The sequence below is a fragment of the Rhineura floridana genome, chromosome 6 (genome assembly GCF_030035675.1).
Source record: "Rhineura floridana isolate rRhiFlo1 chromosome 6, rRhiFlo1.hap2, whole genome shotgun sequence".
NCBI lineage: Eukaryota > Metazoa > Chordata > Lepidosauria > Squamata > Rhineuridae > Rhineura > Rhineura floridana.
Window position 1 is genome coordinate 18,829,368 of NC_084485.1, and position 124,766 is coordinate 18,954,133.

Below are 124,766 nucleotides of genomic sequence, written 5' to 3' on the forward strand. Positions count from 1 at the left end.
CAACCAACTTTTCCAATGGAAAATGCTTGGCTGTGGTGCGTGCATTCCTATTGGTGACCCTGGCACCGCAGCCACGGACCTATTTCCTGGGGAAAGTCCTAATGATGGTTCCTTGCATAGGCTTCATGCAAATCAGCTGGGAGTTATGCTGACTGCAGCTTCCTATCAGCTGCACAGATGTTTGACCCTGACTTGCTGAGTTGGATCTAGCCTGTTTTTCAAACCTTGCTAAGGCTTGTTAATTCAGTTCTCCCTGGCCCAAAGAGCCAACATATTCCGAAAACCCCAGGGCAGCCATAATTATAGAACTGGAAGGTATCTCAGAAGCCATCTAATTCACCCCTAGGGAAATCCACTCCTAGAGCATCCCTGATAGGGGCCATCCAGGCTCTGCTTCCAAACCTCTAATGAAGGAGAGTTCTTCGGTGGCAGTCTGTTCCACTGTTGAACAGCTCATGCCACAAGGAAGTTTGTGGTCAAATTCCCTTTCTTACCATTTGAACCTGCTGTTTCCGGTCCTACTCTCTGGAGCAACAGAAAACAAATTTGCACCATTGTCTAGGTGATGGCTCTTCAAATATACGAAGATGTCTTAATTTTCTCTTCTCCAGGCCGAGCATGCCTAGCTCTTTCCACTTTTCCTCATAATTTGGGGCCCCATCATTCATGTATATACCCAAGTTCTGCTTGAGGCCACCTGGCCATTTCAAACAGTATCATGCTACTTTAAACAATCATGGCTCCCCCCAAAGAACACTGGGAGCTGTAGATTGTTAAGGGTACTGAGAGCTGTTAGGAGACCCCTATTCCCCTCATGGAGCTACAATTCCCAGAGGGTTTTTTTGTTTATTTTTGAAATTTATATACCATTTGATTGTAAAAAAAAACACCTCTAAGTAGTTTACAAAAGACATTAAGATTGTTGATAAAACAGTTAAAAATAAGTAATCAAAAACGTTTCAATTGTTGTAAAAATATCAACAGACAAAAACACATACACACACATCAGCATTGATGTGTCTGGACAAGCTTGCCTAAACAAAAAAGTTTTAAGTAGGCACCAAACAGAATACAGCAATGGTGCCTGCCTGATGTCAGTAGCATAGGCACTGCACAATAAAAGAACAATTTTTTACCAGTGCAGAACAGATATTTTGTGGCACCTGTAACAGTGCCTGTTCCGCAGATTGAAGTGCTCAAGTGGGCACATATGGGGCAAGGTGGTCCCTAGGAAGAGAAATTGATTGTTAAATCACTCTGGGAATAGGGGGAATAGAGGCCTCCCAACAACTCTCAGCACCCTTAACAAACTACACTTCAGAGGTTCAGAAGAGGGCAACCAGAATGATCAAGGGGATGGAGCGACTCCCTTACGAGGAAAGGTTGCAGCATTTGGGGCTTTTTAGTTTAGAGAAAAGGCGGGTCAGAGGAGACATGATAGAAGTGTATAAAATTATGCATGGCATTGAGAAAGTGGATAGAGAAAAGTTCTTCTCCCTCTCTCATAATACTAGAACTCGTGGACATTCAAAGAAGCTGAATGTTGGAAGATTCAGGACAGACAAAAGGAAGTACTTCTTTACTCAGCGCATAGTTAAACTATGGAATTTACTTTACAAGGTACAAACATTTTGATAGTGGGTATTTATGCCCCCAATGAAGATAAAACAAGGTTTTATACAGGACTTATGGAAAAATTGTCAGAGTTTTCATATGAGCATTGGTGTGTCATGGGTGACTGGAATGGGGTAATCTCACCAAAAATTGATAGGCTTTCTGAAAAAAATATCAAAGAGACACAAGGTAAATTACCGAAGATTTGTTTTGAACTCATGGAACATTTAGAATTGGTGGATACCTGGAGATATATAAATGATAATGCAAAGGAATTTACTTATTTTTCAGAAAGACATAAAACATTTTCGAGGATTGATATGATTTGGATGTCAAAAATTTTAGCGAAGGATATTTTTAAAATGGATATATTACCAAAAACTTTTTCGGACCACAATCCTGTGATATTAACTTTAAAAAAAAAAAATCTTGGATTTAGATGGAGACTAAATGAATCTTTATTACAGAATGATAAAGTAGTACAAGAATGTAAGAAGAAATTAAAGGAGTTCTTTGAATATAATTTATATAAAGGAACAAGTGAAAATATTGTTTGGGATACTAGTAAGGCATTTATGAGGGGATACTTTATTAAATGTAATTCTGAATTAAAAAAAAAGAAACAACAGAAAATGCAATTAATTTTGGAAGAAATAAAACAAAAAGAGGAAGAATTGAAAAAGAATCCAGCTAAAGTTTCTATTGTAAATCAAATTAAAATGTTACAGAAGCAAGTATCAATGTTGACAGTTAGAGAAATTGAAAGGAAATTAAATTTTGCTAAACAAAGGACTTTTGAATTTGCAAATAAACCTGGGAAATGGTTAGCATATAAATTAAGAAAAGAACGTCAAAAAAATATTATTTTAAAGATACAAGAAGGAGATGAGACGCTGACAGATAATGTAAAAATCAAAAAGATTTTTCATCAATATTACTCAACATTGTATAAGTGTCAAGAAATTCCATCTGAAAAAATAGAAGAGTATTTATCTAAACAGAATTTGCCGAAAATTACAGATTTTCAGAGACAAGTTATTAATGGCCCTATTACGTCAAGAGAGATATCTGAAGCTATAAATAAAATTAAATTAGGAAAGGCGCCAGGACCAGATGGGCTATCTGCAATGTATTATAAATGTTTGGAGGAAGAACTCTTGCTACCCTTACAGTCTACAATGAATTCTATTTTGCAAGAGGGAAAGATACCGGATAGTTGGAAAAATGCTAATATAACATTAATACCTAAAGAGGACCAAGATTTAACTAAAACAAAAAATTATCGGCCAATATCTCTACTGAATAATGACTATAAAATTTTTACAATGATTTTGGCTGAAAGATTGAAAATAATATTGCAACAATTTATTCAGGAAGATCAATCAGGGTTTTTACCTAAAAGACAATTACGTGACAACGTCAGGAATGTTTTGAATGTGTTGGAATATTTAGAACAACGAAATGATAAACAAGCAGCTTTGATTTTTTTAGATGCTGAAAAAGCATTTGATAATTTGAATTGGAAATTTATGTTCCAGGTTTTGGAGCAAATGGATTTTGGAGACAACTTTATAAAATGGATTAGATCGATTTATACATCACAGAAGGCCCAGATAATTGTTAATGGAGACTTAACGGATTCATGTGAAATACAAAAGGGTACAAGACAGGGATGTCCATTATCTCCCCTTTTATTTATTCTGGTTTTAGAAGTGCTGCTTAGAGATATAAGGCAAGATAAAAGGATTTCGGGATTAAAAATAAAAACAGAAGAATATAAATTGAGAGCATTTGCTGATGATTTGATAATTGTACTAGAAAACCCTTTGGAAGGAATTCATATATTGATGGACAAATTAAAAGAATTTGGACCGTTAGCAGGATTTAAGATCAACAATCAAAAAACAAAGATGTTGGTGAAAAATTTAACTTTAAGGGAACAGAAAGAGTTAATGGACAAGACAGATTTTACAATAGAAAAAAAGTTGAAATATCTAGGCATCATCATGACAAATAAAAACTCAAAGCTGTTTCATAATAATTACGAAAAATTATGGACAGAGATTAAGAAAGACTTGCTAAGATGGGATAAACTACAACTGTCATTAATGGGTAGAATATCTGTGATAAAAATGAATGTATTACCGAGAATGATGTTTTTGTTTCAAACAATACCTGTAATATCCTCTGATTTACCTTTTAAACAATGGCAAAAAGATATTTCTAAATTTGTATGGCAAGGAAAAAAACCAAGAGTTAAATTTAAATTACTTCAAGACGCTAAAGAAAGAGGAGGACTGGGATTACCAAATTTGAGACTTTATTTTGCTGCCTGCTGTTTAGTCTGGATAAAGGAATGGATCTTATTGAGGAATAAAAGACTATTGGATTTGGAGGGCCACAATCTGAAGTGGGGATGGCATGGATATCTATGGTATGACAAAGTAAAAGTAAACGTAGACTTTAACAATCATTTTATAAGACGTTCTCTGTTGAAAATATGGAATAGATACAAACCAAGGTTTTATTCGAAAATACCATTATGTGTCTCAAGTCAAGAAGCGTTTTATAGAAGAGAAATGTCTGGAAAAGAGAAATGGTTAACTTATCAAGAACTATTAGAAAATGTACATGGAGAATACACAATGAAAGAGAGAGAACAATTGATAAAGGAAGGATATAGTTTTCATTGGTTTGCCTATTTACAATTGTTAGAAAGATATAAAATGGACAAGAAAATGTATGGGTTTGAAATAAGTAAATCTGATTTTGAAATAGGTTTGTATACAAATGATGAAAACATAATTGCAAAAATGTATAAACTTTTATTGAAAATGGATATGGAGGAAGAACAAGTAAAAGAGTGCATGGTAAAGTGGGCAAAAAATTTTGGTCATAACATACAAATGGATCAATGGGAAAATATGTGGAAAAAAGGCTTGAAATTTACATTATGTTATAATCTTAAAGAAAATTTTTATAAAATGATGTACCGTTGGTACATGACTCCAGAAAAGCTGTCAAAAATGTATAGTAATGTCTCTAATGTTTGTTGGAAATGTAAACAACAAGAAGGATCTTTTTATCATATGTGGTGGTCATGTAAAAAGGCGAAATTATTCTGGGCACAGATAGGTAGGAAGATGCAAAAAATTTTAAAGATAAATATTCAGTCAAAACCAGAATTTTTTTTACTGGGTTTTATGGATAAACAAATAGAAAAGAAATATGGAAGAATATTATTATATATGATTACGGCAGCAAGATTATTATATGCACAAAAGTGGAAAATGGAATCAATACCAACAATGGAAGAATGGCTACTGAAATTAATGGACTTAGTAGAAATGGATAAATTGACGTGTTTACTTAGAGAAAAATCGACAGATACATTCCTTAAGGATTGGAAGCCTCTCTTAGACTTTTTGTCGAAAGATCAAAATAAAATGATGATACTGGGATTTGATGATTAATTAAGACAGCTTATGGAGAAAAGGGATTCTGTATGTACATATCAAGGGACAGGTTTGATGTATATTATATACTTATAGCTGATCTGTGACAAATCGGAAGTCAACCATTTTATTTTTATTTTTTGTTGTAGTATTGTTATGTTTTTTCTTACTTTGTTTTGTTTGTTTTTTGGAAAAAATTGAATAAAAACTATATAAAAAAAAAAAAACTATGGAATTTGCTCCCACAAGATGCAGTAATGGCCACCAGCTTGGATGGCTTTAAAAGAAGATTAGACAAATTCATGGAGGACAGGGCTATCAATGGCTACTAGCCGTGATGGCTGTGCTCTGCCACCCTAGTCAGAGGCAGCATGCTTCTGAAAACCAGTTGCCGGAAGCCTCAGGAGGGGAGAGTGTTCTTGCACTCGGGTCCTGCTTGCGGGCTTCCCCCAGGCACCTGGCTGGCCACTGTGAGAACAGGATGCTGGACTAGATGGGCCACTGGCCTGATCCAGCAGGCTCTTCTTATGTTCTTATGTACACTTCTCAGGATTCTTTGGGGGAAGTATAAGGAGGTGTGCATAAAATGGGGGTTTTATTCTCAGATTCATCATAGTGGAACAGAGCATAAGAATCTATAGTTTGGGTGACTTCTATAATACAGGCCTTACACTGACCTCAAGTTTCACAATGGTCAGAACAAGTTTGTTGAGCTCAGGGAGAAGCCTACCAACAAAATTAACAAGTAATAAGGAAGGTTCCAAATTCCAGGTTTGCTGAGGAATAATCCCTTTAACTAAACAATGGTCTGTGACCAGGCTAAAGCTTGAGTCAGCGAAATCCACACAAGGTAAGGTTTAAGTTTTATTTACACTTATATGCTCTGGATTTCTTCAGAGGCTACTGGCAGAGGTTAAACTACGGGCAGGTAGAACAATCAAGACACAGAATATTCTTTCACGTCTGCTTCTGTGTTGGAATTGCTTTTTAATATGTTTTTAAACCTTTTTTCTTTTTCTTTTTTTTAAAAACCAGTATGTTTTTTAACCTTTTTTAAAAGATGTCTTCAAAGCTTTTTTAAACAATGTTTTTAAAGTTGCTTTGTTTTAATGAGTCTTAAAGTCTGTTTTTATGATGTTTTAAAGTGTTTTTAGTTCTTTTGTTTGCCGCCCTGAGCTCCTCCTGGGAGGAAGGGTGGGATATAAATCAAATAATAAATAAATAAATAAATGTACCAAATCCCTACTAGTATCACCCCTCCCAATTTACATTCAATCAAATGAAGGTTCAAAGCATATTTAAATCTAGCATTTTGGGGAGTTGGCAGCTCCTCTTGGGGCTCCAACGACTTTCTCACTCTACAGAATGCACTTTAGGAACAACATCAGGACTAAACGAAAACATGAGAACTAAGGAAGGGTGTAGGGTTGCCAGGTTCATGGTCTGAGACTGATCCTGTATCTTTAAGAGAAGAGAAAGTCAGCCAAGTGCAGGTGTTCTGGCAACACTTGTAATGGGAAAAACCACAAGGTGGAATTCTCCCTTCCCCCTGCACAACTTTTAAAGATACAGAAGACCTCTTAGACTGGGCCTGGCAACCAAGAGGTCTTCTGTATCTTTAAAAGTTGTGCAGGGGAAAGGGAGGATTCCACCTTGTGGTTTTTCCCCTTACGGTGTTGCAAGAACACCTGCACTTGGCTGACTTTCTCTTTTCCAGGATCAGTCTCAGGTCCTGAACCTGGCAACCCTAGAAGGGTGAGCTTTTTCAGGCCTAGGGCGGAGCTTTGGCTCACAGGCTAGATACGGAAGTTCCATTCTGACTTAGAGTCTAGTTACATTCTTCAGGAAATGTATATTCAACCCCAGCTCTTGAGTTTCTTTATTTTCTCGCTGTGTGACATGGTGCAACTTTGAATTAGGTTTAGGGTCTCTCTATCTTATGCTCTCTGTAACATTAGGGAACGAGTGATTGGGATGAGTTAGACACTGCTCATATTACCTGTAATTGAAAATGCTATGTTTTTCTTCTTTCCTCTTTCAATAAACCAGCCTTTGTTTTACTCTTTGTGTGCTTTATTGGGATTAAGGGCAAGGTTCTCTACATGTAAGAGTGACATGCAGGTTTAATTCCAGAAAATTTTCCACGACACTCTCAGGGCTAGTGTTTGAGCTTCCAGTGGGTATTCTCACAGGTGGGGATTCACAGGTACACATGTAACAGAAGCCATGACTGTTTAAAGTGGTATGATACTGCTTTAAATGTGTAGTGCAGATGGGGTCTAGGTGCTTCTCAACTGTCTCTGTTTGGAGGTGGGCTTCAATCACATCCCACAAATTCAGGCAGCACAATTAAAGCTGATTTGGGGCTCTCACTTCCTCAAAAGATCAGACTTTTTGCAATAAGGAAAGTGACCGGAAAATGCACTGGAAAGTGTGGAATAACCCTGGGTTGATGCAATGTCATCTAATGTCTCTGCAAGTAAATCAGGCTGAAGGCACATTAAACAGGTCATCTCTTTAATGGCAGCAGTGGAAGGGTTAGCTCTTTCTAAATTTCTGGAGACATAGAAGCTGCCTCTGAGTCAACAAGAGTTTTGCTGAGGCAAAGAAACTGCTGGCACCTGGGTTAATAACAGTATGGGGATGAGGAGGAGTAGGGAATGCATATCAAATTTGCAGATGGTACAGAATTGCCACGCCCCCTTTTCCACTTTCCCTCATCTCCCTTGCTCTCCCTGTTGTCTTGGGAATCCACACTCCACTGCAACAGATGTCCCTAGGAGCCAATCAGATGAAAGGGGAGGCTGTGTGTTAGCTACTGGGAAGAGTCTTCTCAATGGCTGACTCACCTCCTTTCACTCTGGTTGCCTCCAATCCACACGAAAGGACAAGGACTGTTCTCAGTAGCTAACACATTCCCTACCTCTGATCCATGTAAAAAGCCAAGGATGGGAGAGTGGAGACTCAGATTACCTCTCCCTCTTCCTGGAGGACCCCCAGATCCACTGGACTGGTAGCTGAACTACTTTGAAACCTAGAATGCTATGGAACTCAAAAGGGCTAGATTGATGTACTGTAGTTTTCAATAGTTGGGTTGCAGGGAGTTGATGGTGGGACATGATGTGCAGGATAGGATCAAGGTTCTATTTCCTTGATTTGTATTTTTCAGTATTTTAATAAGATCCTAAGCAGAGCCCAGCTGGATCAGGCCAAAGGGCCACCTAGTCCAGCAGACACCTCTGGGATGCGAGCAAGCAGGCCATGAGCACAACCGCACTCTCTCCACTTGTGATGCCCAGTGACTGGTATTCAGAGCAAGTGTGAGTTTCTGTTTTACTTGGCCAAGGCTTCCGTTTTCTGAAGGAAGCCCTTTCCCTGCTCTTAATTGCTTCCTTGACACAGCTTGTTAACCAGGCTGGCAATGTCATTGGCTTGGCGGTGCCTTTCCTGATCTGAGGTCTACACACTTGCCGAGTTTCTAACATTGTGCATTTGAGTAAACCCCTGAGTTCTGGAGAGCTGAGACCCTCTTGACTTAATCATTTCAGTTTCCTTTTTGCCAATCTCCTCATTTTGGAGACGTTTCTTCGTTTGAAGTCCAATGGGACTATGTTGGGCTTCTTTGCCCATTGTCCATTTACAAACAAATTAAATCTGATAGCACTGTGCTCCCGTTTCCAGCCGGTTCAGCAATGCTTACATCTTGCACTACCTCCTGGGCAACACTTCAAATGAAGTCCAAGGTCATCTCCCACACGGTCAGTTGCATCACAGCAGTCATTACCCAGTGCACAGGTGGGGGATCTCAGGCCCGAGAGCCAATGCAGCCCTCCAGTTCTATCTGTCTTAGGGTTCCAGGTTCATGGCCTGAGACTGATCCTGTATCTTTAGGAGAAGAGAAAGTCAGCCAAGTGCAGGTGTTCTTGCAATGCTGTAATGGGCCCGGCCACCAAGAGCTCTTCTGTATCTTTAAAAGCTGTGCAGGAGGAAGAGAGAATTCCACCTTGTGGTTTTTCCTATTACAGTGTTGCAAGAACACCTGCACTTGGCTGACTTTCTCTTCTCCTAAAGATACAGGATCAGTCTCAGGCCATGAACCTGGCAACCCTAATCTGTCTGGCCCTCTGAATTTTCCCAGGTCACACCCTTCACCAGTCCAGCTTTACATCCCGAGTGCTTCTGCCTGGCTGGAATGTGACTTTGGTCTAATAATGCCTCTGGCTTGTCGGGATAAAGGATAGAGACAGGGTGTGTGTGTGCGTGTGCGTGTGTGTGTGTGCATAGAAGAAACTAATCTACTGTACAAAGGTAACATTGACATTCATTGTCCTGTCCCCTCTTGCCTCTGGCCCTGCCCACTACTAGCATGTGGCCCTCAGAAGACTGCTCAGCAGGGAAGACGGCCCTTGGGCTGAAAGGATTCCTCACTGCTGGTCTAGTCAGCTTCTAGAAAGTTTACCTCTTTATCTCACCTGGTAACTCCCTCCCTGAGAGGCTGCAAGCATCGGTGCCTCTTAGTTCTAGTTTCCTCAAGTATCCAGGAGTGCCACATTAAGCAAAACAGCATTTGCTGGATACTTGAGCCATGATGCTTATCAAACAATAGCTTTGCCCATGTGGGCATATTCTCCTGATGCTAGTAGACTAGTTCTGAGTCCAACCAGTAGGTGGCAGCAGAACACACATTGCATGCACAAAAATGGTTACAGAGCATCAGAAAAATGCATCCAGATAGATAAACCGGCAGACAAACTGGTGCTCTCCTTTAGACTCTAACAGCAGGATGTGATGTACCACTATGAACTGGGTCTTGGTCGCTATGTCCTTTGGTATTCAGTTTCTCCTTTATAAGTAAAGCCCTTAGCTCAGTGATAGACTGCAGATGTCAGGGATTAAACCCAGGAATGTAGTCATCCAGGGTCTAGGGCAGAGCTTGGAAAAGTAATTTTTTTGAACTACAACTCCCATCAGCCCAATCCAGTGGCCATGCTGACTGGGGCTGATGGGAATTGTAGTTTTAAAAAGTAACTTTGCCAAGATCTGGTCTAGGGGGGGTCTTAGATCCCTTACTGTTCTAGGAGCAGGGTCCCAGGAAGGTCCCTATGTTTCTCCCATCCTATGAGATAATCAGCATGAAAGGGGAGTGTGTTAGCCACTGAGAAGAGTCTTCTCAGCAGCTCTCCCCTTGTATGATCATAGGATCCTCAGGATTCTGTTGTTGTGACAGAAGGCTTTAACAAGGATCTCATTCTCAACCCAGCGGGAAAAGGAGTCGTGGTGACTGTGACTAACATGAAGCGACCCCACACTTCTGAATTTGCCGCTACACTACTGATTAAATCTGGAACTCTGCCTGCAACATATGTGTTGCATGCAAAAGGTCCCAGGTTCAGTCCCTGGCATCTGCAGGTAAGCTGGGAAAGACTCCTGCCTGAAACTCTGCAGAGCTGCTGCCAGTCAGTGTTCACAATGAGTGCTAGCTATGGACCAATGGTCTCACCCCATATAAGGCAGCTTCCTATGTTCATATGCCTGTCTGAGTTCTGGTGCAAACCACCCTCCACAAAAAACTGTATCCCAGCTGATACCCAAATGAGATCCCGTTGTCTGTGAATGGTTAGCCGTTTCTATCAGAGTTAGATATATACCGTAATCCCTCAGCTGATGAAGCTCATGCGTTTCTGGACATTACTTCTTTAAGAGAGACTTTGGTACCAGAGGTAAGAATAACATGGAAAGAACAGGGATAGGTTCCTACACCACAAAAAAAGAACAGCTCAACATATTTCAGCAAACCTTTTATTCAAAACTAGCAATATTCATGTCTGAAATGACACAACCAGGTCAGGTAAGCCTTGCATGCCGGCCACTTGAAGGCTTCTTCCAAAATGCATCCAGGGATGCCTGTCTTGCCTTTTTTCTTTTATCATGTAGCATCTTGCTACAGCAATATAAAGCTTTGAGCACAGATCACCTCTTTGTACACTTGAGCAGGCAGGCAAGAGGCAGCCACCACAACCACCCTGTGCTCGGTCTCTCTCTTTCCCTTTCTTTCTCACACTCTCTCTCATCTTCCCCTACACTCAAGCAGATGTGTCTGCAGTAAACAGTGCTTCCAGGGCACCCGAAGCACTCTTTACGGCAGAGGTGCCTGCGCAACCTGGCAAGGAGTGGCATTCCAGCCATGCACGAGAGAGCTTCCTGCAGCATCTGCAATCCAGTAGACAAGGAGCCACATTCTGACTGCATCTGAGTGTGCCCCCCCCACATCCCCTGCACCCAAAAAAGAATTTGTTGAAAGGAGCTTCTTTCCTGGAGGATTTGTTAACTGAGGTATTACTGTATTGCAGCAGAATGCAGAAGTAACTAGTCTGGGAAGACAGGTGGTTGAAAGAATAAAGAAGCATAAAGTTTATTGCTACTGGGAAATAAAGTCATTCTGACTACAGATATATGTGGCCTTGCACTTGGAGACACTATCTCTAAGAAATAACAAGGACAAGGATACAGAGGGAGCAAAACCTAGTTACTTTAAAGAAGGAATCAGCAGAGGGAAGAATAGATATAAATGAAATAAATACATAAATACTTTTCCGTCTATCACCACACACACACACACACACAGAGTGAGTGAGTGAGTGAGTGAGTGAGTGAGTGTTCAGGTTACTTATTGCATTTGTTGGTGCTTTACTCCCAACATCTAACATAGGCAAAAAGTTAAAGGATACCTTTTCTTTGTAATAATAGACTGTACACAGTAGAGATGGAAATGTGCATTTGGAGGAAGTCATCGCCTTATTCTTGCCTTCTTATATTCCAGTTATTCAACACTGTCATCTGAAAGCCTCTAAATAGCTTGCTTTGGTTGTGGGAATCTGCTGACAAACACAGCAGTCATCAGTCCCAGCTCCCTGGAGGCAGGAGGCTCCGCTGGAAAAGCCATGGGGTAGGAACAGATGTTCCTTGTTTCTCAGCCCATTTGAGATTAATGGGCTCATTTTGGGTCCCTCTTGAGGGCAGATGCCAGCTTAGTCAAAATGCACATACTGATTGGCATCAGATGGGGGAAGCACAGCTGGATTGCGCCAACACAAAAGACAGCCTGAATACAGACATAATAATCATCACTGCATGAGTGTAAACGTGTCACTTCAAGCTCTCATAAAACTGAAGGACTCATTAAACTTTGGAATGGATCCAGGCTCCTACTGTAGGTTTCCACGCTTGGCAGAACTCTAAATACACATTAAACTTCCTGCCTATGTAAGGTGATTCTGAATCAAGCCCAGTATCTTTCCACATTGAGCTGATGAGTTACAAGTGGTACATGCAACAAAATGTTGCAGTATATCATCTCCTCTTAACAGGAGTTCCAGTTGCCAGCTGGTCTTGCCCTCTTCTAAGATACTGTAAGATTGTAACAGGTGAATTTGCTCTCCCCCTCACCTGATTTATTTATTTTTTAGTTTTTTAAAACTGATATTCAGTGGGGAAAGTCTGTTGCTCAGTGGTAGACCATCTGCCTTGCACAATCCCTGGAGCCTTCAGGTAGGACTGGGAACGTTCTCTTATTGAAGCCCGAAGAACCTCTGCCAGTCAGAGTGGACAATGTTGAGCTAGATGGGCCAATGGTTTGCCTCAGTGTAAGGCAATATACTCTGCCCTTGTTGGGCTGGACGGTTTGGATACATGTGTTCATGTGGGTGTACATTACTTCTACATACCTTGGGGTTCAAATGAGAATGCCAGTCTTTCCCTCTTGTTTCTCAATAGCTCCATTTGGCTTGGCACTCAACCACCCCAGTTTGCTGTTAAAGGGAATGTGTGGTCTGCCAGTTGATTGTTACATCTTTTTATCCTGTCCTTCCTCCCAAAGGAGAAAGTATTCAAGGTTGTTGTTTTTTAAATCAGGATTGATGCTGGAATCCCCGAATCTTCTAGTGTTAGGAGATTTCAACATCCATGCAGAATCTTTCTCCCTAAGATCAACAAAGGACTTCATGACTTCGATGTCAACTCTGGGGTTCCAACAATTAGTACGGACCCCAACTCACACAGCTGGCCACACCCTTGACCTTATTTTTCAGCCAGTTTCGGATACGAACGACTTTCAAATTGATGATATTGTCACTTCCTCATTGTTTTGGTCTGACCACTACCTGATCCAATTTAAGTTATCATTTATGCCTTCTCCAGCTAAGGCGCTGCCTCCTATCAAATTATATCACCCCAGAAGATTATTAGAACAAGATGTATTCTTATCCAGACTCAAAGACTACCCCGATGTCCATTTGGGAGAACCAATTGACATTCTTACCAACATCTGGAATAATAGGTTGTCTGAAACAATAGATACAATTGCCCCTCTCCATCCATTGAAAATGGCCAGACCTAAACCTGCTCCCTGGTTCTCAATAGAACTGTTAAAAATGAAGCGTGTTTATCGGCAATTAGAGCGTCGTTGGCAAAAGACAAAGGATCCACTTGATCGGGTTGCTGTCAAAAAATTCGTTAAAACTTATACCTCAGCTAGACATGCAGCCCAAAGATCCTTTTACTCAACAGAAATTGCTTTAGCGAATAATCAACCAAAAGAACTTTATCGCATAGTGAATAATCTCCTGCATCTGCCACAATCCACTTCGCATACAATTCATTCTCCTGTGCATGGAAAGATGATATCAGATGGGTAACTAGCTCCACCTAGTGGTTGAAGGCAAAAGAGTACTGCTGACGTTTTACTGTAGCTCCGTCCGTGGTCTGCGCCTGCTCCGTGCTCAGTTTCCAATGACAAGCCCACGAAATCAGGCCAATAGATGCCACAAACAGGACAAGACAACAGTACTCATACACTCTCTGCTCCAGGGCTAACCGTGCTTATAAAGGCAGCCCAGCACTCATAGGGAGTGGCCCTGATATCATCTTTGACATGCACAGAGAAGACCGATTTCACGGTAAGACCAAATGTACTGCTGACGTTTTACTGTAGCTCCGTCCGTGGTCTGCGCCTGCTCCATGCTCAGTTTCTCTTTTGCCTCACAGAAAAGTGGTTGGATTCTCTCTGACTCCGTGATTCAGGCTTGTAGCGTTTTTGTTGTTTGGATCTTCTGTGTGAGTTCGTTCTTGTTCTTTCCCTCCAAGTTTTCTTATTCCTTCTGTAATAGTTTAAACAAACAAACAAACAAAGGGGTTCCTTCTGTCTCTTTCCTTCTGACCTTCCCCTGTGGCGAGGAACAGCCAGCCCCTCCCCGCGGCTCTGGCAGCCGTCGACCTATTCAGACTCCCTCTTTAACTAATTTCGCTGACATTCCTCCTCGTTCACCAGGCTGCAGCGTCAGCGGTTTTCAACCTTGGCAGCAGCCTTCCCAGGGCTCGATACCCAGGCTTACACCCAGTTATTTCTCACTCTTTGCGAACGGCTTTCGTTTTTACCCGCTCTGTAGCGGGAGAGGAGGTAGACATGCAGAAGCAATAGAGGGGAAGACGCCGGCCGCTGTTAAATTGCAAGCTTCGCCCGGTCGTTTACTAGCAGCATTTATTAACCTTATAAGTCCCGCAGTGTGTGCCCGCAATGGGGAAAGCCACGCACAAAATGAAACACCTCTCAAAGGGGTTAAAGCCGCCTCCCTGCATGGCATCAACAGGCGCAGTATCAGAGCCCCTTCCCACCCTGGGATTGGAGCAGTCTCATTCCTCGGGGGATCATTCTGAAGTAGCGGCAGCCCGCCCCTCTACCGTCAGGCACGAGGTGGCTGAGGCTCAAATTCTGCCGGGCAGGGTGACTACAGAAGGCAGGATATCTGCCCCACATAAGCGAACTTGTAGAGATGGTCAAGCTTCTGTACACCATACAAGGGACCAGAGAGACCTGGAACCCCTCTCTGATGACGAAGGCAGCCAGCTCCAGCCTCCCTTAGATGCTATTTTTTCTACTACCTCCTCTCCTGACGCATTTGCTGGGTTTTTGGATGAACCAATCCCTGTTCAACAGGTTCAATCTGCTGAAGGGCATAGGCTCTACTCTTCTCATACTCAGGCTTGCCCTGTTCAGTTACATCTGTCAGCGCATTCAATTCAACAGCTTAAGGAGCAGCTTAGAGAGGCTCTCTTATTGGATCTAGCCAGGGACTTGTCTTCTCAAAATACTTCAGGCTCACACCCCTCGAGGTATCCACTTACAGATCACTCGAGGACAGATCTTCGCCCTCCTCCTGGCCGCTTATCTCCAGATCCCCATGCGGCATCTCAAGGCAGACATCTACAGCTCCCTGACCAGGAGCCTATGGACGCAGAAAATGAATTGATTGTCTTGGATGAGAAGGAATGGAGTGGGGAGTCGGAATCTGCGAAGATTCTATCTACCAGGATATTTCAAGAGGCTCATTTTCTTCCTCTGCTGTGCAAGGCGATGGAAGCCCTTACCCTCACCTCTACAGAGGATCCTCCTACTCCATCCACCTCGAGAGTGTCAGCAGTATGTCTGGATCCAAAACCTAAGTCGAGAGTGTTGAAGCTTCCTTCTTTTCTTCCGAAGGTGCTCAAATCAGAATTCGACCTTCCTTTACAATTCAAAAAGTCAGTTTCCATCGCCAACAAGTATTATACACTAGAACAACCGCTCATGGATCAGTTGAAGGTCCCGCTCATAGACGCGCCTATAGTCAATCTCCTGAACCCATCTTTGAACCCGAAAGACTCAGATGCTCACCTCAAGGATGCCACTGAGCGTAAGATGGACCAGGGGCTTAGAAGAGTTCACGAGGCTAGTGCGCTTTCCATCAGGGCAGCAGCAGCCTCCTCGGTGTTTGCTCGAGCTTCCCTTCTCTGGTTGGAGGACCTGCTGGATGACCCACAGCAAGATCCAACCCGAGTGCGCAAATCTCTGCTGAAGGTCTCTCGGGCGGTTACCTTCATGGCAGACGCGTCCATGGATGCTATGCAGTTCGCAGCAAGGTCACTGACGGCAGGGGTCTTCACGAGAAGAACCCTTTGGCTTCGTCACTGAGAAGCAGACCCTGTAGCTCGCTCGAACCTTGCCTCGGAACCCTATGTGGGAGGCAAATTATTCGGGGACACCGCCCTCGCGCATGTCTTGGAAACTAAGGAAAAGAAAAAGTCCATGCCATCCACCAGGAAAAGGGATGACGGCAGAGCCTTTCGTCGGTCATTCCATCCATATTTCCCATCACACTCCTTTCGGGGCTCACGTTCCTTTGGAAGACAGAAGGACGCCCGCTCCAGCCGTCCCTTCTGGAACAGACAGCGCAGCCAGCTTAAGTCCCAACAACACCTTTCGGGTCGCTATGGATTCACATCCCAGTCGCGTGGAAACAGAGGTCAGTTCTGACGCCTCCACCTCGCCGGTGGGTGGCCATCTCCAACAGTTTACTCACCGATGAAAGGACTTGTCCTCCGATCGGTGGGTCCTACACACTCTTCAATATGGCCTTCGCCTGGAATTTTCTTCCACCCCTCCGGTGAGATTCATTCCATCCCCTCTATCAACGAATCCACACAAGAGAGACAAAGTTTTGCGGTCAGTTTCCCATCTTCTGCACATAGCAGGCATCGAGAAAGTTCCTCCAGGAGAGAGGTTCCTGGGAAGTTACTCTCTGTTCTTCACCGTTGGGAAAAAAGACGGTTCGTCCAGGCCTGTGTTAGACCTCAAGGGTCTAAACCGCTTCATAAAATACCGCAAGTTTCGTATGGACACCTTGCTTTCAATCAAGGAAGCGCTGAGGATAGGGGACTTCCTCTCCTCTATCGACCTGAAGGAGGCATACCTACACATACCAATCTTTCCCCCTCACAGAAGGTACCTCCGCTTCGCGGTGGGACAAGAACATTATCAATTCAAGGCCATGTCCTTTGGCCTGTCGTCTGCCCCCAGGGTATTCACAAAGGTCGTGGTTGTCCTGGTGGCACACCTCAGGACTCTGGGGATTCATATATTTCCTTATCTGGACGACTTTCTGATTCGCTCACCATCATTGCACAAGGCATGGGAAGACCTCCATGTCACCCTGGCCTGTCTAAAGGACCATGGCTTCCTGATCAACGGGGCCAAAAGCCATCTCTTTCCGTCCAACTGCATTACACATTTGGGAGCGACTATAGACTCTCTACATGGCCTCCTCACTTTGTCCCAAGACAGAGTCAGCAAGATTCGACAAGTAACATTGGATATCCTAATATCCCCCTCGCCGGACCTGATGAAATTGGCAACACTTCTCGGCTTGATGGTGTCCACGTTCCAGATGATGCCTTGGGCACGTCATCACTCCCGCACACTTCAGTGGGCACTTCTGCCCTTTCAATCCGACATAGCGTCCAGACATCACCGCAGGATAACTCTGTCACCACAGGTTCGACAGTCACTGTTTTGGTGGACCCACGAATTCAATCTAACGAGAGACGTTCCCTTCCAGGATCCACCACACACCCTGATAACATCAGATGCCAGCTTATCAGGTTGGGGAGCCATATGCGACAGGCAGGTGGTTCAAGACACATGGTCTCCTCTGGAGTCCACTCTGCCGATCAATTTCCTCGAACTGCGTGCAGTTCGTCTGGCCCTCAGGCACTTCGCGACCTCCAGACAGTTGGGAGCGGTGCTGGTCAGAACAGACAACGTGTCGGCCAAATCTTATTTGAACCGTCAGGGGGGCACACGCTCCCTCCTTCTTCAGAAGGAGGCCTTTCTCCTCTTCCAGTGGGCAGAGAACAATGTCGACTCGACAGCGGCAGAATATCTCAAGGGAGAGGACAACAGCCAAGCGGACTGGCTCAGTCGGGAAAAGCTACTTCAAGGGGAATGGACTCTTCACCCAGAGGCTTTTCATCAGATAGTGAAACGTTTTGGCCACATTCATGTGGACCTCTTTGCCACCAGGCACAATCGACAAGTGAAGAGATTCTTCTCCTGGTATGTGACACCAGGCGCGGAAGGGATGGATGCCTTAACTTCCCGGTGGCCTCCGGGCAGACTGTATGCCTTTCCTCCAATTCCAGTTATTCCCAGGGTGATCAAAAAGCTTCGGACCGAGAAATCGGCACTCCTATTAGTGGCTCCATGGTGGCCATGGAGACCTTGGTTTCCAGCCCTTCTCGACCTGTCGGTGGAACCACCATGGCAGATTCCAGTACAAAGGGACCTACTCTCTCAGGGACAGCTCCGCCACCCGGCTCCAGAGTGGTGGGCGCTTCATGTATGGAACCTGAACGGAGACTCTTGAAAAAAGGCATCTCTCCCCAAGTGTTGGAAACTATGATGGCTTCTAGACGCCCTTCCACACTCAGAATTTATGAGAGCACATGGAAGGCATTCTCATCCTGGTCACAGAAGAAAGGAATTCTTCCTCGGAAGTCGGGGGTCAACCAGATCTTGTCTTTTCTACAAGACGGATTATCTTTGGGCCTCAGACCAAATACCCTGAAGCGCCTTGTCGGCAATCCTCTCCAGATCTCTGGATAATCCAATCGGACCTCACCCTTTCATCAAACGTTTCCTCAGGGGTGCGACGGTAACAGCACCACCTACGGTGCACCGCTACCCAACTTGGGATTTACATAAAGTTTTATCAGCCCTTCAAAGACCTCCATTTGAACCTCTGAGTCAGGTTTCCCTCCGTCTTCTCTCCTTTAAAGTCTTGTTTCTCGTGGCCATCACTTCGGCCCGTAGAGTGTCTGAGTTGAATGCCCTATCTGTCCATAAAATTTTTTGTATGTTTCATAAGGATAGAGTAGTCCTACGTACTGTTCCTTCCTTCCGTCCCAGAGTGTTGTCTACTTTCCATTGCCCGCAAGAGCTGGTATTGCCGTCCTTTTGTCCGAATCCTGTCCACCCTTTAGAGAAAGCCTAGCACTCTCTTGATGTGCGAACAGCGCTTAAAGTTTATATTTCCAAGACAAAGCCAATTCGGAAAACAGATAATTTGTTTGTCTCTTTCCACCCTACCTCCCTAGGGAATAAGGTGTCCACGTCCACACTAGCCAGGTGGATTAAGGCATGCATATCATTAACTTATGCCTCTCTAAGATTAGCTCACCCTACCGGAGTAGTAGCTCACTCTACCAGAGCAGCGGCCACATCAGCAGCCTTTTCCCGTAATGCCCCTCTAGCGGAGATTTGTACAGCAGCCACATGGTCCACTCCCAATACGTTCATTAAGCATTATAAAATAGACTCCTATGCTTCATCGGAGGCAGCCTTTGGGAGGAGGGTGCTACAGCACGTCCTCAAGGATCATTCGTGACCACAGCCCAGCAGTATTCCCACCCTCCATGGGTCAGCTTTGGTATGTCCCATCTGATATCATCTTTCCATGCACAGGAGAAGAGACATTTGGTCTTACCGTGAAATCGGTCTTCTCTGTGCATGTCAAAGATGATATCAGGGCCACTCCCTATGAGTGCTGGGCTGCCTTTATAAGCACGGTTAGCCCTGGAGCAGAGAGTGTATGAGTACTGTTGTCTTGTCCTGTTTGTGGCGTCTATTGGCCTGATTTCGTGGGCTTGTCATTGGAAACTGAGCACGGAGCAGACGCAAACCACGGACGGAGCTACAGTAAAACGTCAGCAGTACTCTTTTGCCTTCAACCACTAGGTGGAGCTAGTTACCCATCTGATATCATCTTTGACATGCACAGAGAAGACCGATTTCACGGTAAGACCAAATGTCTCTTCTCAGGCTCGCTGCCAAGAATTTGCGACATTCTTTGAGGCTAAAATTGATCAGATTTGTTCTATCTTAGATCATACCACCACGACAGACGAAAATAATACTACATCTGAAACTCATGACTCCTCTCTTTTTTCTACCTTTCAATTTGTTCTCCCTGAAGACATCTCCCAATCTCTGAAGGGTATGAATCCCACTACTTGCCCACTCGATCCATGCCCTTCCTGGCTCATAAAAATATCTAGAGCTGAATTAGCTAACTGGCTCAGTGTAATTGTCAACTCCTCCCTCCAACAAGGCTATTTACCTGAATGTCTGAAGGTAGCTATTATTACCCCATTATTAAAAAAAACCTTCTCTTGATTCCACACTGTTAAATAATTTCCGTCCAGTATCCAATCTGCCTTTTTTGAGCAAAGTCATCGAAAGAGCTGTAGCCACTCAATTACAAACATTTCTAGACTCCACATGAGGCTTCGATCCCTTTCAATCTGGCTTTAGGCCGAATCACAGAACTGAGACAGCTTTAGTTGCTCTAATAGACGATCTTCGGCTAGAACTAGATAAGGGTAATTTATCCCTGCTAGTTCTATTAGATCTATCTGCCGCTTTTGATACTATCGATCATGACATCCTTTTAGATCGCCTATATCAAATAGGATTTAGAAGTATAGTCTTACAGTGGCTCCGCTCCTTCTTAGAGGGCAGGACTCAGAGAGTTGCCCTCGGGGATTATCATTCCACACCCTGGCCTCTACAGTTTGGCATTCCACAAGGCTCTGTCCTGTCCCCAATGTTGTTTAACATTTATCTGTGACCTTTAGGTAAGATTATTCAGGAATTTGGAATTCATTAGCACCAATATGCGGACGATACTCAGCTCTATTGCTCTTTTCCACCGAATGCAAAAGATGCTGTCTATCCCCTTAATCAATGTCTTGTGGCAGTACAAAACTGGATGAACAGGAACAAACTAAAGTTCAATCCAGAAAAAACAGAGGTCATTCTCATCGGAAAAAGTCCTCCACAAGAATTAGGCAATTTACCTTCACTAGATGGAGTTCTCCTTCCCCTAAAGACTCAAGTCCGTAGCTTGGGCATAATTTTGGATTCAGCTCTGACCTTAGAACCCCAGATTACGGCTGTTTCTAGAACGGCTTTTGCTAAATTAAAACTCGTTCGTCAACTGCGACCGTTTCTGGGAATGTCTGATTTAAGAAAAGTTACTCAAGCACTAGTGACCTCGCGATTAGACTATTGTAATTCCCTATACATCGGACTACCTGCAAAATCGCTCCGACCACTTAAATTAGTTCAAAGAGCAGCAGCAAGAATGATCACTAGAACCAGTCCGTGGGTCCACACCACGCCCCTTCTTTATCATCTACATTGGCTCCCCATCGAATTCCGGCACCAGTTCAAGATTCTGGTTCTAACATTTAAAGCCCGACACGGATTAGCACCGATATATCTGACTAATCGCCTTTCTGAATTCCAGTCTTCCCGTCCTATCAGATCGACCACCGAATCTACTCTGATTGTTCCATCAACATTTACCATCCGACACACGGCTATCAGAAATAAGACTTTCTCGGTTGCCGCTCCCTCCTTATGGAACCAGCTTCCGCCCGAGATACGACTTTCCACTTCTATCATTGATTTCCGGTGCCAGATAAAAACATTTTTATTTTACCAAGCTTTTAACGTCTGATTGAAAATGTTGTAGAAAATTGTTTTAGTAGATATACTTCCATATTTTTTAATTGCGTTATTTAGTATTTTGTATTGGACTATGCCTTACTGTTCTGCGCTCTGAATTCAGAATTTTTTGAACTAGAGCGGAATATAAATCCATTAAATAAATAAAAATAAATAAATAAATAAATGGTCAATGGTTTTTAATAATTCAGTTATCATTTTTTCTAGGAGGGCAGACAAGATTTATGAAGATGACTGGTGTGATGAAAGGGAAACTATGAAAAACATTGCTGTAATGGGAGACATGTAATCATTTTGCAAAGCTGTATTACCTAAGACAGACACAAGGAGGTGCTGCTAAGTCACTATTATTGTAGTTTTAGTTGCTAGCTACTGAAAATTCAAGGTTACTGCATTCCCCCCCCACAGCAACATGAATGAAAGATGGATGAATCCAACATATTCCTTAATGTAACAAAATAATTTTAATGTAATATTAATGTGCTTTTAAAAAAAAAAGTTCCACTCAAGCATGTATAAAATGTAAGCACGTGGGTGAAAACTGTAAGTGATGAAGAAAATCAGTGCCAAGGGTTAAAAAATTGCAGGTCCAAAATACTAGCCTTTTTCTTAATGAGGAAAAAAAATCAATTCTTCCTTGTACAGGGCATAACTAGCTACATGAAAGGAGCAGTGGCAGCTGGTGGCTCCGTGTCAGTGGGCAGTGGAATCTGCTCTGGGGTTTAGTGAGAACTTTCAGCACCTTGGACAGCTCCTTGGAAATGTGCGACTACTTTAATCAAGCAAATGTTTGATTAACAACTTTGTTGTTGTTATGTGCCTTCAAGTCAATTACGACTTATGGCGACCCTATGAATCAGTGACCTCCAAGAGCATCTGTCATGAACCACCCAGTTCAGATCTTGTAAGTTCAGGTCTGTGGCTTCCTTTATGGAATCAATCCATCTCTTCTTTGGCCTTCCCCTTTTTCTACTCCCTTCTGTTTTTCCCAGCATTATTGTCTAGTGAATCATGTCTTCTCATGATGTGTCCAAAGTATGGTAATCTCAGTTTCATCATTTTAGCTTCTAGTGACAGTTCTGCTTTAATTTGTTCTAACACCCAATTATTTATCTTTTTCACAGTCCATGGTATGCGCAAATCTCTCCTCCAACACCACATTTCAAATGAGTTGATTTTTCTCTTATCTGCTTTTTCACTGTCCAACTTTCACATCCATACATAGAGATCAGGAATACCACAGTCTGAATGATCCTGATTTTAGTGTTCCGTGATACACCTTTGCATTGGAGGACCTTTGCTTATTTGAATATGATTCTCCCCCCCCCATTTCTTTTATATAAGGAAACAATTCTGAACACAATGTACCTGAATCCTTCAGGCTTGCTAGCCAAAGTATCTCATGGGCACATACTGTACTCTGAGAATGTGCTCACCAAACACTGACGAGACTATGCAATATGTGAGCACACATATGCAAATATCATGTTGCCCTGGTGCAGCTGTTTTTTTTTTTTTAAGAGGATTGGGATGAAGAGATCCAGATTCCTTTCTGCACAAGTTGTCAAGATACGCAAAACATAGGATAGTTTCAGCTTGGAAAAGAGATAGCCAAGGGAGTTTACAACAAAGCGTACTCAGGCATGGCTGAAATATGCAACAGACTTTTAAATGGGCTAGGGCAGGCTCTCCACAGGGATAAGCAGATCTGTCAGTTTCAGTTTCTCTCCGATTCTCATTTCTTCCATCTTCTGTTCTCCATATTTCCACCTTAGTTTGCAATTTAAAAAAAAAATCTCACGAAAATTCATTATTTGCACTAAAATCCCAATGAATTTTCATGAGAATTTTTTTAAAAAAATTCTCATGAAAATTCATTAGCATTTAGTGCAAATTTCTCCTAATATGCAATTTTGCCTTAATATACAAATGTTTGCAAAGCAATTTTCCCTAATACAATGCATGTTAAATGCTCCCTTCAATGAGGCTGTTCTGCCAGCTGGCATCTTTACTGTGATAGTGTTATGAAGAACACTATCAAGATGTTTGTGCCTTCCTCTTTCAACAAGCCTTTTAAGTCTGTGTCTGTGTTGGAATTTCTTTTTGAGATGTTTTAAAGATGTTTCATTTTAATTTGTTTTTAAATATGTTTTCATTTAATGTTTTAAAGTCTTTTCTTTTTAGGATGTTTTAGAATGCTTTTAGCGTCTTTGTTTGCGGCCATAGGCTCCTTCTGGAAGGGCGGGATATAAACTCATCAAGATGCCCGGAGGATTACTACTAGATCTAGGGCCTTTTCTGAGGTGGCCCCCGAATTGTGGAACAGCTTACCAGAGGAAATACGCCTGGCGCCTACGGTATTTTCTTTTAGGTGCCAGGTTAAGACCTGGCTATACTCCCAGGCATTTTAATGTTTTAATGTTTAATGTTAATTGTTCATCTTAATGTTTTAAATTTTCCTGTTATTGAATCGGATTTTATTGTGACGGTATTTTAACTCTGTTTTGTACATCGCCCAGAGAGCTGCTAGCTATGGGCGGTTTAAAAATGAAATAAATAAATAAATAAATAAATAATATTTGATCTGTTATCTAATGGAGATGTAGGTAGAGTGAGAATCTTCCACATCTGTCCCATTGTTGGAAAAACAAACCTCTTGTAGGCTTTCAAGCATCACTTGTTTTGGCTGGGGGAAGAAGGAAAATGACAAACTTATTTTCAGGATTGTGTATTTAGTTGTTGCAGATGCAAAATGAAATTTGACAGTATACAAGATGAAATTGAGGTCAAATACCCATGAATTTTAGCTATAAAAATAGGTGGGTTGTGGGGATACATGTCAAAACTGACTGGAAGGGGTCCTGTATAGTTTGTAAAGCTATGGTAATAAGTACCAGAATCTTGACAGTGTTTTTAAATAATGATGAATTCAAGCCATTATGGCTTTTACAGTTAAGTAGCATTTGCACTGTTCTGACATTGGTGCAGTTTTTTAAAAAATATTTTCACTAATATATGCATTTATATTAGTAGTTTATGCATTTTTGATGTACCATAGATTTGTAAAACAGCATCATGATATTGGAAGTTTTATTTTCAATTCCTTTCCTAATGATCTCTAACATGGATTTTGCCTTTTTCACAGCTGCTGCAAACTAGGTTAACATATTCATCGAGCTGTCCACTATTTCATTCCTGGTCAGTCACTGTCAGTTCAGACTCCACAAGAGTATAGGCTTATATGTGAAATTAAGGTTGTTTGCTCTAATATGCATACTTTACAATGAATTTCATTTGCCATTTTACTGCCCATTCACTCAGTTTGGAGAGATCCTTTGGGCACTCTTCACAAACCCTTTTTAACCACCCTGAACAATTTGGTATCATCAGCAAACTTGGCCACCTCACTGCTCACCCCTAATCTAGATCATTTATGAAAAAGTTAAAAAGCACAGGTCTCAATACTGATTTTTGGGGGACCCCACATTCTACAACCCTCCATTGGGAGAACTGTCCGTTTATTCCAACTCTTACCTTCCTGTTACTTAACCTGTTCCTGATCCGCATGAGGACATCTCCTGTTATTCCACGACTGCTACGCTTACTTTGGAGTCTTTGGCGAGGTACCTTGTCAAAAGCTTGTTGAAAGTCCAAGTACACTGTGACCACTGGATCTATCTATATGCTTGTTGAAAAGTATATATTTACTTGATTATACTTTCATCCTTCCCCTTTTTTAAAAAGCAATTTCTGAGCCGTTGAAAATCTGCTTTGGGCACTGGGGTGGGTGACGTAGGCTCATTGACATTCACAGCTTGTGAGGCAACAGGTTCCCTGGTCTGCACCCTCCACATGCAGATTTTTCTGATTCAAGTTCTGCCATGTTATATATCTGCACAAACTGTTTCAATGGGCCACAAAACAGAAAAACTGCACCTGTAAATACACAGTGATAGCTGGTGGCTATTGGGACTGATAGGGTGAAAGGCAGAGAGACCAGCAGTTGGTGGAACCAGAGCTAATGAAAGGCAGAGTCAACTAAATTGCAGTTTTGTCCCCGTCTTCCTTCCCATTTATACAAGCTGACAGGCAGCTCCACCCCCTAGACTAGTAAGTAAGAAGGCAGGCAGTGGGACTGGCTGAGAGCAGACAGGTTGCTGGGGAAGCGCTCCATTCATCCCATTGGGCCAGCTTCCACTGTCTGCCACTCTAACAGTGGCACACATGCATGCAACCTGAGCCAGATTTCTCAACATGATGCCCTCCATATGTTTTGGACTACAGCTTCCATCAGTCCCAGCCAACATACACATTGGAAGTTGTGGTGCAAAACAGCGGGAAGGCACTAAGTTGGGGAAGACTGGCTAAAGCCTTCACGTTATTTTTCTGGATGAGAAGAGAAATTCAACATCTCCCTCAATGCAACATCCATTTTTTAAAATGTTATATTTATTGGTAAAAAAAAAAGGGGGGGATCCATTTAGTCATGTATAAAAATTCATCAGTTCACAGATGAATGTTGACAAAAATCTCCTTGGTAACAAGCAAAGTTTGTTCGTCTGTGTCAGAAGCCCAGTAAGTGACAAACCTTGGATAGCTTTTGCATAGATGGAATCCCACTTTCCTGAAACAAGAGAGTGTTCTGCACAGTTTGGACCTAAGCCTCAAAACTGATATCTCAACAATATTCCTGATTACAGTGCAAATATGTGTGCCAGCTCAGAGTTCAATAAAGTTGACTCCCAGGTAAATTGAAATGTAGGCTCCAGAATAAATCATGCAGATTGCCTCGCACGTTTTCAAAGTATGCACACATTTGTATACCTTTGCCATGATGCAGAGCAATACTTTAGGCACATCCAAGGATTTGCTCAGGTCTTTTTCATGACTTTGCCCAGACAGAAGACCTCACCCCACCCCCAATGCCTTACTTATACAAACTGGGGGTGGAGAACCTCCAGATGTTCTTGGGACTCCAAGTCCCAGCAACCCCAGTGACTATGGCCAACAGTCAGTAATGATGGGAGATATAGTCCAAGAACATCTACAGGGCCACCACTTCCCCATCCCTGCCCTACAGCCAGGCCAACTCTCCTACATCTCCAAAGAGATCTGCTTGGTGAGGTGGGAGCTCCTCTTTGAGTCTAAAGCTCTACCAGCCATACAGAACTAACTGAATTGTGCTCTGCACTTAGGGCATGGCCTTTACTATATTTCTTATCTGCTCTTTCTCTTTCTCTCATACAAGGCAGCTGACTGGCCCATTCTATCTGCATGTTTGAGTGCACTGTTTGGAGCAGAAAAAGACACATAATATGAACATCAGCTATGAGCCCCAAGCAGAGAACACATTTTAGCAGACCCTCTTTCTTACACACATTGGCATTACAATATCTTATCTCATCCTTCTGAGATACATAATGTCATACCACAACAAGAGGGTCTTCTCCTCCCAAACTACAAATATACCAACTGACCTTTTTCTTCTTTAAACCACTATGATTTAGACAGTTTAACGGAGGGGTGGCCAACATGGCACCCTCTAGATCAGCCTTTCCCAACCAGTGTGCCTCCCATCAGCCTCAGCCAGCACTGCCAATGGTCAGGAAAGATGGGAATTGTGGTCCAACAACATCTGGAGGCACACTGGTTGGGAAAGGCTGCTCTAGATGTTGTAGCATTATCCCTGTCCATTGGCCAGGCTAGCTAGGGAGGGTGGGAATTGTAGTCCTGAAACATCTAGAGGGCACTACCTTGGCTAGCCCAGGAATGTGTTCAGGCTAATACCAGAAGGGCCAACCCTACATTGTTGTAACAGAAGGCCAAATAAAAGTTGCTGTTGGTGGTGGTACAAAGGCAAAATAATGACCATCTGTTTAGCCTAGAAATGTTAGAACAAGATGGCTACTTGGGAAGGGGTGGTGAGGTGGGGATGGATGGGGAAGCAGCAAACAAACAAGAGAATAAATGAACAATTGCATCTTGCATATCAGCAGAACCAAGTCTGTTTCATGAAAAGAGGAAAGGAAAGACTGCCAAGGACTTGAGAAGGCTCAAGAAAGAACTTGATAAGAGGGCTGGGAGACTGAAGGGACTGGGTTGTTTCGTTCTCCAGGAGAGAGTTCATCTCCTCATAAAAAGGAAGCACTAGATATTCCTTGGACATCTTTCAAAGAATCCTCCCTCCACAGCCTATCTATGGTTCAGGTTCAAATGAAGCTGGGAGGATTCTTCACTGCTCACAGGCCAACATCACAGGAATCACTTGCTGCAGATTCTGCCAAGATTGGTAAACTTAGGCCCCAACGTCTCCAAGAAGTCAGGAGGTAGGCTGTTGTTCTCATCATCCACAACAGGTAGGGACCAAAAGGATTCACTTTTCTCCAACTTTCCCTCTGCCGCATAAACATGAGGGCAATAGGAGACCATGTTGTCCTCTAGGCTGGCAATGCGGTCACGTTTCTGAGGAGAGAAAGGAAGAGAAGGAACATTTAGATACTGAAACAAGATCACTGTCCTGCTTCTACTATATGGATGAGGAACCTGTGGCCCTCCAGATGTTGCTGGACTACAACTCCCATCATTCATGACCACTGGCCATGCTGGCTGGGGCTGATTGAAGTTGGAATCCAGGCAAGGTCTGGAGGGCCACAGGTTCCCCATCCCTGCTTAGTGAAGTAGTTCTTTGGGATCTCCAACCAATCCAAGGAGAAGACCAACAGCTTGGGTTAGAGTATCTACTTTGCATTCAGGATGTCCCCAGGTTTATCCTCCAGCCTCCCAACAAAAAATAAGCCAGTGGTAGGGCAATAAGCCAGTGGCAGGGAAAGCCCTTTGTCCAGGACCTTGGAAAACCACAGCCAGTCAGAGCTAAATGGGCCACTGGTCAGACTTAGGATAAAGCAACTGCATGCACAGGAACATTGGAAGCTGCCAAATAACAAATCAGACCATTGGTCCATCTAGCTCAATACTGTCCACCCTGTCTGGCAGACATTCTCCAGGGTTTAGAAGGGGGACATTGCCATGGGATTGAACCATGGACCTTCTGCATGCAAGGAAGCTGCTCTACTCCAAAAGGGTGATCAAAAAGCACTGAGCCAAATAACATCCTGAGCTGCAGTTGAGAAAGACTTGTACTGTAGCAGCAGAGACCCACGGTGCAAACTTGGCTTGGCTGCCTTGAAAACTTTTAATGCACTTTTAATGAACTCTGATGTTCATTAATTTTCTAGAGAGAGCTAGAACATCCTTACCATACTGTAGGACTCTTAATAAAAACAGGTTTCTGTATCAGCAAATGCAAATCTGGGCCATGGTTGAAACCCATCCTGCTGGAGGAATTTCATGGTACTTGAACAAGGGAAGTGCTAGGACTCTTCCCATGATCCATTACTCACTTGATTCAAGATTTCGCCCACCATTTCCAAAATTCGGTCATGTGGTTTCTTCCAGTGCATCTTACTGCTTTGCGGAAGCAAGGTCACCTGCTGAAGGAGAGAAAAAGGAGTTTCTGAGCCACCATTACTTAAAAGCCATCCAGAAATTCTTACCACTGTCACTCAAAATAAGGTGAATCTAGAGAAACCAAATCTGCAGGTAGCAATTTTTCCTAACATGACGCATCTTGAGCTACTACAAATAAAGACTGTGTGTGAAACCTCTTATGGTTTATCTAACCTGATGCCAACCAGGGATAGGGTGGAAATCTTCCAGGATGGTTACAGGTGACGCTATACTTCCACCAGGATGGTAGCTGTTCTCTGTCAGCTTTGCCTGGCCGTGGTTCATCCCAGGAAAATCCTTTTAGGAAGAAAATTATTTATTTATTTATTTATTTATTTATTATTTTATCTATATCCCGCGCTTCCTCCCAGCAGGAGCCCGGGGCGGCAAACAAAAGCACTAAGAACACTTTAAAACATCATAAAAACAGACTTTAAAATACATTAAAACAAACATCTTTAAACTATTTTTTAAAAAAGCTTTGAAGGCATCTAAAAAAAAGATTAAAAACATATTAAAAAAGGTTTAAAAACATTAAAAAGCAATTCCAACATAGATGCAGACTGGCATAAGCTCTCAACTTAAAAGGCTTGTTGAAAGAGGAAGGTCTTCAATAGGCGCCAAAAAGATAACAGAGATGGTGCCTGTCTAATATTTAAGGGGAGGGAATTCCACAGGGTAGGTGCCGCCACAATAAAGGTCAGTTTATGGAGTATGAACATTAGTTCATAAAAACCACACAATTGCAGTCCACATGTTTCCATCCCCCTTGCTAAAATTACTATCCTTAAAACAAGAATATACAAAATGCATTAGGATATCAAACTGCTAAAAGGCTCTATCTGGAGTCCCACAACAATAAAAACACAAGTATACTAACATGTTTGGCACATGAAATACAGATTGCTCATATATGTGTGTGTGGGTAAACAGAAGTCATAAAGGCTTGCCTGGTGCCCACTTTAGGAGATTTTCAAGGCTACCAGTGTTATGTTGTAAGGCTACAAGCTTCGTTGTATGGGGGGGGGAATGACTGAAACCCTCATTTGAAAGTCTGTGTTTCCCTGGAATATGAATATAACTCTCTTTAGAGAAAGATTTCACCCCCACCCTCACCATGAAAGTGCTGTGAAAAAGCTTGCACTAGTGCATTCACTTAAACTACTGTACACCATATTCATTTACTATCCCTGAAGCGACTGTGGTTTTGTACAGATATTACTCACCGATGGATTTTGTTCATAGGGCACTTGACTGGATGTCTGTGAATGTGAGGTGGTTGCCCCGCTTGCCATCTAAAAATGAAAGAAAGAAAAAGACTTGCTTTTTTCATCTGTACTGTAGTAATCCATTCAAAAAACTCAGCCATAAAAGAAACAAACATACCTAAGAAACATTAAAAGAGGTCAAATTCCTTCATACGCATTACATACAAGGCAGTTTTCAGACCCGACTGGTTGTCTTGGACAACATCCTGTGCCACGAGCCCCCTGCAGGCATTAGACCTCCACGTGGAGGTCCTTTGCCCAACCTCTGACAGTACTTGCCTGCCCAACACCACCCCCAACCTCTGTAAGTTGGGCAAAGGTCTAAAGGGGGAGCCAGCTGGATTTGTGTAGGATTGTCCACATGATCAGGAGCCTTGCACGATGCAGATTCCCACAAGCGCATCTGAGTATAGCCTACAAGAGTATCGACATTTGTGGATGAGTAGAAATTAGGGGGCACAGCAGCTATCTTGTAGCCTGTACACTCACTTTAACATGCACACAGAAAGTCAGATAGATAGAAGAAATGATATTATCACCCAGTTGGATTTAGTAATCTTATGCCATGCAAGGAGGGGACTGGAGGGGAATCTAGACTGTTGCTTTACAGGTCCCTTAAAAATCCATTCAATATACCACAAGGAGTTCTGCAGTTACCTTCATTGTTTGTGCTTTCTCTTTTGAAATTTGTGCATAAACTGGGGATGATATAGCAGGATCCCCCACATCAGGTGTGTCCTAAATGGGACATCAAGGCAAGAGGTTTTAATCCAATGCGTTATCACATTTTGGTCGTATGTGTTTATGAAAGAGCAGTTTTGAATGCGTAGAGTGCAATACAAGATTCTAGCTGGAGTCACTAAAACTGGGCATGCATGCTTGGAGGGAGAGTGCACAGTTATCCTCTGGAGGTCTCTTGAAGGAGTGCCTGCTTGTCTACAACTTGACCTGCTGGTATATCTGCAAATAAAGCAAATATTACAAAGGCACCCCAAGTCTCCAGTGCTCTCTGATCCCAAGGAAACCATGGTTGCAACGTTATACAACTCAATGAGAAGAAATCCTATTGAGCTTAATGAATCTTACTTCTGAGCAGCCATGCAAAGGATTGTACTGTAAGCCCGACAGTGTTGCCCCTGGAAATACCATGGGGAGAGAGTATAAGGTGGTCAGATGCAAAAGAGGACTGGGCTCCAGCACCTATAATAGCTGAATTACAAGCGACACCTGCAGAATCTTCCTCTTCAATACACTGCTAACAGTGCAGGAGCCCTGCCTCTTTTGCAACTGGCCACCTTAAATGCACAACAGTATGATTTATCACCTGAGACAAAACCCGTTGGCTTTCCTCATTGTAGTGGATCAGAGTCTGGTTGCCTTCTTCATACGGAATGAAGGGAGAGCCTTTCTCTCGTTCTGATGTCAAGGAACACCAAAGAAGGAGAGCTAAGGCCACTGCATAAAAGGAAAAAAAAATGATGAGTTTTTGACAGGAGCTCACTATACCCTTGCGCACGCATCTTTTTCCTAAGGACATCTTGCTAGCTGCTAAAAGTTTAGCTAAGTCTCTTGGCACAGAAGAAGAGGGTTTGACCAAACCGTTTCATAAGAAGTTGGGGTGTGCCCTTTCAATGTGGTGCGACTAGCCTTTGGCAATGACCACCTCCAGAAAAGTTAAGGTAATTGAACCCACACGGCAACGGGTAGGTGGGATCACCACACTCATCAATGCGTGCACGTGCACACATTCATGCATGTGCACATATATGCCCTAGGATCAGTAGCTGAGAAGGATAGAAACAAAAAGCCTTTTTTTTCTGCTATGCAGACAAGGGCCGCTTTCAGGCATGGAGCTCATTGCGTTAGTTTAACGGATTAAAATGGTGGCCCTGATTTCTAAAATTCCTTTCACACTGCAGTATCTGTTGCATCAAGGGGCAGCAAATTTTTCAGCTGATATACCGGCATGGTGCGCAACTGTCTTTCACACGGCTGTAATGAACGTCTTGGTTTTATCTCTCACCCATAATACAACTGCACACTGTAGTGCCTCAACGTGCAGGAGGTCTAAGATCTCAACCTGTCACCATGCAAGCCCTCTCCCTTTAGCATCTGACTTTTTAAATTATTTTAGTTGTATAGACACAGGGGTGTGGGGGGGGGGAGAAATGTTGCTGCTACCTGCGCCCTATGCCGAATACTGGTACAGTTTTCAATAGGCAAAAAAAGTGCATGCCTAAATTATTACTATTATTATTATCTTTATTTATGCCCCGCCCCAGGAACACACTGCATGCTGGGATGCCTGTCACGTGAGCAGCTGCAACTAGCAAAAACTGCCATTTTCCAGGGTCCCAAGCTTGCAAATGGATTAGTTCTTATATTATTTATCACGAAAATTAGCGCTAAACTTGCACTCTATTCCACTAGAATAGCTTGCATGCCGTGTGAAAGATCAAATATAATGCGCAAGTTGTCAGGTAAGAAATTGTTAGAACAAAGTGCAGTGTGAAAGCAGCCATGGAGGGTTTCATAGAATCATAGAATAGTAGAGTTGGAAGGGGCCTATAAGGCCATGAAGTCCAGCCCGCTGCTCAATGCAGGAATCCAAATCAAAGCATTCCTGACAGATGGCTGTCCAGCTCCCTCTTGAATGCCTCCAGTGTCGGAGAGCCCACTACCTCCCTAGGTAATTGGTTCCATTGTCCATAGTGTTTAATTAGTCCTTTTCCAGTGAACTTGGTTCTTATCAGAGTTAGTAGCTATAGCCAACCTTGTTGACACCATAGCATTTGCTCACAGTATTTATATATTTAGGAACACAAGGAATCTGCCTTATATTGAATCAGACCATTGCCCCATCTAGCTCGGTACTGTCTACACTGACCGGCAGTGGCTCTCCAGGGTTTCAGTCAGGAGTCCCAGCATTACCTGGAGATGCCAGGAATTGCACCTGGGACCCTCCGCATGCAAGGAAGGCGCTCTGCCACTGAGCAACATCCCTTCCCAAACCACAACACTTCCTACCCTGCCTTTTGGCCCTGAAACAAGGTTGCTTATAAAGTGATTTTTAAAAACAAACTAAGATGGTTTTAAACAGTTATAAAATTGGACGAAAAAGACAACAGCGTCGAAAAAGGGGAAAAAAGCCCAACATTAAATAAATGTGACTAAGCTTAGGGACGGCATTCCATAATCATGGTGCCACAGCTGAAAAGGCTCTGTCTCCTGTGCTCAGCTGCTTATGGTGGGGAACACAGAACAGGCCCTCAAAATGGCAACCTGAGCACAATGAAAAGGAGCATATATCCTGGTCCCAGATAGCGTAGGGCTTTTAAAATGTTGATGCCAGCACTTGGAATTGAAATGGGGCATTTGTGAAAACTTAGTTGCTGACTACCAAGGATTACTTATTTACGAGCTCTCTGTACAAGACCCAAGTATGATGAATCAAGTTGAAATGCGTTTGGCATATTTAGCATAGTACTTGAGATTTGTTGTGCATTTTACCTTTGCATTTTATATTTCTGAATTTGTACACCTCTGCATTTTACTGCCGTGTTGCCATTGGGAGTGTATGTATATTTTGTCTATAGAACTAACAATTCATATCACACCCTGTGTAGTAAAGTGCATGTGCTTTTGAAATTGGGAGTTATTGTGTCTTCTGTCGGCTATTGGAAATGGAAATGGACTGCCTTCAAGTCGATTCTGACTTATGGCGACCCTGTCAATAGGGTTTTCATGGTATGCAGTATGCAGAGGTGGTTTTACCATTACCTTCCTCGGAGGCTGAGGCAGTGACTGACCCAAGGTCACCCAGTGAGCTTCGCGGCTATGTGGGGATTTGAACCGTGGTCTCCTACGTCGTAGTCCAACACTTTAACCACTACACCACACTGCCTCTCCTGTCAGCTATTAGCCAAGACTATTTTTTCCACTATTCATTTCTATATTTTAGAATCATATCATGTCTGATTAGACCTTGACTTTATTTGCAAGACCCAAGCATGTCATTTCTGCCAATAAGGAAAATGCAAACTTTATGTCATTACTCACATAGTAATAACAGGACCCCGGACAAGATTGCAGCGATGGCTCCCCCTCCAAGACCCACCGACACTGCAGACAATTTCATCTCCTGCTCACATGTGATCCCATCCAGGCAGCGACACACCCTGACGTGGAGGCTCTGGTCCCTAGAAAGCCCCTGCTTGTCCAAAATATGGAGCTGCACTGAATAATTGCCAGCAGGGAGGTTTTTCAACATAAACAGCTCAACTGAATCACCTAAAAAGAAAAGAGAAAGAAGGCTTTTTGCTAATTCTAATAATACAATGCTGATAATAGTACAGTGGTGGCAATGCAGACAAGGACTAGCAGAGTGAAACTTTCCAAACGGTATTAACCAGATTAAAGCCATTTTTAGATTCTTAGAGTTGGATGGAGCCTTGCAAATCCTCCAGGCAGCAGATCTCCTTGAGAACTCTGGAGGAGTTATATTTCTAGGCAGTTTGCTGATCTGCACTGCCAGGGAAGGCCTGCACACAACAGGCCACAGCATGGAGGTGAAAACCCTCACCTAGCAGCAGCAGCAGCTGCCATTCTATCAGGCTTACAGTGGAGGAAGAGATGGCCTGCAGGACCTCTCCATCAGCACTGCTGAGAGGCCAGCAACTATTGATTCCTCCCCTTTTTCCATTCTAGGTAGTGATTGACCTACTAAGAAATAGTGCTGAGTTTGCTTTTTCCTCTTCCCTCCCAAATATTTTTCCTTTCATGTCACATTGTTTAGACTGTGGGCCTGAGTGCAAGGGCGTCTGATTATCTAACATTTGTAAGCCACTCTGAGAGCTGAGTGTGTGCAAAAAAAATTCTCAATTAAAAAATAGTAATAAAATTTGCAAGTGAAGCCCAACTTCTTGTCCTTGCTTTTAAGATGCGATTAAGTATTATTTATTATTAGATTTACATATTAATTTATTCTGCCCCGAGTCTTGCCTTCTCTCTAGTGTCTGCCCTTACTGCCCTGTAATTCTGGAGAACATTTTCAGGTACAAGAGAGGACTGTTTGTGCTCCGGTACTGGAACCCTGTCCCAGAAGGGAAGGGAATAGGCGCATGCAACATCAGTTCCTGTGACTGGCAAGCAGTGCTACAGAGATAGGGAATCTGAGGCCTGTCTCCCGACTAAAGCCTGGCATCCCTAGCTGGACATCAGGCCTCATTTCAAAATTTAATGAAAGAATTCAGCTCTCTTGCCCTCTTATCAGTGCTGGCTGGTGCCCACTGAGACGGGCAGAGCGGAAGGAAGGGAGGCCCTCAAGTAGGTGGAGACAAATCCAATGACAAGCAGAGCCAGTCAATGATGGGTGGCGCCGACTAATTCTCATTTTCTCACCATCCTTTTCCCTGCTACGTTCCAAAAGGCCAATGCTGAAACTAAGGCAGAGGAAGCTTATAGGCAGGGCCATCCCCTGGTTGTAAGTAAAAAGGCAGGGAGATGGGGGCTGGCTGGGGGCAGATTGAGCTTGGTGGGGCACTGCCCCACTTGCCCAAATGGACCCGCCTCCAGTGCTTATTATGCGAGGCTTCGATCCCAGGTTCCTGGGCTAGTGGAGAAAAAGTTGCCAAGTGGTGACGTGAAAGGGCGACGCAACATCATTGTTGGAGGGCAGCTCACCAAAGCTCTCTCCCAGTTTCCAAGAACTCTGCACATTCCCAGAGGTCTTCACGAGGTGGAAGGTAAAGGGCCCTGCATACGGATGGGAGTCGTTGTCCTCTGCTTTTATAAGGAAAGGGCCTTTTTCTTTTCCATCGCAGGCCACCAAAAACGGTGTAACCAAGACTGGAGCATTGTCATTAAGATCAGACAGGTAAAGTTGGATGGTGCCTGTGCCAGTTAGCGGTGGAACACCTAATGGGGAGAAACAGCATGAAGAGGATATTCTAGAGCAGGAAGGAACCTTCAAGATAAGAAGTGAATTTCACCCATTGGCTTTAGGCACCTGACTTCCTCAGAAAACACTTTCCATATCATTCTTCCCTATCTGTTGCAAACTTCAGGTCATCGTACATAATTCCAGCTAGACTTGTTTTGCAAACTCTGAAGAGGCAGATGGGTGAAGTCAAGAGTTCATCTGGGGCCCAAAAAAGGGTTTATGACTAGAAAGCATTTTTCAGACCGCTTCTCAACACCTTTTCAGACATCACAGGAAATTTTTCTTTGCTTTCTTTTCTTTCTCTCTTTTGCCCACAAATAGTCAAAGCTCAGAATCATAACTATACAAGAGCAGCCTTGATGCACTTTGCACACTGTGTGGCATAAATCTGCAGCCCACCAAGCTGAAAGCACAGCTGCCAGATACTTGACATCTTTGGGAAGGATCAGTGGTGGAACAGATGGTCTCTCTTTCAGTCCCCAGCATCTCCAGATAGGGCTGGGATAGAAACCTGCCTGAAACCTTGGAGAGTCGCTGTCAGTCAGAATAAACAACCGTAACCCAAACAGACCAACGGTCAGACTTCCTAGAGCCCTCTCTTTTTGAAGTTCCAGGAAGGCAGCAACACACAAGGTTATTTAACCCTGGCCAACATACATGGCTGCTTGGGTGCTTTCATCTGTGAAGCCTACCACTTGTCTAACTGATCCTTGCCCATCGTGGCTCATCATGAGCTGCAGAGAGAAATTGGGCGAGGGGATCAAGGCGGTGGTAAACGCTTCCTTGAAAGAGGGTGTGATGCCATCAGCCTTCAAGGAGGCAATTGTAAAGCCCATCCTGAAGAAGCCCTCCTTGGATCCCCAAGTTTTCAATAACTTCCGCCCAATTTCGAACCTACCATTTTTGGGCAAGGTCATTGAGCGAGTGGTGGCCAACCAGTTGTCAACACACTTGGATGAAACGGATTACTTGGATCCATACCAATCGGGTTTCAGGACTGGTCACGGAACTGAAACAGCCTTGGTCGCTCTGGTAGATGATTTGAGGAGGGCATTAGATAGGGGAGAATTCACCTTTCTTGTCCTCCTCGATCTCTCAGCGGCTTTTGATACTGTCGACCACGGTATCCTTTTACATCGCCTGGAGGGATTGGGAATTGGAGGCACTGTATTACAGTGGTTCCGTTCCTTTCTCTCCGATAGGTACCAACAAGTAGCATTGGGGGAGGAGGTTTCAGACCCTTGGCCTCTCAATTGTGGTGTGCCACAGGGCTCTATCCTCTCTCCCATGCTATTTAATATTTATATGAAGCCGCTGGGGACAATCATCAGGAGATTTGGGCTGCAGTGTCACCAATATGCAGATGACACTCAGCTCTATCTTTCGTTTAAATCTTCACCAGAGTTGGCTGTGGAGACCTTGTCCAAGTGCCTGGAATCCGTGAGTGGATGGATGGGAAGGAACAAGCTGAAGCTGAACCCCGATAAGACCGAGGTGCTACTTGTGGGGGACAAAAGAAGGTTGGGAGATGTTGACCTGAAGTTCAATGGGGTGAGTTTACCCCTGAAGGACCAGGTCTGCAGCCTTGGGGTTGTACTTGACTCCAGGCTGTCCATGGAGGCTCAGATTTCGGCAGTGAGCCGGGCAGCCTGGTATCAACTACACCTCATACGAAGGCTGCAACCCTACCTTCCTGCTCATCAGCTCCCCCTGGTAGTACACGCCCTGGTCACCTCTCGTTTGGACTACTGTAATGCGCTCTATGTGGGGTTACCCTTGAAAACGGTCCGGAAATTACAACTTATACAAAATGTGGCGGCTCGACTACTTACGAATAGTCGCCGCCGGGATCACATCACACCAGTGTTGTTCGATCTACACTGGCTTCCAGTTGTTTTCCGGGCCCAATTCAAGGTGTTGGTATTAACCTTTAAATCCCTATACGGTCTCGGCCCAGTTTATCTTACGGAGCACCTTCAACGCCACCAATTATGCCGCCCGACAAGATCAGCCACTCAAGGCCTTCTCTCAATCCCGCCGACAAAAACAGCTAGATTGGCGGGTACAAGAGAGAGGGCATTCTCAGTGGCGGCCCCCACTCTCTGGAACTCCCTCCCACAAGATCTCCGGCACGCCTCTTCCCTAAATGTATTCCGTAAAGCCTTAAAGACCTGGCTCTTTCAACAGGCCTTTGGGATCTCCAGGGAGGGTTAATTACTGTGACTGAAATGCCTCCTACCCTGTTTTAATATTGTTGCTGCTGTATTATTCTCATACTGTTTTTTATTGTATTATTGTATTTTATCTCATTGTGTTTTAACTGTTTTGTACGTCGCCTAGAGTGGCCTTTGGCCAGATAGGCGACACAGAAATTAAATTTATTATTATTATTATTATTATGACTGCATGAGAAAAATGAAGAGCCTGCTGGATCAAGCCAGTGGCCCATCCAGTCCATCCTGTTCACAGTGGCCAACCAAAGCCTGAGAACAGCATAGCATCATTATTGTCATATAACTGCAGTCCATCTTATCACAGTGCATGCCAATAACAGGATACTACTACCAAGGGAATACAATATTTGTTTATTTTAAAAGAAAGGCATTTCAGAAAGGCAGCTTTAATTTTACTGGGGGAATATATTTGGAAGTTATACAGAGTTTGAATCTGTAGAAAATTTTGTTTCAACTGGAACTGTGTCATTTTTATCACCATTTAATAAAACCAGCAAACAGGGGAGGGTTTGATGCTGCTTTTGGAGGAAGAACTTACCATCGTCAATAGCGTGTATCACAATGGTGTATAAACTGTTGTTCACATGGGGAGATTCTCTATCTAGCATTTTTACAGTTGTCACAATCCCAGAGTTTTCATCGACTGTCACCCAGCCATCTGGGTCAGAAGCTACTTTGTATCTTAAAGAGCAAATAAGGTGTTGTTTTCAAATTAGCAATAAAGCATCCCAAACAGCTAAGTACATCATACAGGATTTACTTCTCAACCCTTCACAGGACTAGAAACGAAATATCATATGTACTACTGTGCTGAAAATTTCTTCCACTTCCCCCCCCCTCAAAATTCTGTCAGTTACTGAAAAAAGAAATGGCATTTAAAAAATTCAAAGGAGAAGGAATGTTTCTGTAAAATTCTCATAGGTGGTTGCAAAGGTTTTGTTGCTGAAAGGTTTTGAGAACAGGGAGGTTGGGAGAATTCCGTTGCAAACGGAAGCAGAAGCTGCTGCTGTTTGCATTTCATCCCAGGTCCAGAACGCAAATAAATCCAGCAAATACGATTAGTATTCACTCACAATATCCTTAGGTTTTGTTCCGTTTTTAAATTCCACAACCAATATATAATTAATTACTTATTTTACATTGTTGTGACATTTACTTTACACTGAAATGAATGGTGTGGAAATAATTACATCATAAATTATATTAAAGTAGTCATGTACATAAATTATGTCAATAATTATGTTAAATTTATTTATTTATTTATTTATTTAAGGATTTTTATCCCGCCCTTCCTCCCAGCAGGAGCCCAGCACAGCAAAGAGTGAGACAAATAATGTAGTATTTAGCAGAAACCAAACTGCAGAAGAATGGAAACAGTGCCTAGTGGCGAAGAGAGGTTGGAACTGAAATCGCTGCCTTCTTAGATCCCTATCTGAGGGTATTGTTTCTTTCATTCCACAAGTTATCTCTCTACAGTGGTCTGCATTCAGCAGCCTTCCTGAGTAGCCATGTTTCCTGAAAAAAACAATTATATCCTCAGCTGGGCTTTCCTACAAGTGCAGAAAGGTGGAGAGGCTGCCAACCATGCACCTGACAACTGCTCCTTTTTTTAAAAAAAAAAAAAGTACAGTCTTTTTATTTTTAAAGAAATCATTGCAGGAAGATTAAACAGAAAATCAAAGAGTGCAACAGTCTCAGGCACTTGGTGACTACCCTACCCGACCTCCCACACTTCAATTAAAGTCCAGAGGAAGACATCATGATGTAACTCCTCCCATGAGGCTTTTTCAGATCAGGAAGCATGGGCAGCCAGGGAGCCAGCAGTGGGGTAGAGATGTGCTTAATGGGCAGAGGGGGACCACATACACACCACCCATGATCCCCTTGCAACAATAAGGGTAAGCTCCAAAATTATTATTTATAATCCTAAAGATGGTTTAAAGTGTTCTGGGAATGAGGCAGAAAAACAGAATCCTACTTTACAGGCAGCAAAAACTTTTGAGAAACTGGAAGACAGGTTTTGGCATGGCACTAGTCAAATAGGTAAACTAGGCCTGCTAAAAGGAAGCTGGAAGGTGCAGTTAACAAAATGACAGTAGTGAGACAACTGGCTTCTTGTACCATTGGGCTGTTAATTTGATTCCCCCTGCATTCTCTGCAGTGGAAACCTAGGCAAACTTTTTCAGAAGACCCAAAAACCTGGGAAGTTCATATTAGAATGTATTCTGTTCATTCTCTACCTTATGATGTTTGATGTTGTGTCTGGATCCCTGGCTGTATACTGTACAATCCTGGTCCCAGGCATCATCCCTTCCTCTTGCCGAAGGACAAGGATGGTAGGATGAAACTGAGGAGCATCATTCTCATCAATAATATTAATGTTCACGTATGCTTTTTGGAGGACTTGAGCGCTCTGTACCCGACCCCTTTCACATAAAGAGAGGGGCTCTTCATTTTCCACAGAAATTACGAGTCTCCTCTCATTATTTTTGTCATAGATCAAAGGCTAGGGAAACAAAATCTCCAATTAGTGGTTTTGGACTGGCTATACCATGGAATGATTCTTCAAATCTTATATATAGCTTATATATAGCTCTGTCAATCTATATTACCTTTGCAATGCTTAAAACCCCTTCATTGGTATTGGGATCCGTCTCAATGATGAAGTTCTTTGCTACATCTCCTCCCAGTATCTCATACTTGGCCCTCCAAGCAGGTGTGCTGGGAGAATCTTTATCTTCCACACTTAGGCGAAGGATGCCATGTTCTGTTTTGCCTTCTGGGACATCCAGATGATACTTGGAAGACACAGAAAGTGTATCATAGTGTAGAAAAGGCAACTCCAAACATTCCCTTTCATTTTCTGTCACACTGTAGTGTGACAAAGATACAGAGCCCAGCACTGGGCTACGCAGGAAGAAGCAGTGTTGATAAAGCCAGGTTCTCAAACATATGGAGAATTCTACTTTTGAGTAGGGGGCAAGATGTGTGCAATGGTGTGTGCATGTTTATTTAAAAGCATTTCCAAACCACTTGGTGTTTTAAAATAAGCGGCATGCAAAAATACAACATAAAGACAAAAAAACAGGTTCATAAGAACAGAGATACAAGCACAATGATAGTAAAGCAGTATTATAAAAACAGATATAAAACAAACATTCAGTAATAACAGGGTCCAGTCTTATTGGTCGGGGAAAGGCTGTGCATGCCTTAAGTAGTGTACACCCAACAATCAGGGTAAAATTTGATTCCAACAAGCAAGAAAACAGATGCCAAATAATTAGGTTTTTGTAGCATTTGCAATAGCCTTTGAATTAGGACGTGGACCTATTTAGGTGTCAACAAATTAGGCGTCACTATGGACAGATAAACATCTCCTAGGTCTACCTTGGAAGACAAACCTTTACCAGGTCCCAGGTATGTAATATAAACTCTCTCCCACTGGTAATACCTCCCACCTGCCCATGCTCAAGCAGTACATCCTTACATTTTCCTTGACAAACACTGGCATGTTATTGTTGGAATCTTCCATAGCGATATTAATTGTTGCTGTTGATGACAGTCGCGGATTTCCATGGTCTGTAGCTTTGATCAGAAGTCTGAAAGCTCTGGCAGTCTTTAAAAAAACATTAAAATATAAAACTATTACGCTTAATAAGTTGGAGTTGATACTGGTGTGAATTCAGTAACTCCAAAATTACGTAAACCCATAAAACAGAAAATAGGTCTTTGCAAAACATGCAGCATCTGCTCACGATCAGTCGGACTAAATTAGAATCCAGGTTTCCTCAAACGGCCACACTTAGCTGCTGGAAACTTTTGACTCTGCTAACAAGGTACCTATTTGCTTTGTTGGCTATTACCACGCATGCACTGGGGCTGCAGCAGAGATTACAGTTAAATATCTATTTTCAGGCCCACTGCATTAAAGCATTTTCGCTGTATTGTGTGTCTTGTGCTAACAAGAACACAATTTTGTATGAATATGGCACTTAGATCCACTTGTCTTTCAAGATGTCTACAATGGCAGACTTGTTTCCCAGCCCTCATTTTATTCTCACAACAGCCCTGTGAAGCAAGGCTGAACAGCAGCCAATGGTATGGGGGTGGCAGTGGCAGTTATATAACCTTCTGGCAGCTGAGTTGCTGCTGCTTATCAGGAAGGGGAGAGGGAAGGCAGTGGAAGGCAGTGCAAATGCACTCGAAGGAGTGCAGTGCCCATGCATTTACACCACCTCACCCCTTTCCCTCCTAGTAAGCTGCAGCAACTCAGCTGTCAGGTAAGCTCCGCTGCCCCACCACACTGCCTGCTAGTGGGTCAGGGTGAAGGTGCAAGTCACTCAGGGTCATTGTTGAGCAGACCAGGCTGAGCCAGTTCTCCCTGATCCAAGACCAACACCAACATTATATCCACCCTGATGTCGCATTTACCTTGCACTGAATATTTTTGGCAGACAATGTGTACAGGAAGTACAGGAAGATTAAATTTAAAGATTGACATACCGGGATGGGTATGATGATAGTTATCTTTTTACTGGAGCATATTTATGCCAAGCACGCAGCTCTCAGGTCAACAGGCTTTATTTACAAGTACTATACCTCATAATGTGAGCATCCTGTAACGCGTATCTGGCCACTGGAAGAATCAATGGTGAAGACAGGTTCTTTTGGATTAGGAGTCTGCAAAACCAGAGAATACGCCACTCGAGAATTTGGAGTGCCTTCTTCATCCTTGTCAAAGGCCGTGACATTGAACACTGGCTCATCTATGATTGGGAAAGGTGAAGTATTTATAGCAAATGCTTAGCAGTGTCATGGACTTTACTTGGATCTATGCATTGTGTACTAGATTTCCATTCTGGGTGCTGGTATAGTTGTCCAGAAGAGTCCACCTCTTCACATGAGATTCATGTATGAGATTTGCCTCATACAAAATTATCAAAGTCAGAGAAGACTCAAGTATTAGCCATTAGGGATTGTGTCCAATGCTAGTGCTACTCAGAGTATATCTATTGAAATTAATGAACATAACTAACAGGGCCATTAATTTCAGTGGGTCTACTCTAAGTAAAACTTAGTTGAATGTAACCCTAGATCACAAAGGGAAGCAAGTGAGAGGTGTGTGAAACCTGCTCCTTTTCTCCCGCCTGGAGAGTTTTCAGATTTCTGAATCTCAAATATCCATGGAAACACCAATGAGTGTCCTGGCTATGCTTGCTTTTAGGAACTGCAGGAGTAAATCAGATGCACTTTGCAACATTCATCCAGCCAGCTGCAGACTATTTCTACCTCTTTCAATGGGGGAACACATGTCTCCATTTTTATTCTGGTGCAACTAGCCACTTGTAAATAACACCCTTTTTATTTGTGACTACAAATGGATAGGGAGGATTATGGGATTTTTTAAAAAGGGAATCCTAAAATGTTGAATAGCACAATTAACAATTCCATTTTCAAAAAATTACTTTACAAAATGTATAGGCCATTTAATCAAGAAAAAGCTGTAAGCAATTTACATAAAATAGTACGTAATATATTTATAAGTGTGGTGTAGTGGTTAAGGTGTTGGACTGCGGCCTGGGAGACCAGGGTTTGAATCCCCACATGGCCATGAAGCTCACTGGGTGACCTTGGGCCAGTCACTGCCTCTCAGCCTCATGAAAACCCTATTCATAGGGTCGCCATAAGTCGGAATCGACTTGAAGGCAGTACACATTTATAAGAAAATAACCCTAACCTGGATTGCTTGAAATTAGTTTAATATCCTGGCTTGTTTGGAAGCCATTAACCATCATTACCCTGTTTGGATGTAACAGGAAACTATAGTTAACCAAGACTTCCTGGATGATTTCTCAGCTTGCCTGAAGGAAAGAATGAAGTGATTACATGCAGATGCATATCTCAGCTTCTTAAGCCAAGACATGATCGTCCAAATGTGAGCCATATGTTTAAGTGCCTAGAGCAAGTACAACTATTTAAGTATTTCTTGTTGCCAAAGCAGAAACTGCATCTTTAACAGATATTTGCAGAATTGGGCCTAGGATTAAACAGCCAATGCACAGATGCATTCACATAACTTGATGATGAATAACTGAGTATGTGAGCTGACTCCATGTAAAGTGCCATATGTGATGGCTCATTCATGCGCAAATCACTGATCATGCACATGTGAACAAAGCCTAATTTTTCAAAGAGTTGTACACTATTTTGCACTAGGAATGAACATTTGTCTTTATTACCTAAAATCAGTCTATGGGTTGGTTCACAAACAACGCAAGCAAACTCGACTATCTGTAAGCAAGGACACACTCAGACTGAAACATATGAAAAAGCAATTACAAATATCGCTAGCAACAATTTCTTTGAATGCTGGAACACTTTTTCCAGGCAGTGTAACTGTTGGTATTTCTGCCCACACCATCCAGATTATGCCAATTTGCACATAATATTGGACAAGGTGGGTAATGGGTAGAGAACAACATTTCCTATATGATGTTTATTATTTCTGTGTGTCCCATTAATAACTTCTGGACACAGTACTATAGTAACTGCTTCTTTATTGGGTAGACATGGTACCCATTTGCCAGCTTGCTTTGTTCTAAACTAATATACATTAGTGGCAGCAAAGCCCCCTGTGAGCAGTGTTTCTGAAACAGTGGGGTGGGACTCACCAGTGGGCCTTGGGTCACTTTCAGGTGGTCCTCAGTGCCACAGACTGCCCAGGGCCTCCTCACTTGCCTACCAAGATCCCTAGCTCTGCCATAGCCTTTAGGGTGGACCAATGCCAGCAACCCTAAAGTGTCCAGGTAGCCAAAAAGTTTGGGAGGGGGAGAAAGGAAGTTCTCCCTCTTCGGAGGGGAAAGGGCCAGAGGAGGTGTTAAAGAAAATCAGAAAGTGAGAAATGATGGTGGTGATGATGGTGATGATGAAATGGGATAAGAGAGAAGGATTCTACTATAGGAGGAATATATGAATGTAAAAGCACCAGGGAGGAGGGATGAAAGAAAATGGCAGTTATTGGTGGTGGTGGAATAAGGTACCAGGTGAAAGTGAAAGAGAGAGAAAAATTACAGGAGATTGAAAGGAAACAATATGAAAGAAAAAGCCACAGAGGATTGTCAGTTAGATCCTCTGGGTCAGCAAGGTCTACCTAAAATGGGAAGGCTGAGTTCAAATATCTCCACAGCAAATTTTTGTACTTAGATTGTGGAAAGCTGAGCCCAAACAAAACACTGTGCCTAAGAAGTTAGACATTTCCTAAAATGGATGAGATATTGGTAGAAAATGATGGCAGTAATTGCCAGCTGATTATGCCAAACTCTGGCTGCATCTGCCATCATTTTGTGACTGATTGGCCTCAGTAATTTGCAGCCATCTCAAGTGGGCTCTGGGGACTGAAAGTTTGAAATCCCTGCCCTAGAAGTTTGACATGGAACACACGCAACAATACTACCAACGGCTTCAAAGGTACTCACCTCTGTTGTGATTTTCTTTCATGGTGATGCTAAATTCCTTCTTGGGAAACTCAGGTGCATTATCATTTACATCCTTAATTTTCACATTGAAGAGGAGAGATCTGTCCACTATTTCCCCAGACATTCTATTTGCAACATCAAAACGTATCTGACCAGTGGACAATTGACAAGGAAATTAAGTCACAGAGACTGTTTACAGAGCAGAACTTGCTTCATTTATAAAATAATGCAACACTTTCTTGGCATCATGAGAAAGAGGATACAATCACAATGCTTAAGAAGTCAAATGAAGTTGTGAAAAGCCTAGAAAAATATTTTCTACCCTCGTTTCCACGTGCCCAATTTTGCACATGCTGTTGTTTTGCCAGTGGATTCTTCAGACAAATATGCATCCACCCCATTTGGTGGAGCGTCTGTTAAAAGACAACATCCCACAGAAAATTTCTGCTCTGCTCTAGAAGTAAAGTCCTAGCAGCAATTGAGACATCCGCTTTTCAACAAAAACTTTTTTGTAAGCCGCTTTGAGTTTCATTTTGAAAAAAAGCGACTAATAAATATAATAAATAAATAAATAATGCTGACTGGGCTGATTCTCAATTCACACACAGTATCAGGTGAAAGGGTAGAGAAACCATCCTTTCCTAAGTTAGAAGATGATAACGACTTTTCTTCTATATTATAGGTCCAGCTAGTGGCCCATGGCAAATAACCAGTTCATGCCTTATCCTAAAATGTGATGTGCTAGCAACCCTTTTGTATTTTACTTTGGCCTGGTTCACAGAATATGGCTTGCCATGAATGCATGAACATGCTGGCTCCCAGCAAGGAGCCTGCACCAACTTTGCCCTTCCCCAGGCTTTTTAGGTCAGTGCAGGATGGCAGCTAAGCCAAATTTTGGCTTAGCATGTCGTCCAAACTCAGAATCATGGTTAAGGTCCCTACTCCTTAACCAAAACCTATAACCATAGGACAAACCTTGGCTCCAGGTCACTGTTAAGGAGGAGTAGCCTTAACCAAAATCCCAGGTTCAGATTGGCTTAGTTGCTGCAACATGTTGAGCTAAAATGCCTAGGAAGGAGCAAAGCAGCTGCAGTTGCCTCCTTGGGAGCCAGCACGTTTGCGCTAAGCCATGGTTTACTTAAATTGATGTGCCAATACTGCCTTTGCATTAGAAAAGGGGGAAAGTGGGAACAGATGGAGAGAGTTGGAAAACAGGTGTGGAGACAGATATGTAATATGTGAAAAACCTTTCCCATGTTGTAGGTCTGAAAGAATTGGGAGCATCGTTCCAGATGTAATCATGCAGCTACCAACACAATGATTTGGTGGGAGAGGAGTTTGTTTCCTATTATAGGCAGGAGCACTGCTGCTGCAGCCATTTATTTTTAGGTGAAGAAAAACTGTGTGTGTGTGTGTGTGTGTCTGTCTCTCTCTCTCTCCCCTCCCCCCCCCAAGGGCAGTCAAGCAATCACATTAGACAGAACCTTTACTGCGAGTTCAACACAAGGTTGTTGCAGGAAAGGTAAGGGCAAAAGTTTGCAAAACAGGATTGCTGGAAGGCAAACCTTCAACCCTGACCAATGGTTAAATAAGTTACTGTACAGTAATCACTGGGAATGCAAAAGTATTTTAGTGGCTCAAATGCAATGCAATAAATACAGGATGAAATTATATAAAACATTTAGGGCTATATTCAACAAAATCATTGCATGAGCACAAGGATTTCACTTGTGTTATGGGACTTTCCCCCTCTCTTCCTCCTGTGTGTTCCCCACGCCCTCCCCAAATCTGCTCCAAAAGGTTGAGGGAACCCCTGGAACAGATTTAGGGGGCATGCAGGGGCAGCAGGTTCCCTTGTATGGTGGAACATTCACCTTGGCGCTACTTTGAATACTACCCTTGCAACAAAGAAAGCCATTCAGAAGCACTAGCTGCTTAACTGGTTTTCTCGAAATTAAATACCGTGAAAGAAGGGTTTCTCTCTCGATCAATGGAACGGTGTACGTAGACATGTCCATTGGCATCATCCTCAATAGAAAACAGTCCAACCTCTGGATATTCATCCACACCAGGTCCGCTGATTAAATATTTTACAGACATATCTTGTGCTACATCATTAAAGAGCTACAAAACAAAACAGATTATTAATGAAACACTCATCTTATCATCAGAGTAAGATTTCACTATAACGATACTTTAACTCTAACACACTTGGGTTTGTTTTTTTAAATTATGCTATTCTGATAACTCCCAGTTAAGTCATAGTGGTAGGCTTTGGAAAAAAATCAGTGAGATTTTTTTAAAAAAATGATGCCAATTTAATGTAAAAAACATGTTAAGGATTGTTATCAATGGTATGATTATTAAGGAAACATTTCTGGGCTTTGCAGGTATCCCAATATTAATTCCTGTGTGGTCTCATAGATGTCTTATTGACGCCAATGCCATTTCAAAAGGGGGCAGTTTCATGTCACCAGTAGTGTAGTGGTAAATTCAGAAGTGCAGGGTCCCTTCACGATAGTCACAGCCACCACCACCCTTTTTTGCTGCTGGGTTGAAAATGAGATCCTTGTTAATACCTTCTCCCACAACAACAGACGTCCTTAGGAGCCAATCAGCATGAAAGGGAAGAGTGTTAGCTACTGAAAAGTGTCTTCTCAGTGGATGACTCACCTCCTTTCACTTTGATTGGCTCCAATCTGCAGGAAAGGATGAAACTCTTCTCAGTGGCTAACATGCTCCCCTTTCATGCTGATTGGCTTGTAGGATGGTGGAGACATAGGGACCCTGCTTCCATAAAGGTAGGGGGTCTAAGACCTCCTGAGACCCTGGACGACTACATCTCTGGATGTCACAGAACAAACAGTCCTTTTACTGTAGGAGAGTACATGCAGCTTGGAGAACAGATTAAAGGAAACAATTATATATATTACCCCTTTGCTCTATTATGATACGTTTTTAAGAAATGCCTCCTAAGAAATATTTAAAAGGAAGTTCCAAAAAACCCACAAAAGTTTGGAGGGGAAACAACAATGTTGAACCAGAAGATAAGTAAACATCACTAATGAAACTTGATGAGATTGTAAATATGCACAGGCCTGAAATTTCCCATTTTCGCTTCCTCCTGCATTAAGCTTCAATAGGGCCTTTCATCTAAGAGGTGAGCAAGAAACAAGCTTTCTTCCTAGAAACTCTAACTGAAGCCACATCCATTTAAAGCACTATTACACCGCTTTAACATGACCCAAAGAAATGCCTAAGACTAAATACAGCTATGCCTGGAGGGTGGGTGATAAGGGGATCATTTGGGGGCGACAGTTTTAATGTTTCGTTGTTTGTTTGTTTAATGTAAGGTTTTATCAGGTTAGCCATATGATGTTTGAATACGGACCTGAGTTATTTATAGTCATTTATTGTTTTTTAATTCAGATTGATTTACCATAATGGTTTTTGTTTTAAAATTTGTATATAACAAAATATGTAAAGACTATTCTGGATTTGTTTTGTTCGTAAAAAGTTTAAAGTTTCAATAAAAGCATTTAAAAAAAAAATAACATGGCCCAAAGAATTCCCTCTGTGAGGGAAATAGGGGAAACTCTCCGCACCCCTTAACAAACTACATTTCACAAGATTCTTTGGGGGAAGCCATGACTGTTTAAATTGATACGATGCTGCTTTAGCTATATTGTGTGGATGTGTCCTAACATTTGTCCAGAGGGGTAGGCATTAACCTTTAAAATGAGGTTGGGAAACTGCCAGCCTGCAGGCTTGATCTGGTCTATCAACCCTTCTTCAGTGGTCTGCAAGCCCCTCACCCAATTTTTTATTTATTTAAAAGCATTTCTATACCCCTTAATATTTTAAAAACTCTAAGTGGTATTTTCCAGCTGCAACAGCACTTCCTGGGGGTTGGGGTTATGGGGAGGAAACGTAGAAAAAAGCATGAAAGAGTCAAGGGATATTTTGCTTTTCATTCACATTGTGGTCTGTGCAGCAAATTAAGCCCCTCTGCCCAGCTCAGCTCTGTGATGGGGATAAAAGTCACCCTTTCTCCACTCTTCAGATTGTTGATCTCATGAATGGGGAGGGACATTAACCACCTTCTCAGCTGAGAAATGGGGGGTGCACCTGTGTGAGTGCCTGCGTGCATCCTCTATAGGCATGTGATGTGCATCTGAGAGTGCAGGTGTCCATGTCCATCAATGGCCTGTGGCCCACAAACAGTTGAACAAGAGTAAATATGCCCCTTGGGACTAAGAAAGGTTCCCCACCCCTGTTTTAAAGAGCCACAATGCTTTTGGTGGTGGTTGTTTTCCTGCAACAGGCCAACAAATGTATTATGGCACATGCAGATGCAAATTGCCTTTGGAGATGCCAGCCAGAGATCCAAACTGCTAGAAAATGTCTAGGGCTTTCAAACAAGTTGTGCTTTTGCTTTTACCTCTCCAATAGGTTTTGGGAATGGCCCTTTGTCTTCCTCTTCAAGTTCCAAGGTGGTAATAACCCATCTCCTTTTAGTGCGACGCAAAGGACGAAGGCTGTCCTGCAGCTTCAGATCCTGGAGTGAAAGAGTGCATTTCTGTTACAACAGCTATTGTACATCGCTGTAGCAGATGCCTCTCTTTAAAAAAAAAAAAACACTAAAACAGAGGGGTTTAAAATCATGTTCCAAATATTCTTGGGCCCCTCAATGATAAGTTCAGTAATAGCAGACAAGCTTCCTCCTTTGTTCACTGATCTGTAGTGGCAGTTTTATACATATGCCATAACTACAGTACTACACAAGAATGTACATACCCCCCTAATGGCTTAGGATCTCAAGTCTGCCCACACTCATCAAAATATAGGCATCGATTCAATTTTCCACCCCCACCCACAGACACACAAGCCATTGAGGGGAGGAAGAGAGAAACAGAGATTTGCAGATATTTCCATCTGGATTTTAAATCAATGCTATTTATTGAAAAATTGGACAGAGTCCTCACCTGGCTGCTTCTCTTGTGGGTTGTCTTTCTTAGGCTGCCATTATCTCCCAGTGCATGGTGGAAGCAGTTGATGGCAAGAACCTTAATGGACAGGGAAAGGGGAACAGTAAGCAGGATGTTTAAGCAAAGACATATCTAAAATGGAAATGGACTGCTTTCAAGTCGATCCCGACTTATGGCGATCCTATGAATAGGGTTTTCATGGTAAATGGTATTCAGAGGTGGTTTTACCATTGCCTTCCTCTGAGGCTGAGAGGCAGTGACTGGCCCAAGGTCATCCAGTGGGCTTCATGGCTGTGTGGGGATTCGAACCCTGGTTTCCCAGGTCGTAGTCCAACACCTTAACCACTACACCACACTGGCTCTCATATCTACCCCCCCCAATACCTCATCCTGAAAAGCCAGACCAATTTGCCATCTACACTTGCACACTGTAGATTACCATTTACTTTAGCCATGATTAAAGAGAGGGAACATGCCACATGCCTGCGTGTTCTCTTCCCTCCCTTTCCATGACTTAATTTTACCATGGCTTAGTGTTACACCTGCATCTTTACAAACCATAATTAATGCTAGGCAGTTTTCAAATCCACTTGTCACAGAATCTGACTATTTATGGCATTAACCATGGTTAGAACCAATGCAGACATAATGCTACACAATAGTTCAGTTTCCTCAATCTGGTGCCCTGCAGATATTTTGAACTCCAGTGCCTGTCATCCCTGAGGATTGGCCAAGCTGGCTGGGGCTGATGGAAGCTGGAGTTCAAACATCAGGTGGATACCAGGTTGGGGAAAGCTACAATAGAGAAACCAACCAATAAAAAGGAATATGCATAAGAGATAGGAGGCAGGAACATGCAAGCACACAACATGCTTCCAATCTCTTAACCATGGTTCAGTTAAAATTGTGATGTCTTCATTGGGTGATTGAGACTGTTATGGTAACAGGCCACACGTGCTTCAGAATCAAGGGGGCTGCTGCCATAACGTCCCACAGTCATTTCCCACACCCCAGCAGTGACTTCCCTTCGAAAAGGGGTGTGGGGAAACTTAAGCATTTCTTAGCAAGCAGAGTCGGTTCTGTAGAAGTTACCAGCTTTTCCTGTTCTGTGTCAGTCTCTCACCAATTCACCATGACACAACAAATTTACTGAAGACTATAGCTGATTCTCTAAGGATTATGTCCAACTATAACATGACTGTCATTTGCAACCAACTCTATCTGGTTGGGCAGAGCAAGGCTGTTGAACCTGTTATATCAGTGCAAGATTCATCTCCAACATATGGCCCGATGTCCTTGTCTATTTCTGCTTCTAAATATCCCAGTGGCTATCTTTACAGTAATTTCTCTGAGTCATGCTATTCAACAATTGATTACTCAGTAAGACTTTCACAATGGGGCTTCCTCTATTATTCAACGATGTGGAGACTGCCCCCAAAATGCACTTAGTACAGAACAGTCTTTTCTGACCTGATGCTCTCCAGATGTTTTGTACTACAACTCCCATCATCCCCAGGTTGTCTAGGGCTGATGGGGGTGTAGTGCAAAACATCTAGAGGGCACCAAGTTAGGAAAGGCTGGTAAGGAATTCAGATGTTTGAAGATTAACTGAGGTCACAAATTGTCTCATATCTCACTTGTCCTTAAAGAACTATACTGATTTCTGGTCTGCTTCTGAGCTCACTTCAAAGTGCTGGTGTTTACCTTTAAAGTCCTACATGGCTTGATACCCAGGTACCTGAAGAAATGTCTCATTCCACACCAACCTCTCTAGGTACTGAGATAGTCTTCAGAGACCTTCCTCTGTATATCCCTACCATCTGAAGTGAGCTGTGTGATAATTAAGGAGAGGACCTACTCTGTTATGGGACCCCACTTACGAAGCTCTCCCCAGGGAGGTTTGCCTCGCACCTACATTTCAGCATGATCCTATATGTGGATTGATTCTCAATGGAAGTACATATGGGATTGCTACCTTAATTGCTTTTCAAAACCATGTTCAGACCTCTTTATTTTCCCAGACTTTTACCACTTGGAGGTATCATGAATGTTTACTGCTGCTTTGATCCTGCTTTTTATTTTGCTGGTGTTTTGTTGTATTTTTATTTTATTTTTAACAACTTTAAACTGCCCTGATAATTGTATATTGAAGGGCAGTATAAAAACCTTATTGGAAGATATAGGTAAGTTAGAAAAATCATGCATATGAATAGGTATGATTCAGACAATAGATGCACCAATGATTTCAACAGGAATTAAAACTGATCCACTTCAGCTAGACTGCAACAATGTTTTTAGTAATGTAAACAACAAACTAATTCCTGCAGTCTGGACTCAAGCAAATTTAAATTTCCTTAATTGACAAGCCTGCGATTTAATCCCAATGTACCAGCAAATGCGGCAGTTCTAGAAACCATGTACCTTTAAGCTAGAAAGCCCAGTTTTTTCTTGTGCTGATGCTACAATCCAAGGATGTGCTATCCTAGCCTTTCCCAACCCAGTCCTCCTGCAAGACGTTTGTGCTGATTGTGGCTGATGGGAGTGTATCATTTGCAGGGCACCCTCTTGAGGAAGGCTGTGTTAATACAAGGCAGATGAGTCTGTGCAATATTTGAGCAAACATATGCAAATACTATGTTGTGCTAGCACAGCTGTTCTTGGAAGACTTGGATGAAGTGGTCCAGATCACTTCCCACACAAGCTGATAAGATAAGTAAAACACAGGATATTTTCAGCTTAGAAAAGAGATAGCTAAGGCCAGGGAATGTACCTAGGAATCACTGAAATATGCAACAGCCCTTTAACCTTTCTCAATTAGATGCCACCACTAATGAAAAGTAATGCCTGGCATCATGGTAAAGACATGCCTCTTTCACCTAGTGTCCCTCCAGGCTTATTCACACAGGAGCCACCAAACCATGGCTTGGCACTACATACAAACTCAGCCAGTGACTTGTCTATGGCCATCTATCGAGCTTATAAACAAGGTGGAATATAAACTCGTCTCTCTCTGGGACCCGTAACCAGCATCAGCTACAGCTCCTTTGTTGCACTTGACTCTTATATTGCAATTTATCCTTTGTTGCACATGCTAATATACTAGGCTACAGGAACACTGGTCTGACTCATTTGAAGAAGAGCTGTGGCTTAGCATTAAAGCACATGCTTCGCAGTAGTATGGTGTCACTCTCCTGATTCAAATGTCACTGCAGCTTATCTGGACGGGGCTGGAGCAGGGCAACGGTGAGAGCGAGACTGTGCAGACACACCATCCAACACTCCCGCTGGTACGTCCACAGAATCCCGAACTTGTCACTGCCCTGTTCCATCCCAGCCACATCCAGGTAAGCTGCAGCAACACTTGTGTCAAGAGGGCGTATTTATGGCTCTGCCCCAACACATCAACCACTGTAGATGCTTTGCATGCAAAAGGTTCCAAGTTCAATCGCTGGCCTCACCAGATGGGTCAGCAAAAGATTCCTGTCTGAAACCTTGAAGATCTTCTGTCAGCCTATCACAGATAAAAAAAACCCTCTTTTGCCATTACCAGCCTTCCCCAACATTATGTCCTTCAGAGGATGTTCCCGTCAGCCCCAGTCAGTATGGCCAATGGTCAGGAATTATGGGAGCTGCATTCCAACAACTTCTAGAGAGCTCCAGGTCAGGGGAAGCTACTCGATACAAATCTTGGCTGACACTTGAAAACATATTCTCCCTTGTCACTCACCCTTCCACTACATTCCCTATCCTGTAAAGCATTTGAGGTAAAAGGTAAAGGTGTCCCCGTACTTATAGTGCAAGTCTTTTCCGACTCTTACGACGTTTACTAGGCAGACCGTATATATGGGGTGGGATTGCCAGTTCCTCCCCCAGCCTTTCTTTACCCCCCAGCATATGCCGGGTTCTCATTTTCCCGACCATGGATGGATGGAAGGCTGAGTGGGCCTTGACCCCTTTTACTGGAGATTCGACTTCCTACTTCCGTTGGAATCAAACTCCGGCCGTGAGCAGAGCTTTTGGCTGCGTTACCGCCGCTTACTGCTCTGTGCCACGGAGGATCTTAAAGCATTTGAGGGAGGAGGGATAATCTACATTTTGAGACAAAATTATGTGTCTTCCTTGAAGTTACCTAAAGTCTGGGACTTGGCATCTCCTGCTGGGCAGCAAAACTTGGAAGAATCTTGGCTATATACTGAGGATGGAATAATCTTGTCAATTTTGGTCCTCTGTGTCTCATTTTTCCAGTCTCCAACAATTTGGAGATTTTATTTATATATATATATATAAATATATATATATATTAAATCCTCATTAAAATTCTTTAGCATTTTAGTGCAGATTTTTCTTAACACATTTTTATGCAGCTTTGATTAATGTACACATTTGCAAGCAATTTCTCCTAACATAGTGCATTATATATGTTATTTTTACTAAAGTCCTTATTTTTATTCACATTTTCCCCCAAACATACACATTTTTGGAAACATTCTGTGTTTGAAGAACTGCATGGCAAAATTTAGATAAATGTGAATTTCGAAGGATAGCTGAGTTTCAGTTCTCATATTGTTTTGGAAAGTGTGAATTTGATAGACACCATGGAGAACTACCAGAATACCAGGTGAGACAGAATAAAAATCCAGCTCTGCAGTGAGGCAGCTTTATATGTTCTGCCACATCCATCATATGCAATGGAGGAGTAGGATCTTTGTAATTTATCAACCCAAAAGTTATGAAAAAGTATGAAAAGAAATCATTGAAGGTGATTTGCATCCACAAACTGAAGTGACATCTAGAAAACAGAGTTCACTATAAGAGGAATGGGGTCATCAAACTGATGGAGCTAAATTCTCTAACAGATGAATTAGAAGAAATAGTAATGTTGAAACAACAGGGAATACGTACTTGTGTATTTGCGTGCAAGAATGAAAAGTCTTATGAGTTTTATTTTCATTTCCCAACCAAGTGATTACTGTGAAGATCAGCTTAGCACTTAGGAAATATGTTATTCACATTAAACGGTGCGTATCACACTTTATTTAAAATAACTTTCTGTTGACAATCAGGGCATGTTCTGAAACAGTTCTTCACTATTCCTTTTTTCAGCAGGTAAGCAGCTAATCTCTTGTAACAAAAACAAAGCTCTCTGCTCAACTGGAATCCTTTTTCACAACAGCTCGGAAGAACTATTCCATACTTGAAACATGATCCAGTGATTGCATCAATAGATTGTCAGTACAATTTTTTTTTTTAAAGTACTAATCCTTAAGAAAAAAAACATGTCTCTAGACGTCAATGAAAGTGTTATCTTTACATGTGTTTTGAGGTGGGCATTACAGAATTCCTCTTAAAATGGAATTTGGGACAAAATGAAGTTTCCCTGAGGTGGAATATTTTTTATTTTATTTTATTTTGGAAGAGAGATTGAAATCCACCTCGCTCCACTAGATTCTAGTTGGTTCGCTTTGGGCTGCCATCACTCCCTCTAATAGTGAACTTTGGAACCGAGTCCTGACAAGATTGGAGACAGAACAGGACAACTGAGAAACAAGAGGACAATATCAGCACACTCGGGAGAACCCAGAGGCACACACCAACACACACACCCAACATCCCAATGAGAATGGAGCATGCTCAGTTGCCCAATCCAGATTAAGATGCTAGTAAATGGGGATATGTGGGGTAAAAGGGGCTTTAACCCTTTGCCCCCTCCACTGTAATCAGGATAAGGCTCTCATGCCTGCAATTTGCATTGCAAAAAACCAGGCAATTGCATTGGCATTATGGATACAGCCTTGTAATCAAGGGGCAGAACAATGCAATTATGCTCCATGCACACAGAAATGGCAGCACAAAATGCTGATGGTGAGCTAATTATTCCATATGTTACATACTAAGGACTGCTATCAGATGGTTTCTTTGCTCCTCTAGTGCAGTGGTTCCCAACTACCCCTCACACACACACACACACGTACAGACCACTTGAAAACTGCTAAGGGTCTTGGTGCACCACTTAATGAGTTTTATGCTTGTTGTAGGAATAATAATACACTGCGCTTGATGCTGTGCGATTTTTAATTGTATTGTTATTGCTTCTTTCATTTCTTACATATTCTATAGAATTCAAATTGTAATATAGTACAATATAATATAATAAATAAAAGGAGCAATACAAGCACAGTTAAAATTCAATATGAATATTTATTGTGATGGATGTCCCTTCTGTCTTCAACCACAAATCCACAGACATGCCATGGACCACCTGCCTGAAGCTCGTAGACCAGTTTGGGAACCTCTGCTCTAGCGATCTCGCTGTATTGCTCCGTGTGAGCTTTTGCTGCCTCAATCTTTAGCTCTACTTCAAAATAAAATAAAATTCTGAGAATTGCGGGGAAAGAAAGGAAAAAAGGACTCCCAGAGATGACCATTCCACAAACCCATTGCATTATGGCACTATCGCTATTCAGAAAGTAGCTCCTGCTATCTGGCAAGCTAAAATAATATAGCAAAGTGGGGGGTTATTTTTCCAATATTTTAATGACCAACATGGCATAGCGAACAGAATGTCAGACTTGGATCAGGAGACCTGGATTCAGATTCCTGATCAGCTATGAAACAAACTTGTTGATCTCTCCTTGGGATACTTGCTATCTCCAACTTAGCCCAATGTACATTGTAGACTTGTAAAAGACTGAGGGGATCTACGCATGTAGCCCTGATCTCCCTAGACAAAAGATGGGATAAACTAAAATCATAATAAGATAGAAAATGGGCAGCTGGCTACGTAAATATAAAGGTAATAGATTAGGTTCCAGCAGTTTACGTCTAAACTGTATCATAGGTACCTTGGGGGAAAGTGACCACGTAATGCTGGAATTTGGGATTCTGGGGAAAGCCAAAGAAGAATATAGTCAAACATGGACCTTGGATTTCAGGAAAGCCGATTTTAGCAAGCTCAGGGAAATGATGGGTAGGATCCCGTGGCTAGATAGACTAAAGAAAAAAGGAGCCCAAGAAGCGTGGGAGTTCATGAAGAAGGTATTACAAAAAGCGCAATCGCAAACAATTCCAAAGAGGAAGAAAAATGGAAGACATTGGAAAAAGCCAATGTGGCTACACGGAAGACTGGTGGAGGAGGTAAAAATAAAAAAGAGCATGTATAAAGAATGGAAGGAAGGATGCATCACCAAGGAAGAGTACCGACGAGCAGCTCGGGCTTGCAGGAATAGCGTAAGGAAAGCTAAAACCCAGAATGAGCTGAGGCTGGCGATGAAAGTGAGGAACAACAAAAAGGGGGTTTTCAGATATGTTCGAAGCAAGAGAAAGACCAAGGAAACGGTGGGACTGCTGCTCAGTGAGGATGGCAAAATGTTGACAGATAACAAGGAAAAGGCAGAACTGCTCAACACCTATTTTGCCTCCGTTTTCTCCCAAAAAGGGAACAGTGTGCAACCTTGCATCGGTAGCAATCTCAGTAAGGGGTCAGGATTGTAGTTCAAGATTGATAAGGAGATAGTCAGGAAATACCTAGTTAACCTAAATGAGTTCAAATCTCCAGGGCCTGATGAACTGCATCCCAGAGTATTGAAGGAACTTGCTGATGTACTCTCGGAACCTCTTGCCATCATCTTTGAGAAATCCTGGAGAACGGGAGAGGTGCCGGAGGATTGGAGATGGGCAAACGTTGTCCCGCTCTTTTAAAAAGGTAAAAAAGAAGATCCAGGGAATTACAGGCCAGTCAGTCTGACTTCAATACCGGGAGAGATATTAGAACGGATAATAAAAGAGTCCATTGGCAACTATCTAGATGACAATGCTGTGATTAGTAGGAGCCAGCATGGGTTTGTCAAGAAAAATCCTGTCAAACTAATCTCGTCTCTTTTTTTGATCGGGTCACTAGCTTAGTAGATGGTGGAAATGCTGTAGATGTCATTTGTCTAGATTTCAGCAAAGCGTTCGACAAAGTCCCCCACGACCTTTTGATTAGCAAACTGGTCAAATGTGGACTAGATGGAAATACTGTCAGGTGGATTCACAACTGGTTGGAAAACCGTACTCAAAGAGTGGTCGTCGGTGGCTATGCTTCGGACTGAAAGGAGGTTTCGAGTGGAGTGCCACAGGGTTCTGTCCTGGGGCCGATACTCTTCAACATTTTTATCAATGACTTAGATGATGGGGTGGAGGGAAGCCTTATGAAGTTTGCGGATGATACGAAACTGGGAGGGATAGCTAACACAATGGAAGACAGGAATAAAATCCAAAGGGACCTGGATAGACTAGAAAATTGGGCTGAAATTAATAAAATGAAATTCAATAAAGACAAATGCAGGATTCTGCATTTAGGCCACAAAAACAAAATGCACGGGTACAGGATGGGAAATACCCGGCTTAGCAGTAGTGCGTGTGAGAAGAACCTTGGAATTGTAGTGGATCGCAAGTTGAACATGACCCAGCAGTGTGATGCTGCGGCAAAAAAGGCAAACACGGTTTTGGGCTGCATAAACAGAGCTATAGTTTCCAAGTCGAGGGAAGTAATAGTCCCACTATATTCTGCATTAGTCAGGCCTCATCTGGAATACTGCGTTCAGTTCTGGGTGCCTCATTTTAAGAAAGATATAGACAAGTTAGAGCGGGTTTAGAAGAGGGCGACGAGGATGATAGCCGGTATGGAGAACAAGTCTTATGAGGAAAGGTTGAAGGAACTTGGCATGTTCAGTCTGGTGAAGAGAAGGCTGAGGGGTGACATGATTGCACTCTTTAAGTACCTGAAGGGCTGTCACATAGAGGAGGGTACAGATTTGTTCTCTGCTGCCCCAGAGGGTAGGACTAGGTCTAATGGTTTTAAGTTGCAGAAGCGTAGATTCAGATTGGACATTACAAGGAACTTCTTGACAGTAAGGGCAGTTCGGCAATGGAACCGACTGCCTAGGGAGGTGGTGGGATCCCCTTCGCTGGATGTCTTCAAGCAGAGGCTGGACAGCTATCTGCGGGAGATGCTCTAGCTGTGGATTTCCTGCTGTGAGCAGGGGGTTGGACTCGATGGCCTACAAGGCCCCTTCCAACTCTATGATTCTATGATTGTCCTGATAAGATAGTGGAACATGGTGCACTGCAACGTTCTACAATATCCTTTTTGAGAGGTTTGAAAGGAACAAATTCATTTTGCAGGAAGTTGAACTAGATGTCTGAACGTCCCTGAAACCACAGGAATTTAGGTTTTCATAACGTCTAGCACCAGGCCAGAAGAAGAACAAACACCAGCATGACAAAATGCCAGATTTTTATGAAGTACTCCAAGGATCTCTCCTACCTCACAAAAGAATGCAGAATTACCTGTGGCTTGTCAGTTACTTCACTGACCAATACCTTGAGTTGTGACCTCTTGATCCCAAAGAAGGATACGTTATTGGGCAATCCTATGCATGTCTACTCAGAAGCAAGTCCCATTGAGTTGAGGGGCTCATTCCCCACCATGTGTGTACAAAAACTGTTATAACATTAAGACAATGTAGTGTACTTTAAGGGGAAGGTTCACCAGCACAAGATTTGAATTGTATTGGTAGTTTTGAAAAGCACCCAAAACTGTTTTGGACCCAGTTTGTGTCTTTCCAATTCAACTCATTATTAAGGATGAATTAGAACTGTTAAAAAGAAATATCTGTTTTTTCTCCATTCGCTATAATAGGGAATTTCCCTTTTCACAGAAGTGAATGAAATTTTCAGGCAGGGGAGCCCCTCTGGAGTGGATTAAAGCCTGCCAAATTGTAGGCAGATGCATTGAAGGGTTTTCATGCAGACCATCATTAAAATCTTTTTTTAAAAAAAAAAAAATCCTACTTTATATGTACAGATGTAAAATTAAAAAGAATTACTATAATTTGATAGAATATATCTCACTATAGTGAGGAAAACTGTGAGCAGTTAAGTCATGTGTCCAGTAGCAGCCGTTGGGGTGGTGAAGGAGGGGTAGCATTGCATGCCTAGCTTGTGAACGCCGAGGGTCACTGCAGCTTACCAAGAGGGAGGAGCAAGGTGTGGGGAGCTCAGTGTGGTGTGGACAAGGAAGCAGAGCCAATCCAACACTACTGCTGCCGCACCCACACCACACTGAGCTCCCTGTGCTGTGCCCCTCCCATCTCCCTTTTAGTAGGCCACAGCAACCCTTGGTGTCCAGAAGCCATGTCTGTTGCCCCACCTTCACTGCCCCACTGACAGCTACTGTGTGTTCCTGCTCAGTCTGCTTTTCAGGTGCCAACTCCTAATGGGTAACTTCAAGGCCCTTGCAGGTCTCCCTTCTGATGGTCCTTCATCTTTAAGCTGGATGGCCTTCCAAATACAGAACTCCTCCAAAGAAGGGGCTGTAAAACAGGATACATGGCCACTGAAGGAGCTGTAAACTAAGGGTCGGCTGCAAGGCATTAATCACTGTTGTCATCCAATAAAGGCTAAAATTTAACAAAAAGGAGAAGTTTGTAGGAAGTGTTTCTAACACACACAGGAGACATTTGAAATATACTCTACCCTACCTTTCTTGTATTACAATATGAAGTCCATAGAATTCAAACTGGAATTCAATAAAGTAGCAAAAAAGAAATTTTAAAAAATTAAAAAAGATGATTACAAATCATGCAGCATCCAGCATAGCACATTACAATTGCTACAAAAGTCAGAAAAATCATGGTGCACCAAGACCTTCAGCAAATTTCAAGTGGTCTGGGGGGGGGACGTTTGGGGACCACTGCCCTACAAAAATGTAGAAGGATCATACCAAAGTAGCATTTGGTGAGACAGCATTGCATACCTGGTCTCCAAGTGCTGCGGGTCGCTGCTGCTTACCAAGAGGGAGGGGTGACGCAAAACAGCACAGTGCAGATGCAGCGGCAGAGCCAATCCAATGCTCCTGCCATTGTGCCCACACTGCACGAAGTAGCATTACAAGCTCTCCGGTGTTCATGCAGAGACTCCATTTTTGGGGTTCTCCCTGGGTCTCCAGGTGAGTCACTCCGATCTCTGGATTTATGGATGGCCAGGGGCACGACAACAAGCCCAAATCCTCCTTCTCCCAGGAGATTTAGGCCATTGACACACTCCCCAGCTTCAGAGCTGGCTGCATTCAATTGCAGGGGTGAGAAGGAACTTCCTCTTCCAACCCCCCCATCAAATGCAGCCAGTTTCAAGGCCAGGGGGGCATCAAGGGGCCCCTTGATGTGCTCCCCAGGTTTGGAGCCAGGCACATGCGATCAAATGCAGCTGGCTCCACGGCCGGGGGCGTGACAGTGGGCCCAAATCTCCTTTCCCCAGGGAGATTTAGGCCTGTTGTCGCACCCCTCCCCAGCTTTGGATCTGGCTGCATCTCACTGGAGGGGGAGGGGGAGGAGGAAGTTCCTTCTCACCCCCACAGAGAAGATGCAGCTAGCTCCAGGGTCCACCCCTGAAATCTCAGGGTTTGGGATGCTTCTGACCTGGCAATCCTAGCACGGCGCTCCCCACACCTTGCATCTCCCTTTCTCCCTCACAGTAAGCAGCAGCGACCCTTGCCATCCGGAAGCCCAGGTATGCAATGCCACTCGACTTTCACTGCCCCATTGACCACTACTGTCACACAGTAGAGCTATATACCATATAAGGAGGTGGAGGGGTGGACCCTAGAATCAGAGGAGGCCTTGTTGGCTATGCAATCTGGAACATCCACCCAAGTGTCATCCAGGAGGCATCAGATGCAGCATGTTGAAAACACCTTCTTCAAACCCTGTTCGTTCAGGCGTTCAATGATGGTTGGAAGACTTTTCTCAGGTTCTGCTGCTCAGTGGTGCAATTTAACATTTCACTGCGTTTTGACACTGTTTGCCTCTCAGATTTTAGCTGTGATTTTTCTGACTGCACCTTTTCTTGTAAACCACAGCGGAGATTGTTTTTTAAAAAAAAATGTTAAGTGGCATATGAATGGTGTAAGTAAACAAATATGAGCAGTCCAGTAAATTACAAGGAAAGTTGCTTTACAACCCCACCCCACCCCACCCCCAAAGTAGGGACATAAAGCAAAAGCAGTGAGCAGGGGGCGGGGCTCAAGTTCCCTTTAGGTTAAGACACCAGGCATTTATAAGCTTCCAAAGGACAGAGTGACATAAAGATGTACGGGAGAAAGATAGGAAGGAAGAATGTTTCTAATGCAGATTGAAGAACATAAGAACATAGGAAGCTGCCTTATACTAAGTCAGACCATGGGTCCATCCAGCTTAGCACTATCTACACTGACTGGCAGCAGCCCTCCAGGGTTTCAAGCAAGGGGTCTCTCCCAGCTGTACCTAGAGATGCTGAGGTTTGAACCTAGGACCTTCTGCATGCAAAGCAGGTGCTCGACCACTGAGCTATGCCCCCCCCAAAAATAATCTGAACAATGTTGTCGTTCAAAAGATGCATTATGTTGAGAACATTGTACAACAGGGACTGAGGAAGATAAAGTTGCTTAGGTGGGGAAATGGAAGGGAAGAAGAATCTAAGGCATGCACATTAACAGAGAAGAACAGGGGATGCACCATACTAGAAAATCAGATTCACTATAGAAAAGAATAAAACTCCAGACAAATGCATGTTCATCTAGAAGAAACAAAATTACAAAAAATGAAAGTGTAGCCGGATCACAGGATATCCTTCTACACATCCTGCACAGCTAAACACGCTTAGTTAAATTCAGATTAAATCAAATCATGGTTAAATTGTCCCACTAATTTCAATGGGACCTAAATTCACCTAACTCAGTTTGGATCCAAACCATCATCTATGCTGCCATATCCAATCAAATCATTCTTCATTACAGTCAAAGACCAGCATTCAAGAACAGCATAAAACACATTATTCGTAATGTAAAATAGAATAAAATTAAGTAAATAAGATAATGTAGAATAATATGTTACTGGATAAAACATGTAGAGCTCCCTGTGAAGGAACACAACCTCTGGTGACTCAGGAGTCTGATCGCCATGGAGCAGGCCCTATGCACGACATACACATGTAGGGCTCCAGAGTGCTGCTGATCATGCGCCAACTGGCGGAGCATGGGCAAAGTGCCCAGGAGGCAAGGTTCACCCACTCATAAAGGAGAACCCCTTTATTAATTCATAATGAACACCTGAAGAGTGCTTGGGACACTATACCAAAGGGACACAGGCTTTTCCATTCTAACAGCTTGGAAGGCAAACACAAACATTTCGGAGGCTTAGCTGAACTGCTGTTTTAAAGTTTAACCCCCATACAGATTGAGTCTGCAAGCCTAAGATCTCATACTTTGGTGACCTCCTTTCCCACCAATGTTCAGTTGTCCTCTTTAACTAGAATTCGTTCAAGAGTGAAGCTATTTTCCTCAAAGGATCCAGCATCTCCTAGAAACCGTTCTATCTCTTGTTCAATATTAGCTCCATGTGCTTGAAGATATATTACAGGTTTATGATCATTCATTTTCTCCTGCATTCTAATGTTACTCTCTGGATCCACAATTATGAGTTCAATCTTCTCATAGTGTTTTATTTTTTATTAGTTCCAAAAGAAAAAAAGGGAAACGAATTCTTTTTTCACCTTTTTGAGACCACGCTTTTAATCTTTATTTTCCAAGGCTTGCTTTACTTATACATTGGGTCAATGATAGCCAAAGTGGCACCCTTCTGATTTTTGGACTCCATCACCCATCATCCACAACCAGCATGGCTAATGGTCAGGGATGATGGGAGTTGTAGTCCACAGACCTTTGGAGAGTACCACAACAGCTATCTGTATTATGCTCCATTCCCCAGCCTTTTGTGTGTACATGGATCACTTATATGAGAGGGTGATTTGAATCCCCATCAGGGTACTGTGCTGGGTGGAGATGTTTAGACTTCTATGCCCGTCCTAGCATCACATCTACTTTTTTTTTTCTGGGTCTGGAGGAAAATGCTTAGATGGCTGTTATCAAGCTCCCTGGTTTAAACTCTTTTACCCTGGTTGTAAAAGCAGCTAGAAGAGGGATTTTGAGTTGGGCAAATTTTAGGAAAAAGTTGAGCACACCCACCCACTACTTCTCTACTGCTACTAGCCAGGGTGGCTCTGCTCTGCTTCTGCAATGGGAGGCAGCATGCTTCGGAATAGATTTTATTCTATTTCACAGTATCTATATACTGCCTAGTAACAGAATGTCTTTGGGCGCTTTACACTTTAAAAAAAAAAGACAGATAATATCAAATACCAGATGTGACATAACTGGGGTGTTATAAAATGGTGCACGGTGTGGAGAAAGTGGACAGGGAAAAGATCCCCCCCCTTCATAAAACTGAACTTGGCACTCTCCAATGAAGCTAAATGTTGTAGGATTCTGGACAGACAGAAGAAAGGACTTCTTCACAAGCCTCATAGTTAAACTAAATTCACTTCCACAAGAGGCAGCCATAGCCACCAGCTTGGATGGCTTTAGAAGAGAATGAGACATTCATTGAAAATAAGGCTATTGATGATTACTTGCCACAGTGGCAATATTGTACGTCCATTGTTGAAGGCAGTAAGCTTCAGATGCCATGGGTGGGGATTACAGGTAGGGAGACCACTGTGGTACTTGGGTCCTGGCTGTGCGACTCCCACAGGCTGGTCTATTTTATTTTGTGTTGAAACTTATATCCCATCCTTTCCCTCAAAGAAGCCCAGCTTGGCAAGGCTGGCCACTGCGAGAAGAGGACACTGGACTAGATGGGCTTTGGGCCCGATCCAGCGGGGCTCTTTCTATTTCCAAAGACACACACAGATTTAACCGACACACAAAACCTAGGGCGGATTTTGAAACCAGCAGCAGAATGAACCCAAGTTTAAAACCAGCAGCGGCGAACAACAGTCCAAAGAGATCTTAAAAGCACTGAGAGACCAATCAGAAACCGAGCTCGAAAATGCACGATCGAAAAGTCCAAGAGATATTTAAAAGGTCGTCACCTGGCCCGAAAAGAAAAGCAGATTGGTGCAGAGCCAAACCACCAGGGAAAGGTGATTAAAAAAAAAGCAGGTGCTGCCAGTTAGTTTCCAAGGAGACAGGAGTCATGGGATCTTTCGCTCCCCCGGACGCTGCTCGTCTCCTCCTAAGACTGGGCAGTCAGTGAAAAAAGCAGCCCTGGGGCAAAGCGTTGAGCCCCCGGAGGGTCCCATTCAGATATCCGATTTGCTAGCCTCCCCTCCCTTTCCTCCCTCCCTCCCTCTCTCCCTCCATCCCTCTTTCCCTACCGCCAGGAGGAGAGGCACAGCGCGGGAGATCCGCGGGCGCGCCGCAGCCGGGAAGAAGCCGCTTCTTATCGGCATCGTGGCTTCGCTCGCTGCTGCCTCTCTCTTTCTAGAGAGGCGAGGTAGGCGATCCTCCAGACGTCTGTCCAGCCGCCTGTTGGCCGCAGAAAGATGCACCTCCCGAGCCCCGTTGGGATCTACCCAAGCAGGAGAGTCCTGAAGAGATCCTACGGAGAGGTGTGCGCGTGCGTGTATGTGTGGACAGTACACTGGAGTGAGCTCTCAAGCCCTCTGACCAGGGATCCTGTAAAGAGGATGGGGGGGGGTGCGCGAGAGAGAAAATGCCTCTTACAGGTCTTGTTGATCTTGTCCAGCCCCACCGCCCCTCCTTTATTTGAACACTGGCTACGCCCACTTAAAGAAACAGATATGAATATCTATCTGTTTGGCATCTTTTTTTTAATTCCACCAAAGCATACACACAGTGCTGAGGGCACCTTCCCAGGTTTAAAAAAAGCAACACCACAAGACAATGAAAATAAGTTTCTCATTTTTTTTTTACTAATAATCAATAAACATATTAATAATCGATAAGAAACAACTAACACCATAATCAACCAATGCATTAACCAAAGAGATTGAAAAATTTAAAATAAAAATAACAGTTCAGAAAGCAAAAGGATTGCAGCGGGGGATATCACCGGTCAAGAGAATCTCTGAGGATGCACAGAATGTCTTCTGGTCCTTTACCACTAAGCAATTGCAATCTGTTCCGCACACACTTTTAAGGTTGAACTACATATTACACTTCGGGTGGGAGCACACAGGAGGGTGTCTTACTTCCAGGTGAAAATGCAAAGCTCTCCCACAGGTGCCCATATCACACCTACAAATACATGGAGGCCCAATCACAGTGTCCGGCTTCAGACCATGCCTGGCTTCATATTAGCGTGAAGCTGTATTACTATACTACATTTCACATAACACATACTATTCAATGCATATTTTAAATAATGTTCAATATGGGTAACCCCCTCCACACACATAGGGAGCTCAACTAAACACAGCTCCCTGCTATACTTCTCAGGATTCTTTGGAGGGAGCCATGTGCTTTAAAATTATGGTGCGTACACAGCAGACTTTGCATTATCTATGTCATGACATTGCATGCATCAGTTCCTCAGACTCCTCTCAACAATTACAAGAGTGCTTTTTTTTTTTACCATATACAAAGCATCTTTCCCCTGTGGAATTGAATGCCTTTTGTTAACTGCTGCTTTTACGTTTTATTTTATTTCATTGCATTTATATCCCACTTTTCTTTCACTGAGCTCAAATGGCATACATGGTTCTCTGCTCTCACTTGATCCTCACAACAACCCTATGTGTTGGCAGGTTAGGCTGAGAGACAATGAACTATCCCAAGATCACCCAGTGAGCTTCATGATGCATTGTGGATTTGAACCCAGCTAAGTCTGACAACCTAACCATATCTTTTTTATAGATATACTGCAAATCATTAGATGGAAACAGCTTAAGGTGTTAGTTTCAGAGCTCTATGGTTGCAGAAGTACAAATTTTTAGTTTTATGAACACATAAAGATACAACTGTCAGTGTCCAACTCTCATCACCAAACTTATTGCCTCCTGAATTTCACACATTCCAAATGTTCTTTAGTAGTACAGAATTAGAAGCACACATGAGAGAAAGCCATGTAGACCAGATTATCCATTTTCCAGGCAAAAGAGGTACAGCAGGTGGAATGATGCAAAAATGTCTCTAATAAAAACCACTCACAAAATCTTATAGTCCCAAGTAAGAAGAAAAGCATTCTTTTTTTTTTAAGAACTAATCCAAGACTAAGCAAAGGTCAGCTACCTTCAAAGGTCAGTGGTTTCTGTGATATCTTAAAGATATTTTGACATTTAGAGAAAGGGAACTACCAATGGCAGGAGATATCAGTGTGGTAACTGACCCTTTGCTAGACAGATGTAAAGCTTGAGAAAGCATAGCTGTTAACAACAACAAGTAATCCAAATGGCAGAAAATGGCTAAATGTTTGGAAAAGAGAGGATGCATGGAGAGTTGTTAATCCTGTAATAAGAAACTATTCATACGAAGAGAAGTCATCATCATCATCTTTATTGTGGTCAACGACCCGTCATACGGATAAAATTTACAAACAGTGCATAGATTAAATAAAATTCACGCTCAAATACTAGAGTAACAGTAAATCAACTACAAGTGAAGGTTAAGAGTGAATAGCAGACATTTGCTCTGAGCTGCGTTAAAATATTTGGCCACTGAAATCAAATGAGGGCTAAAGAGAAGTCATGTTCTAGGATCTGCACATCTTATTCTTAGATTACAATCTTATTCTTAGATAGATTACAGATTCACTTCACACTTATATTATATGGTCAGAATCTCCTCCTGTTTTTTTTTAATTAAACAGTTTAGGGGCCTGACACAGGAAGTAAAAGGTTAACTATTTCCCTGACCCCATTTCCCAGATTTAAATTGTCATCCAAAGCCGGCATTTTGCCCATAGTGGAAAGCATACAAGCAGGTATCCTCATCTGGAGAATGGCAGAGGTGGAAGGAGAAGCAAAGAAGCCTTTCCCAGAGCTAGACACCATGCAGCTGCTTTAAACTATAAAAATCCAGAGAGGGAATGCCAATCGCAATCTCCTGTGTCATGTATGGTTTGACCTTTAGAATGATTCATTGCTGGCACACAGTCTAGAACAGCCTTTCCCAACCAGTGTGCCTCCAGATGCTGTTGGACCACAATTCCCATCTTTCCTGACCATTGGCAATGCTGGCTGAGGCTGATGGGAGTTGTAGTCCAACAACATCTGGAGGCACACTGGTTGGGAAAGGCTGGTCTAGAAACTGGATTAATTTAAGAATATTAAACTCTTACAGCCAGTGTGGTGTACTGGTTAAGGTGTTTGACTATGAGCTGGGAGACCAGGGTTTGAATCCCCACATAGCTATGAATCTCACTGGGTGACCTTGGGCCAGTCACTGCCTCAGCCTCATGAAAACCCTATTCATAGGGTTGCCATAAGTCTGAATCGACTTGAAGGCAATACATTTACATTTTTATTAAAGGTCGGACCTGGCAACCAAGAAGTCTTCTGTATCTTTAAAAGTTGTGCAGGGGGAAGGGAGAATTCCACCTTGTGGTTTTTCCCATTACAGAGTTGCAAGAACACCTGCACTTGGATGACTTTCTCTTCTCCTAAAGATACAGGATCAGGATCAGGCCTTGAGCCTGGCAACCCTAATTGTTATGAGTTTGGGGGTTGAGATAAATGATTTCCATGAGTCCCCTTCCAGTCTCTGATTTGGAACCCTGCACATGGAGGTGGGCTCTGCAGCTGAGAAACCTGCTCTGCTAATCAGATGAGTCTTTTTTGTTAATCTAATAGAGTGGCCAGGTGGGCTAATGGGTCTGTCAAGTACCCATTAACTGGCGAATGGGCCAGGGAGATCCTATTGTTACTGAAACTCTTCAAGACAGCTCCCCCCCCCACCTAAGAGAGGCTTGTGTTTTTAGGGAGTATGAGGAAAGGCTGGGAACTGGAGACAGGCGGAGAGGCTAGCTCTCCCTGCACCATGGTTTTAGGATGCCTCCTGTAAAAGTGATGGAAAAGCAAAATCTATTGGACTGCTGATGCTTTGAACCCCTCCATCTTATGCGCAGGCTGTGAATGTATGTAAATAAACCATATTTCATAAAGACACCACAGTCTCCACTGACCTTCATTCAAAGAAAACCAAACCCTGGGCAAGCACAGGGACCTGTGGAGATCTGTCACCACAGGGAGATTGGGGTGGCATTATTACATTTCTCCAACGAGCTCAAGGTGCCATACACGGTTGTTCTCTTCCCTATTTTATCCTTGCAACAACCCTGTGAGGTAGGTTAGACCAAGAGACAGTGACTGGCCCAAGGTCACCCAGTGAGTGTCATACTCAAGTGACTACTTGACCTACTCTTAACATTCTGACCACTCCACCACACTGGCTTAAATGGTTAATTTGCCTTGTCTATTCCTGTCAGAAATAATAAAGCTTTAGAGAGGAATTAGGGTAGGTCAAAGCCAAACTAAACGATCTTTGTTTGCAGATGACACTAGAGCAGCCCCTACCTTCTTTAACTTATCTTTGCAATCAAATTGATTGCTACAGCCCAACAGCTGGGTCAGAAAAAGTCAAAATTGCTAGCAATAAACCTTTCAGCTGAAGCTCATTCTGGAGTCAACAAGCTGGGCTTTGCCTGCTTAAACAAACTCCATTAGATGTGTGGCCATAAAACTGAAATGAGACCTATCAACAATGTTTAAGTTAAACTATGGTAGAGCTATTGAAAAGACCAAACGTAATTTGGAAAGATGGGCTGCTTTGAAACAGTCCTGGTTCTTAAGGATCACCACGGTTAATATTGTTATGGGTTTGGGGTTGAGATAGATGGTTTCTACGAGTCCCCTTCAGCCTCTGATTTGGAACCCTGCACCTGGAGGTGAGAAATCTGCTCTGCTGGGCAGATCTCCCTTTGTTAGTCTAATAGGGTGACCAGGTGAGTTAATGGGCCTTATAAAGTACCCCTTAACTGGCGAATGAGTCAGGGAGATCCTATAGTTATTAAAACTCTTCAGGAGAGCCCTCCCTTTCCTGAGGCCAAGGAGAGGCTTGCATTTTGAGGTGGAGGCAGAGAGACAAAAGCTGGAGACTGAGGGCAGGCAGAGAGGCTAGCTCTCTGCACCATGACTTTAGGGTGTCTCCTGTAAAGAAAAATGCAAGATCTATTGGACTGCTGATGCCTTGAACTCCTCCATCCTAAGCTCAGGTTGGAATGTGTGTTCCACACATAAACTATATTTCATAGAGACACCACAGACTCCGCTGACCTTTTTTCCAAGGAAACCAAACCCTGGGCAAGTGCAGGGACCCCTCAAAATCTCTCACTGCTCGGAGATTGGGGAGGCACACAACAGTATTTATGTTCCTAACTTTATCGTCCTGTCAAACTGCTCAAATTGCTTGGTTAAGACTTTGGATCTATCAAAATAAGGAGGAAACATGTTTCTGGTTGGAACAAGCATCAATTACAGTCCCTGTAGAAGCTTTGCCCTTGGTTGAAGCAGGGGGTGGGGGAGAAGAGCCGAGCCACAAATATGAAATATCTTATCAGTCTGGGCTGGAGGCAGAAGGACCTTTAAGGTGCAATGTGAACTTAATTATTTCCTTGATCTGCTTTGCATTCATCACATAAATAAAACTAATAATAAAACTTAGTAAATATTTGATCAGATAAACATGCAAGGCACCTGAAAGGGGGGGGAAGCTCTGAAAGGGAGACAGTCTACCTGGAGAATGGGGGCAGACAAAAGAGTAAGAGGCAATCAACATTCCATTTGGAGTGTCTCTGGATGTTGCTGGAGAGGCAGGCAGGCAGGCTGGCTTATCCCACACCAGAAAACCCTTTTCCCAATTCTCATTTTCAGATAAAACTATATGCATCTATTCTAGAGTCCACAGAAGCCATTTTCGTTCATTTTTTCTGCATCTTCATTTCCCATCTAGTCTCCAGGCTCATGAATCTGCTATAAGAGTTCATCCAGACTGTCACAGTTTTAGGTGGGAGGAATGCTGTTAGTTGCCACCCGTGTCACAGAGCCCTAATTGGTTAAACAAGAAGTCGCGCAGAGCTTGGAAAAGTTACTTTTTTGAACTACAACTCCCATCAGCCCAATCCAGTGGCCATGCTGGCTGGGGCTGATGGGAGTTGTAGTTCAAAAAAAGTAACTTTTCCAAGCTCTGGAAGTTGGGCAGTTAGTGTTGCCAGCCCCTTACTCTTCCATTAGAGATTTGGCAGGCATCCTTGCTGTTGACTTTTGTGTTGAAGGCCTTTTTACGTTGACAGGCCTTTTTAGCTGTTTAAACTTTCTTGATTAGCCAGTTGCTTCAATGATCATTCTGTATTTTTACAATATATCTGTTGTATTGTACTTGTATGTATTGTTGCATACCACCCAGACATTTTATATGAGTTGACACAGTATATGAAAGCCAGTGCGGTGTAGGATATGTGGGATAGCATTTGCTTGTTGATGAGATGTCATGTAACCTTCCCATAAACAAATCAGAATGAATGCTCAACAAACAAGAGATATTGTATAATGCTCATAGACAGGTTGCCTGGAAGTGATCTGGGAGAACATTGCTATGTACAATTTCCAAAGAAGGGACGAGTTAGAGTTACAACCTCACTGTTAAGATAGGACAGTAATCATTACTCATGTCATCAGAATATTTTCTTTTCCTTTCTAAACAGAAACTGGAATTGCTGGATCTCATAAAAGGCTGCTATCTCTAGAATTTGACAGTGTTTGTTTTATCTAACACCTAGACATGCATGACTACAAAAGAAAAGGAATTTAATGCCAACTTTAATTGCACTTAGTCATCACCAGTAGTCAACTCTTTCAAGTCTAGCCTGTCTGTAAGAAACAGGTATGTCATGCAAGAGTTGTAGCCAAATTCTCCATAAGTAGTAAACTCTTACAAAATATGTGGTTTTATTTTTAAAAGGGAGTGTATAAAGGAGTGCTTTCCCGCCCAACATCATTTTTCCCGTGTCACTGAATTCTTAGAAACATGAAAGCCACTTTGGGTATATGAATGAACCAAAGGCACTCCAAGTTCAGGATTGAGTATATTAGGCCTACCAGAGGCCTTTGTCCCTGGTGTGTGGAAGGAGACCTCAATAGTTGCATCCCCCCTAAACCAAGGATGGGGAACCTCAGGCCTAGGGGCCAGATGTGGCCCTCCGGTCCTGCCTGCTTGGTCCTCGGGGCTCTCCCCAGCTGCAACTCTTCTCCCCAGGACATACCTCCTCACCAGCCATGCTTTGTACTCTCCTTGAGTGCTTTTGCCTAGCTAGAATGCATCCTTCAATTCTGATAAAGTTTCTTGCTTGCCTGAATGGAAGATAGAGAACGACGTGTGTATAGAAACAAGTCTTCTGTACAAGGTACAATTAACATGCATTACTCCACCCACTTTTGCCTCTGGCCCTGCCCACTAGTGGCACATGGCCCCCAAAACATGGCCCCCAGCCTGAAAAAGTTTCCCTATCCCTGTTTTTAATGTAAAGTTTCCTGACAGTGCAGTGCTGTGTGCGAATGAAATAGATGTACTATTCTGTTACTTGATAGTAAATACAGGAATACTTCACCCTTCCAAATGATGAGTAATTTCCCTCATCCAAAAGATTTTAAATGTTTACCTCAGTGCAAGGTGACCATCAAGAACAGATAGCAAGGACTTATGTTAGTTGAATGTTCCATTGCAACATAGAAAATTGAATATTACTGGAGTGGAGGTGGAAATCAGATTAGCCGATTTCTGGAGGTCAGATGGAACAAAAGGTCAAGAACAAACATTTAGGTGAGGAAAGCAGGACATTTCCAGAACAAAATCTTCAATGTAAGGGATGCTTTGCAGCTGCACACCAGGGCTGGGGAATGCCTGAGCTCTCCAGACGTTGCTGAACTACAACTCTCATCAGCCCCAGCAAGCATGGCCAATGGCCAGGTACGGTGGGAGGTGTAGTTCGCTAACATCTGGAGGGCAGGAGATTACCTGACCCCTCTGTACACGATACAGCACTGTTCTTCAACCTTGGTTCCCGATATGTCGTTGGACTACAACTCCCATCATCCCAGACAGCATAGTCAATAGTCAGGAATGATGGGAGTTATAGTCTATCAACATCTGGGGACCCATGGTTGAAGACCACTGGCGTATGGTATGAAACAAGGGACATCCCCTAAGCTAGTGGTTCCCAAACATCCCCCCGCCCCATTGACTACTTGAAAATTGCTGATGGTCTTGGCAGACCACTTAATGATTTTTCTGCCCATTGTAGCAATGGTAATCTGCTATGCTAGGTGGTGTGTGATTTTTAATTGCATTTTAATAGCTTCTTTTATTTCTTAAATTATATTTTATTATAATTCCACAGAATTTAAATTGTAATATAATAAAATATATGAAATAAAAGAAGCAATAAAATGCAATGAAAAATTAACATGAATATTTAATGTAGACATGCCACAGATCACCTGAATGAAGCTCGTGGACCACAGGTGGTCCACGGATCAGTGTTTGGGAACCTCTGCAATAAGCTTTATGGGAGTGTGATACATGTTGAAATAAGGTTTACCCATTCTTTTCGGTCATCAATATTCTCTTCTTTGTTCTTTATTTTTTAATTTTTCTATACTGTTCTTTCTCCCACACAAACACGCAAGCAGTAAAACAATACAATTAAAATAAAATGATAGATTTCAAATGCTTTAAAAATATCAAAAACATCTAAAAACATTTTAAAAGCAGACACATACTTGCACAGTTAATAACTGCTAGGAACAATTGCTTCCAGCCATCAAATACATGGCTGAATAGGAATGTTTTTTAATGTCCTCCTGCATGTTAATACAGATGCACCTCATCAGGGACAGCATTCCACAAACAGGGAACCACCTACAAGAAGGCCCTGCACCCATTGGCTCCAGGTGGGCAGCTCCTACAGTTCTGGGGCATGGAACAGCATAAGGGGGCCATAAGATAAGAGGTGCATACCAACTCAATGGAAATCTCGCAGACTTTACCTAAATTTTGGACAAGTTCACAAAACTACAGGCTTCCCGTGCTCTTGCTGTGGCTAGGGTACCCAGATGCAAAAAAAGGTCAGGGCTCTTGCACCTTTAATAGTTGTGTCCAAGAGGGGATTTCATCATCAGCCAGCACCTGCTTGCATGACACCTGCTGAAATCCCCTCTTTGACACAACTGTTAAAGGTGAAGGAGCCTTGACCCTTTTGCACCTGGCCATTCTAGCTGTGGCACACAGCAGGAGGAGCATGAATGATTCCTAGAAAAGACAAGTGCCACTTTGATTAAGCACAATCATTCTCTACCACAGTGCTGCAGTGACAGAAGAAGCCACATACTGGATCTCAATTTTTCCTTCTATGTGTCATGTCTCAGTTCACAGACACCTTACAACAGGGATAGAGAACCTCTGTCCCTCCAGATGCTGTTGGACTACAACTCCCATCCTCCTCCATCACTGACCATGCTGGCTGGGGCTGATGGGAGTTGTAGTCCAGCAGCATTTGGAAGGTCAAAGGTCCACATCCCCTCCCTTAAAATAAGGCTTGGACCAAGCAATACACAACTAGGATGGGGCTTCAGTTGTGTCTCTTTCAGAACTCTGAAGCAGAGTGACATTGAGCAGGTGCAGGTTTCTTTTTTATAAATATAGCAAAACATCTATAAACATAGCAAAATAAAAACAAGTATTGTTTCTAAATTAAAAAAGACCAAAAACATTTTTTCTAAAACTGATGCTGCAACTCCGTTCCCTTTCCAAATAAAAACATTACTAGTTAATTTCACACATTTTTATCAGGCACTGCCTCCTTGTAGGTAACTAGTTTCAAGTGCGAGAACAGGTGTTTTCAGCAACTATACATGCATGTAGACTGAGTAAGTAATTTCATAGGTGGTTTCTTGTCAATAACGATTTAACAAAACACACAGCAGATACAGCATATGGACCAGCCATGGGGATCCTTTGGCCCTTCAGATCTTGCTAAACTATAACTCCCATCAGCCCCATCAAATATGGCCAATGGCCAGGGATGATAGGAATTATAGTTCAGCAACATCTGGAGGGCTGAAGGTTTCCCACACCTGCTATAATCCTAATGAGTTGAGTAACAGTGTCAAGTACCAGGAACCAATGTACCTGAACAGGTGCAGTTCACTTTTAAGAGTTCGGAGTAGATGTTTAATTTGGGCACTATATGCCTTTAGGCAGGAGAGCCAATGTGGACCTGGGAGACCAGGGTTCAAATCCCCACATAGCCATGAAGTTCACTCGGTGACCTTGGGCCAGTCACTGCCTCTCAGCTTCAGAGAAAGGCAATCGTAAACCACCTCTAAATACCGCTTACCATGAAAACCCTATTCATAGGGTTGCCATAAATCGGGATCGACTTGAAGGCAGTCCGTTTCCATTTTTCATTCCTTTAGGCATGACCCTGAGATAGATTTTTGCATCCTCTGCTCTCAGTGCCTGAGGAACAATCTGCTCAGTAGTGGGAGACACCCTGAAAGTCAAGACTTTTTGGCTTTTTGACTGAGCGAGCCAAGACACCTCTGGTTTTGCCCCAGGCCACTGGAACTGGATTTTTGGCAGCAAATGTTCCTTACTGAAGAACTCATATTTGTTTAGCCTGTCCCTCCCCAGATATGTCTTTCACCCCACCTCCGTTGTTTTTTCAAGCAAACTTCAACTTAACAGTGGTCAGGAGTGTTTGTCCTGACTTGTTAGAACAGATTGTCTAGGGATGAGAGTTAGCTAATGTTTCTTTCTTCCTTTCCTGAGAAAATCAATTGCATGATCACTTGTGCATGTACAGTTGCTGTTTGTCTTGAGGTGGAAGGTGAGGGATGAGCTTAAGACTCAGTCTGAGGACACCCTGGCAGTACAGTACAGCATGTTGCTGCAGGGTTCACTAAACAAGAAACACTCGGGCATTAGTGACATAATGTGCAAGCACGAGCAACACATCTGTCTCCCAGGAGAAGCTGATAATGCAGCTACTTCACATGCATTTGACATAATTCTAACTCCCCACATAGTTTCCCTTTGTCTCATGCAACTGGCTATAGATGACTTCAGACAGCGGGTGAGAACCCACATGAATCAGAGCCCTTCCAGACAAAAACTCCTGCACACAGAAAAGTAGGTATCAGGGAGAATGGTTCTAGGCTTTTGTTGTATATTATATGAATTTTTAGTTTCATCGTGATTTTTCTTTTTATTATGTAATGCTATTATGCTACAGTATTTGGACTTTTGTTTACGTAAACTGCTCTGAGCGCAGACTATTTGTGGGAAATGTGGTATATAAATAAATTGACTATTGACTACTATTGGCTAGGCTATTACTTTTCTGAGACTAGGGATAGGGGAGAAATTAGATTCAGTTCATGTTTCAAGCCAAATATATCAAATCCGCACTTTCTGAAACAATATGAGAACCAAAACAGCCATTCTTTGAAAGTTGCACTTACTCAAATTTGGCAATGAAGTTTGCCAATCAAACAATGTTTACAAACATGCATATGTTGGGGAAAAAGGAATACATGAGTGAAAATAGCATACAAAAATACATTAGATGAGAGATAGTTTGCAAAAATGTGTACATTAGTCAAACCTCCCTACAAAAATGTGTTTATTAGGAGAAATTTGCACTAAAATGCTTTTTGATGAGGATATATATAATCACAAATTGTTGCAAAAGTGTGGAGAACTGAATTTGAGATTGGAAACATGAAAAACTGAGAGAACTGAAATCAACAGATCTTTCCATCCCTACTTTCCCATTCTAAACATGTCAAGTCTGCCATTGTGGAACAATCACTTTGTGCCTTCAGAAAAGCAACCATGCCTGCAATTTGCATCGAACGCTGGCACAAAATCTCCTCCTCCTCCTCCTACTCCTCAAAAAAGTGTTTTTAAATTTGTATATTTGTTTTTAATTGTTGTAAACTGCCCAGAGAGCTTCGGCTATGGGGTGGTATACAAATGTAATAAACAACAACAACAACACAACAACTTGTCAAGGATTATCAATACCTTGGCACAGTCATTAACCAAAGTAGAGAGAACAGTCAAGAGATTAGAAGAAGGCTAGGACTGGCGAGGGAAGCCATGAGACAACTAGAAAAGGTCCTCAAATGCAAAGATGTATCACTGAACACTAAAGTCAGGATCATTCAGACCATGGTATTCCCGATCTCTATGTATGGATGTGAAAGTTGGACAGTGAAAAAAGTGGATAAGAGAAAAATCAACTCATTTGAAATTTTGTGTTGGAGAGTTTTGCAGGTACCATGGACCGTGAAAAAGACAAATAATTGGGTGTTAGAACAAATTAAACCAGAACTATCACTAGAAAAGAAGATAATGCTGGGAAAAACAGAAGGGAGTAGAAAAAGAGGAAGACCAAACAAGAGATGGATTGATTCCATAAAGGACGCCACAGACCTGAACTTACAAGATCTGAACAGGGTGGTTCATGACGGATGTTATTGGAGGTCGCTGATTCATAGGGTCACCATAAGTCATAATTGACTTGAAGGCACATAACACACACATACACACACACACACATATAATTAAATATAATAATTAAATATTGCAAACTTATTGCCTTGTGAAGACAGGCTGTGGCCAAACCATTCACAGGTTTAATATATGACAACCTCAAGCAGCTGCTGCAATGTGTAGATGTGGAAAGTCTGGAGTTGCTACAAAGATACTATTCCTTCTGCTACTCTGATTAGTTCATCTGTAGTCATTATCTTGTATTTTGATTGACAGTTACTTTACCTGGTCCAACCAAGCGTTCTGCTGTTCCTCAGTTGTACTGGAACACAATGTTACAGACTGAACATAGCTCAAGGAACAAAGAAGACAAGAGATAAACTCATGCAACACAGCAAAAAGGGGAAGGGGGGAGGGATGCAATAGAATAAAAGTAAGAAAGGACAAGTGGAACAGGCAGCAAAATGTTGCAATGTATCCTCCCCACTTAACAGGAGTACTTATGTTTAGGGTGCTGGCCACTCAACTATGCCTTCCTCCAGCAGGCCATGCCATGCCATGCCCTACCTTCCCATTTTCCTTTTCCAACTGACAGCATTCTGTGGCTACTGAGTGTGCATATACTTCATTGGCCTGTTTTTTGTGGTTTTTTGTGGGTAGGAAGTTGCTTTCTTAGACATTTAACCCCGCACTCCTGCAAAATGCAGGGTCTTCCAGTCATGCTACTACCTTTCCCTTGTTGTTTGGTGACTCTGGTCTGGTTACGATCCTGTCAGTGCTCATCACTTATTAGGAGCCTTGATACATGGGTCTAAACAACACATTTTTTTAGTTGGCTTTGGCCAGTGTTGAGGCCAAAACTTGCTTCCCTTTGCACACCCCTCCCATTACCTCTCCTCATTTTGCTTTTGGCTGGGGGAGAGAGCAAATGAAAATGTGCACACAGGCTCTTCAAAATGTCTGTCTGGACACATCTGTGATTTTTTAAATATACACCTTCTCTACCATTATGCCAGCCTTCCTCATCCCTGTGCCCTCCAAATGTTTTGGAGTACAACTCCCATCACCATCAGCCAGCACAGATGGCTGCACTAGTTCAAAGGAGCAACGGAGACACATTTGTATAACTTAGAACCACCTTTCCCAACCTTTGAGTCCTCAGACGTTGCTGGACTACAACTCCCATCAGCCCCAACCAGCATGGCCAATGGTTCAGAATGATGGGAACTGTAGTCCAGCAACATCTAGGGACCCAAAGATTGGGAAAAGTTGACTTAAGAGCAGGGATAGCCAATATGGTACCCTCCAGTTGTTGCTGGACTACAACTCCCATCATCCTTGGCCATTGGCCATGCTTGCTGGGGCTGATGGAATGTGGAGTCCAACAACATCTGAAGGGTACCACATTGGCTACCTCTGACTTAAGAGCATGTGCAAAGAGATGCCAAACTGAATGGCAGGAGATTCAGGGCAGGCAAAAGGAAGTACTTCTTCACACAGAGTATAATTAGTTTATAGAATTTGCTTTCACATGATGTGATAATAGTAGCTTATGTCCAAACTAAACATGTTAAACATGTGTTTGCATCTAATTGGCACAGTGTATACACAAGGTATTTCTAATTATTATTATTTCAAGTACAATGGGGGCTTTCTACTAAAGCAAACACTACCTTCAGGAGGATTTCTTCAGGACCACAGCACAGGAGGGAGTAAATTCCCTCTCTGTGACTGCTCTAATCTCATTAATTACCCCCAGCCAATGCAATTTGCATTTTTTTTAAAAAAGAAAAAGAAAAATTAGCTTCAAAGAAACATTTACCATTGTGTGTAGTTTGGTTCTTAGATGGCTTTAAAGAGACATTTCATCAATTCATGGTGATCAAGAATATCAATTGCTGCTAGTCATGATGATTATATGTACCTCCAGGGTCAGGGGCACCATGTCTCTGAATACCAGTTGCTAGGGAACAACAGTGGGCAAGAGCTACTCTGCTCATTTGCTGCTTGCGGATACTGTCACATCCCCACCCTGCCTACACTCCACCTTTAGCAATGGAGATGTGGAGTTTACCTTTCTTCCGCCTCTCCTTACAGCAAAGCTGTTAGATAGGACTCTGCCTATTTCCCTCAGCCCTTCTTATAAACATTCAGGCTCCCAGTCAAGCCTCAACTCCCCTGTGTATCCTTATGACTCTCAAGGTAACAGCCTTGGGTTGGTCTCCTGTAACCTGCTCCAATTACTTGCTCATGTACTTCGCTGCCACCATTAATACTGTTGCCCTCTTGTACTCCTGTTAAAGCTGGCCAAGAACCAGGCGTGTTTTTAAAGTAGAAACAAGTTTATTTAACAGATGTTCTTAAGCCAGATTGTTTACGTTTCAAGTTATAAAGCATATGGTTTCTAGATATGTGCTTTACATAGTTTCAACAGTCCTTACTTTATTGTCAATATCAACCTGCCTATAACCCTCTACATCCCCCTCACACACACATCCTCCAGCCCTCTCTATCCCAGCCAACGTCAAACCCTATCTCACCGAAAACCAAGCCCTCTCTTCACAAACAATTCCCTATCTAACTATATAAACTGTCAATTCTTCAAACATAAATCAGCCATTCCACATTCACCCAGCCAATCACGCACAGAACTCACCAACATGCCATACTGGCATTCCCAATTCTCACTACTTACCATACTCAACCTAATAAAACCTCACTTACCATAAATATCAAATTACATTCACAACCATTATTTACACAGGAATATGGAACATCACAGATATCCCATAGGCATCTTGTTGGTCACTGTGGGAAACAAGATACTGGACTTTGCTGCGCTGAGTGGGATATCATTGTTGTTGTTGTTAATTTAATAATCATAATAGATGGACCATTGGACTGATCGGGCAGCACTTTTCTTATTTTCTAACCCACCCAGCAAATTGGGAATTATTGTATTATATGGAGAACTGGGAGGCGTTTTTAACTCTTGTGATAGGAGTTGGGTAGACCTGTGGAAGGAAAGTTGTACAACACATGCATTGTGTGAAAAGCATCTCTGCCATACCAGTATTAGTTGTTTCAGATGCTTCTACCACAGATTTACAATGGCCAATGGATTGTGGAACTGGAATTGTTTTTTGTTTATAGACTGCCACTGTTCGGGATGACAACAATCTCTGAACTTGCTTCAACCTTTGATTTGTTTAAATGGTCACAGTGTTAACCAGAGGTTGAAGTGAGCTGAAAGAGAGTTAATGACAACCCAATTTAAGATCAATGGCCCATGACCCTCTAATCTTTCATCCTCTGATAAAATGTTCATCTGGTGGGTAGTCCACAGACTGAGAGAAACAGAGTGACTTGTGAATACCTGAAGATTAGAATGTACTATGTGGCTGAAACAAATTCCTTATCAAAAGAGCAGGGAGACATCCCTTAAAAAAAAACCCTTTAGATTTTGAGTGCATAAAGAAATGATTCCTTTACCCTTGGCCAAGTAATATAATTCCTACTCTTGGCCAAGTGATGCAACTGTTTCACTGAAACAAAGTCCAAATACGTATTTAAAATCACAACATTGCTAGATTACGTACAGAACAAGGTATTTGTGCCATTAATACCTGCAGTAAAGGGTGAACATTGTCAGGTGCTAATTTCCCAATCCTAGTGGGGTAGCCGCAAGGGAATCTGTGCATCTTTCACTTCCCCCATCTGCACAAATATTAACTGCGTAAGGACTCTGGCTTACACTGAATCTGACACACTTATTTTATCTTTAGAACTAAAATAAATAAATGGGTCCAGAAAGCTCTCAGGCTAAATTTAAGGAGAGTTTGTACGCAATACTTTTCAGATGCAAGAAAGAGCTTCACGCTGCAGCAAGTGTGTCTGCTACCTATACACTGGTAATAAATGCCACAATAAAGTTCATTCCCAGTTCAGCTGTGAATCAACTAGGTGGCCTTAGGCAAGCCGTTGTCTCTCAGCGAAAGTTGTACCACGTGTAATATGGGACTACCTTTTAAGGCTTGTTATATGGATTCCTGAATTAATGTATGTGAAATGGATTGAACATTTTGGAAAAGTGTTATCTATTCATTATTTACACTTATTAGACACCTTTTAACCTAATCCTGTAGGTGAGGATATAAAAGCAATGCATTTGTTGAATAGACCAATTAGATACAGCTGTTGCTTTCAGGTTTTGCAAGGGTAATGAGGGCCAATTAAAAAAAAGAGTTCCATGGGTTCTGATCCTGAACCATTGCACAAAGTAGGTTTATTGTATTTATTTATTTATATTTTACAGAGACCGCTGATATTTATTAAATCTGATCAGGGCATGCTTGAGCATACAGAAAAAAATTGTAGCAATATGACTTTCAAACAATCACACATATGAACTTCGGCAACCTCTCAGTAATATGATTAAAGTCTAGAGCTGATGTGGAAGAAAACACCTATATAGTAAATTTTAAAAAAATAGTTTTCAGCCGTTCCTGAGAATGTGACATCTTAGAATGTTGGTACAACAACAAAGCATCCTGTTTTTTGTTTCCTGTTTTAGGAACATTTTAATGTTACCCAGTTCCATGCTTTCAGATCTTAAGAGAGTTGTGGTGAGGATGGGGGCGGGGGGAAGAGAAGACACAGTTCAGTATCACTGTACAAATTCAGTCAATAAAATGATTTAAGTATGCAGACAACTTACCTTATTTACCTTTCAGTTAAATCACAGCTGCCCCAAACTGAGAGTCACCTAAACATGTATTATCAAAATGTATTCTGGACATTTGGTGGAAGTTCTGTTAAGGTGGTTTTAACAGCCTCCCTGCAATTTTATTTTGAATTCCAAACATAAAGCAGTTTGAAGTATGCATCCAGTCCAGATCCCTATGCGTCCTCTGATGCAAACACAGAGATCCTACGTGTATAGGGCCTCCCAGTTCACTCCAAAGGAGGGCACCATTTTGCATGCACAAAATTAGGCTTCTACAGCACTGGCTCTCCACCAAAGCAAATGTAATAGGCCTTGGGGATTGAAGAGCTCAGTGCATACACCAGAGTCTCCAGGGGCCACACTTTAAATACTCTGCAGCAATTTTTAATTTAGGTGGATGACATTCTGAATCATACTTCTCTGAATTAGATTTGCTATGTTCCCTTTCCCATGAAAAAGCCTGGCAATCTGTTGGAAGCACTGTAGACATTCAAATCTGGCCTTTCTAAAATAGCTATAGAGTGAGGTATTGCACTTCAGTAAGTTTAATCTGTTTTAAGCTGATTACATCATGTTTTAGAGTATGCCAAGCATGGAGAGGACTAGAATGATGACTGAACTAATGTACTGATTGAGCACCAAACTAAGCATTTTGAGAAGTGCAGAGCTGCTGCCCAAAATTATAGCAGCAGCTCTGTGTCCAATTCTTCCCTCCACAACTTCTAGTAAACTTACATGCCTCCCAATGACCTGCATTTCCCCACTCCTATTCCATGCCATCAGCTGCCACATGGCAAAACAGCAGACATCATGACAATTTGAGCTAAGTTCTACTAGATGTTATGGAGTAGGTAGTTTGATACCTGATGATCATTTGCAGCAGCAGCAGTTGCATGATTCCCACAAAGCCCTGAGGATACAATCATACAATCTTTGGGCCACAAAGAAAACACAGGTGAAACTGCTCCCAAAAGTCATGATAAAGTTGCGAACTTAAGAGAAAACGAGTGTGTGACCCCAGCCTTGCCCACTGCCAGTATGCAGCCCCTGACAAAGTATCCCAGAGGGTATGCAGCCCTCAACTGAATGAAAAAAAAAAAAGCTTCACCACCCCTGCACTAATGCGTGACACAGGGGCTCTTTTTGATGCAGCAAGGCATTGAGTTTCTCTTATGATCATAGTGCTTTTGTGCACGATGAGGCTGCTGATATATCAAACATCAACTATGCTGATCCCTGTTCAATTGATGGGCAAAATCAACAGATTTCACTTCCAAGTATACACTCTGGTACTGTCACCTCTTTTTGGGCTGCCCATGGCAACCATTTTCTGCTGGCACCTATAGCACTTTTATCAAGGTATGAGTACTGGCACCTCATTTTTATTTTTCCAAAAAGAACTATTCACACTGACCTTTGTTGGAAATACCCTTAGAATTCTAATATTTTCAGCTCCCAACCCAGAGTGGAAAAGTGTCAGTTCTTATGGAGGCTCAGAAAAATTATGGACCTCACTGGGGTTTTGACTTTGCATAGATAAAGCGTGCTGGCTCAGTTTTAAGCCTATGTAGACTTTGGAAGGAAAATAAATATGGTCACAAACAAAATGGCAGAAACTGTAAATTAGCTGCTAAACAAGGCAAAAGGCTTGATCAGATTCTCCTTATTTGCTTATTCCAGGATTACGTAGCAGCAAATCTTCCAAAGACAAATGAAATGAAGAATCTGTGTTTTCTTAACACTTTCTACTATGTTAGAAAATAGATAATTCTTTGAATGAAGACTAATGGAAGACTCTTTGCTATAGTGAAAGTACTTTCTGCTGGTACAAGATTAAATTATGAACCATATACAATGGTGTCTCTTGGAGTGTGTGGCATGAGCAATCTCACCACAAATTTTCCTATGAGGAAGCCAGATCTCCAAAAACAATGGACAGTAAATCCAGTATAACCCTAGTGTATATGGCATGTGTTTTTGTCATCAGGCCAGAAGGCCCTGCCTTCCACCCTCCTCTGTGGTCCCTAGCCCTGGGAAATTCTACCCTAGCACTTGATCCATCTCAAGTGTGTTCCAGACTCGCCACCAGGCTCATGAACCAGCCTTCCCCTGAGCATTCTTTGTAAGCAGTGACTATTTAGGTAGGCCTCCTGCAGGCCATAACATGTACAGTATTTCCATCTATGTGGCTTCATTTCATTCATATCCTATCCGTTTTCCCCTGGATCTGATTAGCTGACCGACAGAAATCTTCAAAGACTCAGTCACTTTGCCATGCCATGTAACTTCCACCATAGTTCTATCAAAGTGATATGGGACACAGCTATCATCTTTCTTCTCATGCACCAGTCCCCAGAATCAGGAGTTCTCATACATTCTTTTTGAAGTTTCCCCAATTAAAATAAACAAACAAATAGCTATCCAAGTTTCTCCAAACGTAGCAAGTTTATATCATCATTTTAAAGAGGGAATCACCACCCCAAAGTAAGAAATTCCCGTATTTTTTTCCATGTGCATTAGGTGCTTATAAATGTGCCCCTATGTGCTGAAATCAAGATGCAATCATGGAAAAGATAAGCTTGTCTGAAAATAAATGCGCGAAGAACTTAAGAAGAGCCTGCTGGATCAGGCCAGTGGCCCATCTAGTCCAGCATCCCGCTCTCACAGTGGCCAATCATATGCCTATGGGAAGCCTTTTTTTCTTATGAGTATATTGTATATTTCACCAGAGAGCACATTTATAAGTAACCATGGAAGTATTATAAGGTCTTCCCATTTCACCATGACATTTCCCTGTAAAAACTGAGAAAACTCAGCTCAACAGAGAGTTATTTCGCTAGCCATTTATTTCAGGACCAGATATTTAAAATAAAAGTGTGGGAACAAGCTTATCTGGGCTTTGAGCAAGTTTTGATGTGCTTATCGGATAAATCCTGGGAAGCAAAACACTTGTTCTGCTGGCCACTGCAGCAGAAGTTAGCATAAGAGGTGGGTCACTTCACTTCCTGTAATGTGTTGAATGGGAAGGGGTGAATCAGAACTCTGTTGCCAGGACCAATCACAACACATGGCATGGAGATCAGCGAAGAGCATGTATCTCCCTGCCACATAGTCTATGAACCGCTGTTCTAGCTCTCTGCACCACAGGAAGGGTTTCCAAGCCACACTGCAACCAGAACAAGAAGTCCTGCCACTGCATTATTTAAATTTACATGGTGTTTGCTTCACGCCATTTGCTTTTAGCTTCTTCTCTGTTGAAACTTTTTTGGCAGGAATGTAATTATTAGCATTTCCATTCTTCTTGGGATTTGTGCATGTGTAGGGTGGTAGTCCCTTGAGGGGAGGAGCTGAACCATGGAATGAAGAGGGTTGCTTGGGAGGTCTAATGTTGCCAGGTCCCTGAATCATAGAGCTACTCTCAGACGGATGCTTACTGACAACTTGCTGCTTGGCTGTTGACCGCTTTCTTGCTTCACCAGGTCGTCTCGGATGAGCTGAGCAGCCACATGCTGCTTCAGCTGTTTTCAGCTGACCTTCACAGGGAACAACCTGGCTGGTTCCTACCCCATGCAAGTCTCTTCTGTGGCCGGAATGGCTGGCGGATAGTTTCAGAAAGCTTTCATGGGCAGTCGGTTGTTTCTTTGGCAAAGGACTATGCAATGATTTGCTTTTGCCAGGGCTTTTTAAGGTCCGAAGGGCACTAGGAGCAGTCTGAGGCCTAGCTTTGGCTGCCTTTCCTTTCTCAGCCTGAATTGTTTGCATCTGCAGCCACTCCAGCTCCAAAAGCCGGTCAACATACTTCTCAAGAACTCCCGCCGGCTCTGGCCGCGGCTCCGATTTGCACTCTGTGTTGACAAATGCCGCCAGCCCTTTCAAGTCCCAGGTGTTGAAAGGGGGTGGCAGGAAGTCAGGGTAATAGTAATCGGGTTGCTTAAATTTTGCGTCAAAGAGGTGCTCGAAGCAAAGCGGGTCTATTTCTTCCGCTCGCAGGTTGAGCTCCGGTGGCGTGCAAGGCGAAGGGGGAATGGGAATTCTCTCCGAGTCGGAAAGGTCACTGGCGCTGTCCTGGTCAGAATCGTCTTTCATAATCCGCACAGATTCAAAGTCAAGAAACATTGCATCAGCAGAGGTGCTTTGATATACAGGGCTGTAGGAAGCTGCTTCAGCCAAAAGCCCTTCAGAGTTTCCCTCTGAATTGCCTTTTCGTTTGCAATAAAAGCTCTGAATCAGCATATCTTCTGTTCTGGTGGAATCACTCCAGGAGGCATCCTTACCCACCGAAGGGATTTTGCTCCATCCGGCCTCATAATGCTTTCTTACTTGAGGCTGCTTTTTTAACTGTGGCGTTCTATATGAGGAAGGACAAACATACGGCAAGTCAATTTATTTGCTTCAAACAAAGGTCATAATCACAAATGTGTAATTCAGGTGTGGGGAACCTTTGGCCCTCCAGTTGTTGCTGAACCAGAACTCCTATCATCCCTGGCCATTGGCCATGCTTGCTAAGGCTGATGGAAACTGTAGCTCGGCAACATCTGGAGAGCCAAAGTTCCCCACACTTGGGGAAAGACAAAATACACCAAAAGACTTAAATATGATGATATGAACAAACTAGTTCTAAAAAGATTTTATAAAGCAGGGATGGGGAACCTGTGGCCCTCCAGATACTTTTCTCATCAGTCCCACCCAGCATAGCCAATACTCAGGGATGACTGGGGTTGTTGTCCAACAATATGTGGAGGGTCACAGGTTCCCCATTCCTGTTCTTAAGTACTTTAATGACAGCTTATGTCAGGTGGTCCTCAGTAGGAGGAATTGCAACAGTCTGTACATAATTACATCAACATTTCTCAGCCGCCACTGCAAAAATGCTACCATGTAAGTAACACATTTATCCACTTCAAGGCAATAAAGTAATATGAAAGTACCAATAAAGTAATATGAAAACCAGGCAGGAAATTATATAAGAACATTATACAATGGCAATGGGTAATACTTTCATTATATTTTGGCCACGCATATAAAAAAATGGTACTCCGGTATATCTGTCATCGAAGGCAGCTGAAGGCATTGTCTGGAAGCAAAATCTCATGAATGTTTTCATCAAAGCAGGATATTAAAGACTCCTGGATAAAATAGCACCACTCCAAGCACTGAGTATTTTGAATTCTCCCCACATCTGACAGGGCACCATTACCAAAAAATCTTAGATTTACAGTGCAATCCTATACTGAAAAGTGGGTTTCGTTATATTTAATGGGGTTTACTCCCAGGTAAGTGGATACAGGATGGATAGCCAAAGCGATGCCCTCCAGATGTTGTCGGACTATAACTCCCATCAGCCCCAACAGGCACTGTCAGCGGACAGGGATGATGAGAGTTGTAGTTCTATAACATCAGGAGGGTCACAACCCACCCCTGCAAAAAAAAGGATACAAATTTTAATTTTGGGACAAACTGATTTTCTAGAGTACATGCTTCAGTACGGGGACGGATACCTCATGCACAACAGGCTGTATCCAGCCCCACAAAAGTATCCCCCACAACTAAGGGTGTGTATTGGCTCTGTGTACTTTCCTAATTACGAGGCAATTTGGGGTGATTTGGGTGATTACATGCCTGATTTGGACTGTGCTGTTTACAAGGCCTGGGAATTGGTGGGTATGCTGGGGGTTCAGATGGTTAGCCTCTGGTCCTTCAGTTGCCTATTTTGTAATATATATGACTACAATCGAACAGTGTGATCCTCAACATGTTTCAGTAGTAAGTTCCACTGAGTTCCATGGAACATACTCCCAAGTAAATGTAGAATTGCAGCTTTAACTGCTGTCAAAGCAAAGCACTTCTGTTTAACCTATTCAAGAAGACTGTTTCTAAATTGTTTGACACAAAGCTAAACATATTTGTGTCCAGCTGAGTTTAACCAGACTCCAGTATATTAAACAATATTTCTAATTAAGTCATTCTATAAGCAGTGGAGCAAATGAATTTCAAATTGGATCTAAAAATCAGCATTTGTATTAAATGGCATTTGTATTAAATGGGAAAAAAAGAGATGGTTATTGTTTCTGGACAAAGTCCATGCCTAAATCAATGCCATTCAGTGCATTTCAGTTAAGCTATATGTTCTCAATTGTGAACTTATGCGTTCTCAGAGATATGTTCCAAAAAAGCTTCCTATTTTAGGACCTTTTCTAATTAGCATATACAGTGAATAAGGAAAAAATGGATCTGGCAACTTCTTATCATGTAATTAAATAAAATGTATTATTTAACATAAACAGAAAAAAATAAAGGTGGGATGATTGCCTTGTCGAATATGGATTGAGGCCACTGCTGTTTCCATTATACTGTGGTGCTGAAGTAGTGTTCTTTCCCAACACAGAAGTTATAGTTATACACACAAAAACTTGTGTACACTTGTGGTCTCTGATAGCTTCCTCCCCACTGCTCCGCATCTCAGTTCCCTCGCCCTTCCCTGGAAACAAAACCACCAACTCAATGACACTTCTGATTGCTGTGTTCCTTACACAAGTTCATCAGAACATCAATCCCAGAATGAAAATTCTAACTTCAGCAAGACTTATTCCAAGGCCTGTTCACAAAAGAAATGTGAATATATACCAATCTGCTTTGATGACCTGGCTTCATAAGTGATCCTAGGACTGGGCCAGTGTTTTGCATGGAAAATTGTCCCCAATTCAATCTCCAGCATCTCCATATACAGCTTGGATAGGGTCCTGCCTCAAACTCTGAAGAGCTGCTGCCAGCTAGCGTAGACTTGGGGATGGGAGGGGAAGGGAGACCATCTGAGCCTGGGCTGGAGGAAGTTAGAAGAAAGCCACATTTTCAGTTAGGGCAGGAACTAGCAATCTTAAACCGTGACAAGCTGCTTTGCCAGTGCAATTACAACGCTAAACATTATGCTATGCTTAATCTATTTTATTTTCCAAATACTATATTATATTCCCCCTTGCACTGTTAAGGTTTTCTTCAAAGTTAATAATATTGTTTTCTATATAAAGATATTGTGCTTTGCGTGAAGCACTGATTGATTTGTTTCAGTTACAATCTTGAATCTGAGGTCTACAGCACTGGTTACATTTTATTTCCCTGACACACTGGGTTGCTAAAGTGCAAATTCAAACCCTGATTAGACCACCAAATTAATAACTGAGTGACTGACTCAGGGTCAACTTTTCAGAACTACCATGTATGGTCCTTTGAGTCTTGGCTTAATGTTCCATTTCAAATACGCTGCCTGTGTAGATGGTGTCATTATATAGTTTAGTCCCTAGATGGCACTGGACTTAGTTGTATCGGGGTTGTTTCTTATGCACTGTTCTTATTGGAGAGAGATAATGGCTTATATCCAATACAGCACTAAGCAACCGTCCCATCAGCGCAAGGATTTCTGTGTGTGCAACAGGACTCCCCCCCCCCCATGCCCCCTAAATCTGTTCTGGAGTGTTCCCTAATCCTCCAGTGCAGATATGGGAAGGGCCCGGAGGGATGAAGAGGAGGGGGGAGAAGTCCCACTGCACAATCCTTGTGCTGATGGGACTGTTACTTAATGCTATGTTGGATACAAGCCAATACATTTTTGGCCAGCTACCAGACCGGTATATCCTAGGCCTTCTATGATGCCAGGCCTGGTTCCTGGAATTGATAAGACATTGCAGTACTGAGCCTTACTTAAAGCAAAGCGCTAGTTTACAACTTCCTTCGCCTTCAGCTCATTCTACAACTCTGTTTCCAAGCCACAAACTTATTTCATTTGTCTACTTCTTTGTTTCCAATTACTTTAGAAAAGGTGGTAATATTTAGATTCAGACCAAAGTTCCCCAAAGGTGGGGGGCCTTCGGGTATCAAGTGACTAATAAATCTAATGAATAATAATAACAACAACAACAACAACAACATTCTGGCACCCCTTATTGTCTACTTGCATTTCTTTTGCCAAGGTTTATGTTCCTTTTTGTTCTCATCGGGACAAGACTTCATTTCCTGAAGGAAGCCTTCTTGCCTGTAATAGCTTCCTTGTTGCTGTGCAATAACCATCCTGGCATCCTCTGGGCCCCAGTGGTACCTTTCCTGACGTGCAGTATACAGTCTAGCTGAGCTTCTAATATTGTGGTGCTGAACAACCACCAAGCATTCTGGAGAGATTTAACCCTCTTGTTGTCTTTCAACTTCGTTTTTAGTCATCCCCTCATTTTGGGGGGAAATTTCCTCTTTTGAAGTGACTGTGTTGGATGTTCTCAGACAGCTTTAAAGATGCACTATGAACCATGCCTGGAAATAGACCAGGAGACAGTGTAAGTGTTTTAAGACTGACAAGCTGTGTTGTTCATGCCAGTTCCAGCAAGCCACATAGCTGTTGTTTTTGTATCCAGTGCAGTTTCCAAGCAATCTTCCAAGATATGCATCTAAACAGGATGTTATCAGATGACGGTGGCCAGTCTATCTCTGTCCAGGAAGGGGCCACAGCTGGTGCTCCTCCATCCTCATTTGGTGAAAGCTGCTTCACGCCATGGAAGCCAGTGGGACCTTGAGATACAAGGGCAGATTGAATAGCTCGTTCTTTAGAAGAACAACCCCTTTCCAGGATAGTGAGAACCATTTCTTGGGGCAGGAAAACCACCCACCAACAGTACCTCTGTCCTAACAGGTTTGAACTTCAGTTTATTGGCCCTCATCCAGTCCCTTACTGACTCTGGGCATTGGTTCAGCAGTCCTACAGCTTTACCCAAGCATGATGAAAATGAAAAGTAGAGTTGAGTATCATCAGTATACTGAGGACACACCTTGCTCCAAATCCCTGAGTGGCCTCACTCAGCTGCTTCATCTGGAGAACCTGCAACCCTCCAGATGTTGTTGGATTACAACTTCCATTATCCCTGACCACTGGCAATGCTGGCTAAAGCTCTTGGGAACTGGAGTCCAACATCACCTGAAGAGCCACAGCTTCCCACCACTGATGTAGATGTTAAACAATATGGGGGAGAAGACAGAACAACAGTCTTCTACCACCACCTTCTGGAAACAACTTTCAAGAAAGGAATGAAACCACAAAAATACAGGTGTTGGAAGTGGGGCAAGAGCAGCTTCTGTTTTGTTCTTTTGTCTATGTTCCAGAGGGAAGATAGAGCTAGGATCCTCCAGATGGATAGGCTTGTTTACCTTTACCTGTGATGCTCTGACTGATTTCCTTCTGTCGCTAGACTGTTACATCTTTAGGGAAGCTTACCTGCCCCTCCTCCTTCCGCCCTTTCCTCTCCTTTGTTCTCCAGCTGTCCAGGAGAGAGGAGACATCCCTTTGTCTCTGCTCTCTCCAAGCCATGAGGCTAACACCCGCACCTGGGTGTTACACCTCCAACTTAGTTAGTTAGAACTAGGTTTGCTTTTCTATCTACTATGTATTTCTATAAATAAAGTAGCTTTTCTTATTTTACTAAGTCTCCAGTCTCAGTGATGCTGAGTGATGCACGGTAAAAGCCTGTACCTAACGGACACACACGCTGGCACACTCGCATTTTAACATCTGCTGTTACTCTGCTGCTGTTGTGTTGCTTTTAAATGAAATTAAGCAACACAAGCACACACAGCCAACAACAGGGCCCCAGCCTCCATCTTGAACAGCCAAGAATGCTATGGCTGATAGAAAAGAAGCCCACCAAGATGTCCAGAGTTGCATTGCCCGTGTATTTCTTCCAGCGTAGATCATCCATCAGAGTGATTAGAGCTGAACAACAATCATCTGCTCAAGCACATCGCCAAAGAAGAATATAGTTGCAGTCCGCCAGTAGTTTGGAATATTTGCTTCCTGTTCTCAGAAACCTCTCAAGACTTGTCCATGCCAACTTTTGTGTTTCTTCCTCCTCCATTCCCACTCTTGTTATCAACAAACTCATACACCCACCATTGAAACCATAATGCGAGAGAACTTTACCTGTTTTCTTGGAGATTTTCACCAACTTGTTGTTTTTCTTTGTAGTGAATAGTTGTCTGCCTATTTTCTGTTGCATGACAGGAAGTCTACAAGAAATTAATTATTGTGTAGTTATAATTGCAGTATAAAAAAACACTGCACATGTCTGCAAATAATCTGTGAAGAATAAGAAACTTTACCTTTTTAGTAGCAGATGAAACATTTTTGCCAAGCCTGCTGGGAGAAGGTCTTATCTGTGGCAGTGATTTCTTTAGTTCCTTGGCACTCGGATGGTTCTTTCCTCCACTGGAACTAGGAATGATTAAAAAGAAGACTATTTTCAAAGATATAAATCACAGAAACAATTCTTTATCTCAGGAGGGTGAGTTTACACATGCACTGTTTGCAGACAATTCTAAACACAAGAGAAATCTCTTGTAATTCCTACAAACATATTCTTATGAGATTAAAGAGAGACACATCCAATTTTCATTAGCTGAAATCCATTATTGTACCTCTATTTTACTAAGTGTGTTCTTTGGGAAAGGGCCTTTATAAGGCATCAACCACGTAGGAATGGCAAAGACTTCTAAGCCTGTGATTTCTAACAGCCAAAAATGCTTGACCTTAGAAATGGATTAAAGGAAAGATGGCTATAGATGTCACATTTTGGAATCCAGAGAACTAGAACTTGGGCTTTCTACATTGGGAGGTATTGGCATCTACCTTACAATCACAGTTAAAAAAATGAATAGCCTGGGTCATATTGTGTTTGGGTTAACTCATAACGTTGGTGGAACAATACTTGGAGATGGTGCCTATGCCTTTAATTAAACATGTGATCTGATGGAAGTGTGGCAAGAGCAACTCCTGTTTGGTTCTCTTTGCATGCCTAGGGGAGATAGAGGGGGTCCTTCAGCTGGCTAGACTGCATGTCCTTACCTGTGTTCTTTTATCCGTCTTCCTTCCATTGTAAACTCAAGGAGCTGACCTCACTTCCATCCTCTCCTTCCTTTTTTTTTCCAGACCAGACAAGGGAGAGGAGACATCTTCCCTTTGTCTCTTTTCCCTGAAGTATGAGGGCAGTGTCCAGGCCTGTGCCTCCACCCTAGTTAGGAAAGGCTCTATCAAGTAGCTAACTATCAAGTATGTATTTCTATTAAGAGCCTTTTCTTATTTTACTAAGTCTGAAATCTCAGTGACTCAAAGCAAGATAAAAAAACTTGTTTTCTCTCAGGTAAACCACACACACTCACACTGAACAGAATGCTGAGCAAGCTACGCTCAGCTAAAGTCTGCTAAATTTTACCAATCCAACATGATCCACTCCAGATATTGTTGAACTACAATTCCCTGACCACCAGCCATGTTGGTTCGGGACGATGGGACTTGGAACCAACAACATCTGGAGGGCACAGGTCCCCCATCCCTGTTTAACTATTCCAAGGCACCAAATGGGGACCTACTACATCAGAAGCATGTCCTGTTACCTCCTCTGCTGTCTGTGGCTGAGCAGAGCAAGAGATTCAGTGGCTGTATTCTGTCTCAGTGGTTCAGAACCCTGACAATGTAGGCGCAAAAACACTAAAAGCACTCTAAAACATATTAAAAACAAAAGACTTTAAAACACATTAAAACAAAACATCTTTATAAAACATCTTAAAAAGAAATTCCAACAGAGACGCAGACTAGGATAAGGTTTCTACTTAAAAGGTTTGTTGAAAGAGAAGGTCTTTAATAGGCACCGAAAAGATAACAGAGATGGTGCCTGCCTAATATTTAAGGAAAGGGAATTCCAAAATGTCGTGGCCACAACTCTAAAGGTCCACTTCCTATGTTGTGCGGAATGGACCTCCTGATAAGACAGCATCTGCAGAAGGTTCTCACCTGCAGAGCACAGTGATCAAGTAGGTATATAAGAGGTAAGGCTATCTTTCAGGTATGCCCTCTGATTGTTCAGTTCTGCCCTCTGATTGGCCAGAGAATCAGATTAGCCTAGATTAGCATTCTAATAAGGAACTGTGTTGCTTCCTGCTCTTCCTAATTCCACTGCCAATTCCTAGGTCCTCTTCCTGCTTCTGCCTTGCCAGCAGTTCTGGGAGCCTGCCAATGCTTAGTCAAGAAACTAAGCAAATGGAAGACAATGATCCATATTTCTAAAAACCAGATGGGCTGCCTTCATCCAGCACCTACCCCCAGGTCTCTGACTCACCCCTATGTGCCACCACCATATGCAATCTCTGATAATAATTATTTGAAATCTAAGGATTGCCTGCCTTGCTGTTTCTTGCGAATCACTGGAATAGGTTGCTGTCACAAAAATGTGTATGTGTGGTAGGTGGTAGTGGTGTTTGGACAGTTTTGACTGTCTATAGATGTTCAGTACATCCGCTGTTAGATACTGTGGGTGTTAAGAGCAAAGGAGAGAAGAGGAATTTTAAAGGAGATGTTCATGAGAAAGGAAATACTGGGGTTCCAGTATCACTGACTGCTGAGGCCGTGAATAACTATCAAGTGCCTTACAACTTACTATCTCTGGCAAGATGTGTGGATACATCAGAAATACCTGCTCCTTCCAAATCCCCAGTACATGGTATATCTGCTTATTACCATTTGCACCAATGTGCACAACAGGTAAGTCACACAATGCATAATTAACTTAAGGAATTTCCTGCCAAGAGACCTAGTTACGGCTATTAATTTAGAGAGTGCTTTAATACGAGATAAGACAAATTCACGAAGGATAAGGCTATGAATTGCTATCTGGAAAGTTAAAGGGAACCTACATGTTCACATGCAGTATACCTAGGAATATCAAATCCTGGAGACAAACAACCCCGGAAGGTCATCCCTTCATAAGCTTGTGGACTTCCCAGGGGCATCCGCCTAGACGCTGTCAGACTAGATAGACTCCTGGTCTGATCCAGGAGGGCTGTTCTTGTATACTTTATAGCACAGTGGGGAGGAGAGCCTGGCTGGGAGTCCAGAGTCTATGAGTTCAAATCCCCACTCGTGTCTCCTGGGTATCAAGGGCCAGCTAAAGATCACCCCCACAGTGAGTGGCTCAGGGATTACATCCCCTGTCACCTGTGCAGCCATGGGCAAGCTGCATAGTCCCAAGGAGCCCAGCTGCCCCCCCCACCAGCTGGCAGTTGCGGACAAGGAAGGGGCTGGCTTGTGCAGCTGTGGCAACCTGAGCAGGCCCCAGCCAGCTGGGGAGGGCTAGCCTCAGAGGGAGGCAATGACCCCCTCTGAATACCACTTACCATGAAAACCCTATTCATAGGGTAGCCATAAGTCGGGATTGACTTGAAGGCAGTCCATTTTCCATTTTAAAATCTTGATCCACATATTGCAATTTGCTATACCTTGCATGTTTTTCTCATGCTGTTTGTTTGTGGTCCCTCTGAATTTAGAGCAGCCAGCAAATAGAGAATGTCAGCAAGATTTAGGTCAGTGTATAACTTTTTTTCTCCACTTTGAAGGGAAGCTACAGAATACAATACAGTCACACAACAGTAGTTCACAACACAGGTAAATTGAAAACAACCTGGAATGAAACAACAGCAGTACACAGCTGTGCATTTGCAAGTTAACAAGGAGTGCTAGTGTTACATGTATGATAAACCAAAGAGTTCTCTCCTTCCCTTTTCACCCATCCCTAATAAACAATCTCACATGCAATCCGATATGTGTCTACTCAGAAGTAAACCCTGTTGAGTTCAGTGGAACTCACTTCCAGGTATATCAGACTGCAGCTTCAGAAACCGATATTCCTGTTCCAAAACAAGCATCATACCTAAACTACATCAGCATTTGCAAATATCTCAAAATAACAGCACATTGCTTATTCTGCACTAAAAGCACATAATGCAGTGTATAAATGGCTTATATCAATAAGGTGTTTTACAGTATTGGTCTGTAGCAGCAGCAAAGCAATGCTGTACAGATATTTGCATAGATGTAAAACGATAAAAAAGGCAGATGCATTCTAGCCTAGCTCTTTCCCTGAACTTCACAAAACAGCAACACATCTCCATGCATCATTTCCTATCAATCAGCGACAGGCCTGCATGCATCGCGGATTATTTCTCTAACTGAACGAGACAGACAGCAAAAGAGATCCTTACGTTACCATTCCTTTTCCTTTGTGGATCTCATGGACCCGAGCTTCTTGTTGCAGCAGGCTTCCTCTGCGCAGCAAAAAGGGATACTCGTGAAAAATGCCCGGTCCCATTATAAGAGAATTGCATCCTCTGGGATTTTGTTTTACATCGGCCTATGCACAAGCCTCAAAAGGCAAAACAGAGCGCCTTCAGCATCCTATGTGCATCCAAGGCAGAGGGAGCAAAATGACACTGGGTCTCTCCTTACATCCTAGGATTGCTGCAGTAAACAAACGCCATGCATTGCTAGCTTGCACGCTCGCTCGCTCTCCCCTCCACGTGACTTCCCTCCTCAAGTTAATGAGATTTTATCCGTCTCCGCTGTCGGGTCGCATCGGAGGCCGTCTCCCCCTCCTCCTTCTCCCAGACTTTGCATAAGAGAGAGCTGCGTTATTTATCTAGCATTTGCAGATCCTTGCAAAGCTCTCATCGCCGGCTTATGAAATACGAAGCGGGCCCGCTCTCTCTTTTCCCTTCCCTCCAGACCTTCACAGCTTGGGTAGGTGAGCCATTGAAGTCGCAAAGCATTGTGGGGCCCTGGAGATACTTGTGTGTACAGAAAAAACAGGCCGGCTGCTGCTGCTGCTGCTGCTGCTTGCGGAGGTATACCAAAGACATCTTTGACCTTGACACAATTATTAACCAAAATGGAGACAATAGTCAAGAAATCAGAAGAAGGCTATGCCTGGGGAGAGCAGCAATAAGAGAACGAGAAAAGGTCCTCAAATGCAAAGATGTATCACTGAACACTAAAGTCAGGATCATTAGGACCATGGTATTCCTGATCTCTATGTCGGGATGCGAAAGTTGGACAGTGAAAAAAATGGATAAGAGAAAAATCAACTCATTTGAAACTAGGGTTGCCAGGCTCAGGACCTGAGACTGATCCTGTATCTTTAGGAGAAGAGAAAGTCAGCCAAGTGCAGGTTGTTCTTGCAACACTGTAATAGGAAAAACCGCAAGGTGGAATCCTCCCTTCTCCCTGCACAACTTTTAAAGATACAGAAGACCTCTTGGTTGGCCTCCAAGAGGTCTTCTGTATCTTTAAAAGTTGTGCAGGGGGAAGGGAGAATTCCACCTTGCGGTTTTTCCTATTACAGTGTTGCAAGAACAACCTGCACTTGGCTGACTTTCTCTTCTCCTAAAGATACAGGATCAGTCTCAGGCCCTGAACCTGGCAACCCTATTTGAAATGTGGTGTTGGAGGAGAGCTTTGTGCATACCATAGACTGTGTAAAAAATAATAATTGGGTGTTAGAACAAATTAAATCAGAACTATCACTAGAAGCAAAAATGATGAAACGGAGGTTATCATACTTTGGACACCTCATGAGAAGACATGATTCACTAGAAAAGACAATAATGCTGGGGAAAACAAGGGAGTAGAAAAAGAGAAAGACCAAACAAGAGATGGATTGATTCCATAAAGGAAGCCACAGACCTGAACTTACAAAGTCTGAATAGGGTGGTTCATGACAGATGCTCTTGGAGGTTGCTGATTCATAGGGTCGCCATAAGTCATACTCGACTTGAAGGCACATAACAACTACAAACTAAAGGCATTCTTGATTTTTGTGACCAATTCGGAGAAAAAGAAATGGAAGAGTTTTGAGCCTGAAGCTGGAGCATCCCATCCTGAGGCACCAGGACAAATAGCCTTGATTGTGTGCTGTAAAGGCAAATAAAAAGACTGTCTCTGAAAGTGTGATGGTATGAATAGGGCCACACTGCTGGTCTCTTGGTTTGCTTGTGGTCCAAAATAAACCTCCTTCCTCTCATTCTGAAGCTTATCTTTAAATTACTGAGAAAGTAAAGGTAGCCCTGTTGATTCATAAGAGAAATTTTGAAATCCACACTGGGACAATACTAATTATCATCATCGTCATCAGTTAACACACAAAACATTCATCAAAGAAAAGAGAAACTTCCAATATATTTGGGCAGTATTATTAGACTAAGGTTGCAATCAAATGCATGTCTACTCAGAAGTAAGCTCCATTGGGTTCAGTGGGACTTACTCCCAGGTAAGTGTGTATTGGATTGCAGCCTAAGACTTTTATTAGGCAAAGCCTCAGTAAGAGTTCTGGAAAGCTATTTTTGTGACCTTTTAGTTGGCCTAATAAAGCTATTGCTCCAAATACAAATTCTGTAATGTTCATTTCATTTTTATCCTGCCTTTTTCCTCACAAATAGGCTGGGCAGTCCTCTGTATGAAGGATTGTCTTGTAGTCCAGGCTTGGTTTGAAGACAAACAGTTAAAAATGGAGAGCAGGAGGGGGCTTGATGTTGTCCACTCACAGTTAGGACATATGACATCCAGCTGAGCTGGGTGGCACAGAGGTCACATGGTCACAGTTTTGGCCACTATGATGAGATGTATTGCATTTCTGTTTAAATTATAGTAACTGGGTTGCACCCAGTGTAGCTCTCAGTAAGTGCCCTATTGACTTGACACAAGAATTTCCACTTGTGCAACAGGACTTTCCCCCTCTCCTCCCCTCAAGTGTAAATTGTTGCGCTGAAGGATCGCTTACTTAGCCATACTTTGGATGCAACCCATTATTTCTAAAATTGCATCTCATATCAATTAGCAGAAGCATTTTGTGTTTTTTTGCAAATCAGTGTCTTCTGTTGTCCTCTTTTTTGGGTTTTTAATGTCAATGTGTAAATGGCCATCCTCTTTTAAAAAAAAAAACTTCTGGAAGCCCAGGGGATATTTGTTTAGTCTACTATGTTTGTTATGATTTTTTGTCCTATTTTTGTAGCTCATTTTTATATATGGTTTATACAGTGTTTATACTAAATGTTGATGCTAAAGACGGTGTTCTGTTCAGTTATTAATTGTATTTTATAGATTGGGTTATTTTTTGCATTTGTCAAGAGGTTTTTACTTATTTTGTACACCCAGCTCACCCTTCAACTGACTCTAGCATCTTAACCTCTACACACTTCAGCTCTCTAAATGGGCACAAGGCTTCTTCACTTCCTGCCAGTCAAAAGAATACGGAGTAACTACTATGAATTGCATAATGCTTTTGATAGCCATCCTCACTGTCCCATGGAGGCTTCAATATATTCTAAGCCCTCTGCAGATTTTAAAGATGACAGTCCCAGTCTGCAAGTTCACAATAATAGTGTGACACAGAAGGAAGAAGGTATGAGGAGAGAAGAGGAAAACAACCACTAGAGAAGCTGCTGCTTCACTGACTGATAGATAAGACATTTTCAAGTCGGAGAGCTTAGTTTCCTGGGGCTGCAGATTAGAATTGCACCTGGCCTCTGCCATCAGCCAAGGGACTCAAGGCTATTCGGAGGTTACCCCAACTGCCTCCCTGGAAGAACAACATCATAACAAGGGGATGATCAGCCTGACCTGGTCCCATTCATCAGTCAGAAAAGGAGCAGCTACAGGGAGCCTCCTTCCCCCACTGCATCCCTGCCCGGAAGGACATTAGCTCCAGTTGCCCAGAAGTGATGGGAAGCACACTGTGGTCTCTGGCATCAGCTAACAGAACAAGGCCTTCTGGATCAGTTGTGGCACCTCTATCCAACCAAGAGCACCAGCAAGGAGGAGCTCACCTTGCCTCCAACTGGATATTCTGTGTGTAGTCTTTTTAGGTCGCTTCCAGATGACCTGTTTATTGAGCATTTATCCTGATTTGTTTGCACAAAGGTTGCAAGGTGGTTTTACACCACCTACTGTTTATTGAGCATTCATTCCTATTTGTTTATGGGGAGATTATATGATGCCATGTCAAGCTATTGTTATCCTACACTTTCCAGTGCATCACCATTTTCCCTACCGCAAAAAGGGTCTTTTTTTTAAATAAGAACACTGGTTTGTTGTGCCACAGCACTAAGTCCACTTTAATTGTGGGGCATAAATTTGCCGATATGTGATTGACTCCCACTGCAAAATAGCAACAGTCTTTATAAGCCCAAGGGCAGGGCCTTGTTTGAAAAGTGGGATGATAGATAGATAAATAAGACACCAGCCTTGAAATATGTTTCTCCGTTTTATCTCATCCATTCTGCTGGCACCCCCCCCACATACACACATGGCAGTGAAGTCACAGTGATTCCCATTTCACAGATAGTGACAGCAAGTTGCCTGAGGCTGCCTGGAATGCTCATGGCCAAGCCGGACTTAAACCCAAGTTTCCATCTGGACTGGTGGCTGCTCCCCAGAAATACTAATCTATAAGAGGATAGAATCATACTTAATATAGAACTTCCCCTAAGTGTTATATTCATGTGGGTGTGAGCTCTTTAAGGGACATGGATCCATATATTCAATTCAAAACAGATGTAAGTCATGCTGAGCCCACAAGATAGGGAAGGACATGTAAGTGGCCAGCACGGTGTAGTGGTCAGAGTGCTGGACTAGGGCCTGGGAGACCAGGGTTCAAATCCCCATTCTGCCATGAAGCTTGCTGGGTGTCCATGGGCTAGTCACGGTCTCTCAGCCTATCCTACCTCATCACAGGGTTGTTGTGAGAATAAAATGGAGAGGGAAGAGAACCATATGTGCCACCTTGAGCTCCTTGGAGGAAAGGTGAGATATAAATGTAATAAATAATAATAAGTCTAAATAAACCAACTAATTAGCCAATTATGTCACACCAGTTCTCTGCAGAGAAACATGTGGTAATGTAGAAGGTGTTTCTCAGGAACACTGTATATTATGCATTATGCTATGTGCATTTCACTTAAATTCTTATACTGCAGGGGCAGTCAACATGGTGCCCTCCAGATATTGGATTGTATCCAACATAGGTCTAAGGCAAATGTTCTCTCCTTGCACAGTGAAATACCTCTGTACCGTCCCTGTCCCCAGTGCCTCTTAAATCTGTTCTATGGGTTTCCCCAACTCTCTGGAGCAGATCAGGGGAGAGTGCAGGGTGCATGCAGGGGGAGGAGAAAGGATAGTCCTGTTGAGCACACAAAAATCCTTGTACTGATGGGACTTCATTAGTAAAATACTGCCCATTTGTGTACTGCATCTCCCATTTCTTCCAAACCCTGTTCTGCTTGGACATGCAACCTAGGGTCCAATCCTCAATCTCAGGCCCACTCTCACCCTCCTCCTCAACTGGCAGTAGCCACTTCCAGAGGCTCATGAATGGAGTTTGGAATAACTCACGCTAGTAATGTTGTCGTCCAATAGTTAGGATTGCTGTGTAAACTGAGTAAGATAACCCGCCAGAATGTGAACCATAGTTTCACTCATGGATGGAAAAGTGGATTTTTGGAAAGTTTTAAATAAGCAATATGGCTTAGTGAGTGAACACGGAGGATAAAGAAGAGGGATGGATGAAACGGATAGCTATAGCAACAGATATGAAGAATCATCAAGGATGGGAGGGCTTATCAGAAAGGATGAGCTGTTCTGTCTTAGACACATTGAGCAGGAGAATGGGATGAGGAAACAGACTAGATGAAAGTGGAGAGCTTCACGGGGTTGCAAACTAATCAGAAAAAAATCAGCCTGGCCTGCTCTTGTCCATTTAATGGCATTTCACTGTGTAGCAATCACTGACCAGGTGAAGCTTTTAGCAGCATGGAGGCAGTCATTATTGCTTGTGTCAAAATTCCAATGCTTTTAAGAATGCACAGCTACAGTGACCAATTAATAAGCTGGTGACCTAGAGGTCTGAGACACAGGGACAGCTGGGTGCATCTGCATATGTCACAATTATCTTGTAGTTTCTCTTTTCTCTGAGAAATAGCTGCAAGTTTGCTGAAGGTGGTGCATTTTCTGCAAAGACAAATACAGAAGAGTTTCCCAGTGACCATATTATTCAGGCAGTTCCTTAAACATTTCCAAAAATATGGCTGCACTACAATGTTCATTTTACTTTGTTCATTTTCTTGCTTCAAACGAATTAATTGCTTTTAAGAAATAAACTAAAAAAAGAATTACACTGATGCTAGTTGTCCATGCCTCAGACATAACTGAGAGAAAGTAGACAAAACACAAGTGGAGCATTTTAGAGTAACTGATTGACACCGCGACCTGAAGTTAAAGAGGGCATACTCCTAGGTAAGCGCGCATACCATTGCAGTCTGAAGGTTGTAGTGAGATGCCCTTAAAACTCCAACTCCCATCAGCCCCAGCCAGAGTGGCCAGTGGTGAGGGTTGGTAGGAGTTGTACTCCTGCATCTGCTAGATAGGTCAGACACCATCTGTGCACGCTCAAAGCACTGTTGTGTGTATGTGGGAGAGAGCGATACTTTCAATTTCCTTAGAATTCGAGCTAAAATAGAGAGACGGGTCTCCCCTCCACCCCAGCTAAAAGCAGCGAATGGAAGATATGGGTTGACTACGAACGACGAATCCCATAGGCTCCTTGCCTCGCAGTATTTTCTTGTGACCGGCTCCACTCAACCTCTCTGGATTCCCCTGCGTGGGAGAGGAGGGATTACTCTTGGCTGGGACTGATGGGAGTTGTAGTCCGAACTCATTTTGAAGGTACCAGGCTGGCGAAGGCTACAATCTATCCCGGGCACTTGAAATAACATCTATCCAGCTGTTTTTCCTTCTTTGCTCAATCAGCTCCCCCGTTTTTTACGCTTTCTGTCCGCGCTACTTGTTTTACCTCCTTTCCCCCATCTCCATTTGCACCGCCTCTTTCCCGGTTACTTCCCTCACATTCATATCTCGTATTAAATCCCCCTCCCCAGTACGGACAGGAGGAAGGGCAGCTAGCTTCGTTTGCTGCTCGTGCGCAGGCGTGGACCTAATTTTTACGCGTACGCAGAACCTCGAGGCAGGCGAGTGGTGTGGCTGCCGCAAGTGTCAATTGCAATTGTGAAGGCGGGCGTTGGCTGTTGCCCGGGACGTCACAGAGGGCGTGCTCTCACGTCCTCGGCTTGCAAACGGGCTTGCCTGGTACCAATTTTTTTTACGTAGTCAGCTGATCAGCTGGGTGGCCTCGGTGGGCGAGAGGAACTGCAGCACCCGCTTGCCTGCCTTGCTCGAGGCTGCTCGCAGCTCTGCGCGCCTGCAACTGAAAACGGGGCGAAGCAAAAGCTTGCAGACGCCCGTGCAGTCCACACTAGGGGGCGCGGGAAAGAGCCAGAGCGCAGCTGGATGTGGGGTCCAGAGTCTCCAAACGTGGACTCCACCTCTAGCCGTTGCCATAGCCTGAATCATCATCCATCTTGCAGCAACAGCGCCATTCAACCTGACAGCCTCCAGGTTTCCACCGTCCAAGGAGACGGTCCCCAGACTCCCTCCAGCTTCTCCAACTGCCTTGATTCCCTCTCTGTCCAGCCCGACAGCCTCCGAGCCCCTTCCAGCCCGGGCAGCGTTCTGGATTCCTCCAGTATCCAAAGTGACAGTCTCGATTCCCTGGCTGGGTGCCACGAGAGCTTTGCATCCTTCAGCCGCCTCCAACAAGACAGCCTCAATCAATGTGACAGCCTTGAATCCCTCAACCTTTATCGCTGCAATCTCCAGCCTGTCTTCAGCCTTTGCGACAGCCTTGACACTTCTAGTGTCCAACGAGACAGTCTCCAGTCGGTGACCAGCTTATGTGATAGCACCCAGGCCTCAAGCATCCAGTGTGATAGCCTCGATTCCCCTTGCAGCCTGTGCGATAGCCTGGAGACCTCCATCACTCAGCATCATTGCCTTGGATCCTTCAGTGTTTGACTAACAGCCTGTGCAAAACTCTCTTAATCACTGTGCCACCTATCCAAAAGCCTAGAATTGCTCTAAATAAAGACGTCGGAAGCAGCTAGTGGGCCTTGCCAACCAGCGCCTCTCCTCCCACCAGCCCTAAGCTTTCTCCACTATGTCTCGGCAGAGTTTGTCATCAGGAGCAGCAGTGTCCGCTCGAGCTGTTGGCCCTCCAGAGCAAATGGTGTTGAGAACCCCACGGAGGAGCCACAGCTACCTCTCTGATCTCTATCAGAACATGCTGCAGGAAGAGAAAGCCCGGCGTGTGGAGCAGAGGAGGTGCCAGCATGGCAGCAACAGTGCCAGCATCCTGAATGTCTCTGTCAGTGAGAAGATGCAGCAGAGGCATCCTCAGAGCACCACGGTGACGAGCTGTGACCCACACCTTAGGCCCATCATGCGCCGCCGGGCCAGGTCCTTGCCCAGTTCTCCGGAGAGGAGGAGGAGGATGACAGCACCATGCCGTGTCCCAGGGTGCAACACCCGCAGGAACAGAGTCAGGTTTGCAGATGCGCTAGGTTTGGAGCTGGCTGAAGTGAAAGTGTTCCAAGCAGGGGAAGATCCATCTATTCCTCTGCATGTTCTCTCTAGGCTGTCCATCAACTCTGATCTTTGCTGCAGCCGATTGGACCTGGAGTTTACTATGCAGTGCCTGGTGCCCAACTTCCAACAACCTGCTGACTGCGAAGACTTCCTCAGCCGCCTGCAGGAGCAGCAGGTGTGCCTTGAGCGAGTGACCAGCTCAGATCTAGGTCTGAATGGCACCCTCAAGGTTGTCAATGTTGCCTTTGAGAAGCAGGTAGCTGTACGCTACACCTTCAATCACTGGAGGGGTCAGCATGAAGTAAATGCTCAGTGGCACAGCAGTGTTCCCGGCAAGGAAGGGCAGGCTCAAGCGGATGTCTTCACCTTCTTTCTTCCTGTGGCTCCTTTCCTCCTCCAGCTGAGCTCAGTGGTTGAGTTTGCACTACTGTACCGAGTTGGCGGGCAGGAGTATTGGGACAACAATCGAGGCAAGAACTACAGCCTCACATGTAGGAGTCACCCACTTAAGATGCCCAGAGAATGTGAAGAAAGCTGGATTCACTTCATCTAAGCAAAAGGAGATCAAAAGAGCTACCGGCCTTTTGCTACCCTGGCACTATCTTCTTTTGGCATTTCTCTCCTTCCTGAGGCACCAAAGAAACCCTTCAGAATGGCAAAGATCCTTCCGAATAAAAGAATAACAAGTGATCTGCACAAAAGTTATTTATAGAAGAGGGTTAAAAAAAAAAAAGCTAAAGGGCCATAACTACATTGATTTGCATCCAAATGCTTTTTTAAAAAAGTATAAATCACTGCAGAAAGGACACTGTCAGGAGATGCAAGCCATTTTTTAATTGATTTGATTAACTCTTGTGGTAGTCTATAAAATATATATTAGGGTATTTTCAATCGTACAATTTATTTTTTCACTCTATTGTTTTGCACTTCAGTCAATGCACTTTTGCACTTTTTTTGGTAAGTCTTTTGCGGATGGAACACAAGCAGATTGCTTTTGCTACTTTGTAGCAGAAAAATGTTGCACAGATTCTATGCACTGGTCAAAAACACTGCAAAGTCTGGGGTGCAAAAAGGGATGTTGTTAAATACTACAAATGTTCAAATATAATTATATATTTTAAATTGCATTTTATAAAACGTATCTGACAGTGTCCCTATATAAGGCATTTCAAGTCCCTAAAAATGATAAATTATAAGGTCTGGTTGTTACTAAAGATAGGCCACTGTGCAGTTTTGCAGGGAAAATGTCTTCACGTTCAAATCAAAACATCCATAGGAAGCAAAACTAGCCTATGTAGAGCGGCTTCTTTTCTAGCTTGTTTTATTTAATGATACAAAAACCGTTTTGCACTTTTGTAATGTGTGCCATTTGAGGATAATGGAATGCTGTACAAATATTGTCTCCAGTACAGTACTGTATTGGAATAATTCACCTAGATTGCTGGATAGTAAGATACAGAAATGAAGGCCATCTACAGAGTTAAGACAACCAATATTTGTAAAAGGGGAATGATGCTGAACTTCATAAAAGTAAAACATTCTCTGAAATGCTTAGCTAAAACATGGATAATGACATTGTGGTTGCTAATGAACTACAGTTGAATATTAGAATGTTTGATTTAGGAGATATGTGTTTATGCTGCAAGGGGCCTTGGATTCAAATGACAACAAGCCATGGTGAAGCTAAGCAAAGAGGTTGTTTTGATGCATACCACATGTTGTTTTGCCCTTGAATTCAGGGTTGGTTCCCCTCCCCAAATTGCAAGTGGGGTGGGTGATCTGGATCAGGACTCTAGCATGGGAGCAGGAGGTTCTGCAGGCACAATACGGATTCCCTTCCCCCTCACACCTGCAATTTGCATTACAAAAACAAAAACAAATGAGACCTTTGTTGAAATGTAAATTACTGACATGTGGGAGCTGCAGCAGGGTGGCAGATGTTTAAAGTATCACTTCATGCTAGGGTCTCATTTCAGACCAGAGCCCCAAATGCTGCAATAGTGTGTGCGTGTTAAACCCCTATATTTAAGGGCTGAACTCCTCAGTTTACTCCACATGTAGCTTGGCTCTGAAACTGCCTTATTTGTTGAAAGTTCAGTCCCATGGATTCCTTTGGAAAGGTGCTGAGACAGAACTTTTCTTCTCTATGTATTTCCAATATGAATGTATACAGTAAAAACGGTGATTGTGGGTGAAAAAGCTTCTTCATGTGCCATGTTTCTGTCACAGTTTTTCTACAAATGTGTTAGGGTGATTTCTTGCCCTGCTGTAGATAGCATCTGTATGTGCTATTAATAGTGAGATCGTTCTAGAAACACACCGCTACTGACAACATTAACTATTAAGATGGATGTGCACTTCTGTGCATGGTAGGGCTAAAAGTCACCATATATATAAAACCCAACTGGCGATGTGACATGCCTATACAAGCCTCCTGAGGCTGAAAAATACCATAAATCAAAGATCTAATATTAACTCAGTAGGCCATGCCTCACCAAGTATGGGTGTAGTGAAATATAGGGAAATCTCATCCCCTCCCCCTTATTTTGCAGTGTATTGTTGTAGCACTATACTAAGCAGCATTATACAGAGTCAGAACCTTGGTCCATCTACCTAGCAGTATTTACACTGACTGGCAGCAGCTCTCTGCAGCTTGAGGCAGGACTTTGGTAATGGCGAGGACTGGATCTGTGACCTTCCACATACAAAACACGGGCTTTGCACTGAGCAGTGGAGTGTGTGCTTCATTCCTACGTGATGAAGGTACTTGGTTTCAAGTTTCCTGTATGTTGGAACTGCACTGGGCCTTGAGAAACTTGGGGGCAGTTATATGGCGGTGCATTCCCGACATGCATAACCTGTGCCTCATGGAGGCTGGAAGGCATCCCAGAGACCCAGAGTAGAAACTCATCTCAGTCGTACTTTTGCTTCCATGGGAGATATTTTCTCAAGGGGCCATTCTTCAGATACTGGAGATCCTTTGAAGTGCCTGGCCAGCATTAAAGGAGCATAGAGTAATGGAAAATCTATTTCCCTTATTAGTGACTAAGCCAACAAGCGCAGCAGAAATCCTGTCACCATACAGGAAACTCATTCTCCATGTGTGGATTCTTATGTAGCCAAAGCAACATCATCCGTGTAAAGGGAGGCATCAGGAGGCTTGTGGGAACCTCAAGGCTTTCAGACACACAAAAAGTATTTGGGGGGAGAGAATCCTAAGGAAGGAAAAAAACCTCATAGTCCATTGAAGACTGAACATATTCTGTGAGCACGGAATGCTAGCCAATTGGTGGTGGGAAACAAAATTGGGCGGGTGGCAGCAGAGGGAAAGAAGTAGAATGGAATGGAACGGAATAGAGCCTGGAAGACAGCATGGCTGTCTGGAACCTCAAACTGGAGCAATCCACAGTTCAACACATTAGTGCAGGTTCCTCTTGTACACCCCGAATACTCAAGTTTTAAATGTCCTTATGGTATTATACTACTGAGAGATTCTTATGGTTGCGATTTCACAAGGTTTTCTGCTTTCAGACTATGTTTTTTGTTTATATATGTTTATTATATATATGCAAGCTTGCCTAGCCAAACCCTTGGATGAGTACGATAGCAGGAAAGCTGCACTGTTGTGTGATCTAAACATATCTGCATATTGTGCTGTGACTACTCTTGGAACGATTGGTTGCCCTGGCTCTGCAGGGCCATAGTATCCATCATTCTGTGCCCTACCATGCTGTGTTCTAGGAAGGTCAGTGCTTCTTGCAAGTCATTATTTTTGCTTTCCTTCTTTATCGGAGCATCATAAGAGAGAAGTGCAGGGTAGCAACAAAGTAATAAAACTCAACTGGTGCTGTAAATAAGAATATGCTGATTACCTTGCTGGATTATCTAGTCCAGCATTTTGATTCCACAGTGCCCCATCAGCCTAATGCCTCCAGAGCTAAAACTCATAGGCATGGCATGAAGGTCATAGTTATCCCCTGTTGTCTCCAGCACTTGGTATACAGGAGGATATTGCTTCTAAATATGGAAGTTCCTTTTAATTAATAGCTGTCATTAGACTGGTGCCATAACAAAGACCCTGGCAAAAATTGAGAAGCCAAGTTGGTTGTGGTGGACAACAAATGATTAAATTTCCCTACAGCAACTAGAGTCATATGGACTTGGAAACCTTCATGGGGGTCTCTCCAGAAAACTGTAAATGCCAGATGTCACCCTGAAAAGATGTATTTGTAATAAATGCATACCATGCAAAACGAGAAAGTCACCTCATGGTGATTTTACTATGCTAAATCTAAATGTGCTGTTAGCTAAGCCAGGAGTCTCTAGCAGTCAGAGTATAATTTTTGTGCAGGTTCTTTGTTAAGGAATAATTACTTCTGTCTGCACAGGCGGCAAGAGTTAATGAGCACCACAACTTCTAGTGCACTGATACTCTTTTTAAAAAAGGGAATACAGGAGAGGCATGATATTTTCCTCCCTGCCATGATGTGCAAATGGGGAAAGTCAGAGTAACTGATTTAACGTTGCAATTCTTTACACACCTGAGAAAAGCCCCATTACTCAATAGGACTTCCATCTGACTAGACATGTAGAGGATTGTGCTGTAAATGGATCAGAAATGTACTTGCATATGTTTTATCAGTTAAGCAGCAATCAAGAGTCTATGGTCGCTTACATATGGTGTGTTTATTGAACATTCATGATGCTTTACTTTACACAAATTTTGTGCAGAGGTTTATACACAACGGCTGTTTGCTGAACATTCATTCTGATTTGTTTTGGGGTGCTGGCGGTGATGTGACATTGTGTCAAGCAGCTGTTATCCCACACTTTCCAGTGCATTTTCCCATCACTTTCCTTACTGCAGAAAGCCTGATCTTTGGGGGAAAGTGGTATGTTGTGCAAGAGTTCCAACTCAACTTTGTGCACCCTGAATCTGCCAGCATGCCACTGAAGCCCACCTGCAAAACAGAGAAGTGCAGGCTAGCAACAAAGTAATAAAACTGGACTGGTGCTGGAAATAAGAATATGCGGATTACTGAGCTGGATCATGTGGTCTGAAGTGCTCAATATCAGAAAAATAAGGTGATTTATACAAAAAGTTAAGAACATAAGAAGAGCCTGCTGGATCAGGCCAGTGGCCCATCTAGTCCAGCATCCTGTTCTCACAGTGGCCAACCAGGTGCCTGGGGGAAGCCCGCAAGCAGGACCCGAGTGCAAAAACACTCTCCCCTCCTGAGGCTTCCGGCAACTGGTTTTCAGAAGCATGCTGCCTCTGACTAGGGTGGCACAGCACAGCCATCACGGCTAGTAGCCATTGATAGCCCTGTCCTCCATGAATTTGTCTAATCTTCTTTTAAAGCCATCCAAGCTGGTGGCCATTACTGCATCTTGTGGGAGCAAATTCCATAGTTTAACTATGCGCTGAGTAAAGAAGTACTTCCTTTTGTCTGTCCTGAATCTTCCAACATTCAGCTTCTTTGAATGTCCACGAGTTCTAGTATTATGAGAGAGGGAGAAGAACTTTTCTCTATCCACTTTCTCAATGCCATGCATAATTTTATACACTTCTATCATGTCTCCTCTGACCCGCCTTTTCTCTAAACTAAAAAGCCCCAAATGCTGCAACCTTTCCTCGTAAGGGAGTCGCTCCATCCCCTTGATCATTTTGGTTGCCCTCTTCTGAACCTTTTCCAACTCTATAATAACCTTTTTGAGATGAGGCGACCAGAACTGTACACAGTATTCCAAATGCGGCCGCACCATAGATTTATACAACGGCATTATATCGGCTGTTTTATTTTCAATACCTTTCCTAATTATCGCTAGCATGGAATTTGCCTTTTTCACAGCTGCCGCACACTGGGTCGACATTTTCATCGTGCTGTCCACTACAACCCCGAGGTCTCTCTCCTGGTCGGTCACCACCAGTTCAGACCCCATGAGCGTATATGTGAAATTCAGATTTTTTGCTCCAATATGCATAATTTTACACTTGTTTATATTGAATTGCATTTGCCATTTTTCCGCCCATTCACTCAGTTTGGAGAGGTCTTTTTGGAGCTCTTCGCAATCCCTTTTTGTTTTAACAACCCTGAACAACTTAGTGTCGTCAGCAAACTTGGCCACTTCACTGCTCACTCCTAATTCTAGGTCATTAATGAACAAGTTGAAAAGTACAGGTCCCAATACCGATCCTTGAGGGACTCCACTTTCTACAGCCCTCCATTGGGAGAACTGTCCGTTTATTCCTACTTTCTGCTTCTTAACCAATTCCTTATCCACAAGAGGACCTCTCCACTTATTCCATGACTGCTAAGCTTCCTCAGAAGCCTTTGGTGAGGTACCTTGTCAAACGCTTTTTGAAAGTCTAAGTACACTATGTCCACTGGATCACCTCTATCTATATGCTTGTTGACACTCTCAAAGAATTCTAATAGGTTACTGAGACAGGACTTTCCCTTGCAGAAGCCATGCTGGCTCTGCTTCAGCAAGGCTTGTTCTTCTATGTGCTTAGTTAATCTAGCTTTAATAATACTTTCTACCAGTTTTCCAGGGACAGAAGTTAAGCTAACTGGCCTGTAATTTCCGGGATCCCCTCTGGATCCCTTTTTGAAGATTGGCGTTACATTTGCCACTTTCCAGTCCTCAGGCACGGAGGAGGAACCGAGGGACAAGTTACATATTTTAGTTAGCAGATCAGCAATTTCACCTTTGAGTTCTTTGAGAACTCTCAGGTGGATGCCATCCGGGCCCGGTGATTTGTCAGTTTTTATATTGTCCATTAAGCCTAGAACTTCCTCTCTCGTTATCACTATTTGTCTCAGTTGGGTAGGCCACTTTTCTAAATTAATTTTCCTGATACATACTGAGCTTTATTTTATTATTTATGTGTGTGTTTGTGTTATGTGCCTTCAAGTCGATTGCGATTTATGGCAACCTTATGAATTTATGGCAACCTTATGAATTGGCGACCTCCAGTAGCATCTGTTATAAACCACCCTGTTCAGATTTTGTAAGTTCAGGCTGTGGCTTCCTTTATGGAATCAATCCATCTCTTGTTCGGTCTTCCTTTTTTTCTATTCCCTTCTTTTCCCCCCAGCATTGTCTTCTTTTCTAGTGAATCCTGTCTTCTCATTATGTTTTTCCTAGCATTGTTGTCTTTTTACACAGCAGCAAAGATACATCAAGGAAAAGCACTGAATGTTCTCTGGGAGAACGGCATCTAAAAGAGTGCTGAAAAGCCCCATTGTAGCAGATGCATTGCTAACTGCCCTATTAGAGGTACAGCTTCTGCCAAATGGTGGTATATGTGAAACCCTAGTGTTAGCTGAGGCTTCAGACTGCATTAACACTGCCAGGATATGCTAAGCCAAGATTCTGTTTAAAGGTTATGTCAGGTATTTTGCAGTGGCTAGTGGGGAGAATGAAAGGAGACGTCTAGCTTAGGTCTACAGGGAGAAGAATTTGCTTATGCAAAGTCCCATAATTAAGGTTTCTAATATGCAAGTCATACTATCACTTCCTATACTACCAGAGGCCTCTGGAGAAGTACAAATCTGCAAATCGGTCTAATTAAATCATCAGTATAACATTACAGATCATGTGAGTAGAGTTGGTGAGTGATCATCACATATGCAAAATAGCTTTTGTTCAAGTGTTACTGTGATATGCACACAGTATCTGTTTCCCTCGTCACTGCATGTGGGTGCCAGAACACCACTCATCCTTCTTTTCCCTTCTGTTAAAATGCTTCTCCTCCCCACTTCCCAAATCTTATAATTAGTTTTTGGAAGCACATAAGCTTACAGTTCTTACAGTTTACCTACTGTATATAGACATTGGTTAAAGGGAAGCACTTCTCTTAATCTGACAAGGAAATCTGAATGAAAATTTTAAGATTTTTGTAAAAAACTCATAGATATTCATATTATTTTGTGTTCAACATTTTTTCTCACAAAATCAATTAACTTGTCACCATTTACATCTTGCAATGCAGAAGTTTTGATCACTAAAATTGCTGAACTCATTAAATGATCCTGAGATATATTTATTATTTATTTATGTAATATTTGATTTATATCCCACACTTCCTCCCAGTAGGAGCCCAGGGTGGCAAACAAAAGCACTAAAAACACTTTAAAACATCATAAAAACAGACTTTAGGATACACTAAAATAAAACTTTTTAAACACTTTATATAAAAAAAAGCTTTAAAAACATCTTTAAAAAGAAAGAAAAGGTTTAAAAACATACTAGAAAGCAATTCCAACACAGATGCAGACTTGGATAAGTTCTCAACTTAAAAGGCTCCTGCTGGGAGGAAGGGCGGGATATAAATCAAATAATAAATAAATAAAAAAGCTTGTTGAAAGAGGAAAGTCTTCAATAGGCGCCGAAAAGAAAACCGAGATGGCACCTGTCTAATATTTAAAGGGAGGGAATTCCAAAGGGTAGGTGCCACTACACTAAAGGTCTGTTTCCTATGTGGTGCAGAACGGACCTCCTGATAATATGGTATCTGCAGGAGGCCCTCATTTGCAGAGCGCAGTGATTGACTGGGTATGTAAGGGATAAGATGGTCTTTCAGGTATCCTGGTCTCAAGCTGTATAGGGCTTTGTACACCAAAACTAGAACCCTGAACTTAGCCTGGTAGCTAATAGGTAGCCAGTGCCATTCTTTCAGCAGCAGGGTGACATGTTAGCGATACACTGCCCCAGTGAGCAGTCTCATCACCACATTTTGCACCAGCTGCAGCTTCCAGAACAACGTCAAGGGTAGCCCCACATAGGTTGCATTATAGTAATCCAGCCTGGAGGTTACCAGTACATGGACAACAATGGTCAGGCTATCCCAGTCCAGAAACGGCCGCAGCTGTCTTACTAGCCAAAGCTGGTAAAAGGCACTCCTAGCCACAGAGGTCACCTGGGCCTCTAGCGACAAAGATGGATCCAGGAGCACCCCCAGACTACAGACCTGCTCTTTCAGAGGGCGTACAACCCTATCCAAAGCAGGCAACTGACCAATTATCCAAACTTGGGAGCCACCAACCCACAGCTCCTCTGCCTTGCTAGGATTCAGACTCAGTTTACTGGCCTTCATCCAGCCCACCACCAAGTCCAGGCAGTGGTCTAGGGCTTGCATGACCTATCCCAATGCAGATGTTACAGAGAAACAGAGCTGGGTATCGTCAGCGCACTCCTGGCACCTCACCCCAAATCTCTTGATGACAGCTCCCAAGGCCTTCATATAGATGTTAAACAGCATGGAGGACAAGACAGTACCCTGCGGCACCCTGCAGCACAACTGGCAGAGGGCAGAAAGACAATCACCCAATGCTATTCTCTGGAAATGACCCTGGAGATAGGATTGGAACCACTGTAAAACTGTGTCTGATACCCATCTCAATAAGTCGGCCAGAAGGATACCATGATCAATCATATCAAAAGCCACTGAGAAATCAAGTAAGAATAACAGGGTCGCACTTGCCCTGTTCTTAAAGGTCATAGATCAGGGCAACCAAGGCCGATTCAGTCCCATAAACAGGCCTGAACCCAGAATGGAATGGGTCAAGATAATCTGTTTCATCCAAGAGTACTTGCAATTGCTGCGCCAGAACCCTATCAATCACCTTCCCTAAGAAAGGGATATTTGCAACTGGTTGGTAGTTGTCGCAAATCAATGCGTCCTGAGTGGGCTTTTTGGGGAGCAGTCAGATCATCGCCTGTTTCAGAGAGGCTGGAACCACTCCCTCCCACAATGATGTGTTGACCACACTTTGGATGCACTTGATCAAACCCCCTCAGCAAGTTTTAATAAGCCAAGAAGGGCAAGAGTCGAGAGGACATGTTGCTGGCCGCATTGTCGCAAGCACCTTGTCCACATCATCAGGCCGCATCAACTGGAACCATTCCCAAGAAGTTGCAGCAGACGTTGCACTAGACACCTCACTGGGGACTATAGTAGATGTGAATAGGGTATCAAGATTGCTATGGAGGCAAGCAACTTTACCCTCAAAGTGCCTTGCAAACAATTCACAGTGGGCCTCCGAAGGGTCTAAAACTCCATTTTCTGGAGTTGATGTCACAGACATCTGACAATACGGAAAAGCTCCCTGGATAGCTGTTTGAGGATGCGATGGTGACAGAGAATTGGGCCTTCTTCACCACCCTCACTGCTGCACAGTAGGCACATTTATGATGTTTTACCTGTGTCCAATCAGCCTCACAGCACGTCTTTCACCACTTGCGCTCTAGCCATCATCCAGCCTGTTTCATTGCCTTTAGCCCACTGGTGTACCAAGGTGCAAACCGGGCTCCATAATGCTGGAGAGGGCGCTCGGGAGCAACTGTGTCAAGAGCCTGACGCATCTCACTGTTCCACAGTGTGACAAGGGCTTCAACAGAGTCACCTGCTCTATCTACTGAGAACTCCATCAGGGCATTCTGGAATCCTGTGGATTCCATTAGTCTCTGGGGGTGGACCATCTGAATTTGTCTGTCACCCCTGCAGGGGAGGATCAGAGCCATACGTCTAAACTTCACCAGGAAGTGATCTGACCATGACAATGGGGTGACATCCACCCCCCATCTCCAGACCACCCCTTCCTCCATCTGGAACAAAAACCAAGTCGAGGGTATGCCCTGCCCTATGCGTTGGGCCGATAACAACTTGAGATAGCTCCATGGTCATCATGAAGGACATGAAGTTCTGAGCCGGAACACTATAGGCAGCCTCAGCATGGACAATGAAATCACTCAGGACTATCGTTCAGGGTCCCTCCAATAGCACAGCCAAGACAGCCTCCACCAGCTCAGTCAGAGAAGCTGCAAGGCAGCAGGGTGGACGGTACACCAGTAGCAACCCTAGTTTACTGTACCAGGTACTCACAACTTCACAGCCAGCTCAAAGACAGAGTTTCCTGGTGACAGAGATGGAAGTTCTGTAGACCACACCAACTCCTCCCCCATGTCCCTGCAGCTTGTGCTGGTGTTGCACTGAGTATCCAGGTGGACAAAGCTGGGTAAGATCAACTCTTCCCAGCTCACCCACCCAGGTCTCAGTAATGCACACCAAATCAGCACTTTCATCCATGATCAAATCATGGATGAACATGGGCTTATTGTGCACCAATCTGGCGTTAAAAAACAGCAGACACAGGCCAATGGGCAGTAGTAGATAGATAATAGTATATAGTAGAACCTAAATAATTTTCTACTCTTTTAAGGGAATTGTATGATATTTCACCAGTTGCATTTGAGATGGGTAATGTTAAAAAAGTAATAATTTACTATATTTGGAAACGTGACCTTCAAACCATCAATAATGAACTTATAAAGCGCAGTGGGAGACTTCTGCTTTTCACTTCCTGATGCATAATAGCATTTCATATTATACTTTCAGGTAAACAGGGTTTATCGGTATTCACTAAATTTCATTTTGGAACAACTCACAACAGGTGAAATAAACCACAATCAATGTCACCGAAAGAAATAAGAGTGAATAGATAGAACACTATCCAACTGCAGCCCTTAGTCGCTTGCTTCAATACCCCAAGGGAGTTTTCTAGGATTTTTCAGACACTTCTTAGAATAACCACGGACAGCGGAAAGTTCTGGCAAATTCAAGAAAAGTGTTGTACAGCACGTTGACTTGCATGACATCACAGCCACTACAATTTCATTGGGGAGTAGGAAGTGAAGAGTAGAAACAATGCAACAAACTAAAATATTAGAATTCAACAATGGCAATTCATTGTTTGTAGTTGCGTTTCAAAGGTATCATCTCAGTTAACAATGTGTGCTTCTTCAGTAAGCTCCCTTGTAGTGACCTCCCTACTCCAGTGCTGTCACAAAGCATCAATAGTGTCCCAGCTTCTGGATTCCTACTCCAACTTCATTAGAGAGATATGTTTGGCACAAACCCTTATTCCCCAACAGCCTATTATTGTAGCTAAGCCAAAGCTGTAGACCTAAGGCAGAGCAGCCACCAATACTGAAGGAAGGAAAGAAGGCAAGGCAACCCAGGCCCAGTATGGCATAAAGTTCTCCTTCCTTTCTCAAGTATGAGAAGAGCTACCACTGCTTTCCAGAGCTAGAATTGAGGGCTTAGAGAAATCAGGGAACGGTCAGAAGCAGCAAGTTTTTATGTCCCTTTCATGAAAGGCTTTGAAAGAGCTCAGCTGTTCTCTGCATGCACGGCGTAATTTCAGTGTCACCATAAATGGGATTAAATTTCATATGTAATGCTAATTTCACAGTTCTTAACCCTCCGTGGCGCAGAGTGGTAAGCGGTGGTAATGCAGCCGAAGCTCTGCTCACAGCCGGAGTTCGATTCCAACGGAAGGAGGAAGTCGAATCTCTGGTAAAAGGGGTCGAGGTCCACTCAGCCTTCCATCCATCCGTGGTCGGTAAAATGAGTACTTGACATATGCTGCGGGGTAAAGAAAGGCCAGGGAAGGAACTGGCAATCCCACCCCATATATATGGTCTGCCTAGTAACCGTCGCAAGACGTCACCCTAAGAGTCGGAAACGACTCGCACTGTAAGTGCAGGGACACCTTTACCTTTTTAACACTGAAACTCTACGGTCTATAATACAGCCTAGGCTGGTTGCTCCTTTGTAACAATAAGACACTTAAGCTAATCGCAAACAGTGTAACTATTACTTGCTCCCCACAAAAAGTTCCACTGTGACATCAGAGCAAACCAAACAATGGTATCAAGAGAGGTGTGGCAAACGGAACAGAACAGATGCAGTAAAGGAGAAAGCAGACAAGAAGAACAAATTTGTCCATAAGTGAAGTGTACAGTTCTTAGGATGCAGTGGGGAGTAAGACCCACTGAATTAATTGGTACTTACTTCTTGGTACATATAGAATTGCTTTGTACTATGGAGTACATTGCATCTTTTAACCCTGTCTGTGTCATATGTGAATGTCAATATAGCACAGAACACAGATCACTCAATTATATATTCTATTCTAAATAAATAGATATCTGGGGCTATCATCCAATTAAAGAAAGTTTATTAATTGTATGGCATTTAATCAATTAAGTCTACCTATAATTTTTTTTTTTTTAAAAAAAGACAGCCCACTTTGTTATTAGATGATACCCGCAGCCAGCCTCTATCTTAGAAGAGGCATTCCCTCCTGTGTGGGAGAATAAGGGGAATGCCTTTTTTAAGTTGTTTAGAGTGTTGGACCTGGGAGACTAGAGTTCAAAACTCCTCTAAACCATGATGCTCAATGGGTGGCCCTCAGCCAATCACTGTCTCTTAGCCTAACCTATCTCATGGGGTTGTTGTGAGGACAAAATGGAGAGGGGGGAGAACCATGTATGCCACCTTCACCTTTTTAACCTTCTTTAATTAAAACTTCTTTCATTTATTTATTATCTGATTTATATCTGATTTTAAAATTTGCATGGTAAACCGTGTGCACCTGTTTAGTCAATTACATTTTTAAAATCAATGAATTTAACTGAAGGGCAAAGCAATCCAAACCTCACTTATGTTGGACTAAGAGTGTTTAGATTAAGCAGAGGCATTCCTCTTCTTGACTCTCCCAGCTGAGCCAACCTGTCACCAGTCTCTGGTGATGGAGTGACATAAGTGTCGCGAGATGTCACTGACCTCCTGCTTCTGACTGCCTAACATGTGGGCAGGTGGTAGTGGCACCCCTGCCAGTGGAAAGCCCTGAAGTGTTGGCTGAGCTGGCCCAGGATCCCAAGCCAGCCTCACAGCTATTGCCAACCAGCCTTAGTTCCAATCTGGACCTGATCACTGTTCCAAGCTGGCTGGCACAGGGATCGGGCCTCACAATCCTACCCCCCCCCGCAGCCATTTTGATTGCTAGGCTTTATTTATTTTATTTTATTTATTTAATTTAATTTATATACCGCCCTAAGCCCGAAGGCTCTCTGGGCGGTGTACAAAAAGATAAAAACAAGCAATGTATAAATACAATAAATAGAATAAATCAAAAAACAAAACAAACAAATAATAAAGAAACCAAACAACATCCAAAATACAAAATAATAATGAAAATGCTATTAAAACACACTTTAAAATGCCTGGGAGTATAAAAAGGTTTTCACCTGGCGCCGAAAAGATAGTAGCGTCGGCGCCAGGCGCACCTCATCAGGGAGGCTGTTCCACAGTTCGGGGGCCACCACAGAAAAGGCCCTGGTTCTAGTCACCACCCTCCGAGCTTCTCGATGGGATGGCACCCGGAGGAGGGCCTTAGATGTTGAGCGCAGTGTCCGGGTAGGTTCATATTGGGAGAGGCGTTCCACCAGGTATTGCGGTCCCATGCCGTGTAGGGCTTTATAGGTCAAAACCAGCACTTTGAATCTAGCCCGGAAACAAATAGGAAGCCAGTGCAGACGGGCCAGAACAGGTGTTATATGAGCGGACCTTCTGGTCCACGTCAGCAGTCTGGCCGCTGCATTCTGGACTAGCTGTAGTTTCCGAACAGTCTTCAAGGGCAGCCCAACGTAGAGCGCATTGCAGTAGTCCAGTCTAGAAGTTACCAGAGCATGAACAACTGAGGCGAGGTCGTCACTGTCCAGATAGGGACGTAGCTGGGCTACCAAGTGAAGATGGTAAAAAGCATTCCATGCCACCGAGGCCACCTGGGCCTCAAGTGACAAGGAAGGATCAAAAAGAACTCCCAAGCTACGCACCTGTTCCTTCAAGGGGAGTGTAACCCCATCAAGAACAGGATGAACATCCTCCATCTGGGCAGAGAAGGCACTCACCAACAGCATCTCAGTCTTGTCTGGATTGAGCTTCAGTCTGTTAGCTCCCATCCAGTCCATTATCGCGGCCAGGCAACGGTTTAGCACGTTAACAGCCTCACCTGAAGAGGATGAAAAGGAGAAATAGAGCTGCATGTCATCACCGTACTGATGACAACGCACCCCAAAACTCCTGATGACCGCACCCAGCGGCTTCATGTAGATGTTGAAAAGCATGGGGGACAGTCACGATCCCTGCGGGACTCCACAATGGAGAGTCCAGGGCATCGAGCAATGTTCCCCAAGCACTACCTTCTGGTGGCGACCCACCAAGTAGGAGCGGAGCCACTGCCAAGCAGTACCCCCAACTCCCAACTCCGTGAGTCTTCCCAGAAGGATACCATGGTCGATGGTATCAAAAGCAGCTGAGAGATCAAGGAGAATCAACAGAGTCACACTCCCACTGTCCCTCTCCCGATAAAGGTCATCATACAGGGCGACCAAGGCTGTTTCGGTGCCAAAACCGGGCCTAAAACCGGATTGAAATGGATCAAGATAATCAGTGTCATCCAAGAGCCCCTGGAGCCCCACTCCCCAAAGCCCTGCAGGCACATGGGTGGGTTAAGGGGTTAGGACTGCAGCCGAAATTAATGTAATGAAGTTTAACTGAAAGTGCTTTAGTCCTTTGCATGTTAATGTCCTTACACATGACCTAATACAAACTTCTTTTTCAGCAGTCTGGCAATGGACGGAAATAAAGGTATTTAGACTACAACCTGGGAGAACAGGGTTCAAATCCCCACACAGCCATGAAGCTCACTGGGTGACCTTGGGCCAGTCACTGCCTCTCAGCCTCAGAGGAAGACAATGGTAAACCACTTCTGAATACCACTTACCATGAAAACCCTATTCATAGGGTCGCCATAAGTCAGGATGGACTTGAAGGTAGTCCAAGCATGTTAAGCAATAGCCTCCAATTTCTTATCTTACAGTGACATCTGTTGGATGTTGTATCTGGCGCAAGCAGATGCCCAGGATGCAGAACAGTATAGTGACAGGCTAGATGCCAGTTGAAGCAATGAGCCGGACAAGCAATAAGTTTTAAGAGTCACTTTACTGACAATAGAATATATCACAAGCTCTCTCTCTCTGTACAAACTCCTCGACCCCCACACTCTGCAAGTGTCTGCTGGCCCTCTATATAGATAAGGCCAGCTGCCCGAGCCTAGGTTGCATAGCAACGTGTCCTTGAAGATGGCTCGAGCTCTGCCAACTTTCGCTTCTAATCCACGTAGCTCACTTGTGGAAATTTAACCTCTGCTTCCTCGGTTTAATAGCCAACAATCCCCCACCTTAAATTTCCACATTCTGCCAGTTACATTTCTTTTCCATTTACATGTGTTACATTTCATATTTACATTTGCATCATCTGGTTTTACAGCCATTACATTTCATTAGAATCTTAGCATCATTTTTATTACATACATTTATTACAGCAATTATTTATTACTCTTCATGATTTCCATCATCCCACTTTTTCCAGTTACTGAAGTCTATATGTTTAATGGAATTTATTTTAAATCTAACAGGTGGAATACCTTTGGTTGTTCTCTCTGATCTGCGTGGTTGTATTTCTGCCTTAGTGTCAGTGTCTGGCGATTCCTCTATTTCTCTCTCAGAGCTAGAACTTGATTCACTACTGCTGCCTGTTTCTTCTTGTTTTATTGGTACTGTGTCTGCCTGTTCTTGTTCATTACTAACTTCACTGTTTCCCAACTCCACATATGTTTTCTCTTCCCAATCCTGCTCTATTACTTGCACGCTTCTGCTTAACACCAGACCTTTGTTTTGGCATCCAAATTCTGTAATACGTGTTTTCAAATCCCAGCATGTACCCTTTGTCTGCTCTCCTTTGCAGCTTCCCTGTCCTTTTATTTTTGGGAACATGTACCCAGCATTCTGCTCCAAACCTAATCAAATGTTTTAATCTGGGTTTTCTGTCATACAATTTCTGATAAGGAGACATTCCAGTGGCCTTATGGAATATTCTGTTTTGAATGTAAGCTGAATACAGAACACACTCTCCCCAGAAACCTTGTGTTAAAGAGGGGTCACACAGCATTGATCTTATTGAGTCCTGAAGCAACCTGTTCCAGCGTTCAGCTAACCCGTTCTGATGAGGACTATAAGGGGCTGTTAACTCCTGTTTTATCCCTCTTTTATCCAAGTATTCAGTAAAAGAGTGTCCTGAGAACTCTCCTCCTTGATCTGATCTTATTCTCTGTATTTTGACACCAAACTGCACTTCAATTTTTGTAACAAATCTTTTCAGTTTCTCTGCAGCTTCACTTTTAGTTTTTAGTAAATAAACAGTGCAGAATTTTGAAAAATCATCAACTATTGTCAGGAAATATCTTGCACCCCCCTGAGTAGGTTGAAATGGCCCCACTAAATCCACGTGTATTAACTGATAAGGTGCATCAGTACTAGGCATGGCTTCTTTGTTCTTTGCAGCTACAACTGCCTTAGTTTGTTTACACACATGGCAGTCTACATATTTACCACAGTTTCTCAATGTAATATCATTACTGTTCTCAGTTGTTTTCACCACATTTTCATATCCTATATGGCCTAGTTTTCTGTGCCATAAATGTACACAATCATTATGGGGTTTCTCATTAGCACACATGAGTACATGATTTGTTTGTTTCAAGTATAAAAAGAACAATGAGTTCCTCACTATTCCTTTCATGAATATTTTTCCTCCTCTCATTACATGCACTGAACCCCTTTTGAACATTACTGTGAACCCCATTTCATTGAGTTTCGACACAGCCATAATGTTACATTCGATATCAGGAACAAACAGCACATCTGTCATTATTGTATTAAAACCTGCTAATTTCACTGTTCCTCTACTTTTGATAAGTTTCTTAGATCCATCAGCCATTATTACATGATCCTCTACGTCACAAAATGTATGAAACATGGATTTATCTTTGATTATACTATTTCTTGCCCCACTGTCAATTGCCCATAAATCTTTACAGTTATTTCCCTGCTCATTGTTAATACATTGCTTATTCTTACTAGCATAGATCACCTGTACACATGGTTTTCTTCCTCTTTCTCTTCTTCTTGCTTCACAATTCCTTTGAAGATGTTGCTTGGAACCACAAAAATAACATGCCTTTTGTCCATACAGTCTCTCTTGTGCTGCTTTGTTGTTCTGCTTTTCCACGTTGTGTTTAGACTCAGTCTTTTCCTGCTTTGTCATTTCTTGCCTTCTTTGAAATTCTTGTAAAAGTTTGCCTTCTATATAATCCATATTGAGATTGGCATCGTCCATTGCTTCCAAAGAGCTCACCAGACTATCATAACTTGAATCTAGTGAAGATAATGTGATATACACTTTTTGCGTTTGAGAATGTTCAATTTCACGTTCTGACAACTCAGTAAACAGTCTGTTTATTTCCAACAAATGCTCTGACATGGTTGTATCTCCAGATAAGCGCATCTGATACAATCTTCTGGCAAGATATATTTTAGAACTGGCAGTCTTTTTCACATGAATATTTCTTAAAGTTTCCCAGGTTTCTTTTGCCGTTGTTGCATCACGCACGTGCAGTAATTGAGAATCATCAATAGCAAGAACAATTAACGCCTTTGCCCTCTCATCCAGCCTTCTCCTATCTGCTGGAATTGGCACTACGGCGGGTGGGTCTTCTGCGATAGCTTTCCACAGGTCTTCTTTTACTAGAAAAGCCTGCATTCTCTGTTTCCAAGTGCCATAATTTTTCCCTGTCAGCCTTCCCAAGGGAATCCCAGCCGATAACGTAACAGACATACTTTCACTTTTCACAGTTCACCGCCTTTGTAATTAGAGCTTCTCACCTCTGTCCTTCAGTTAGTTTTTTTTTCTTTCCCACGGCTCTCTCACAGCTTTCAACTCAGCTTTCGGTTTCTCCGTCTCTCTGCTGTTTTACTCGCTGGTCTGCAGTTCTGGCTTTTCTCTGCCGCTTTTCTGCAATCCTCCGCTCCAGGTAACCCTCAGCACCAGGTAACCCTCAGCACCAGGTAACCCTCAGCACCAGGTAACCCTCAGCACCAGGTAACCCTCAGCACCAGGTAACCATCCTCTGCTACCACTTGTTGGATGTTGTATCTGGCGCAAGCAGATGCCCAGGATGCAGAACAGTATAGTGACAGGCTAGATGCCAGTTGAAGCAATGAGCCGGACAAGCAGTAAGTTTTAAGAGTCACTTTACTGACAATAGAATATATCACAAGCTCTCTCTCTCTGTACAAACTCCTCGACCCCCACACTCTGCAAGTGTCTGCTGGCCCTCTATATAGATAAGGCCAGCTGCCCGAGCCTAGGTTGCATAGCAACGTGTCCTTGAAGATGGCTCGAGCTCTGCCAACTTTCGCTTCTAATCCACGTAGCTCACTTGTGGAAATTTAACCTCTGCTTCCTCGGTTTAATAGCCAACAGTGGCGCTTTAAAAAATTTCTCACAATTACATTACATGTTAATACTTCCTATTCTTTTTAGAATATGTTAGTACATATCACACAGCCCTGTTATTAAGCCCTGTGTGTGGTTATCGCTCCAGAACATTCTGTGATATAATAGCAGCCTCTTCCTGCTTCCTTGGAACTTTCAA

General features: G+C 43.1%; 3 protein-coding genes across 5 annotated transcripts; 1 reads left to right on the forward strand and 2 right to left on the reverse strand.

Annotated features, from left to right (window-relative positions):
* Positions 1-25,897: 25,897 nt before the first annotated feature.
* CDH26 (cadherin 26) lies at positions 25,898-66,481 on the reverse strand. Of its 2 annotated transcripts, XM_061631105.1 has the most exons (18): positions 66,112-66,481; positions 50,878-50,958; positions 50,334-50,450; positions 47,855-48,016; positions 45,893-46,040; positions 43,017-43,183; positions 41,905-42,033; positions 41,030-41,215; positions 40,658-40,923; positions 38,956-39,098; positions 35,925-36,158; positions 34,302-34,532; positions 31,567-31,697; positions 30,900-30,980; positions 30,201-30,269; positions 29,149-29,271; positions 28,869-28,958; positions 25,898-27,930 (listed from the first exon to the last, which is right to left on the reverse strand). In XM_061631105.1, exons 1-18 carry the CDS (start codon positions 66,184-66,186, stop codon positions 27,730-27,732), a joined length of 2,634 nt encoding a protein of 877 aa, XP_061487089.1. In that variant the 5' UTR covers positions 66,187-66,481; the 3' UTR covers positions 25,898-27,729. The 2 variants fall into 2 exon arrangements, with proteins under 2 accessions (XP_061487089.1, XP_061487090.1); XM_061631106.1 differs by lacking the exon at positions 35,925-36,158.
* An 18,977-nt stretch (positions 66,482-85,458) lies between these two features.
* FAM217B (family with sequence similarity 217 member B) lies at positions 85,459-97,644 on the reverse strand. 2 transcript variants are annotated; one of them, XM_061631108.1, is made up of 4 exons: positions 97,100-97,644; positions 93,165-93,276; positions 92,986-93,071; positions 85,459-87,381 (listed from the first exon to the last, which is right to left on the reverse strand). In XM_061631108.1, exons 1-4 carry the CDS (start codon positions 97,123-97,125, stop codon positions 86,232-86,234), a joined length of 1,374 nt encoding a protein of 457 aa, XP_061487092.1. In that variant the 5' UTR covers positions 97,126-97,644; the 3' UTR covers positions 85,459-86,231. The 2 variants fall into 2 exon arrangements, with proteins under 2 accessions (XP_061487092.1, XP_061487091.1); XM_061631107.1 differs by having other exon boundaries at positions 97,095-97,644.
* Positions 97,645-104,918: 7,274 nt separating this feature from the next.
* Positions 104,919-107,947, forward strand: PPP1R3D (protein phosphatase 1 regulatory subunit 3D). Its single transcript, XM_061631109.1, has one exon. It carries the CDS (start codon positions 104,930-104,932, stop codon positions 105,908-105,910), a length of 981 nt encoding a protein of 326 aa, XP_061487093.1. The 5' UTR covers positions 104,919-104,929; the 3' UTR covers positions 105,911-107,947.
* Positions 107,948-124,766: the final 16,819 nt, after the last annotated feature.

Coding starts and splice junctions, on each gene's coding strand:
- CDH26 (XM_061631105.1), bottom strand. CDS start 66,186: ATGCCGATAAGAAGCGGCTTCTTCCCGGCTGCGGCGCGCCCGCGGATC. Junction 41,216..41,904: donor CAGTGTTTGTCAAGGAAAAT/GTAAGGATGTAC, acceptor GTGTCTTCCAAG/TATCATCTGGATGTCCCAGA. Junction 30,981..31,566: donor GCCAACGGGTTTTGTCTCAG/GTGATAAATCAT, acceptor TGTCCCATTTAG/GACACACCTGATGTGGGGGA.
- FAM217B (XM_061631107.1), bottom strand. CDS start 97,201: ATGGGACCGGGCATTTTTCACGAGTATCCCTTTTTGCTGCGCAGAGGA. Junction 93,277..97,094: donor AAAGGAAAAGGAATGGTAAC/GTAAGGATCTCT, acceptor AATCATTCCTAG/TTCCAGTGGAGGAAAGAACC. Junction 93,072..93,164: donor TTTCATCTGCTACTAAAAAG/GTAAAGTTTCTT, acceptor AATTTCTTGTAG/ACTTCCTGTCATGCAACAGA.
- PPP1R3D (XM_061631109.1), top strand. CDS start 104,930: ATGTCTCGGCAGAGTTTGTCATCAGGAGCAGCAGTGTCCGCTCGAGCT.